This window comes from Vidua macroura, chromosome 6 (genome assembly GCF_024509145.1).
Source record: "Vidua macroura isolate BioBank_ID:100142 chromosome 6, ASM2450914v1, whole genome shotgun sequence".
Taxonomy (NCBI): domain Eukaryota; kingdom Metazoa; phylum Chordata; class Aves; order Passeriformes; family Viduidae; genus Vidua; species Vidua macroura.
Window position 1 is genome coordinate 16,085,336 of NC_071576.1, and position 144,179 is coordinate 16,229,514.

At 38.6% G+C, this 144,179-nt stretch overlaps 5 protein-coding genes across 15 annotated transcripts; 4 read left to right on the plus strand and 1 right to left on the minus strand.

Annotated features, from left to right (window-relative positions):
* Positions 1-14,880: 14,880 nt before the first annotated feature.
* Positions 14,881-28,729, minus strand: CPSF2 (cleavage and polyadenylation specific factor 2). 2 transcript variants are annotated; one of them, XM_053980182.1, is made up of 15 exons: positions 28,654-28,729; positions 27,974-28,159; positions 26,341-26,500; positions 26,151-26,256; positions 24,548-24,677; positions 24,110-24,225; positions 23,369-23,556; positions 22,666-22,956; positions 21,474-21,574; positions 20,949-21,149; positions 20,189-20,341; positions 19,411-19,636; positions 17,435-17,734; positions 16,352-16,486; positions 14,881-16,203 (listed from the first exon to the last, which is right to left on the minus strand). In XM_053980182.1, the coding sequence occupies exons 2-15, from the start codon at positions 28,120-28,122 to the stop codon at positions 16,111-16,113; spliced, it is 2,349 nt and encodes a 782-aa protein (XP_053836157.1). In that variant the 5' UTR covers positions 28,123-28,159; positions 28,654-28,729; the 3' UTR covers positions 14,881-16,110. The 2 variants fall into 2 exon arrangements, with proteins under 2 accessions (XP_053836157.1, XP_053836156.1); XM_053980181.1 differs by lacking the exon at positions 28,654-28,729 and having other exon boundaries at positions 27,974-28,570.
* Positions 28,730-28,798: 69 nt separating this feature from the next.
* Positions 28,799-31,693, plus strand: NDUFB1 (NADH:ubiquinone oxidoreductase subunit B1). Of its 4 annotated transcripts, none has more exons than XM_053980184.1 (4): positions 28,808-28,878; positions 29,876-29,929; positions 30,096-30,240; positions 31,377-31,693. In XM_053980184.1, the coding sequence occupies exons 3-4, from the start codon at positions 30,101-30,103 to the stop codon at positions 31,411-31,413; spliced, it is 177 nt and encodes a 58-aa protein (XP_053836159.1). In that variant the 5' UTR covers positions 28,808-28,878; positions 29,876-29,929; positions 30,096-30,100; the 3' UTR covers positions 31,414-31,693. The 4 variants fall into 4 exon arrangements, with proteins under 4 accessions (XP_053836158.1, XP_053836159.1, XP_053836161.1 ...); XM_053980186.1 differs by having other exon boundaries at positions 30,099-30,240; XM_053980183.1 differs by lacking the exon at positions 29,876-29,929 and having other exon boundaries at positions 28,799-28,878.
* Positions 31,694-32,276: 583 nt separating this feature from the next.
* On the plus strand, positions 32,277-49,678 carry ATXN3 (ataxin 3). 3 transcript variants are annotated; one of them, XM_053979319.1, is made up of 11 exons: positions 32,277-32,412; positions 35,854-36,018; positions 36,543-36,587; positions 37,892-37,977; positions 38,405-38,471; positions 40,863-40,950; positions 41,200-41,332; positions 42,268-42,443; positions 42,852-42,975; positions 43,766-43,854; positions 44,425-49,678. In XM_053979319.1, exons 1-11 carry the CDS (start codon positions 32,389-32,391, stop codon positions 44,517-44,519), a joined length of 1,092 nt encoding a protein of 363 aa, XP_053835294.1. In that variant the 5' UTR covers positions 32,277-32,388; the 3' UTR covers positions 44,520-49,678. The 3 variants fall into 3 exon arrangements, with proteins under 3 accessions (XP_053835294.1, XP_053835297.1, XP_053835295.1); XM_053979320.1 differs by lacking the exon at positions 32,277-32,412 and adding an exon at positions 33,516-33,659; XM_053979322.1 differs by lacking the exon at positions 42,852-42,975 and having other exon boundaries at positions 44,425-44,539.
* Positions 49,679-52,008: 2,330 nt separating this feature from the next.
* Positions 52,009-79,623, plus strand: TRIP11 (thyroid hormone receptor interactor 11). 5 transcript variants are annotated; one of them, XM_053979306.1, is made up of 20 exons: positions 52,041-52,302; positions 54,693-54,769; positions 55,385-55,495; positions 56,614-56,889; positions 57,704-57,772; positions 58,466-58,631; positions 60,482-60,844; positions 61,523-61,563; positions 62,513-62,716; positions 63,676-66,702; positions 66,912-67,052; positions 67,267-67,460; positions 68,401-68,564; positions 68,889-68,992; positions 69,227-69,326; positions 72,987-73,068; positions 73,859-73,973; positions 74,639-74,761; positions 76,033-76,180; positions 77,516-79,623. In XM_053979306.1, exons 1-20 carry the CDS (start codon positions 52,164-52,166, stop codon positions 77,722-77,724), a joined length of 5,853 nt encoding a protein of 1,950 aa, XP_053835281.1. In that variant the 5' UTR covers positions 52,041-52,163; the 3' UTR covers positions 77,725-79,623. The 5 variants fall into 5 exon arrangements, with proteins under 5 accessions (XP_053835284.1, XP_053835281.1, XP_053835283.1 ...); XM_053979308.1 differs by lacking the exon at positions 77,516-79,623 and adding an exon at positions 76,417-77,259; XM_053979309.1 differs by lacking the exon at positions 54,693-54,769 and having other exon boundaries at positions 52,009-52,302.
* Positions 79,624-91,375: 11,752 nt separating this feature from the next.
* FBLN5 (fibulin 5) lies at positions 91,376-136,855 on the plus strand. Its single transcript, XM_053979318.1, has 11 exons — positions 91,376-91,675; positions 93,789-93,843; positions 96,259-96,310; positions 97,468-97,710; positions 123,469-123,591; positions 126,380-126,496; positions 127,431-127,550; positions 130,315-130,437; positions 130,995-131,121; positions 133,979-134,174; positions 136,023-136,855. The coding sequence occupies exons 1-11, from the start codon at positions 91,584-91,586 to the stop codon at positions 136,182-136,184; spliced, it is 1,410 nt and encodes a 469-aa protein (XP_053835293.1). The 5' UTR covers positions 91,376-91,583; the 3' UTR covers positions 136,185-136,855.
* Positions 136,856-144,179: the final 7,324 nt, after the last annotated feature.

Sequence of the window (144,179 nt, forward strand, 5' to 3'; positions counted from 1 at the left end):
CCCCCACCCCACTGCAGGAGTTGTGAACAAGCAACTGTGTGGGTGCTTAACTGCTGGGTCAACCCACACCAGGATTTGTAAAACTTGTGTCTCCAAAACAGGCACATGGGAACACCCAGCATCTTACTCCTTAAGGCAAAATAGTGTAGCATTACTGACAAACAAATCTACAGTCATCATTGGTACTAATAACAGTGGAGACAGTAAGCAAAAATCCCAGAGAGGCAAATGATACCATTTGCTAATTGGCTTTGGTTTTCCATCTGTGTGGGTTTTATAATTACATGTGAGCTTTATTTGATTTCAAGGGCTCTGCATTTATTTCTAATAGTAGTGCTTTCCAGTCTTTATTGGATGATCCCCTGGAAACCTTGTACTAAGAAAAGAATGTGATCAACCAAAACCTTTACTTCCTATGTTCAGATATTCCTCTACAGCAAAATGAAACAGATACCATTTAATCTACCACACACACAGGCAAGTGACAACTTGAGAAAGACAGTCTGGAACGAGTCAAATCAAAAGAAGGGACTTTTCTTGATGATTTCCCAGTGCAACCAATTAAGTCCACTCCCTGCACGCCATGTGGCCTTGTTTTTTCAATTTTTCATGATTTCTTTTTCCTTAACAATTCCCCTTATCCCCTTAGGGGTGAAAGGACAAGTGTTTGCTTTCAACTGAGGAAATGCTCTGAAATCAAGGCCCCTCTATCGCCATCCTACTTCTAAGGCTTCTGATTGCAAAGCTGAGCAAAATTTGGCCAGCTGACTTCTTCTGCTCTCTGCAAGTACCTCCTACACTTGAGGATAAAAGTCAGGATCATCTGAAAAAAAGGTTCATATACCCCACATCAACACATAAGTGAAGTGATATCACTATTACCAGGTGAGTCCTAACACAACCATTTATTGGAGAAAAGGCTCATGTTTCCAGTTTTTTCACATGCCCCTACCACTAACACCCAAGTGCCTCTACACCTCAATTACCACTTGAGTCAAGGTCAGGTGAATATAAGAATGGTGTAGGTCAGAAGATTCCTGAGCTCCTGACATGCTGGGAAGACATAAAGTGTACCTAAAAATCATACCTTGTATAACAGCATTTCTTATTCATGTTTTATTTAAGTGAAAGTCAGTCAAGTAAAGTGCACATGCAAATCTACTACTAACTCTTACTTCCTCCCATTTTTATCCAAATGAATTTAGTATATATCCTAAAGGGAACTCTGGAGCTGCCTGCATGTCTGTGTATATTTATTAAAATGAAAATAAACCAAAGTAGATAAAACCTACCAAAGAGTAAATGCTGCTCTTTTCTCAGTTCAAGCTGTTTCTTGGCCCATCTGGCAGTCAAAGCCACCTTTAGGCTTCCATGAACCAAAGGCCATATGAAAAAGATTATATCCCAAGATAAAAACACACATCTCCAGACTGTGAGAACAAGATTAAACCATTTGACATGTATTTCATTCCTGTCCTGCTGACATAAAATGCAGCAGCAAGCAGGCCCTTTCTTTCAGACCAATACAAGCCATTTACTACATCACTAACCCACCACACTCCTGCAGCCCCTGTCCAAGTTGCTTACATAGGGGCTGACATTCATTCAGACCTTGACCATACTCAGCTTTAACATCATGGTGGGATACACTCAGTAACTGAGAGCTGACCAATTTAGAATTCACAGAGTGTGGACCATCACTAGGTTTTACCTTTATGACTGCAGCCAACTAGTTTTAAAATCAGTTACCTCGTACCCAAGTCAGGATTTTAATACAGAACATAAATCCCAGCAGATGCTGGAAAAACACATCCAAAAAGCTGGGTAAATATTTGGCCAGAGGATCCAGCTTTCCAGGCTAGCTAGTTTAGAACAGCAGCTGCAGCAAGAGAAAAATAATTTGCAGATTCTCATGAAGCACTTCATCAGAGCATGTCGCTCACAAATAATAAGCAACTCTCTGCTAGACTTACAGTACCTCAAGCCTAAGCACATGATTCCAAAACAATGAGTTGTGACCATATCACACAATCTAAATTTCTGTACTACCTTGCTCACAAAGGCTGGCTCCATCCCCCCTAGCCAAGATGCTAACATAGGCAGAAGCCAATGTCAGCCACAGGCTGACCGTGAGTTTTGACCCTCTTTCCTTTCCCTGACCAGATGGGAGTCTTCCCTTTCTTCAGCAAGCAGCTAGAACTGATGTGACTGCTCTGATCTGAGAAAAGGTAAAGAAATTCTGCTCAGACCAGGGGTGTGGGGGGACACTGTAAGAGCCAGTGCCATCTCACCCTGCAGTCTCCCTGGGGCAGGTTTGGTCTAACCCACATTAACCTACACATTCCCTTAGCCACTACCCCAGGAAACTATTAGGCCCTTGTCCAACACATTTATAAGTGGCACAGCTGCCAAGGGTAGAACAATACCAAAGAGAAACGTCAGTATTGTGAAAGATATAAGGGATTGCAGATAAATGTACTCCAAAATTTAATAACATGGTAGGCAGTACAACTGTAAATAGTCAGTTAAGGAACACTGTAATAAAAATTTAGGGACACAGAAACACAAGTCAACTCCTTATGTGTGAGGCTGTAAGTACCTGGAGGCTGAAACAAAAAAAGACCATTCCCTTGCAATGCTAACAGAAATCCCATATTACCCAAAAGTCCAGCACTAACCCTGACTTTCAGCGCTTTGTTGTAACAGCTTATGCAGCCATGCCCTCCCCATGTGCCTCCTCCAGAGCAGACAGTGCCTCACAGTGCTCAGCTCAACAAGAGCAACAAGAAAGTCACGACTGACAGCATAAAGATGTTTGTTCCACATATGGTTGCAGCTCACACTTCATTAGTGCCTGTTCCTAAAAGACAAGTTTATCTGCTGCTTTGAAGTTAGCTGGCTCACGCCTGCCTAACCATATTGCAGGCAACACGACTAACCCAACAGCACTTTGGTTCCAAGAAATTCCACGTAATTTACTTATCTGGTGAAAAATCATATGGCAAAACCCTTTCAAAGGCAGTCATAGCAAATAGAATGGCTCATGAAGTCTGTAACATTGCTAATCAAGCACTAGTGGCTGACACCACTGGATGTTTACACAGCCTGGATCGCCAGGTCAGTGGGCCCAAAGGGACACTCTCATGGTGGGCAGTCACAGGCCTCCCACAGGCAGAACAGCCCAGGAATGTCAGGTATTTTTTCCTACCATAACTTATTGCCAGTTAACACCAATTGTTGATTGCTCATTTGAGTGCTGGCAGGTGAGTGGAAAAGCATAAACACCCCATGAACATGTCTCCTGCCCCTTTCTAATCTCAGCTTCTCATGAGAAACTCTTAACAGACCAGTTATAGTCAGTCCATCCCACTGGCCAGCTGGGGCTGCATGGTAACAGTCCCACCTGCTGCTCTGTCCTTCTTACTGTTTTTCCATTGCCACTCCATGTCTTTATGTTTCCAGCTCAGTGTGCTCACTTAGGTGGGTCCCCACCCTGGTGTGAAGTGCCCACAGCCCCCATCCCTCAGAAGATCCCTCCTTTGGTGTGGGTCACCTTCCAAGAGCAGGACCCTCACAGTGTGGTGCCTCTGGCCCCTCGCAGCTGCCATTCCTGCTCAAAGGCATCAGCACTGCTGGCCACGGGCTGCCCATGCCCTGGGCTGCCCATTTTGGCTGGCAGCACCAAGGGGCAGGTGATGGCCCATGCCAGGCAGGGCAGCCCCACTGCCCACAGTTGCACACGGCTGTGCAGCGCCCAGCTGCTCCGCATCACACAGCTTAAAAGTGTTAGAGACAAACTAATAGGGGGGAAAAAAAAGGCAAAAGAAAAAAAGCAATCTCAGTCTACCCTTGCTCTTACAGCACTAGATAATTCAAAATATTGAAATAATATTAAAGTAGAACAGCACTAATACTTCAGCAGTCTTTGACATGAAATTGTGGAAAATCCTCTCATGATTTACTTTGGATTTATTTATCTGTTCTAGATTTGGGATATTTTTCCCCTGCAGATTTCCATTTCTTTCAGCATACATACCAACACTGGGCTGCTATTGCTATGCAAATTCTTGCATTCAGATTTCTTTTCATAGTAGCTTTTGTTTCAAAGGCTTGCATAACTTGCTAAGGAACTCGCGTTTTAAAAATATACATACTGAAAACAAATTAACATTTTCTGCAGGAGGTTTCAAATAACTGTACAAAGGGGAGCTAAAAAGGAAAAAATCAATTATCCTTTTAAGTGGGATATCAGAAGTGAGACTTTTAAAATGACTTGAAGGTTATAATGGATGAGTTTGTTCAGACACAGAATGCAATTTCAAACACAATGCCATTTCAGAAGGAAGTTTCCTGTTTCCAATAATGTACTTTCCTGAAAAGGAACTTTATTTGGACCAGAGATACACAAACATCCTGCTTTTCCAAAGAAGCTTCCTTAATGCCCACAGTGAGCTGCATCATCCATGTCCTCTGGCCTTCAAAGCTCCAGCCTCAGACCACCCTGAGACACAAGATGTGCCCTGCAGCCACAAATGCAGACTTTGGGTTGTGACGGTGCAGCATGTTCTAGAGCACAGAACCTGGAACTGGGCAGGTGAACGTGGCAGCAAGACATCACACAAACACAGGGCCCACACACATGAGTTGGCTTTCTAGACAAAGGATTGGTCTTCACTAATACCAGCCATACCAGTTCTGATTTCTGGCCAGTTTATATCACAAACTTTGCCTTTTCTTCTTTTTTGGTTTGGTTTTTCAACCACCAAAATTACTTGCAGTTGCATTTATATTGGGAATTCTTTTCAAACACATGACAGGCACACAGAAAGTGTTTGCACTGAAATTCACTGCTTACTTTCATCTGACCATTGCAGGAGAATGTACTTTTCATCTCTGAACTGCAATGTGTTCTACCATGTTCTTTTAATAGTGTTTTAATAGTTAAATAATAGTTTTAATAGTTTCTTTTAATAGTTCTTTTAATAGTGTAGCTAGTAGTAACTAGCCAAGAGGATTCTAAAAGTAGTTATTTCTACAGCTTCTGGATATGATGAAAAGCACTTAAAAATATCTAGAACCCCCTTCACATTTTACCATTCAAGACTATTATCTTCAGGAATATAATATTCTGAAAAGACAGTTCTGCCCATCAAATTTCACTAAAAGTCATGGAAAATTAGACATGTTTTTTATTCCCAGAAGAATAGAACCAAGGAAAAAACTTCATGCTTCAAACAGTGACTGACAGTCTTTGTAACTTCTGCATATTTTGTGACTGTATTATTGAGATGGTTATTCCATGAATTGCGTTAGTTTAATCAGACAGTAAAGAACAAGCAGCAATGCAGGGGCAGACAATTTCTATTCTATTCTATCTAATATCCCATTTATTGACTGAAGCATTCAAACTAAGGACAGCCTTGCCTCGTACAGGCATCCATGCCTCCCCAAAGAACAGCAACTCCTCTCTCAATGAACAGTCAATACTCCACAAGTGTGACAAGATAACCCCCAAGCTTTCTGAGCTACTGAGACTCTACATCCTAATTTTGGCTTGATTTCAGAACTGCAACTGGCACAAGCTGAAAAGACTAGAAGAGCAAAGACAACAAAGCATTGAGTTTGTTTCTTAGAACAGTTCACAGAAAAAAACCAAAAAGCAGAGTTGCTGAGTGTCCCAAGTGAACCAATGAGGTGCCTGAAAGAGCCAGAATGTATGAAACTGTAAACTGGAGTAAAAAATTCAAGGATGCTGCTTTAATGTACTCTTCTCTTGAGCTTAGTGTCCCTAATTTAAAACAAACAAACAAAGGGCATTTCAGACAACCACCCATCCACTGTATCCATGGATAAACAGAGACTCCTAAGGGGAAGAAATGCACAGAGACCCCTGGAGCCATGGTGCAGAAACCCAGATGATACCAAGGGAAGGTCTTAGCTTCTCATGTGCTGTATCACATACTCCACTTTCCATAAGCAGCAAAGGAGCTCTAGGCTTCTAGTCACCTACATGATATACCTGGTGTTAGTGTAAGAGTAAGTGCTCTTCTATCCACATACCACAGCAGATCATAGAGTAGAACATTCCTACCCATCCACCTAAGAGAAGAAAGCCCAGAGGAGGTAGTTATGCTAAAGGAGAGTATCAAAAACAGACATCACAAATCGGCTGAAGCTGACGATCCAGAAAGCAATTCTTAAGTATTTGCCATGGGAATATAATTAGACAGCCAAGTAGGAATCTGCCTGTCTTCCCCACTTCCATATTTCTCCCATGTCTTCCCTAAAGCATACCATTTTATCAGCATAGATAGATGCCCAATCAGATTAGATATCAGAGGTCCCTTGCTACTAAATTTCAGCTGCTTGCATAGCAACACAAGCTACTTACCAACTCCAGGGCTACAAATTTTCTGGACAATCGAAAAAAGAAACCTTGGGAATCAAAACAAAGCAGCTGACTTGACAATTTTCAAAATAATGTAAATAATGCTGTATTTCAGCAGTTTTCATCAATCACATGAAAGAAGCCAAAGTTTTGTACAATAAGCAGTGTGTGGCACTGCTAGGAAGGAGATTTTATACTTGTACATACATCAGTAGGCAGGAGACTTTCAAAGCGTAATACCCTATTCAGAGATTTCCCTGCATCTTCCCTTCATCAAGAGCCACAATACATAGAAGATGTGGCAGAGCACTTGCAATCAGAAATCAAGGCTTACAGAAGTATATGCTTAGGGAATTAGCACTGTTTTAAACACTATTTCAGAAAGCTCATGGAATTAAAAAAAAGGCAACATCATAATGAAAAGTCATTTAAAATGAGGAAGATTTTTCAGTATTGAGCAGCCCAATAAAAATTCCCTCTAGTTCTGGATTTTATACAATTACACTGCATATGATTGAACTATCTAAAGAATAATTAAGCAGCAGAATGCTATAATCAATATAGTGAAATAAAAAGCAGACGTAAATATCGGTTAGTCCAACAAGTTACACAAAGCTGTGTATTCAAAACCATACAGACCAGTGACAGTGGAGCACTGCATTTATTAAAACTTTATGAATAGACAAGAAATAAAGAGTCTTGTAACTTCTCGTTGTTGGTGTCAACCCAGTATCTGTTGATAAAGTGGAATTTTCCAAGAATACCCATTATTTACCTTTAGTGCTCTTTTGCATCTGTGTCATCGATACTAAGCCTCATTTCTGCTTTTCTCCCCACGAGACTGCACAAAAATTCCATTTGTAACCTGGTGCCCCTAACCCTGCCCTTAGCCATAACCTGAAGTATGAATCAAATAAATCACCCAGCACAGAACTTCAAGTTGCTTCATAAGCAACTTGCAGCCATCAAACCTAGACCTGCAGACTCTGCTGTGTGATCAATGAATTGAATTCTTTATGATGCTGCTCACAATCCTAACGTAATCTCATGCTGGAAAAAAACATACACCATTATCTTCTTCTGATGTGATAGGTTTGCAGAAGCTGAAAAATTAGCCACTAAAACTTTCTAAAGCTTAAACTCATGCTTAATTCTATGGGGAATAATTGACAAGACATCCGTAACTCTCTCAAGCAAAGCAGAACACCATCTCCCTAGAAAAGTCATCACAGTTTTGGTTATTTCTCCTTCCTTCCACGTTGCCTAAAGCTCTTTCTTCACTCCATCCATACTGTATTTCCAAACCAAGAATACCAAGGCAGGTATATCCTTTCCCAGTCTCAAAGAAGTCCTCATCTTCGCAGAAAACATACTGCCCCCTGACTAGATGAGTTATTCTAGAAGCACTTCAGCACTGTTAGAGCCTATGTTCTGACAAGCAAAGGAAAATTCCATTCACAGATCAAAAAATAACAAGAAGCTATTTGTTTCTTAGAAAACAATCAGCAGAACAGCCGAGTAAAGTTACCAGAAGCACTCAAGTGCTGTACTCTTACACATGTAACTATTGACTTGTATGTACAGCTCACACAATGCAGTCTCTACTGGTTTTGAGATCATGCACACATGCATTAGAAATACAATCTTCAATTTTGTGTTTAAATAATGTAAATTACCCATTTCATACATGAGCTTAAAGGCACATTTTTATATGTAAACAGCAGCAAGGCTACTACTCAAATGTTCAAAATGTTCAGTCTTTCCAAGGGGCTCCTTGAACACAGAGCTATGATCTCCTTCACTGGATGTGCTAATACCTCCACACTAGTCCTCTTTCTTTTTTAAGATGGCTTTTTGCATCACGTTGTCAGCTATGACATAAAACTCATGTACATTAAAATTAAAATTTTTAAAATTAAGAAATTAAGACCATACATTGTAACTGGCCAAAGGCAGTGCACAATATTGCAGGAAATAAAATCAGCATATGTGATGGCATGACTTCATTACTTTTTCATATTAATTAGGTTATTCAAACAGTTAGACCAGACTACACAGAATGAATATTAGGTGCAGTTTTATAGGATGAGACTGTCATGCAGGCATTTTACAGCTATTCAGCTTGGAAGGTATGAACTATATACATGCTATCAAACTTCTTCCAGTTCAACATTTTTTTTTCTTTTTGCATCTCCATAGCAGAACCAGAAGAATTTTCCATAAGGAAAAATATTAACTTCTTAATTAAGTTCTCTTTCCAATCAATGGAGCAGTAGCCTATGGGCTACTCAAATCCCTTTTTAAAAATTCAAGAATTAAAAAAAAAAATGCTCAGAAGTAAATAAAATCATATTCCACACAACAAAAGTAGTATTTTGACACTCCTGGAAAAAAAATCAGAAAATGAAAAGTCACACTGAATTTCTACAATAAACACAGTGTTAACTATTCAAGTCATTAGTACACAGAAACAAAAAAGCTGTGCTGAAAAACTGTTACCATCAACTCCAAAAGGAAGCAGATTAGGATCATGGTTTGCAATATCAGAGTGTTTTTTGACTGCAACAGAAACTAAATTTAGACCCAGTTACATAAAAAATACTAATAGTCTTAACACTTTTAATCAGCATAAGAGGTTTAAAGATACACAAATGATTTAAAGTCTGTTGACTAGTTTTATACTGCTTTTGCAATATTGTGCATTAGTAAAATCAGGGAGATTATGAAAGAAATACTAAAGCATAATAAAATTACATAAAACATGAAAAGCAGGCTATGCAGAGTGACTCCAAACATTGATATTAATAGAAATTTTACTAGAGTATGTCAAAACCATGACTTATAACTTCTCCATAGATTCTTGCAGCATGGAGGTCAATCTAATCAGGTAATGCAACCCAAGCACCTGGTAGGTCCAGAAAATAGGTTGAATTCTTTATAAATGCAGTATTAACTTGTGTGAGCCTACAGAGGGCAAAGAATAAAACGCTTACTATCCTCATACTGTTGCAAACTGCTGATCCATGACTCGCACAACAGCACAAAGCAATCTGGCAGCCTTTCAAATGCCAAGTCTGGCACGGTGACGGGCAATATGCTCCACCAGCTGTGCAACTCCTTCAGGAGCTGCAACACGGCAGAAAAAGTAATTCCCTGATGATTTTCCAGAGAAGTTCATTACTATGGCTTGCACAGCACCTGCCAATAATTTAGGAAGTACTGATTATATCATGCTCAGGGTTTTTTTCTCCATGAAAGTTAAACAAGTTCTCTGAAAACAACGGAAGATACAATATTGCCCTAACAGAAATAATTACTTGGATATGCTATACCTGTTGCCCCAGACATGTAGTAAAATTACAAAATGAGTGGCAATGTTACCATATCCAATATCACAATTTTTGGTATGTAATCCACACCATGAAATGCCTGTTCCCATCATGGCATCAGAGGTAGATATAGAAATTAAACAGCTGACAGTCCTACTAAGTTTCAGTGATGATTAAGTTCTAACTATATCCCATTTTTTCCTTACAAGGATCTTTCAAAATCCTCTTCTACAACTTCACTACACAATTTGAGTGCTACTGCTGATTAAGACACATTACCTACCTGCCTCAGGATTATTGCTAAGAAACTTTGGTAATAATAGCTGAGATGAGCACACTATAAAACTTACACAGATGGACTGAAGACTAAAAACCCCACAGTTTGAAGTAACTACAATGGAGAAAAATATTGTAAAATAAAGTGTACTGGCAAATAAGGTATAATACCTGTCAGTCACATTTTTGCTTTTTCTGCATAAATCTTAACAGCTGGAGAGGAAGCAGTTCTCTGGATTAGATTAACTGCAATGGTTTTAACATAAAACTACAACCTTAAACACCAATAAAAGGTACTCTTCAAACCTCTAGACTATTAATGATCTCCTTTCTTTGCTAGAACTCAGCAATCTAAACTCCCTCACTCCAAATTAGAGCTCTTGCTCTTATTTACAGAGCTGTAAAGCACTTGAGTAAATGACTGTGCTGTGTATTACAACATGGTTCAGAACTGGTGAGAAAACTAAATGAGACTTCTTGCAGACAAGGCAACTGAGTTAAGTGACAACTTTAAGAAGGTATCAGTAAAACCAACGCTTGAGAAATCAATCACTCCAAGAGCTGTTGCTTAACAACTGTGTTACTAAGTTAATTCTTCACACCTATATATTCCCATAAACTAATTAATCACAAACAAAGGAAAAAATAATTTTGGTTGCATCTAAAAATAAAAACCTTCAACATTTTGAAGATGGAATTTTTTTTTTACTTGTAAAATTTCTGACATTTTATTGAAATTAAATGTTATGCTCTACTTTCTACATCTCAAATACCAGCAAGGACATTGGTAGCCAATACTACACAACATGATGAACGCTCTCCATTGGTTTCCCATGTAATTTTCCAGAGTCACTTTTACAAAAACTGGTATCAACCTTGGGCCAAGTTCAACAGAAAGCCTGCAGTTTGGGTTGTATTTTTTTTTATTTAAATGACCACCATTGCAAATTTCTTCAGAATAATTTATCAAAAGTAGCTTTTAGAGAAGTTTTAATCACTTCCAAAAAGCTGCACTGGAAATGAAAAATATTTATGAAAAGCCTGCAGAACTGAAGTAATATAGCTGTTCATTACCAAAATCGGTGACTGCCAGATTGCAGTTACAAACTATACTTTTTGGCAGATGCTCAGCTCATTATCATTCAGCTGTTGAATCAAAGATCCAGCTCACATCACCTAAGAGGATTATACAACAACAGGCAGGTTTTTACTGCTTAAAGCTCACAGAGCAAACTTGTTTCTTCTGACCTTAAGTTTGTATGGATCCTTCTCTTCCAGGAAAACAGTTACAGGGCTTACTGTAAGTTCTACTAAATAATGCAGGAGTGGGGTTGTTTTTTTGATTTTTCACTTATCACAATGGTAATATATAACCTATCAAAGACAGTAAAACTTGAAGTTCTCGGTATGAAACCATCTTGCTCTCCCAAATACTCATAACTATATTCCTCTTCTACCACTGTAGGAAGTGTTAGAGCTGAAAGGAAGAATCAGCTCACTTACCACTGAACTGAAACTGTTCTGTACTTGCAGAAAACAAGCTACGCAACAAGACTCCAAAAATAAATGCTGGTAGTGCAGGATGGACATGAACTGGCAATGTGCTCTTGCAGCCCAGAGAGCCAATTGTATCCTGGACTGCATACAGAGCAGTGTGGGAAGCAGAGTGAAGGAGGGGATCTGCCCTCAACTCCACTCTGGTGAGATCCCATGTGCAGTGCTGCATCCAGCTCTGGTGTCCACAGTACAGGAAAGACCTGGACCTGCTGATGGCCATGAATATGATCAGGGGGCTGGAGTCTCCCATGAAGGCAGGCTGAGAGAGTTGGGGTGGTCTAGCCTGGAAAAGAGAAAGCTCTGAAGAAACCTTAGAGCACCTTCCAGTACTTCAAGGGATCCTACAGGAGAGCTGGAGAGAGACTTTTTATAAGGATATGTAGTGATAAGACACGGGGAAATGGCTTTAAACTGAAAGAGAGTGGGTTTAGATTAGGTACTAGGAAGACATTCTTCACTATTGAGTGGGGATGACTTGTACTGGCACAAGTTGCCCCGAGAAGCTGTGGATGGCTCATCTCTGGAAGTGTTCAAGACCAGGTTGGACGGGGCTTTGAGCAACCTGGTCTAGTGAAAGGTGTCCCTGCCCATGGCAGAGCACTGAAACCAGGTGATCTTTTAAGGCCCCTTCCAAACCAAACCATTCTATGATTCTATGAGATTTTGATCTTTGTATTATTTCTCTTACCCAATCAAAATGAGTCTCAAGAGAAGGTAAGACTTAATACTGTTTAAAGTATTTTTAAAAATAAATGCTAACAGGCAATTGTATAGATTCTTTTGATATAGTTTCATTATCCCATTTTGAACTACCATTGATGACTTACACAGTATTCAGACCAAGAACTACAATTTTGGTTACTAGATACATTTCTTTATCAGATTTGACTGTGAGATCAGCTTCCCCAGCACCTCCTTTTCAAAACTATGAAAACATCTCTAAAAGCCATGAAATAGACTATCATGCAACATTCAGATCCTTAAAGTAAGATTACTTTTGACAAAGACTCAAAAAATTTTAGTAGATTTCATAGTTTAGGAATGGTATTCTCCCATTTAGAGTTCCCTCCAAAACACTCAAACATGTGCCACTCATTCACTCCTCCCTTCCCCTCTTGGGGCTGAAGAGAAGAATTGGAGTCACAAAAAGTGAAGATTGTGGGTTGAGATAAGGCAAATTTACCAGAAACAGCAATGAAATAAGAAAATGAACAGTAACAGCAATAACATTAATAACAGAAGTGTACAAAAGAAGTGACCCATTCCCATGTGAATGCTCACCCCTGCACCAACAGGAGACCAAGAATACCTTACCACTACCAGGAAGGGACCCCTTACCCATTCTTGGAAAACAACCTGAGGTGGCATGGAATAGCCTCTAGGTCCTGGCCATGCCCCTCCTGGCTGCTGTAAAAATCAACCCTGTCTTGGCCAGAACCAAGTTTAAGTGTTTTCCACAGGCAATACACTCCCCTTTACTACCTGAAGTATTAATACATGTCATGCCTTATCAAAGAAATCTTGATTCTGTACAAAACAAGTGGTTTAGGGTACAACCACCTATAACAATTATTTAGATTGGAGAATGGGGAGGAAGCATGTCTCTGCTTGTTAATTCCTAATGAATAGCATTTGACTCCACTTAAAAACTAGTAGAGATATGGGAAAATCCCTACATTTCTAAGCAAATTGTAGCAACAAGTAGATCTCAAATGCTCTCACAAGACTGTTATTCCAACAGAATGCTGGGCATCCTGTATGGTGTATTTACATTAACAGTGTATTTTGAGAACTGGATCTGGTTACAACTAAATATTGTTGAAGAATGGAAAAGACTGTCACCTTCGCTTCACCTCCAGCCCTTATTGTCAAAGTAAAATTATTAAAAATTAAACTGTCACAAACAATGTTATTTAACTCAGGGTAAAGCTATGTTTTGATAATAGAAATAGCATAATAATTAATGCTATAATTATTATTTTATCATTAGAGACCTTGCCTATGTCTTCATATACCTTTGGTTCTTCTTATGTGAGTAATCTGAACTATCCAGGAGCCCTGGAAGGAAATATTTTTAACTGGTGAACACCAAAACTAGGTTTGAAGTTAATGTTCTTACCCTCAGGAGCAACAGAGCACAGAATAAGAAATGGTATTCTTTGTCACATTTTTACAGCTAATGAAGAAAATGTAGAAGCACGAAAACACAACTTACAGATCACGGCAGTACTGACATTTTGTGAAGGTAAGGGGAAATCAATCTTTTAGTTCAGATAAAAACTAGAACCAGACTAGTAACTCTGAAAATCACACAGAGAAGTTCAATTACTGTCTAAAGCAAATCATAGTTGAGAACATATCAAGGAACTGACAGCAGAATAGGCAAAATTAATGAGCATTGGCTTCAGGTGCACACTGCTTTACAAGCACTGCATGCCCAGCTGAGGAGCACACCTGCCCCACAACACCAGTGCAGCCTGTGATACATTCTCTACAGACGTCCAGAACTCCAGTCCCAGCACTCAGCTGACTACTTTCACCTTGCATGTCAGCTTTCTAGGTCTGACTTCACACTTAAGCCACACTTATACTGAATAGACTAAAATAAGATGTTGTTTTGCTTATACTTGAGCCTTTTCCTCAGTAATAGCACTAATTTGGGATTCTCTGTCAGCACACGCTAGAATGTAGTGACTGATAACACTAAAATGTTGTGATCTTAGCTGAATTCGTATCAGTAACTTAGAAAAACAAACAAAACTGATAGAAAGGCTTATGATCACACTGTGCTGTCTTTATCCTTTTTTTAAAAAACAGCACTATTTAGACTTCCTAAGGGTTTTTTTTTCTTTATTAGTGTATTCCATGCAGGCGTATGTGATCCCTTCCCATCCTAAGCCCTCCAGGTTAAAGTCCTATGGCCAATATGATTATGTACAAAGTAACTCACTTTATAAAAGTTCACTAGTATCAACAACAGCAGTAATACAATAGTATTCAGCAACGAGTATTCGGCATCATACAGATTTACATACCATTGCTACAAAACCAGAGCATTTCTATGAAGTTCTGGTTATCAATATAAGGGAAATACAGATTTTTGTAGAATGTTAAGAAAAAAAACCCACAAAACTGAGCTATCTAGTTATCCCTAGATTTTGTGTAAGAAAATACATTCTCACTCAGTATTATATTTTCAATTTTTTTACATTTCTAGTATATAGTTCTATCAAATGTTCAATACAGTCTTCATTTTTAAGCTACTATTTTAAACAGAATAGTCTGTAGATCAGATAGAAAATTTTTGTTGAGAATGAATTGCAAAGTAAATTATCTTTCCATTGATAGCCCACAGGGCTATTTTTTGCCACTTCTTCAAAAGGCTTTATTTAAGCATACACACAAAGAGCATATATTACACTGTTTTATGTAAAAAGCAAACAACCCTCCACTGCCAAAGCTGGTGTTTCACACATGGATAGGGGAGAAAAGGATTAAATAAACTCGAGAGGCCATTTGTTTTCATAAGTTAATTTCTGAGAAATTAATGAACTCAAAACTGTGTTTTAGGTAAATTCCTAGCATCAGCAGCTACAATAATTCTTACTGTCATCTAGAACAGAACATAGCAGAAAATCATTAAATACATTACGTGAACTCAGATTTCAAGAGAAAAGATTTTCCTGAACTTGGCTCATGGCACTCTGAACGAACAGCAGTGCATGGATAAAGGCTTTAGACTTTGAAAAGTATTAAAATCAGAACTTAGAAAAGGTTTTATAATTGGCATAATTTTGGAAGAGCTAGGAGTTACAAATTCTGTAAGTTTGCGCAGAAGTTACTCTGAACCATAATTACTGCATTTTAAACTGCCTGAAAATATAACCCGATCTTCTTAAAGTAATTGCCCAAGTAAATTTTTTATCCTGCAGATTAGAACATGAAATGCTGTTTCAGAACAAATCAGTAAGATGGAACAGATGCAGCGTTAAGATGCAGCCAGATTAACACTGGGGAAACTTTAGGCAGTCTAGCTTTAAGTGGGCTGTTAATAATGTACTTCAACTAAGCTCAATTTAAAAACAAAAGAGGGTGATATTTGAGACTGTTCCCCAAATCAAAATCACTAAAAAAAACCCCAAGCAACCGAAACCAAAAACAACCACACAGAAACCAAAACGAACAAAACCAATTTATCCAATCTTATTTTAGAACAAAAGAATGACTTTTACATGTTTTGTACTCTTTGACAGGAAATCTGTGAAACCAAAACATGCCCTGACAAATTGAACCTTTCTTGAGGAGTGTTCATAGTCACAAACTCATTTATAATGTGTTATGTGGGAGATGCCAAGTTGTAATAGTTTAACAGTCATCTACATGGAATGTACCAACAGATTTATGAACAACAGTAGCAGTCACTCACATGTTCATGGCAGCTAACTGTTCTTTATGAATTAGGTTTCCCTGTATAAATTAGAAAACTACAAAAAGTCAGAACTGGGAGAAACCTCCATTGTCTGTAAAAGTTCAAGTGAAAACACCTTTGCAGCACTTTTCTTAGACAATAGCATATTGCTCATATAAAAGGTCTCTTATCCTATAGAAGTCCTGGCAGAGGCAGCCTTCCAATCCAATACGCCCTGTTTCAGTCTGAAACAAAAGATATGTTTCAATTTATTATCTTTACATGAATGAGAAACTTCATTTATTACTAAAATAAGATTTTATTTATTACTAAAATAATATATATTATTTTATAATATTATTTGCCAAAGAGATTAAAACACAGGACACCTACCCTGCGGACAGCCACCAGGTTGTTGCACACAAGCACTCCTCCAACAAATTCAGCTTGTATACCTTCCCGCAAGAGAACCTGCTTGAAGTCAGACAGTCTTGGCTCATTCATAAACACAGACTGATGCCCAAGAACCTTCAAAACAACATACACAATTTTACTGCTTCTATTTAACACCTTCCATTTTTCCAAAGAGCTCATTATTGCGTTGGCAGCAGTGCGCCCAAGACTACAGGACTCTAAATTAGTTCTATTTCTGTTCACCTGCAGCAATACATCTTCAGGACAGAAGAGCCTTAGAAGTTACCCATCACAAAAAGCAAAAGGTTTTTCTTTGCTCACATATTGAAGACAAATAGAAAGCTACAATAAAGATGCCTCTTCCAAGCCATGCTATGCCAGGGACCAAGCTGCAGTGAGCTGTACTGCTGATCAGTACAGGGTGCTATGATGGTTGCCATGAATCTGAACAGACTTTAGAGCTGTGTCCACAATTCTCTAGCTCCCAGAACAGACTACATTTAGGACTGTGAAACAGAGAATCTTAAAAACCATCTCTAGGATTAAAAGGAACTGGAATAATTCAACAGAAAGATAAAATAGTATCTCCTAAAATGCAAACTATTTTAAGAGCTATGGTAAATTTATACCAAAGACAAACTTAATGAATTCTCAAATCACTACTATAGAAGCAGATGTATGAATGTCAAAGATCTGTATCTCAAGTATATGAAGTATCTTCCATAGCATCAACAAAACACAATAAAATCCTGAAGTGACTAACACCAACTGATTCCTCTGTCTGCAAGTACTAATTACAGATAAGACACACATTAATTAAAATCTTATTTCATAAATATATGGCTCTGTTAATGGATGCAACAGATCATCCTCACTGAAAAGCTTAAAAGCTGAACAAAGAACAGCACCAGGTTTAACAAAAAGAAACCCAAACATGAAAACCCAGTTTCAGTTAGGCTTTCATTTGAGTACGATCACAGTATCAACCTCTAAGCACTAGAAAAAGACAAATGAATACAGAGGTCTTCATAAAAGAAATCCAGACCAGCATCATTTCTGTACCTCATGAGGTGGCAGAGGTTCTAAAGTAGGAATGATCTCACTCTCCTCACACATCTCCTTGTCATCGTCGCCAAAGAGGCTTTTCATGGCCTTCTGTTGTGCAATCACACTCGAGTCTGAAGAAGGCACATCCACTTGCATCTCTAAGTCTTCATCTTCCCTCAACTCTCCCTCTTCCAAAATAACTCCAGTATCCACTTTGGAAACCCTCATGTCCAGAACACCATCTATCCAAGCCAATTCAGCATCCTTGGCTTTACAGAACTGAAGAGAGCTGACAAGAGAATCTTTCAACCTGACCTGGGTTGCACAAAAAATAAAAGTAGTATTAGTTTCAAGGAAAATACAGAGGTCTTATTTAAAGTTTTAAAGGTTAGCAAGTTTCTCTTCATCATCTTTCCAATTGGTTTGATTCATGAGCTCTTCTGGAGAGAAAGGATGGAACTGGTATCACCAAGGCAAGATACTTTAAAATTTAATATATGTAACACTTGTTTTACAACTTAAAAAGCACCAGAGATCAACACCTTTCTCATCTTGGCTAAAATTAAAAAAGAACCTATAGAACTGCAAAGCTTGACTTAAATTTACAGCAAGAGCAATAATTTCTTTTTAAAAACCAGAAACCTTTTTTGCAGCCAAGTTGTTCCTCAGTTGGTCTTAGCAAATTCAGAGGAAGTTCCTATAGATACATTTAGGTTACTGATGAATAGTTAAAAATTTCAACCCTCCGAAAAATTATAATTACTATTTTATTGTAAGAAAGGATGTTGTAGTATGAGACTTTTAAGTGTCCTTACCCTGATTCCTCTGGTGGACTCTGGGACTTTAATCCTTTAAATAAAGCTCTATTCTTAGAGATTGTTATCCACATTAGAAGGTCCATGATTCCCATAGTGCAATCAAGGCTCCAACCGTGTGAAAGAACCTCCAGCTACCCACCCATGTGCAGCACAGCCCACTCAAATGACACTGTGACACTGACACTTCACTCACATCTATTATTTTCAAATTCAATATGGCCACTGCAATTCTTCTGGGTCATTTCTTACACACTAGCAACTCTCATAGCCTTAAAAAACAAACAAAAAATCCCAACAACCAACATGCAGAAAACATGCTTTTTTAAGGCTGCCATAACTAGATGATTTTTAATAACTGGAATTTTCTACTTTCTAGACGAGAACAGATTTTTCTCTGGAAAGAAACAGAAGTACTTCTTTCAACAATTCTACCAATGTTTTTCTATTAACTTTAAAAGAACAAAGGAATAAAGGACTACTGCAAAAAGTGCTTGTGAGAGACTTCCCTCTAAACAACTTTGAAAATTAAATTGGGAGCATAGACAATTTTCACATAATTCACATAAGCTATTCCAGCTTTCTTATTTAGAACTTAATATATTGCATTTAATTTTCATGGCTAACACACAGCAATACATTATCATAACGTTACTTACCAAGAATCATCACATTAAGTTTTTTGGGGGTACGGGTATCTTATTTGTTTTTATCATTAGCTTGCTCCTAATTTTACATGTTCACTCTTAGGTACTATTTAAGTATGAAGCATTTTTTAATCCTAGCTCTTTAAGGCTCCATTTGAGATTCCAAAGAGAATGCTGAATTGCAGCTAGTATACAATGGTATTCTAAATGTAGGCATTATAAATGTGAAAATACTTCAATAAAGCAAACTGATGCCCCTGTGGAGACAAATGTTGCCTTTTGCACTTCAGGTAAAAACACACTGATATCATATTCAAGCTTTCAAACACTTATGAATAATAAGCCTCAAGAGAATGCTTATCTAAAAGACAGAAAAACACAACTAATGCCTTGATCACACAAAATTAATTGAACTCACAAGTGCTACCACCTCTTCTCTCCCAAAGAACAGAGGGCAAATTACATTCTCCTCATACAGCTCTACTACAGACCACACAAGTTACACAACTAAAAAATTCCAGTACCTTACCTGGTAAATGTGAGTTTCACTTGTAGCATCTACAGTTTCATGAAGTTTGGGCATGTAAACTTTAATATCTTTTCCACCAAAAGCTCTGCAACATTCTGCAAGGTCCTGACTGGCCTCAGGTGGTCCATGGACAATCACCAGTTGTCTTGGTTTCATTTGGTTAATAATTTTTTTAATTGAGTCCCCGTCTGAACGTCCTTCATAGTCAATATATGTAACTCTGGCTCTAGTTTGAATTAAAAACCCAAGAATAATATGTTTTAGTTTAAAAGATTAAACCTTTGAGTGCTCCAAAATACTTTGTTAAGATATATTTAAATTATTGTACATTAACAAAAGCTGTCAGCACAGTGTATTATGGATCTGTAAAATACAGTTGTCAAATATTAGCATGTGTGTATTTAACACTATACATTCACAAAATTCACTTACACAGTTATAAAAAAAAATAAGTTATGCATGAAATAAGCATATTTGAATATGTTATCATTTTAACAAAACATACTTAAGTATCTATGCTAACATACTATTGCATCATTTCTTCTATCTCTTCCACCTGTCTCCATAAGGCTGGAAACAAACCAAATTTTTTAAGACTGGGGAACCATAAGACTGTTCTGTGCTCCCAGAAAGACTAGTAAAATACAACTTAGCTCGGGGAAAAAAGCAAACTAAAATCAAGTCCTTTCCCACTTTCTTAAATCCAAGCTAGCCCTTTACCCAATTTGCACTGTACCCATGCCACTGTTCTAGCAGAATTGAGAACAAAGTCACTCACTTAATTTCCATGGATTCTGTTGCAGAAATACATTTGGTAGGAACATCTGATAAATCCTGGTCCATAGGTTCCTCTCCGTTTGTCAAACCAGACTCTAATTTGCTTTTTTCTTCTTCTGTTGCTTGTAGTTCTGGAACTAGAAAATCCTCAGGTCTAAAGAATGAAAGACATTTTGCTTTTTAGAGTAAAACCAAAGCACAACCCAATATAAAAACAAACAGTGCTGATTATTACTACTAAGATTTTTTTGTAACTGTTATTGCCAGCAATTTTACTACACCTGCCAAACATTTCCACACTTGAACAGAGCTGATTTGGAAAATATGACCTTCCTATCTTAAAAAAGAACTTGATTAACTTAGGAAATACTAGCAAATTGAGGATTTCTAGCAAGTATTCCTTAAGCAAAGCTGACAAATATCACTGAATTTTCTTAGGATGAATAGTGTTTTCTCACGTCACAAATTTAACATTAAGTGAAATATAAAGCAGAAAAAAGTCAGGTTAAAAGAATTTAAAATCTTCTACCTCAAAAGATTTAAAAAAAAAAGCCTGGAATGAAAATACATCCTAAGAGGCGTGAACACAGATCAAGGATCAGCACTCTGCAGCTTCAATCCTTATCATAAACTTTCTCTAAGACTTAGCAGTTTGAAGAGCATATAGCAATGCTGCAAAACAGACAAAATGGTAAATTCAATTACTTCTAGTTTTTTATTATTTCACAGCTACTATGTTAGTATACATTACCACCACATACTTGATAATTTCACCATATTCATCCCATTTAATTCTTTCTTCAGGAGCTGGAAACATTGGATAAGATTTTTTTGCCTGTTTGAAGAAGCTTCCTTTCCGGCTACCTTCACCTTTCATCATCAAATCATGTTTGGTCTTATGTAAAGTCGGCTGATCAATATCCTCCTCAGCATCACTCTCATCACTGGAATCAATATCTGCCCTGAAATGACATTCCAAAAATACCTAGCACTTTTTTTTTTCCTTCAGGTTTCATATTACGTAAACACACTGAGTAGAAAATAACAGTTGACATAACACTAACCAAGGGCAGTTTATGTATCTGAGAAAGAGCTCACAGTCAAATGGCAGATGAAACTGGCCGTATCAGAACAACAGATCAAAGACAACCACTCCTGATTCCTCAGGACCCTCAAACAAAGCTAGTGAAACTCTTTCATATAGGCCTGAAAAGAGTTGAAGAAGCAGAATAATCACACAGAAATCTCAACTCTGATCATAACAGCAGAATGAGCAACATACTTACTCTTTAGACTGCTCTAACTTCTTAGCTGCTTCTTTCTTTAGTTTTTCCTTTTCTAGGTATTCTTCAAGTTCTTTTCCTTCCAACTTGACACGTTTTCTCAACTGCAGATGGAATAAAAATTAGTTATTGTGAGTAGCTGACACAACTTTAATACTTCTCCTATACGCTGCTGACAAGAATATTTGTTCTCAGGCACCAAGGGCAAGTATAAATTGTATGTTACATACAAGACAAGACTATGGCAAAAATGTGGTACCTTGACATGGTAACATCATGAGAGTACCAATTTGTACAGTCTGCTTTAAATTAAAGCATTTCTAAAAATATTAAAATCAATTAAGCTTTCCAAAAATTTCTGAAAATGTCTTCAGGAAATATCTCTCCAATAAGTGAAGGAAAATACTTTCAATGACCAGTGTTTTTTTAGTTTTTCAATCATTAACATCAAACCAGAAGAAACTAGCAAAGTCATACTAGCTGGCAAAACAATGGTAGATTTTGTTTCTTGCTTCCTGAGTACAGCTCACTTTGAATAAACTGAATTCTAGTAATAATCTAATACTATAATTCAATTATTTCAATCCAATCTAAAACCAAAATAAAGCTGCATCATCAGTATTGAAATTATCACTGCAATCACAGGACTTCCATAAATTAACAATGTGCACCAGAAGGAAGTAGACACAGGTGTACAGATTATTAAAAACAACTTGAAAGCATGAACAGCAATTAATTATCTCCTAATTTCCAGAATTTGCTCATCCTTCTAATCCTGATGGGATATATTATACGAATTTGACTTGATTCTCCTCTCACCCAAACCGGGAGAATTTTCCAGCAAGACCAACCCATTATATGTGGTGATCTGTACATCAACTGCAAGCAGAATTTTTCTATTGTAATACAAATACAAAGGAACAAGTTGTCTAAAAATAAATATTTAAAAGGAACTTCATGCTCAGCTCTATTAATTTTGCCATGCCATGAAAATGCATTTTGCAGTTCTCAGTAGGAGACTTATTTTTATGTAAATTTATCCACAATCTGATAAATATGCAACATACTGATTTCAGGTTTCTCTCCTCCACTAGAAGCACTTCCAGAAGATCAAAAAGGAAACTATGCTCAGTTTTGCCCACATGACCCCAGATGGTACACAATTAAAACCTGGAGCTACAGAGACAACGCTTACCTCAATATCTATAACTTTTTCAGATGGATTATCAATCAGGAATCGCGCTAATGTTCCAGGTGTAGTGCGGTAAGTTAAAATTATGGAGTTTTTGGAATCCTGGCACCACTGAATAAAAAGATCTCTAGAAAACCCACACTCCAAGTCAGGCTGACTGGCAAGAACAACTTTTGGACTTGGCACTCGAGCCAGATCAGACAGACTGTGACATAAGGAGAGATGGCGGAACTGAAAAGGGTTGTTTCTCTTGTCTTCAAAGCACCTCATCAATTTGTCACTCATCCATTCAACCTAAAGTATGTATTAGAAGAAGTTATCTATACAAATACAAGCTCTTCAACAGTATAAGCTTCATATGAAGTACAGGATGCAATATGCTTATGATTACTTCAGTATTTCTCAGCAGGTATAGAAATAATGTTGAGCATAAGCAACACTGAAACAAGTACTTTAAGCTCTCTTTTTTAACAACTATAAACTATGCTAACAAGTCTTATCGAAAAGACAGAAATCAGTACCAAGAAACATGCCCACTGTTACAACTGGACATTGTGTTACTTGAGCAAAAGAGCTGAGACACAAACATGCAGTACAGAATAAGGACATTCTCCCAGTATTTTTCCACTTTATACCATTACAAAGAAAAGCTTTTGCATAAATGTTCCTTTACCCTTCATAATTGGATTTTAAAATTAAAACAAACCTGTGATTTAGAGAACTCCACTACATTGTAGCTGACATTATTCAAAAGTGCAAGAGAGTAGACTCCTAATCCTGCATCTTTTGTTCTCCAGATCTGATCAAGAAGCTGAGCAAGTTCCAGAACTCTGCCTGCTGTATCCACGGCTATTAATACATTTCCATCACCTCGTAATGTCTCCAAAACATTAGCTAAGAAGAATTAAAAACAAAACAAAAACCTACTTATACTTTGAACCAAAGTTAGAAGGTTTGTAGTATGGATTGGATTTTTTTTTTTTGTTATATTACACTAGTAATTGTATTCAAAAGTGTACTGAACACAGAAACAAATGAAACTCGAAAAGAGATCCAAATCTACATTTCCACCACAATTAAAGGGAGCTGGAGTTTCCTCAGTAGCTCTACCTTGGTACTTCTTTCTTTTTTTTGTTTTTTTTTTTTTTATTAAAAAACAACAGAAAATGGAGTTTAAAAAAAGAAAGTGCTGAGGAAGGTAATTTAAAAATCCCTGAAGAGATTTAAGGATATTGGGTAAAATATACTATTTTCAAATACGGTTCATTGTTGTTAGGAAAACATTTAACTGAAAGGATCAGTATCATCAGAAAAGAGTAATTCAAAACTTGTTACATTTTAATAAGGTTTCTTAAGTTTAAATGCTGATGAATTTCTCATAAAAAAATAATTTATAGTGGCTAATAAATCACATTACTGATATTTTTGAAGCCCAAACAATACATACTCAGCAGCTGTTCATCCCTTTGCTTCCTCCTGGGTTGTACATAAGTAGCATTAAATGAATCTGTAATAAGCAATGAAGGCCTGCTCAACATTTCCAAGGAACATCCATTCAGATGGCTGTGGAAAAAAGGAAAAATCTCACTTTTTTGCATTTCTATTTCACGAGAAAAAATAAGACAGCTACATCCCAGATATTTGCATGTACAGAAACCAAACTACTCAGCTGCTGAATGCTTCCTGCTTCAAATTTACAAATAAATAAAAACAATTGGAACAAAGAAACCCAGAGCTAATACTTGCTTAAACCTGGTTAATCTGGATGCAAATGAAATTAGTGGTCTTATTAGAACTGGAAATGCACTTCCACACCTCCTTATCACCCACTAAATGATACACACCTAACACAGCTAAGAATCATACATTACTATGTTGAACTTACATCTCCCTCTTGTGGTTGAAATCAACGGCATAAACAATTTCTTCCTCCCCATCCTTGACAATCTTCCAAATTGTGCCTCCTATCATGTGACCAGCTGGCAATGGTGTGATTGACAAACCATGTCCTTTGCCTACAAAGGTTTTCAGTATTTTAGGTAGATTACACATATTAAAATCCATTACTCTGAACAAGATACAGTAACTTTAAACAACTGAATACCCAAATTACTACTGAGAAAAAAATCAAATTAAGTATGAAAAAGTAGTAATATCTGTCCTTCCTGTCTAAGCAGTAACATCAAAACATTTTGCAATTCACTTCTATATTTCCTCCAGAATAAAGAAATTAAAGATCACTTCTTCCCTCTACCTCCCACTGATACTCAGAGGCACTGCACAGCTGCTGTAACTATGGACATAAACAACAGTAAATTATATAAAAAATGTATCACAAGAAAGCAAGCACAATGATGAAAGCCAGGATCCTCTCTGAGGCAACACTAAATGTTTACTATATCAATCACTTTCGAAGTACTTAGGAAAACTTACATAAATTACACAATCTGGAAGCTTTCCAGAATGATAAACACTCAAGTCAAACCATAGCAGAAAAGGTGCTCATGTGCTGCAGTCAGGGATGACAGAACTTTTCAGCACCTGATGCATTTTTCAAATGGACTGTTGCTCCCTGTCATTGATACCAACCTGCATGTTTGTCAGATTAAAATGAGACCACCCACAACCATTATTCACTGACTCTGCTGCATTAAATGCACAGTAATAATTAATAATTAAACATATATTGTCTTCTTAGGAGCCTCCATCGAGTCCTTTCAAATCACCTCCATTAAATATGAAGTTAGTTGTTTTAAAAAAGTTGTATGCTAAAATTACTCTTTAGATGTAAAAATTTTCAAGGTAGACATAGCATTGCTACAACTATCTCAAAAAGAGGCCAACAGTCTTTCAAGGACAACATCCTCTTTCCAAATAAGAAGTCAAGTCTTTTGGCAGCACTATTCATGAACCTGTAAAACAGTGCACTTCAGAGACAAACTGCTGGTGGTCAGCCTGTATGTGTCTCTGTTCAAGAAGAGAGGTTTTGTTGTATTCTGATCTTTACATTCAACACTAGTGGAAAGCTGCTGATTGTCACAGGTCCCAGCAATACACTACACTGAGTATGATCTGAGTCACTGAAGATCTCCCCACTAAATCACGCACATGCTGTAACTTCATCTCTGTAACCCGCTCTAGAAAGCTTTCCCTTGTGTACTGGTTATGGAGAGTTCTGAGGTATCTACCCCTAGACATAAGTAAATAATTTCAACAGACATCAGTAAATTTCAAGAAAAGTTACAAAAACACAAAAGAGAAACAAACATCTAAACATTCTTTGGCATGACCTCCTCTGCATTGAGTAAAAGTTCTATACATTTCTAGATACAATTGCAATTGATGCAGACTACATGAGGCTAATGAATTCAGCACAGCAAAACATAATATTTCAGAACTCAGTCCCTTTAAAAAAGTTACTTTAGCTCTTAACTGCTCTGTTGCCTTTCACTAGAAGTAATTTCTTGAGGTTTTGGTGACAACTTTACCTTTTAAGTTCACAATCTGAGAAAACTTCAGCTGTTGTATCTTATCAAAGGCTGCATCTACATCATCCAATGTAAAGAGTGTGAAATCTTCAGTATTATGGCGGGACTAAAACAAACAAAGAGGTACAGAGCATTCAAACACTCCACCATATCAAAGATGTTGTGTATGAAAGTATCAACTTAAACATACCTGGTAGAGATCATACATAAACATCTGTCCCATTTTATATACAGGAATAGTTGCATAAATGGCACAATTCAATCCCATTTTTCCAACTGCATACGGAAGTGCACCAAGATGTAGAGGGTCAGGGTGGGAAAGAAGAACAGCATCAACCTGGTGTACATGCCTATAAAAAGAGGGCCAACAAAAGCCATTGAAAGGAGCTCTGTATGGTTTTGTATATCTCCTGCTAGGGATACTTTGAGAATATATACACAGTCTGAATGCCAAAAAATGAAACTTAAACCCTTCAAGAACTGGGACACTTTTAAAAATCGTAATTAAAACTTACAGATGTTTCCTAATGTTCAGGTACTTTAAAACACAAGTGACTTCAGAAAGCATAACTTTAAGATCTGAAGACATAAGTTTCACATCAAACTCCTGATGAAAAAGACCTTAATATGTAAGTGGACACCAGAAAGTAAATTAACTGAGGGACCAAGAATATTATCAGTACAGATGTGCTACAAATTGCTTGTACACCCCAAAACAGACTACAACTTTTCTTCCGATGAGAGTGACCAAGTAATAGGACCAAAGACACAACAATGCTCAAACTGATAAAGATCAAATCAAAATATATTTCTTTAAATACAGAAAAGATCAAACATATCATTTAAGAAAAGTAGCACATCAGTTTGGGGGATTTTATTACTCTTAAAAACATTTGTTTTTGCTTGCAAATTGTTGCATAAAATTAGAACTCTCACTAAAACCTTTCTACATATCATAACTGAAAAACTTGAGGGCATAAAACACATGTAACAAATGAAAATACAAGCTGGACTGACAGTTTTTTGTTCCCTTGCATAGTAAGTGGGGCACACACATTCTTCTCGATGGCTGTTACGATAAAAGGAATTTTATCTAATCACTTCTTAGATAAGACACTAAAAAATTTTTATAAATTATCCTCAGTACCTAACAATCCTCACTTAAAAGATTTCAAACACTACAAGTGTGTCAATGCTACAAAACTAGTATCAAAAAGCTCAGTTTCTTTCTCAATTCCATGTTTCAGTCCTAACTTGGCAATCAGCACAGCTCCTTGCTGTACATCTGAAGAAGTTCAGTATTGAAGTCTTGGGTTGGAGGGGTTTTTTCCCTTTGTTTTTTCCCTTTGCAGGGCTGGTGTCCTGACAGAAGGTGCTTTCCTGACAGTCTTTTCAACTTGAAACAAGAGCCAAGAGTTGAACTGCTTTGTATTCAGCCTACATGCACGAAGGCTTCCTCTCCCATTTAAAACTTAGTTAACTATTCTAAATTAGCTGACAGTCAAGGTCAGTCTCCCCTAAACTCTGTCACATTTATGACAATAAAAAACAAATCATCCAAGCCAAAACAAAAACTGAACAGTTTGAGAATTACAGTCAAGAGACACAACTCACTGAACTGACAAGAAAAAAATCCCAAGTTTTTGCAGGAAATGTTTCAGCAGTGTGATTCCCTTCAACTAAATATACACAAAACAAAACAAAACAAAAGAGAACAATTTTGCATTTAACAACACTATACATTATACCACTGCGTGGAATTTTGAAAACTTTCAAGATAGACCAAGCCCTATTGTAATAGATGTATGAACTGAACTACTTACTTCCTCAGAGAATCAATAATATCCATAGAAAAGTTTTCATCCCAGCCACAGTCCAAAAGAAAACGAAACTCATCAACTTGCAAAAGATAGCAGAGGGCAGATTCCTCCTGCACCCCCGAGAGCGTAGTCAACTTGATAATCGATGTCATTTTCCTCTCCAAGTGTTTAATCTCCAAAAGAACTAATCTGAATGGGGGACAAAATGTTTCATTGACTGACACAAAGAAAAATTTCATTTACTTAGATCTAGCTTCACATATTCCTGAAAATGTGTAGGCTAACGGTGTTAATACTGTTCAATACAGCTGCTCGATACCAATTAAGTCTCAGACATTAACATTCTACACTTGCAGGTCTTATTAGAAAGAGGTGGGGTTAATTCTCTACGATAAACATTAAGAATAATTATAAAAAGGATCCCTAGGAGCAGCGCAGTTAACAGCAGCTCCACAGAGCTGGATGGGGGCACCCAGAGATGGCAGATCCAGGGCCTGCCCGAGCAGGGGCACAGCGCGGGGCGGGCCGGGGGCTCCGGGGCTCCAGCGCCACACCGGGCCCCGGCTCCCGGGCCTGGCCTCTCGCCGGGCGAGGACGGGGTCACGGGGGCGAGCCGTGCGCCCACTCCAGTCCGAGGCGAGGAGAACAAGGGGAAGAGGAGGATGATGTGAAAGAGCCGGTACCTGCCGCCCTCAACCACCCCCAGCCCGCGCCGCGCTCGCCGCCATCTTGCGGGGGGCGGGGAGGAGGGGCAGCAGGCGGAAGGGTAGCGGGCGGCACCACCGCGAGCCCGCCGGGGGGAGCGCGCTCCTCCCCCGCCCCCGCGCAGCCCGTGGTCTCGCCCGGCCCGCCCGTTCCCGGTGCCCTTGGCGCGGCCGCTGCGGGTCCCGGTGGTGGCGCGAGCAGCGGTAATGGCGGGGTCGCGCGCAGCGCGGGAGCGGCGTTGGGGGCGGAAGCGCTGCCGGACCTCCCTGGGAGCGCCTCGCCCTGTCCCCTACCCCTTCGGCCGGGACACGGCGGCGGGGGAAGCGCCCCTCAGCCGTGGGGCTATATGGCGCTATTGCCCCTGGAGGGCGGTCGGGGTCCCGGGCAGGCCGCGGGCGGCTGAGCCGGGAGGTGGTGGGGCCGTGCCGCGAGTCAGCGGCCGGGCCCGGGGCGGGGGGTGCGTGCGGAGCCGCCCCACAGCGGCCGCGGCGGTAACGGCGGCGGAGTTTGCTTGGAGACCCGGCCGGGGCTCCGAGCCCGCGGCTGTGTGTGACAGACCTCACTGGTATCGCGTGTAATTCCCTAATCTGGAAGGCTTTGGTTGGGTTGGAAAGGTTTGCTGGGCCTCTTTAGTCTGGAGAAGTCTGCGAGGGGAATCTCATTAATGCGTGTAAATATCTCAAAGGCGGGTGCCAGACTTTTCATTGGTGCCCAGCGACGCGATGAGGAGCAATGGCCATAAACTAAAACACAAGAAGTTCTCCCTCAAGACGAGGAAGAGCTTCTACAATTTGAGGGTTACAGAGCACTGGAGCAGCTTCCCAGAGAGGTCGTGGAGTCTCCCTCTCCGGAGACATTCAAAAACCACCTGGATCTGTTCCTGTGTCATCTGCTGCAGGTGATCCTGCCTTGACAGAGAGGTTGGACTGGATGATCTCCAGAGGTCCACTCCAACTGCAATGATTCTGTCATTCTGTGATTTTAGAAATATTCTTCCTTATTTTAGAAATGTCCTTTCTTATCTGTCAGCTCCCCACTAAATATACAACTTGTCTCTGAGACTTGACACAGATAATGAAGTGTCCTTCTACAGAAGTTTAGGTTATGAAAGTGTTTCTAATGTTTTACAGAACGGCAAACTTCTGTAGAGTTGCTTTAATGAGTAAATTAAAGAGATGTTCTATTTCTCTCCTGTTTTAGGATGAAATCCTTTTTCCCCGGGTCAGCGGTTAGGATTATTTCTGAGAAACCCAGGTATGGGTTTGAGAGCAGTATGTGTCACCCAGGAAGTGTTTGATAGCCCTCATGTATATTATGTAATTGTGGAATCCTAATAAGTGAGAGTAAAGGTGCCAAGCATGCAATAGTTTCCAAGTGCAGATGTATTTGTACCTCTTACCTGTTACGCTTTTCTTTCTAGCAGTCATGGTGAATTTCGCCCAAGCTGTGCGTGAACACTGGGTTCACATCCTTGTTCCCTTAGGATTTGTGATTGGATGCTATTTGGACAGATGGAATGATGAAAGATTGTCTGCCTTCAGAAACAAGAGCTTATTATATAAAAGGTCTGCTTTATGATGCCTCTTATATACGTATATTGTAATTTTTCAAAATTCTTCTCAGTTCTTTTTTAGTTCTAATCAAAACCAAAAAAAGGGAAGAAAGATATCAAGCATTCATGAAGTGTTTTAGGTCAGTAATACCCTCTGAAAATGGAATCTTTAGGAGCTATCATCATGAAAGAAAGGATCATTAACTACTGTTAATGACTGTAAAGTTCTTGGTCATGAAATATGGAAACCATTATTTTGACACTCTATAACTTCAGCAGGAAACACAGTGCTTGAGTCTTAATTTTCTCTCTTAAATTTAAAATGATCACAGCACTTGTCAACCAAATACTTTTTATAAATGTGTGTTACTTCAAAATAATTTCCAAGTTCTTGGAAATTAACATACATGCTGCTATATCTTCACTGAATGATGTGATTATATGCACTGATCAGTTTGGGTTTTCTGGCTCTGACTCCTCAGGGAGTATTTACATCAGAGAACTTCAGGCATTGACTCACCTGTGTCAGTTCTGTATTAGATCATCAGGTTAACAAAAGAGGAGAGAAAAAAGTCATGTTGCATAAACTGATAGTAGGAGTGCTATCAGTTTGCTAGTGGATTTGTTTTTCCACCTCTGGCCTCACCTAAATTCATTTTGAGTAAAAAAAGCTTTTGACATCATCTGATACATTACTGATACATTAGCACTGTTCTTACTGTATTTGTTAGTGAAGTTGGGCTGCTATGTCAGTGTCTTGTAAAAATCCCTTCTTCTGTCACACCTCTCTTTCCACTAAAGTAATGAATTATTATATTTAAAAGAAGTAGATTTTTTTTCATTTTGGATCCAATTAAAAGTCTATTAACTCCTTAGAAGTCAGCTATTCTGTGCTTCCATTTAAATGAATGGAAATTCAGAGGACTCAAGCCACTGAAGCTTTTGAAAGAAAGGAGAAAGTTTATCACTATGGAAAGATTTTTAACTGACAGCAATTGCAAGGAAAGTTAAATTTTTACATAAATCTCAAATTGAAGGTATTGTTGAATATAAACTAACACAAATAAGTACTTAAATTTATTAATAATTATTCTAAAAATAAAAATACTAATTTTAGTCTCTTCCCTCTTTTTTTTTTTTTCTACACAGGGAGTTGAAGCCTGGTGAAGAAGTAACTTGGAGATAAAAGCTGATGATGAAAAGGAAGACATTTTTGCTTTATTCATCGTCTTACCACACATGTTGAAATAACAGGAATATGATTTTTACCCTGAGAGGATACTACAGTAAAGGACATCTGCAATTCATCAGTGCTAGTTTAATATCTGGTGTTATTTTTTGAAGTTGATTTAATTACATGACTAATATGTGTTCAGGAATTCCATTAGTCCATAAGCATTGAGAAAATTTTCTTCCCTACTCTGGAAAGGAGAGGAAGAATTATAGAATAAACTATGCAAAAATCATTTATGTTGTTATTGCTGTGTATGGTGTGGAATCCATGTGTTTATAGCTATTTCATGAACTAGCCTTTAAAGAAATACTTCCATAAACCCAGCATGTGTTTGACAGGTACTGAACCTCGTTAAGTTTCTTTCTGGATTTCCTCTGTAGGCTTGTTTGGAATAGCGGTTAAGCAGTTATTGCGGCTTTGAGAGGGGACCAGGAGGGTCTAAGGGGCGGGCAGCTGGTGAGCACAAGGCTGGAGCGCGCGGTGCCGGGCCCTGCTCCTCTCGGTGCGGGGAGAAGCGGCGCCGGGGCCGGGGCCGGTGCGGGGAGAAGCGGCGCCGGGCCGGGGCGGGGAGAAGCGGCGCCGGGCCGGGAGAAGCGGCGCCGGGGCCGGGGCCGGTGGCGGGAGAAGCGGCGCCGGGCCGGGGCCGGTGTCGGTGCCGGGAGAAGCGGCGCCGGGCCGGTGCGGGGCTCTCCGGCGGAGGAGCGAGCAGGCGGCGCGTGTCGCTCCCTGCGGACACGGCTGCCGCGCGGGGGCGCTCGCGGCCGGCGGCGCCTCAGCCCGCCGGCCTCCTCCCCGGCAGGGGACGCCCGCGCGGCCGGCGGGGCGGGCGCAGCCAGCGGGGCCTGCTCTGCGCGGCCGGGGGGCGATGGGCGCTGCGATTGGCCGGGCCGGTCACGTGGGGCGGGGGCTGCGGCTGCCACAGTAAACATGGAGTCGATCTTCCACGAGCGGGTGAGTGAGGAAGGACCGGGCGGATCCCGCCGCCCGCCCGCCTCGGGTACAGCGCCGTCGCTTGTGGCCGTCCGGGCCGCCGAGACGGGGGAGGCGTGCGAGCCCTCTCTGAGGATCTGCTGAGGCGGTGCCTGGGCCTCCGTCCCTGCGCTGACCACGGGGCAGCGCCCGGAGCCCCCGGGGTGCGCTCGGCCTGTCTCGGGCCGGGCCGCGCTGTCCTTCCCTGGCATCTCCAAGCCTTGGAAGTGGCTTGTCCTCTGCCTCGGGGGAAAGCCGGGGCCCTCGCGCGGCGGTGCCTGTGCCTATGGCCCGTCCCAGCTGGACGTTGCCAGCCCTTCCAGCCCTTCAGGGAAAGGAGAGTCAGGGCTGTGCCTCGGCGTCCGCTTTGGCACGGGACTGTGTTCTGGGGACTGCAGAAACAGCCCCCAAGTGTGGGGAAGTGTAGGCTGCAGCTACTTCTGTTTCTTGAGAGAGAGCTCGCAAGGCTGGGAAATGAGTACGAGGATAAGCAGCGGCAGGCGGGGCTGTCCCTGTGCTCTCGGAGCCATCTCGTCACCGAGCCTGGCTTGGCTGTGGTTGTGTAATGAGCACGGAGTGGGAGAGCCGCTAGAGAAATCGCAGTTCATATAATGTACTTCTGTGTGCCGAACAGTGTTTCCTTCCTGTTTTGGAGGACAAATGCTGCTGTGAACTGCTGTGTTTTTTCCAGGTTCCCAAATATGACCTATTTCTATTTTAATACTGTTCAAATTATAATTGGATTTTTTCTTGCACTTTGCATGTCTCTTCAACTTTATTGTGTTAATCTTAATAGTAGTTTTGTTACTTTGTTTTGTTATGTAGAATTGATTTCCTTAAGAAGTCAAGTAAGATAGGTGTGTACCATCCTTTAAAAAATTGCTGTTCTGAAATCCATAAAAACTGGGGAGTGCTCTTTCTGAGTAGGTTTGGGTTGCAAAATTTGGCAAGTGTTGTGGTGTTGAGGAGCTGCTGTTCAGGGGGTGAGTGCTGGATTTCAGCCGTGATGGCCTCTGCTTCAGTGACCTTCAGTCTGGCTTTGGAAACAGTTTAACGAATGCGCTCTTTTCTTACGTGGCCTTGCCTATCACAGTGTGAATTAACTTTTTATTACTGAGTTGCTTTCTAGTTTAATAACAGAACTTGTGAAATTGAAGTGACAAGGCGTAATACATTCAGAGTTACAAGGTGATGATGGTAACTTGTAGTTTCTCCGCCTTCTGGGGAAGGTGAGTTGACAGTCTCTCATGTGAAGCATACCTGCTCCCTGGTAAGTTAGTAACACAGTTAAAAAGTTGCACCTCAACATGTTTTAAGCTGGAGAACCAAACATTTTTATTCTGTTATTATTTTAGGGAAAATCTAACTGAATTACTCTTTTTTTCTTAAGGGGTATTTTTTCCCCCATCAAGTGCTGTCAAAATATTTTTAAGTGCTGCATGTTCCTGAGTCTGCATACCCCAGTTCTTTTGATAAAAAGACATGAGGAACATGGTATTTATTAAGAAAATTTAATAAAACAACCAGCAATGTGGCATTTTTAGAGAGAAATAACAGTTGCAGAAAGTAGGATTTAAGTATGGGGCTTCAGGAGTCCCAATCTTAGAAGTTTGTCCTTTCCTTTATAAGATAAAAGTGATTGAAAACACTGAAAGCAGAGCAGCATTTTATGTCAGGCGAGGTTTCAATGAGGGGATTTCAGCTTATGGTAAAGAAGCAGTGTTCTCTGCACAAAACAACGGAACTTCATGTCAGTTAAATACTGTAGGATCTGTTTTCTGCATTTGGCACTTAGTGTATAACTTTTACATATGAGAATTAAGGTTTATTACTTTCAGATAATGCTGTGCAAATACAGAAAGGTCCTTTTAGTGAAATTAGTATGTAAGCATGTAATATAACTAATTTTCAGTGGTATTTTACTATCTCTGTTTCTAAATCGGTTTCATATTATTCTAGTGGGGAAGCCTGCGATTGTTGAGCAGGTTATTCTGTTACAGTTTGGTCATATGAGCAGCAGTAGGGATGTGGTCCCAGAGGGACAGAAACTGGTGTTTAGTCTTGAGTTTCTTCTTGCAGGAAGGGCATGAGCTGGATTCCACTCCAGCCTGGCTGTAGCACTCACGCCAGTGTAGCTTTAGTAACTCATTGCTCAACTGAGTGATGAAGCCATAGGAAGATTCTGGAATAAAGGGAACTTTTGAGGTTTCAGCTGTAAGGAAGATCATGGAGAGTTCTACATATGATTAGTATGATGCTTTTATGGAATTTTAAAGAATATTCCTCAAAGGCATATTCTTGTATTCTTAGTTTCTGTGGGTCTGGCTTGAGGGAGGGGTGTCTGTTTTGTTCTTGAGGGGTTTTGTTTTTAATGAAGAGCACGTATAGGAGAGATCTTAATGTAAATAAAAATGAAGACTAAACAAGATTAAAACAAAAGAGAAAAGCAGGATTTTAAAACTGATGTTACTTATCTTGCACATGGAGTTACAGTTATTTGGAGAAAAAGGTTGCTTTTTATGAGAAACTGCTTTGCTTGGTTTACATTGTGGTTTGTTTTTAATGAGACAGTATTTTATCTCATATATGAAAATGTTGGAGCCTGTTATGCATTCATTCAGATCAGAGATTTTTTTGAATTTGTACTACAAAATCATGACTGACATTGTTAAATAGCTCCTTTATAATTTGTGCCAACGTTTTAAAAATCTTACACTATAGTTCTATTACCTGTAATGTGCTGGATATGTAACAAAGTATCTGAAATGTTTTTTATTTGAATGGTCTGTCAATTAAAAAAATATTTCCATTGTTTAATATGCTGAATTCAATATTTTTTTCTGGTTTCCCCATCATTGTTTTCAAGACTTTCAAACTAGTGGTATGACTTTATTTATCTACTTCCTATATGTAAATTTCATGTAAAAAAGAAGATTTATTGTTCTTCCAGCTCCTAATCACTTTCTCAGCAATAACATGGAGGGCAGATTGTCAATAACCACACCTGGAAGGGAAGAAAAGTTGAAAAATAATGAGTGTCTGTTACAGAAAATGTTTGTTCTAGGAAGTAGAGAGCTAAACTGTTTGATTTTCATGTATTGATATTTTGCATTCTCTGTGTGATTTGTTGGGTCATTAGCAATATTAATTGTGTTTTCAAAAACAATTTTTACATGAAATTTATTTCCCTTAAGGAAATAAGATAGTATGCATGTTGGGTTTTCTCCAATCGAGTTGAGGGAGGATTGTATTCTATAGCTTGCAGTGTAATGCACTGAAAGAATATATGGTATTCTGCATGAGTGGGGAAGGAAGGAAGCTTGCCAGAATGAAACAGTTGAGTCATTTTACAGAGTTTGCATTAACCTGGGGTGGTTTTATTTTCTTTTTTCTTTTTCCATTTTTTTTCTCTTCCATTATTAGCAAGAAGGCTCATTGTGTGCTCAACATTGTCTGAATAATTTGCTGCAAGGTGAATACTTTAGTCCTGTTGAGTTATCCTCTATTGCACAGCAATTGGATGAGGAAGAAAGGATGAGAATGGCAGAGGGAGGAGTATCTAGTGAAGAATACAGAACATTCTTACAGGTAAAATTATGTTCACTTGAGGTTGCTTGATAGTGCCTGAAATGCAGTATTGTCTGGCACAGACCTGCTATTCTCGCATAGCTAGACAAGGTTAATTTTCTAGTGCTAAAGCTTTTTAAATTTATAGGCCTTTTCATTCATGCATCTTAGATGTGGCATTTTCAAGTGTTACTAATACAGCTTTACAATAATTCTACAAAAAGCTACATTACCTTCATCTTATGAGTAGAAAGATCAGGTGTGATGAGGAGGATCAGTAATTTGCCTTTTGTTTTTGTAAGCCAGTGTCAGATAGGAGCAGAAATTCCCATGTCTCTCTGCCCTTTAAGCACTGCACATCTCTAAAGGTTTGAGTTTTAAATTAAAATGCTTATTTGGGGCATTGTAATCAGCCTTACAGACAAGGACATAAGTCATTGCTTCAAGAATCTGTAATTACATTTATTTTCACAACTCAATTATTTTTGACCTTTTATGCTTATACCATTTTTCCCTTTTCTCTCTCCCAACTTCACATCGAGCAGCAGCCTTCTGTAAATATGGACGATAGTGGATTCTTCTCAATTCAAGTAAGCACAGCTCTCTCCTGACATCATTTTCTATTTATGCAACACATATTCTTTAATGTAATTTAAATGGCATTGAGCTTTTCCATCTAGTTACCACTTTATGGGCTTAATGGGATTAAGTGCTGGACTTCCAAATGTTCAGAGTGTTTTTCTTTAAGAACAGTGACTTGCAGTTCTTCAGTTCATGGGCCCTCAAATGCATAGGAGAAACATGGATTGAGGAACTGTGAAATGATACCTGCTGGCAATAAGCTTGAGTTCTAAGTTGTTTCTTATGTGCACTTTAGGTGTAGACCTTGGCTTCCACAGACTGCAGGTGAAAAAGCAGAATTCAGGTTGCTTTCTCAAATTATAGACTGGAAAGCCCTTGACAATGGTTACAGTGTTATCAGTGATGTGCATATTTTTCTTGGGTGTTTTTGGTTTTAAAAAGGCCATAGGGGAAAAGTAATCAATAGTAAATACTTAAACCAGACCAACAGCAAAAAAAGTTTTGAACACCAAATTGGGGCTTTTGTCTAGATTAGAGTTCTAGGCATCTTTGGCTGTCTCCCAAGCTTTCAGTGTTACTTGTCAATGCTCCAGACTCCCTCAAGAGCCTCTCTTCCTTATGGCCGAATGGGCTGTTTTTCTTTTTAGCAAGAAACCATTAACAGTTTGGCTTTCCTGCTGTCTTTGGGCTGCTTCAGTAGCTGAAAAAATGCTTCCTTGTTCTGCTGTTTTGTCCTATCATTGCTTTATCATTTGAGGCACAGTTGGCTTGCTGAAAGGAACTTGAATTGTTAACTTAAAAGTTCTTACAGCATTATTTTGTGTAGCTTTAAAGAGTTATTGTAAAAGAGTTGGTGCTCGGATCAATAAACTGACTGATCCTGTGATAATCCAGTGGTACAAAATTCCAAAAGTTACCGTGAAGAAAGACTGAGATTCTACTGGGGAGGGGAGGGGGAAGTAAGGGCAGAGCAGTGCATTGTAAGTAGAGAGAGGGCAGCTTGCAAAGTGTCTGTGAAAGGTGAAATGACAGCTTTGTTTGGAGGAGAATGCTCATTAACACAGTCTGTTAAATCCTAATTTTGTTACTTCTCCTTAGATAAGATATGAGTGTTACGCTTGCATGTGGATTCATGACAGCTGCATTTTGTGTAACATGATTTTGAGTAGCATGATTCCTAGGTTTCCTGGCAATGTTTTGAAATGTAAGTTTTATGAAAACAGTATAATTGTTTAGCATAGCTAAGATGGTTGCATTGCTTGAATTTAGATTTGAACTTGTGTGACTCATGAAAAGTGTTCTTTTTTGACAGGTTATAAGCAATGCCTTGAAAGTGTGGGGTTTAGAACTAATCCTCTTCAACAGCCCAGAGTACCAGAGACTTGGGATCGATCCTATGTAAGACTCTTCTAGCACCTTGCTTTTATTTTACTGTAAAAATACTATTAATCTGTGTTTTAAATCTTTCTTTTAATTTGCTGTTTTATGCTCTGTTGCATTTTGATGTTTGTATTACCCCCTGGCCTTGCTTTTTTTTTTCTTTTTTTTTTCTTTTTGGGGATGCATGAGAACATCTGTCCTCTGTGCCTTCATGGTATTTTAGTATCTGTGGCATCACAGTAATACGGAGATTTCAGTGATATTGACAACCTCCTGAATGTAATAAAAGCAGTATGAGTATTCTGTAATGCAACATCAATGGTTGTATTACTGAAACTTTATTTTATTAAGTTCAAATTAGTGATAGCAAAGATCTTAAACATTATTATGTACTCTGATTTTAGAGTATTTAATTTTATTTATATCTTTTTTTTTCTTTTTACAGAAATGAAAAATCATTTATTTGTAATTATAAGGAACACTGGTTTACAGTTCGAAAGTTAGGAAAACAGGTGACACTGTCTTTTTTTATTTTAAAATTGACTTCAGAAATGGGTGTGGGAAAGTGATTGCAAGTAGATTGTGCTTCCCTTTTGCAAGCTTTTGCTGCAGTTTGGTTTAATAGTATCCCATATTTAAAAAAAGGGAAATGTTTGTTTTATCACAAAAATGCCAGGCAGGTCATTGTAAATGTTAGCCTGGGAAAAGACTGTAGGATCAATTCTCTAGTGAATCTGTCCTTTAGGGAGCTGCAGCTCTGGTAGGGTCTTATGTAACTTCTTAAGCTATTTTTTTTTCCTGCATGAAATACTGAAGAAAAATTGTAGTAGGGGGTCAGGGGGAATAGGGGATCCTGAACAAAGATTAGGATCCCTATAGAATTCGAACTTATTTTAATACAGTAAGATATTGGCATTGTAAAATAATTCTGTTTATTTAAACGGGCAGTAGATATAAGGAAAAGTTCAAGTTTTTGATAGATAATAATGGATACTCAGAAGAGTATCCATTAGAATAAAGTTTGGGAAAGTAGTATCTCAACTTTATACTATTATAGAAAACTCTGAAACAATTGTATTCTAAGCAGGAAATAATTATTAAAAGTAAGGGATGGTCATATTAGTATATGGTACATATGTACCAACTCACTTCATATCCATGTCCCTTAAAACACCAATTCAGTGTTTTATTTCAGCAGCCAATCATTTTCCTGGATCATACTTGCATACTTGCAGTATGTTGAATAAAAGTTGATGAGCTTTTACATATGAGCTGATTTGGTGTTTGGTTTTTTCAGGGCTTTTTTCATAGAAAACATTCATGGAAAACAGCTTTTAGAGTCTGTAATAGTGGGACAGGAGTCTGTTTGCCCATTTGGTTCTTTTTTGCAAGGTTCGGCTACTTATGTTGTCATCCAGATTAAAAAAATAAAGAAAAATCACCCGTGAATGAGAAAGCTAAACTCTATTGTTCTGCTTTAGTTTAAAAGTATGGCTAATGTTTACAGGCATTTTTTTGTTTAATTGTTATCAAAAAGGCTGGATGTTGTCTTAAAATTGTGCTTATTATACAATGCATCCAAGTTGGGTGGAATTTTATGAGAGAGCGTTCTAACCCAAGACATCCTCAGCCAGAGAAGGAATGCCTTTTTCCTCTTTTACCTGTGGCTTGTAACCACATGAAGGCAGTATGAGGTGTCTGTTATCTCGAGGGTAATGAGAACATTTGACAAAATAGGTTGCTTCTCTGTTATAGGTAAAGCAAAATTAGTTTAACAAATTTTTCTCCTCCATAATACCTTTCAGAAGTTGCTGTAGTCTGTCCATTAAATTTTTTACAGAACTTTTTATTCCCCTACTCTTCTACACTGTTGGTCTTCTTTTCTAGTGGCAAACATTTGCCATGTTTTTGGCAAATGAAGTGATTGCATGACAGGGTGGTAGATAGTCACTTATATTATTGTATGGGCCTGGCTGCAATTGTGTGGGTGCATATATGGCAGTTTGGATAGATTAGTGCATTTCTGTGAGAATGGAGATAAAAATCTCTTTTCTCTAACTCAGATGGTGCTTTCTGATTAAAACTGGATAATACTGAATGAGTAGGTCTAAAAAAAAAGTCCTTTAGCTTTATTAAAATATGTGGGGGTTTAAAGGTAGAATATTTTGTTTCACATTGAATATATTTTCTCTCTAGAAGTTTTATGTAAGTATAATACTGTTTCTGTTTAGAAGTATTATAAATTACTAGTTATGGTCTAGAAATGAGAAATGAGAAACTAGAAATGAGTTGTGTATGTTCAAATGAAGCGTCCCCTGTTGTAATATAGTGCTGTACTCTCAGCATACCAAATTTGAGTAATTTTTTTTTAATTTTTAAGTTTAAAAATTATCTGAGAGAAGGGTAAACACTAGTTTTCAGCATCACCAGCTATTAAAGTTATAATGTTCCATGAAAGTATTTAGTGGAAATAATTGAATGTCTGTTTTTAGTATCTGTTAATTTCTTAACATATAGCATTAACTGATGAAGGGTTTCTTACTGCATTAGTCTCAGGTTTAAAACTAGGATTAAGCATAATTTTAGAATGATGTCTGAAACAAATCAAAATGCAACGGTTAAAGATTATCTGTTTTAATGTGTTTCCCTGCTGCCAGTATTCAGTAATGGTACAGAACATGCAGTAATTTCCACATTTCAGATGTCCTGTTAGAGTAGTTGAGGGATAACATTTAGCAGTGTAGGTATTATACTTCAAAAGACTTTCATTTGATCATTTATTTTATTAGATTTATTTAGATATTCCATAATAAAAAATTACCACAATGTACAGGAATGGTTTACCGAGTAATCTTAATGCTAATTTGTTCTCTCAACCTTTTTTTTTTTTTTCTTAATTACAGTGGTTTAACTTGAACTCTCTCTTGATGGGTCCAGAACTAATATCAGATACATATCTTGCACTTTTCTTGGCTCAATTACAACAGGAAGGTAATAGTAACTTGCAGATGTTAAATCTCATAAATTAAAAGTAGGTAATAAGCATTATTTCTTAGAACTTACATATTCAGTTAACTACTCTTAGTTTTATGATTGAAATAGTGAAATAACCCAAGTCCTTATAATGAAAGGTAGAGTCTTACATCTTAAATTGCACGTGACTGAATTCCATGTAGTGTGCATTTTAGAGTGTTTATATCTGCACTTTAATGCTGTAGACTTACAATTTCTTTTTCTCAGGTTATTCCATATTTGTAGTAAAAGGTGATCTGCCAGACTGTGAGGCTGATCAGCTGCTGCAGATGATTCGGGTACAGCAAATGCAGCGACCAAAACTGATTGGAGAAGAGGCAGCACAGTCAAGAGATCAGAGGTAAGGTAAATAAAGATTTTATTTTAATAATGTTCAGTATGATTGGTTTGTAATTTGGAAGTAATAAGAAATACCTTTAGTCCAATGTTTACTGCTGTTGCACAGAGGAAAAGCAAATTGATGGACAACAAATGGTGTATTTTTAAGTGGGCAAAAGCTGCCTTGATAAGGATTGAGTCTTTCCATGTGCATAAGCATATTATAGTGCAGATTTTTGACTTAGGGAGGAAAATTGTTTAGCAAATCTTATAAACTATGGTTAATAGTAATTCTTTTATAATGAAGACTGGTTTGTGCATTCTGTCATAAGTAGAAAAGAACGAGAAAACATCCTTGAAAGCATATAAAGTTAGTACTTTATACACTTCTGCAATGATTTCACTGACTTTTCATAGTGAACAAACTGCATACTGATAAAAAAGCTTTAGGCTTCTCACAGGAATTACTTTTTTCCCCTTTGTAAACGTAAATTGATGTTGTAAATTGATGGAATAATTAGCAGTAACATGGAAAGTATGTACAGTTTGCATGGGTTCTGTTGCTTTAGTGTGGCCTTCAAGGCCTCCTGAGAAGGAGGCTATATGCACTCTTTTCTGCTGATGTAACTATTTAAATAGCAGTAGGTTTGAGTAACATGTATCATGGCTTTTTGTGGCCTTACCATGTTTGGCAATTTACTATCTAACATGTGCATTGCTTTAGAGGTCTGTGTGTGGCAAATATATGTTAAGGTTGCTCTGCAGTTGCTTGCAGCCCTCTTGTGCTTTTTCATTTCTCAGGAAAACACTTGTTTATGTAACAGACTTTCACAAGAAAAATGTTCTTCCCAAAGTTAAACCTAGAGTTAAACTGGCAGAACGTACTAATTTAAACCTCATGATAAAATCTAATATAATTTCTGTCTGAATTTTGCTATGAATGCGTGAATTTCACAGGCTACCCAGAAGTGATGTGGACCAAGCAATAGAAGTTAACCATCCTTTTGATGGAACAGGCATGTTAGATGAAGATGAAGAAAATTTTCAGAGAGCCCTGGCTCTAAGTAGGCAGGAAATTGATATGGAGGATGAAGAAGCTGATCTTCGCAGAGCCATTCAGCTCAGCATACAAGGTGCAGTGCTCGTCTAAATTTCTTGTAGTGCTTTAAGCAGCTCCTGGAGTCAGTTTGTCAGGCACTTTTTCCAGCATGTGTCAATATCTGTGGAAAGACTGGTTTGAGGCATGGAAAGACAATCCAGGATTGCCCATAACTATCTCCTTCCTGCTTTTTGAAAAGTTGTAACTTGCATGTCATCATTGATTATTAGGAAGGAAGAACAAATTGGCAAAGGGTAGCAGGAGGAAAGGGAAACAGTTCTAAGGTGAGGAGAAGAGAAATTATCAAGCAAAGTTCTTCTAGGTGCTTAGTTCTCAAAAAAGTCTTTCTTCTTCTCAAGTTTGAGGACATTTTTTAAGTTATATTTTATTTACTAATTTCATTTTACTATAATTAGTAGGATATGGCATGTTCTGCTTTTAGGTAGCCGTCAAAGTGAGCTCTCAGGCTCATTACCACAGAACGTGCCTCAGTCGTCTCACAGCAGTCAGACAGACTCCCTTTCTTCAGAAGAACTGCGAAGGAGAAGACAAGCATATTTTGAAAAGTAAAGTAGCTGATAGAAAACTGCATGTGGAAGTACATGTACTTTTTCAGTGCTTTTGGGGTGTGGATGGGTTTCTTACTGAGGTCCAGCTCAACTTTCCTGTCTTCATATGTGTTCCTAACAGTACCTGAATTTTACTATTCTCAGGTGGTTCCTACAGAGAAACCTCTAGTAAGAGGGTGTTTAATAATGTCTTATTATCTTATTATTATTATTATGACTTATTAATAAGTCTTGCTACTGCTGCAAGTCTTGTGAAGAAAGAAAACATACATTATAGAAGTATTTTAAATGAAATCCTGTAAATTTCTGCAACTACCTTCCCAACAAAAAGTATTATTTCTCTAAGACTTTGCTTTGGGTAATGATGCTTCTCATGTGCATCATATAAAAGCATTGTACATATTTTATGTTACTGTTCTGGTATACCTTCTTAATAGATAGTTGAGTTATTGAAGCTTTTCCTTATCTGTGTCTTATAGTAATAGAGGAAATAAAGACCAAGGAGAAATGCTAGGGATGGGAAGAGTTAGACTCCACATGGTAGGATAAGAATGCAGAGCTTCCGAATCCTAGGAAAATAGTCTTGTGGCTTGGAGTATAATACTGGGAAGATAGGTATCTGAAGGTTAGCAGGGTGAAATGATGAAAGAGATTTTGGGCACAGGGGTGTTATTGTACCAAACAGCTTCTACTTCTGACTCCTGGCCTTCCTTACAATGAAATGAACTTGACTCATGTCTCATGCTGGTGTTAATCTTATTCTCTTACAAATTTATGACACTTTCAGACAACAACAACAGCTACAGCAGCAAGACCAGACTCCAAACCTACAGGACAAAGCAACTCTTAGTTCAAGCACTCCAGAACCTGGCTCAGGTATTGTTTTTTAACCTTACATCCAGCACTGAAATGTGTCTTTTTCATCTTTGTGTTGTTTGTTAATTTTCCTTGTCTGCCTACTTTGTCACTTCAGCAGCCATTCCAATTGTGCGTTACAGCCATTTCTGTATTGGCAGTGAAGGAAAGGATCACTTTCCTTAAAAGCCTGTTTCCCTTTGAATGTCAATATCCTATTTCAAAGTGAAGAGCATGGCTATTACCCCAACTGTTCGTTTTCTAAATTACTTTTAAAGTTATATGACAACTTGGAAAAGTATCTGACAAAATTACTGGAACCAGTTTTCAGAAGAACATGTGTAGGCCTTACCAGTGTCAGGTATTGGTGATCCAAAATTGGTGTGTATTGTTAGAAACTGACTGCCATTGGTGAAAAACTAGTTGCAAAATATTCAGTGATTTTAAAAACAAAACCAGTTTTGTCAGCAGGGCAGGAAAAGGTGGGTGTGGACAAAAGGAACAACAAATGCATTTAACTATAATTAAGAGCTGTGAATTTATTACAAGCTGTGAATTTATTACAAGCTGATATGCATGTATTGTCTTTAGGAGGTGATATGAGTGAAGAAGACATGCTTCAAGCAGCCATGAATATGTCTCTGGAGTCTGTCAGAAACCACTTGAATTCAGAAGAGGAGAAATAACATCATTTTTTTCCCTCTCATTGTCAAAATGCTAAGTCTCCATTAGAATTCTACTGTGTGGATGTTGCACAAGCAGGGTTCATTTCAGCATTCTGGAAGCAGGAATGAAAGGGGGGCTGCTGGAGGTCAGTTTAGAGAGGATCTGCAAATACCAAAAAGATTGCACTAATTTAGAGAACTGTAGCACTCCTACTACAGAACATCTGCTCACAAGAGTAGTGGTGTTAAAATTACTGGAACCATTCACACACAGTTAGACAAGAGTACCAGCTGTAACTTAAAAAAGTAAAGCTTTTAAAGCTTGCATTAAAAAAGCAAGTTTAAATTGTTTTGAAGAATTCTGTAGAAGATACAAATGCTGCTGAAAACAGCATCAAATTATTTTCTTCAGTACTAATGGAAAAACAGATACAAGTAATAAGTTATGCTTATAAATTATTTTTAATAGATCACTCTAAAATGGGGAGAGTAATTAAATTCCATTAATCTTAAATAATTTATTTTGTGATTGTTTATTATGAATGACTTAACGTCAACTTTTTGATCCTGCTGTCCACTTTTTAAATGATCCATTCTGCAGGAGAAACAAGAACCCATAAATTTCTTACTTTTCAAGACAAAATTGTATTGTTGACTATAATGTTACTCCTTAGTCTTTCAGTGATTTCTGACTAATGTTTTCTAACAATTTTTGGTTTTACTTTCAATTCCAGTTGTAAAATTTTAGATCCATGTTTAACATACTGTCTTTTATCAGATAACTTGCCTTATTTAGCTTGGGGTTTTGTTGTTCTTGTTTGTTTTTAATTATTGTTTTCTTGTGTTCTTTCTTGTTAAAGCCACTTTCTTTTTACTACAAAAGCAGCGTATACTTAATTGGGTTGAATAGGTTTTCTTTTCTACCTCTTCCAGAGAATTTTCCTCTTCAAGCTCAACCCTTCATTATGGCCTTTCAGTATGAAACAGCTGTAACTGAGTCTAGGAGAAAGTAGGAGGGGATTTAGGTGCCATAAAGTCAGTGCCACATGCATAAAATGCACTCCTGCAATCTGAAATGACCCCTGTGCAAGTAGCTCTTTTAAGAATGAATATTTATGCCTGTGTGGATGTTCTTTCTGAAATGCTTTCTATGAGTGTCTGTCAGAATGTTGCAGTTTTTTCAGGAATGGCCTTTATTCACGCACCTTACACTTTTTTATTACGTTGTTTCTGATCCTGAGAAAAATTGGGAAGCAAAGTATGTGAGATAGCTTAGGCTATTGGTTGTAAGACATTTGCTTTGATGTCCAGGATGAATGTGTAACAGGGTGACCAAACCTGACCTTGATCTTCAGTGCAACAAAATAGAGATGTTTCATTTTCCTAAATGGTGCTTGAAATACAAATTCTGTTTACATATAAATTCTATGGAAATATGTTGTAGATAGAGTATATAAGCTGTAGTCCAGTTAAAGCATTAACAGTTAGCACAGGCATTCTAAGAATCTTTCAAAGATAACCCCAAATTTCTTTATCAAAGTATTCTAAAGTTACATCTTTGCACAATAGTAACATTTAATTAAAATTAGTAGGAAATGAATGGTAGCTAGATGGAAATACACATTCAGCATCAAGTAGTACTGTACATGAAAGGGCTCTTACCTCTCAGTAAAGATTTGTTTACAGCAATGGTTTCCTGATAGCTTGGGATATTATTATAGTATACATAATTGGGCTAAATTCTGTTTTTCTTATCTATGTGGTGGATTTTCACCAATGTCACTAGAACCACTGGTATATGTTACACAATATGGATTTTGACATGAAACAGCACTACTTTTTAAAAACTGATTTTTGTATTTTTAAAATAATCCTGTCATCCACATTATAATTATTTGTAATGTCTCAAATTAATATAGCTAAACAATTACTTTAAAAGTCCATGTATGCATATGCCATTTTGAAATGCTGTATTTTTCAGGGTGTGATTTTCTGCTTTCAGTTTGAAATTTCTATGAAACTGAAAGCAAGAAAGGTGTCTAAAGCACTGGGGTTTTTTTCTCATCTGTCAATTAACCACAGCTTAATTTTCCTTTCTTGGTTGTGCCATAAACTAATTCTGAAATAAGACTCATTTTTATAAATAGGTGTAGACTGGCAAGCTGATGCCAGCACTTGGAACTCAGACCTTTTATTCTCTATTATAAGAACATAACAAAAATATTATTTCTAGCTCTAGCAGCCCTATATTAAAAAAAACCAAAAAAACTCAGCCCCTTAAATCTCACTGACTGTAACCCAGGCCAACTACATGATTTTATAATCACTAAAACATGGAGGTTTGCCTTTGAACTTTCATGTCATATCATAAGTCACTTCATCGCCTCAGTATTTTAATATAGAAGAAATAGGAAATGTCAGTGCCTGAAAGGCACAGCTGAGTCAGTGATCACAGGGCCAACTGCTTCCCTTTCTATGGAGAAATGCTGTCACTCAGCAAATACCAGTTTGATTTTTAGTGAAATGTCAAGTTGAATGATGTAGGCATATCTATCTAGACAAGAGTTAAGAGAGAGCAATTTAAGCTACATCTGTTAATTGACTTAATTCTGTCACTGGAAAAGACGTGCAAGAAACCAACCATTAATCCAGCCCAGTCCACCACTAACTGTAATGTTCCTAAGCACCACAGCTACACCTCTTTTAAATAGCTTCAGGGAGGGGACTCAACCACTTGCCTGGGCAGCCTGTTCCAATGGTGGACAACCTTTTCAGGGAAGAAATATTTCCCGATACCCAACCTGAACCTCCCCTGGTACAAACTGAGGTCATGTCCTCTCATCTTGTCACTTGTTACCTGGGAGATGAGGTTGACACCCACCACGCTACAACCTCCTTTCAGGACTTGTAGGGAGTGACAGGGTCTCTCTTTGAACTGTACCCAAGGAAAAAACTCATACTAATTGCTGACAGTATATCTTTTATAATCCAGGTCTCAAGTTCAAAATGTCTGGACCTGCCAAGAAGCTGTCAATAAAACACTGCTGTCATTTTTTGGTGTTCATTCTTTCAATGATAAACAGTTATCAGTGTGACTTAACTATGCTTCTAATTTACTAATTTAGAGCGTACTTCCAGTGTTACCTACCCTGTCAAGCTGAAGGCTTGGGTTTATTCCCATGTTACAGCTTTAGGCCAAAGTCCATTGTAAGGGAGCAGACATTGTTTTTTGGTATTTTGTTGGGTTTTTTTTTTTAAATAGTAGAATTATATTTGATGGAATTTCAGACTTCATTCATTCAACAGATGTTACTGTTTTCCAGTGAATGTTCCATGTGACATAAATTACGATTTTGTGCCAGTAGAAATAAAAGGGGCAGGGGAGTGAGTGATACAATAAATATCTTCCGTAATTACTTCTCTAAGTGTAATTCTGCAAGCTGCTTTCATGGTCTTACACTGAAGGCAGGAGGAACAAGCAGTCATGCTGGCATGCAATTCTTGTTAGGCACAGCAAGTACAAATATGAGCTGTTTAAATGCTTACATTTATCTAGACCTGAAACTAATATGATATGATACTGGCTTACTTTAACATTTGGGCTTCCTGTGCCCTTCAAAGAACTGCAGCAAATTTAAGTGTAGTTTTCAGCTAAGGTACTCTTCTGACTTATCATACTTTATTACTTTGCAGACTGTTTGAAAATAACCAATATAAATTTAAATCTATGATGTGTTTTAATGTTGGACTATTGCTTCTATTACAAACTTACAGAATGATGGGGGAGTTAAAATGGCTTCTGCAGGTGTCTAGTAAACAAATATTATCATTTGCAAGCTGTTTTGTCTTATTACAAAAGACTGGCTTAAAAATTAACATGTTACAGTTCTAAAATGTGGAATTTTCTAGTATGAATTATTGGTTCAAATAATAATGAAAACATAAAAATGGTGGCCTTTGTACAGAACAATTCAGTATAGGGGGAATAGGATCAGAGAATTAGAACTCAGACTTACAAAGAAGTATTGTTTTGCAATTCACATTACTAGCACTTCACTTTTAAAGGAATTGAAATAAGAATCCAAGGAAGACAATAACTCATGTGGAAACTTTTTTTAAGGCCTTAGATAGAAAATGATGTTGCTTGCTTGTTAAGCCATTACTGTCTTGCATAGAACAAACTTAAGTCCTGGAAAATCTTGATAATTATTCACAAATCATTACAGAAAAAAAAAAAAGGAATATATGTCCAACATGTAATAAATACATACCTATTCCATATACACAATCACTTGTTCAAGTGAGAACAATACTTAATACATTCAAACTGGCTGGGTCCAAATCCTACTTCTTCAGTTTAGAATTGGTAGCTTTATCTTGTATCCAGGTTTTCATCTTAAAAGCATGAGCTCTTCTGCAATAAATTTTTTTAATCCTCATACACACATTTTGCCTTATTTGCATTTCAAAGATGGAGGGAATGCTGGAGTATTTAACCTGCCATAGTCACTTTCTTCCCCAGTTACAGTTCTTCAGACAGTTAGTACATGTGACTTTTCAACTGCTTTCACCAAATCAAAATACTTACATATTATTTTCTTTGTTAAAAAAATAATTATAACTACACCTTTCTTTTAATCGCCCCCCATCCTCAGTACAGCCACTGTGTGAATTCAAGAGGGAACTTCAGGAGGGAAGAAAGGGATGGAATATTAAATGCCACAGTGCAAAAGCAAAATGAAAACAAAAGAAGATTAGAAACCTTTATCTTGTCTTTAAAGCATGTAAGATTTGATAAAATTTTACTTTTTGCTACATGAAACCCCCTGTGTACAAATCACCGTAGTTAGGATTTTGTAACGAAATAATTTTTCATCTCTTAACTAATAGTTGTGTATTTTACAAATCATTTTCAGTAAGATTTTTTTTTTTTTGTCAAGACTGTTTTCCTATCACATCTTTGGCTCTGGATTTCTGTATAAGTTTTGCCTATTTTGTGTATATAAAGCATAGAATACTGAAAAGATTTTAAAAGGGAAAGCTGAAATGCTTTGTCATTGTTTTGACTGGAAAATGGCAGCACTGTTCGATATTTTGAAAATGCTCTCCAAATAGGCATGAATATATATGGTTGTATTTGATATCACTTTTTTAAATAAATATGATTATAGCTTCTAATGTTTCTCTCTTAAGTATTTGCATATGTGCTTTCCCTTACTTGTGGATTGGGCATGGAATCATCAAACATTGAAATCTCATCCCTGGTATCAGTGGGCTTTGCACCAGAGGTATTTGGACAGAACAGTGGGATAGTTTTCTGTTGCTGACATTTCATTATCTCTGAGTCTTTGCATCTGTTGATACTCCAGAAGTTGTGTAAAGACACTCCTGTTAAGGAAGGAAGTTGGTGCCAATTATAGTTATGTTACATCTTTAAAAATTGTATACTTTCTAATTTTTAAAGCTACAATTTCCTGCTTTGCTGCGAGAATACTCATTCTCTTTGTGACACAATGCATTGCTCTTGTAGTTCATCAAAACAGTATACTGGATGATTTCTGTATGCCCTTGCTAACAGTTGATGAAGTCATTGAGCTAAAAAAATTACTTGCAATGCTAAATAGTTTCTAGTTTTGCAAGAGTAATAATTAAAAAGAGTGGTACAAAAAGTCTTCTGTGCTACTTTATTGACTACATGCCTTACTTGGCATTATAAAATTAACTATCATAGAACACATTTTTATCATCCCTAAATATTTTAAGTGTCTGCAGGACATCCATGATCTTAGTTGAAAAAATGCTAAGAGAATTTCCCATAAAAACTATTTAGCCAAACACTAAATGACACATCTTACTGTCATAAGGACCCACACGGGTTTTGTTAAACCAATGACAAGGGGTCTTCAGAGTATTGTAAACTTTTCATCTCCATTAAACCCAATAGTGCAAATTAATAAAACTGATGAAGGTACATGTCTACATTCCATGCTATATCATAGCACTAGTACTTCCTACAATTCTGATGCCTTTTTTTTTTAAGCCAGAAACGGATTTGAAGTGGTGTATGATTGGTTTTATTGTAGATAATCATAAGAGTGACACCTGATAGAAAAATTATTCCATGAAGAGGGAAAACAATCTTTATTAGGGAACTTTCAACTTCTAAACTCCTGAACCACATACCATGCCCAGCCTTAGTGTTGCCTGTGAGTGACAGAGGCCAGTAAAGCTAGAAGGAAATACAGCACTGCAGGCCAGCCATGAGCCCTTCACCAAGCTCTGCAAGATCCTCTTGGGGAAGCAACAGGCAGCTTGTTCCATCTCTGCTAATGTTTGCCAGCTTGTAAGCCTGTGTTTTGTGCCTGCTGCATTCTCAGACTTCTAAAAAAGATTTCACCTGTGAAGTGCTCTTCTCAGCTTCATTTTGCCGTTGATGTGGTGCTTTAATTATGCATCTTTTTATGTAGTTATCAATTTGAAACAGGCAATGATCCAGCTGCCCTGGATTTTATTTCCAGCATTATGTGTATGTATAAATACATATGTAAATGTATAAATACATTTCCCTGTACTTATATCAGTATTTTTTATAACTATCATTCTGACTGATACAAAAGTGCTCTTTCTGTAACAGTGCAGTACTCCTTGTAGTCCCATGTTTAAATACCTCACTTGATCAAAAAACAAAAAGAACTTTGAATTGGAGCAGCTTTGAGGTTCTGGCTGGAAATACAACCAAGAATCACGGAATGGGTCAGGTTGGAAGGTTCCACAGTGAGTCATCTGGTCCAAGCTCAAGCAGGGTCATCCTAGAGCACGTGGCACAGAATTCAGATGATTCCTGAGTATCTCCAGTGAGGGACGCTCCACAGCCTCTCTGGGCAATCTGTTCCAGCGAGCAGTCACTGCACAGTAAACAAGTTTTTCCTGATATTCAGGTGGATCTTCCTGTGAATCAGCTTCTGCCCGCTGCAGAATTCTTGTCCTATTGCTGGGCACCAGCGGGGAGAGCCCGGACGCAGCCTCTTGGCACCTCTCCTTGAGATTCCGATAGACATCGATCAGGTCCCCTCACTCTTCCCTTCCCTATCCACTCCGAGTACCTCCAAAGCAGCCGGGGCTTCAGGATCTTGTGTGTGTTGTGAGAACGCGTATTCAGACACAAATCGTGTCTAATCTCGTGCACAGCACTGTTTTGCTAACGGCCCAGATCCATCTCGGCGGGCGAGTTCCCGATAATGACACGGCGCTCCACGCCGCCATCCGCCGCCCGCTGCTCCGCCACCATCCCGGCAGCCTCTGCTGCCGCCCATACGCCATATCCGCCTCCGAGGCGGCGCTCTGGCCCGGGCCGCCGCTCTCGATGGTGTTCGGGAGGGGTGTCATGGCGGCCGTTGAGGTGGCAGCGGCCGGAGCCGCCGGGAGGAGTCGCTGAGCCGGGACGGGACGAGACAAGCCGGGAGGAGCAGCTGAGCCGGAGGAGCCGGGAGGATGCGCGCGGCTTTGACGGACGAGCTGCCGAGCCCGCTGTGCTGAGCTCGGAGCAGGAACCGCCACCCGCTGTAGCGAGGAGAAGCGAGGCGGAGGCGGCCCCTTGGCCCGCGGGAACCGGCTGCAGGGGCCGCCCGGCAGGGCCGAGCGAGGCCCGGAGCCCTCCGAGCCGCGATGGCGTCGTGGCTGGGCGGGCTGGGCTCGGGGCTGGGCCAGTCCCTGGGGCAGGTGGGCGACAGCCTGTCCTCGCTCACCGGGCAGATCTCCAGCTTCACCAAGGACATCCTTCTGGAAGGCGCGGAGGAAGTGGGCGGTAAGGGGGCTCGGGTGGGCCTGGTGCCGCGAGGGGGCTCTGCCTCCTCTTCCTCCGGAGCGACGGCGGCGGGGCCTGCGCTGCCCGCACCGGCCGGGAGGGAGCTGGTCGCGGCTTGGTGCCTTTCGAGAATGCTGCTGGCTTTGCTGCCTTTGTTTTTGTTTTTATTCCGCTCTTGTGATCTCAGAATCTGGAGAATACACAAATACAGTCTCAGGCTCTAATAGCAGATGAACCTGTTTTAGGCTTATTATTTAGAGGTTTCTGAATTCCGTGGAGTGTTATGTTGCTCCGGAATGACAGCACTCAAACAACACTCTTTTTCCTTTCTGTTTGCTTAGTTTATTTAAACTCTCAGTTAATTAGGTGATTTTACACCGGTTCCATAAAACTGCAGAGTTGTAGTACACAGGTTGTTTTGCCACTGGTGTGATCTAAGTCTGACGTGTCACAGAGGCAAAGGTTCAATGTTTCTCGTTTTTTTGTTTATATTTCACTTGTGCCCAGAGAAACTTACCGAGTTCTACAATTCCCCTACAGCCAAGTAGAATATGGCCCTTACTTTATAAGGATTAGAGGCTAGAACGATTTTTCTTTAAAACAGAAAGTTAGAACAAAAAAACCCAGAGACATCAGAGTAAGATATTCTGTAAACCAATAGCAAATCTGTTCTAGAATATAGTATTTTCTTCGTATTTTTAATAATGACTTTAGATTGCAATTTTTTGAAAAAAAGTCTAGTAAAGCAGTTGTATAATGTGTATGAGTAGCAATAGATTAATATCCCTAGTATTATCATCTTGTAACTATAAATTACTTTAAAAGTTAGCTTTCTCAAAACAATGTCAAGAATAGAAACTACAAAAAGCAGCTAAGACTTTTGAATAGTCATCTTAAATATGAAATTAAGCAATTCTACTTCGTTTACAATCTCTCATCTCTCATCAAGCATTGTGAAAGAATATTATAGAAACATATGTTGTATAAACCTTGTTGGCAAGATGATGTAATGTGTCTCATATGGATGGCCTTTTTGGTGTACAGGTAAAATGCTCAGAGGAGAAAAATTCTGACAACTGTGATTTTTTTTTTTCCACTTTTCTGAAAGACTTACTTAGAAATGTTTTAAATTTCAAAATCTACAGTAGTTTCGTTTGGAAAGTTATTTTATTTTCCTGAGCTGTGCAGTCATCTAGAGCGTTTGCTTTGCCTTTTTGAAAGATAAATTGTGAACTCACATATTGGTGCCTGAGTTTGTGCAAGAGAGATGTACTGATGTTTAGTAGTTACTTCCATGTGTACTTCACTGCTGGATACTGCTGTGAACAACTTCAGTCTCCTAAAAATTTCAGGGTGGTACATTCATATGGGCGACTAGACTCCAGGGTGTAAAAAATCTAGTGCCATCCAAGTACTCTTCTGTAAAATCCTTTAAATACTATGTGGCCTTAACAACACTTATCAAGTACTTCCTTACAGTCTGGGGTTTTGTAATTTCCTAATTGGTTAAAGTTTGCTAGGTTTTATTATTATCCCTTACATTCAGTGTTTTGACTCCCATCAGTTGTTTGCGGATTATGGACTTGCACGTCTTCCATTTTGCAGTTCTCATGCCTAGATTGTTTCCTCTGTAGTGCTTGAGCTGTCTCAGTGTTAAACAGCAGGTGGGAAATTATGAAATTTAGTATTTACTTGGAAGTTGTACGAATTTCAAATTTTGAACTATTGTCAAGGTTGCTTTATAGTCAATTCAGGATGATTTCTCATTGCTAAAAGGAAATGTGGTGTTTCTGTCCATTAAAGGTGGGACACAGGAGAAGCAAACATAGTCATTTTGAGGATGATTGATCATTAAAATGTATCTGGAATTACATGCTTTTTCTATTGGATAAACTGGGATGGTAGATGTATCACCTTTTTAGAGACAATGAGTCTTATGGGGTTGATGTTTTGTTGGGTGTGGGCGGTTTGGGTTTTTTTCTGAAAATTCAATCACTGTTATGTGTATTTAATGGAATTAATACTTGTTTTGAAACTTTGCATTGCATTATAGAGAAACACACAACTCATAGGTCAGGTCAAGTCTGAAATGAGAAACAGATTCAGGGACACAAAATAGTCAAGTAAAACATTTTTATCTCCCTTATTTTAAAGCTTAAATCCATACTAATCTGTTAGGGTTTTGATTTGATTTAAAGTCTAAATATGAGTGAGCTAAATTAGATGCAGAAAGACTGTCTGAAAAATAATTCTTACAGTGTTCTGGTAAAAACAGCTTTTGATATTTACCTAGGAATGAACATGAAAGTAGTCTGAAGTAAGATATGTATTAATAACTGGTATTAACAGATTGAAAGGATTGTAATTAAAATGAAATTTTTCACTTTCAGATGCAGCGACAGAACTCCATGTGTCCAATTCTAGACTCAGAGAAATAGAAAGTATTAATGCAGCACAAAAGTTTGAAGTAAGAAATTTTAGATCACTATTTTGTAATTAAAAGCAGTGCATAGGATTTGTTTTGTATGAAGTTGAAATAGTGCACTGAAGTGACTTTCTGCACTCTTATAAAGGACTTCTTGGTCTTGTGACTTTCTTTGTCTCTAAATAACTTTCATGTATGCCTTCAAGCCTCAAGAGCATTGTGAAGTTAAGATACTATTTTGGGGGCACAAATTCCTGCATGTCCTCTTTCTAGTTTCTTGCCATCTGCTTTTGGCTGAGGTCAGAGGGAAAACACTGGATATTAGCTCCAGTTTGTGCTTTGCGGTTGTTCTAAAGTTCTGCCTGTGGATCTTGCTAAGATGTGATTCAGCCCTGACTTTTTTAATTCTTGGTATTTATCTCTGGTTGTCACAGCCCTTTTTTCTGGAAGTGAGCTGGAGTCCATGCTATATAAAAATGGAAAGCTTGGACATGACTGTGATTTTGGGCCCACACATTGCTGTTACTGTGTGTTTTGAATGAAGTAACATGTGAAATCTGTACAATTTAATTTCTTTGCTGTCCAGTAGCTTTGTGCTTTTCTGATTCTTTAAGGACTGTTCTGAGTTTACCACCATTCATTTCTCATTTTTGCTAGAATGATAGACTGAAAAAAGTCTGTAGTGACTTAGAAGAAAAGCATGAAGCAGCAGAGCTACAGATAAAGCAGTTGTCTATCGAGTACCGCAATCAGCTTCAACAGAAAGAGGTAGGACACAGTAAAATTTCTGAGTAAGTATGTCCAATAAACTTACCTGCTGTGCTGTTTAATGCCTTTGTTTTAGTGCCTGTTCTCTTCCAGGGGAAATACTGGTCACAGCTATGACTTCTTGGTTTGTTAATGTAGACTAAGACATATCTCATCAAATCGTGTAATTTAAGCCAAGCTGCCAGGAGATAGTTGAGACAAGAGAAAATGCTCTGGGAATGTTGTGCAGCTGTCAGAATTTCTGTTGTTTCTGGGATCACTGTGAGAACAGACACTCTACTGTTTTGTATTTCTGATGTAGTTACTTTAAAAGAAGGCAACAGGAACAAATTCCCATTTGAAGAAATTATTTTGTCTTTAGGTATCATTATTTATCTTTACAATTAATTATTAGGTATCATTATTTATCTTAACAATATACAATTAAAGAGAACAGAGCTAGCTTTCAGAATTCAGGAAATGTCCCTTTGTGTTGGAAACATCAGCATTATAGCCTGTTGTATGAGATTTCATAGACCTAAATAAAGAAAGTTGGCAGTATGATGAGATTTACACAAAAAAGAGTTTCATTTCTGATTTGTTCACAAATTCATGTGGGAACTAGAGGAAGTGGAACTATGAGATGTCTGAAATTGTGCTTGTTAAATACAATAACAGAGTTGTTACAAGAAAATTATATGCAGCTAATTTCACTTTATTGTAAGTAAGTAAATTTTCACTACATTGAGTTGTTAAGCATAAAAGAAATTAAATGTAATAAAAATAACTAGAAAATCATCATATACTGCTTAACTTTCATATCTGAATACCCTCTTATATATTTAATTTTTTTACTATAACTAGTTAGCCTGGATATTGCTGTACTGCTTGTGTATCTTTGCTGCTAAAAAAACCCCTGTGTCTTTGTCTGAGGTACTTTATAACACTTGAGCCAAGGGTGGTTTTTTTCTCTATTATGAGAATGTTTGAAGTTTTTTTCTTTTTTTTTAGTGGAAGTGATCAGTTATTTGTGCTGGGGGTGTTGTTTGGTTCACATTTCATAAGGCCACAAAGGGTAAAATAGAGTGTATTTTGATATTCTTTTTATTCAGACAATGCATTTTATTTTGTATATGCAGGTGGAAATCAGCCATCTAAAAGCCAGACAGAATGCACTACAGGAACAACTGCAGAAAGTACAGACAGCTGCTCAGACTGCTCAGTTGGCAGCTGGTGTTTTGCCAGCAGCCACTGCATTGGCCTCCTATGTTTCAGAAGTCAGACATTCCTCAGGTTTTGAAGGAGATGACATGGATTTTGGAGATATAATCTGGTCCCAACAAGAAATAAATAGATTGTCCAATGAAGTTTCCAGGCTCGAATCAGAGGTTGACCACTGGAAGCAGATTGCAGTGGTGAGTGGTTTCTCTTCTGCCTTGCCCTTCCCTCTCCCCTCCAAATTATTGTTTTCATTGCATGTGGTGGATTTTTTGAAAGTTCATGAAGAAAAATTTCTAGAAGCAACATGTTATGGAAAAGCTGAAACCTTTTGTGCTGTCACATCACTAAGGACACATTCAGTGACCAACTTCCAAATGCTTTTTTGTGATGCTTTTATGCATAATTTGTCAAGTTAGGTAAAGGATTTCATGAACATTCACCTAGAATGCTACTTAAGGGTTTTTTTTTTTGTTCAGCCTTTCAGAGAAATACTTCCCTTTCTCTTGTTATGTTACTGATTTTTATTGATAGCACAGTACTCTTCAAAGTAATAGCTGGATACTTGCATGCTTTTATACTTCCTCTTCTCTCAGTCCTTGATATGTCACTTAGAATTCATGGTCTATTGAGACAAAAATAGATATAATCTTTCAAGCTGCTGCTCATGTGAGTTACCATTTTTCAGGTGTAGCCTGATTTTGGAGGTATACTTTTTCCATGTGAAAGTACTCAAAACTAAGCAACCCTGTTGTCTTACTATGAGCAACACCCCCACTCGAAACCTTTACCCATTATATGGAGTAATGTGATAATAAAAATCCATGAAAAATGAAAATATTTCCATTAAAATGTATTTTTTAAAAAATGAAAATTACTGCGGATTTTTATTTTGATTCATGTTAGCTTTGTTGTTTTCCACTTTTGAGTATCAATAGAGGAACGACTTAGATAAAAAATACATCTCTTTATCACAATTTTCATATGGATATGTGGTTTGGGTTTTTTTAGTCTTCCAAAGTGCAAGGCACACATGATGCTGAACAAAGTGAAATATGCAAGCTACAAAATGTTGTTAAGGTAAGATGACAAACTAGTCTTCTTGTGCTTTATTCTTCATGGTTTTGCATATGGTCCCACGACTTGTAAATATTTTAACTAGCACTATTATAACATTACTAAAAATGCATGGGGGCATGTAGTAGCATAGCAATACTTCAGTCAGCAGTACAATATTTAAAAATAGTTACTCTGAGAAAGGGTGTTTGTATGATTTGAATATTACAGTATGTTAGCTTGAAATAGTGACATTAGTACTTACAAGGGCAAATCACTTTGTGAAGCTGTTGATGAGTTATGAGACTCTATTTAGATACACTGAAAAATTTCTCCCTTCTCAGAAACACGTTGCCTTTTTTTTTGAAGGTGCAAAATATGGATTTTACATGTCATCCTAGAAAGTTACTAAAAATGCATTGTAGTGTATCCGCTTTGTACGTAAGACTTATAATTGCTCTACACTGGTTTAATATTTGGTGTTGTGTAGAGCATACTACTTGTGTAAACATATTTTTTAAAGGAATTTCTTTCCACATGTTTAAAATATCCCAATCAACAAAAATCAAGCTACTTGACTTCTGTGAGAAATCCACCAGTAAATCCTTTAATTAGACTGGGGAAAACTTCTTTTCTTTCTTTTGTATTATATTATTTCTTACATAAGAAGACACTGTGGTGTACTTTGCCATTTTGTTTTTCTAATTATATTTTTAGGAGCTCAAACAGAATTTAAGTCAAGAAATAGATGAACATCAGCATGAGCTGTCAGTATTGCAGGATGCCCACAGACAGAAGTTAGTAGAGATAAGTCGTCGGCACCGGGAAGAGCTGCGTGAATATGAAGAGCGAATTGAAGAACTTGAGAATCGGTTACAGCAAGGTCTCTGTTACCACATGCTTTCTGGTTTATTTTGTGCAGAGTGAATTTGGGTTAAAATGTTGAATATGCATGTAGCAATGCAATATATATCAAATACATGATGTTTAGAATTTGAATTTCAGTTTCAGTTCAGCTTCATGTTTAAGACACATGTCCCATATCTTTTATTCACTCTTGGTTGGCTTGAGCACTGGAATGATAGCATTTCATCTGTGGCATGTATCAATCAGGAGGGTCGTTTTCCATACGTACCAATTGTTGTGCTCTGATTTTTGCACTTTCTGGATTGGTTTTTTTAACTTAATATAGGTAGGGATAAGACATACTGAATTGAAGCTGAGAAAGCAACAGGACAAAAAATAACTTTTGTTAAAGTTATATAACCAGTTGGGTTACTTGACAAAAGCTCAAAGGTTGGGTGGTAAGATACTGGAACGAGTTGCCCAGAGAAGTTGTGGATGCCCCACTTCTGGAAATGTTTGTGGCCAGATTGGATAGGACTTTTAGCAACCTGATCTAGTGGGTGGCATCCCTGTCCATGATGATGCAAAGGCCTTTAGATGTTCTAAAGACCCTTCCAACCCAAACTATGCTGTGATTTTATGATTGCCATAAGGACCACACCTTAATGTGTGGCATAACTATAATGTAGAAGCTCAGTAGTTCACACAAATAACTTTTTTGTTGCTTTGTAAGTATTTCAGCCTTCCTAAAAATAGTCATGACTGTTAGGTCTCCTCGAGAGACTTCTTTGTACAAACACATAAGCTTTTCCTGTAAACCTCTATATTTACCTGGACTTCTAGAGAGTATATACTCTCCTTTTGGAAGAAGAGATCTATTTCCCTCTTGGAAGAAAGGGAAGTTTTTTTTTTTACAGCTTCTCTAACTTTAAAGGTAGTACTGATAGGGAATTTATTCCTTAAACTCAGATGTCTGTTAAAATGTAATGTTTTTTCACTTCACATATGTACACCAGCAGGACTAATTTAAGGAAGCAGAAGGCAGAAGTCTCTTATCTTTACCAGTTTACCACTTACCTGCAAAATAAATACTGCTAGTGGCTTTTGAAGAACTAGAGTATTTTATATTTTTATTTTGTTTCTTCTGACAACATAATAGGGACTAGGGCAGGGTCAAGTGTTTGAGCTGACACAGAAGTGAATTCAAAAGTAGTGTACTTTCATTTAACTTTTTTTTTCCTGCACTCTTCTGATGATGCCTTTTTGTACTCTCTAACTTATCTGACAGTTATAGAAGATTGTACAGAAATATGAATGTCACTATAGTATGACAGTATGATGGATCAGTAAAAAGGTTAATTCTGAAAAATGTTTTTCTTCAGTTGAAAACCTTTGTGCATCATTCATCAAATTATTTGGAACAAAATTTTCCCTATAACAACAATTTGGAAAACCTTTGAAATGTAATTAATTAAATTATAAATGGATTTTGCATCAACCTGAATTAGATGGGATTTGATAAATTATTCTTAGAAAATTGAGAGATTCCAAATCCTGATAAATTAGACTGTCATCTCCTCACCAAGAGAGGTGGGGATCGAGTATATTCTAATTAAATTGCAAACAAAATATGTCTTGCAACAGTTATATTTAAAATTATTTTGAGCCAGGCATGTGAAACTATTCTAAAAGCTCCTTGTCATACCAGTAGTATGTATAGCACAGCTTCAAGTGTTAAACCTTTTGAACCAAGCTTTCTGTTGATGATGATCATGTCTTTGATTTAGTCTATCTCCCTCTATCAGGAGAAGAGGTGAAAGAACAGAAGTAAAAGATCTGGAGTGATGGTTTTGGTTAATATTACAAGTAATCTGTTTTGTCTTTTAGATGGTGTGAACACTGATGCTGTGGATGACTCTAAAGTTACTGAACAGAAGAAAAAAGCTGAGAGTCTAGATGGAGGACAGGTGGAAGAGTTGCAGGTTGTAAAGGACCTAGAGGATGAAATAAGAAAATTAAATCACAAATTGTCTTCTGCCAAAGCAGAAAACAAAAATCTTCTGAAAGAGCAAGAATGTGCAAAGCTGGAAAAAATCCAAATAACACAAGAGTATGAAAAGCTTAAATCTGACTTTAATGCGCTTCAAAGATCTGTGGCAGAACAAGATGCTCTTCTGAAAGAACAGAAGCAGCTCCAATCAAAGACATCACTACCACAAGATGTTGTCACCCTACAGCAAGCACTGTTAGGTACTAAGACTATGATTTTTTAAATATTATTTTTATTTTTAGTATATTTTCACAGGTTTTCACTTTTAAAACTCAAAATTTATTTTATGAATTTAAAACTGAATATGAGAATATGTACCTTTAAAGTATTGCTGCTTTAGAAAAGGATTATCCATTGAAGTTAGGTGAAGCAGAAAAGAGAATGTTGTTAGGACTAGCATAGTTATCATAGGGGTTTCTGATTAGGGAAGTAATCATGTGTGCCCACTGTTTGGTACGGGTTTTTTTCTTTAAAGTAAGTAAGCCTCAGTAGAAGTTGTTTGTTTAAATGCAAAAAATACATTTTGTTGTGTGTGTATAAAGGTACACAGTTGCTAATATCTTCTTCTTAAGGAAACACTAACATACCTGTTTAAAAAGCATATCTGTAGGTAGAAAACATTTTAATATTTCATAACTGATAAATTCTAGTGCCAAAGTCCCCCTAATGTGGGATGAGTTGTGGAAGTAATACTCTGCTTTGAGGTGGTGACTGATGGTAGGTTTGAGTTTTTCATGGCACTGATGCTTGTCATCACAATATGCTGTGAAACTATTCGGAGCAGCAGAGTTCTATGTGGGCAAGGTGGGAGAATGTTTTTGTTTTATTGTTGTTTGAAAATTAGTAAATTATCTTTTTTATTTCATTTTCCTTTATAGAAGCAGAAAATGAAATAGCAAGACTTTCCAGTTTAAATCAGGTAAAGCAATTTCTAAATTAAGCCAACAAAAAATTTCATAACAATAGTAACTGATGGAAAACACATTTTGGTGGCTTGTTGTTTTTTTTTGTTGGTTTTTTTTTTTTAACATTTGCGTTTCTACATAAATAACATTGTAATGTAAAAGGAAATAATTATAGTTTAATTCTGTAATTATATGTCGAATTTATAAAAACAATGCATTTTTACTTGTGAAACTCCACAGTGTATTCTATTAGGAAAACCATTCAAGTTCCACCTATCTCATTGTTACCTAGAAAGCTGTAACATAGATTTCAAAGTACTAATAGTACATTCTGTAAAATATGTCATTTTTACTTCTGCTTTAGCGTGTTTCAGTTTTGCACTTAGCAGTTGTGAAATGTTTCTCTTCTATGTAGGACTCATAATACTGCATCCCATCTTACTGATGAAGTGTGAAGCAGTGGAGCATATCACACCTGTAGTTTTTGGTGTTGTTGTCCTGGTCCTTTATGAACTCTCGGATATGAGAGATTTGGTTTATTTTACTTTGTATCCAGTAGTATTTTTCAACTAAGTTTTTCTGAATTTTGCATTCATTCAAGCGTTCCCACAGCATTGTTCATAATGATGTTATTTAGATGCCCTTGATTAAAACTTCTGTCTCACCATGCAGCCTGCCATGTTTAGGGTGACTCTTGCAGTTATAATAGTTTACCCCAGCTGTCAATCCGTACCTCTGAGGTGGATATAACTTCTTGCCATACCATGAATTTCTGTGCAGAAGTTTATAAACTGCACTCTTAAACCAGGTGATGAAGAAATAAATGTGTATGTATGAATGGCAGAGAGAAATACTTCCCAGCAAAGAATTTTTAACTGGGGTAGTATTTATGTAGGCTTAGAGATTCCAATGTAATTTCACCAAGATAAAGTCTGATATTTACCTTTTTTGTTTTTATTTGAGGGACTTGAGAAGGAACTGACAAGTGCACAACATAAACATGAGAATATTCTTTCTTCGAATACAGAGGATCAGAATTCAGAAATAAATCAATTAAGACATGATTTGGAAAGGAAAGAACAGGAATTAGATGAAAGTGTTGCTGAAAGAGAAACATTAATAGCAGAGTTGGAAGAACTAGACAAGCAGAATCAAGAAGCTACTCAGGTAATAAATACTACAAGTAATTATTGAACTGCTGAATAAATGTTTTGAATTCTGTGTCTGTGTGTTTGTCTTTTAAGTTGATCTTTGAACATAGATAGCAGGAAAATATAAGTTATCTTTTTTGAGGCCTAAAAACAAATACTTGGGGCCAGTATTTCTCTATATCTACCATCTCAATGTGAAATTCAGAAGTGCAAATAAAACCCACTTGTTATAGACAAAGAAGTAATACAGTGTGTCAGCTATCCATAAGAGATGTTACTTTACGAAGTCCAGTTAAATAGTCCCTGATTTTTCATTGCAACATTTCTGATGAAATTTGTCCTGGTAATATTCTGAGCTGTTGTATGATAGTATGCACTACAATGATTTTTGAAATTTTTCTTTTATAATTTTTAATTATGTTGAATATTTAAGTTACTTTATTGCAAGTTCTTTGTAATATGAGCATTCGTGGAGTAAAAAAGTCACCAATTATGTATAATCAGAATAAAATTATACCTTTTTGTCAGAGTTCCAGTATATTTGACCTGTAAATTTGAGTTGCAAGACATGTGTTTTCAACTATTGATTTACCAATGAATAACCTATGAAATAAATCCAAAGTTGAAACAAAAGGTTGAAAATAGAATATACAGATAATTTAAATGTAATGCCACCCTTTTTTTAAGCAATGGATGTTTGCTGAATTCCAAATGTCTTGACAAATTCTGACAGTTCTTTTTTTTAAGTAGGTCTTTTTTTATTTCTTCATTTAGGTAGTTAAGGTTCTTTTAGGGATGGTGTTCTTCTTTTTTTGTAGTGAAGTGTAATCTGTCCTTATATGATATTTGGTTTTAATTAATTTAACATTGATTAGTTTATCCTACTTGCCAACTTATGTTGGCAACTAAGAAACACTTTTTTTCTCTCAGCTGGTTTTGCTACCTTAATGAATTCTGTTTTGTGTTCATTTCCAGCATATGATTGCACTGAAAGAGCAGCTGTCAAAGCAACACACAGAAACTGATAGTATCATCAAACAGCTAAAACTTGACATAGATTGTGAAAGAAAGAAAGTATCAGAATTAGAAACTGAGAAGATGAAAACTATTAAAGAGTTAGATAGTCAGAAAGAAAAACTAAGCCACTGTTCATATGCACTTAATGATTTGCAAATAACTAAGCAGCAGCTGCAAGACAATATTAAAGATCTTCAGGAACAATTAAGGAAAGCCCAGGACTGTAATTCACATAGTAAAAAAGAAATTGGAGAGTTGCAGCAGAGACTAAAAGAAAGAGAAGAGGAACTTTGTGTATCCTTGAGCAAGTTAACAGAAAAAAGTAATGAGGAATCTAACTACACTTGTCAAGGTCTGATTCTTAAAGAAAGAGAAGCAGAAATTGCAAAACTACAGAATAATGTTTCAGAAAACAAACAAATAAATGAAGATCTACAGAAATCTCTGTCTAATCTCAGAACAGAAAATGCAAAGCTGATAGCAGCCATTGAAGAACTAAAACAGGAGTTAAGTGATGCCATTTCTGAGAAAAAGAAAGTTTATTTGGAAAAAGACACTCTTGTGGAGGCTTTGAAAATGGAAAAAAGGCAGTTAGAGAGTGAATTAAATGAGACGGAGAAGAGGCTTTTGGAACAAGCACATAAATATAAGCAAACTATTGAGGAGTTATCAAACACGCGTAGTATGGATACCACTGCACTGCAGCTTGAACACGAGCGCCTGGTTAAGCTTCATCAAGAGAAAGACTTTAAGCTTGCTGAACTTAAAAAGACCATTGAGCAGATGGAAACTGATCATCAAGAAACAAAAGAGATGTTGACTACTAGCTTAGGAGGACAAAAGCAGTTGACAGATCTCATAAAAGAGAAAGAGGTATTCATTGAAAAATACAAAAATCAAGCCTTACAGGTGAAGCAGGAACTTGAGGAATATATGAAAGCTTCAAAAAAACAGGATGTCTTAAAACAGAACTTGGAGGAAAAAGACAGAAGTCTTGCAGTCATGAAGGAAGAAAATAATCATTTGAAAGAAGAAATTGAACGGCTTAAGGATCAGCAAAGTAGATCTACACCTGTGGTTGAGCCCAAAACTTTAGATATTATTATTGAACTTGAAAGTGAGGTAACACAGTTAAAAGTGATAAAGAATAATCTTGAAGAAGAAATAAAAGTTCACAAAAAAACAATAGAAGATCAGAATCAAGCAACAGTGAAACTTCAGCAGTCCCTGCAGGAGCAGCGAAAGGAAATAGACGAGTCCAAATTGCAATGTGAGCAAATGAATGTCACACATGAAAGACTCTTTTTAGAAAAAGATGAGGAAATCAAAAATTTGCAGAAAACAATTGAACAAATTAAAACTCAGTTGCACAAAGAGAGACAGATTATTCAGACTTATTCTTCTGATCTTTTTCAGGAAACCAAAGTTCAGACTCTTAATGGAGAAAATGGAAATGAAAAACATGACTTATCTAAAGCTGAAATTGAAAGACTGGTAAAAGGTATCAAGGAAAGGGAGATGGAGATTAAGCTGTTAAATGAAAAGAATGTTTCTCTAAGTCAGCAAATTGATCAGTTGTCTAAGGATGAAGTTGGTAAACTTACTCGGATCATTCAAGAGAAGGATTTAGAAATACAAGCTCTTAATGCTAGAGTTTCCTCAGCTTCCTACAGGCAGGATGTTCTTTCCCTTCAGCAGCAGCTGCAAGCTTATGTTCTGGAAAGAGAACAAGTACTAGCAGTTCTAAGTGAAAAGACAAGGGAAAACAGTCAGTTAAAAACAGAGTATCGTAATATCATGGACATGGTCGCTGCTAAAGAAGCGGCTTTGGTGAGGTTGCAAGAGGAGAACCGCAGGTTATCCAATAGATCTGAAAACAGCAGTCAAGACATGTCTAGAGAAACTATTCAGAACCTATCCCGTATCATTCGAGAAAAAGATATTGAAATAGATGCCTTAAGTCAAAAATGTCAAACCTTACTGACTGTCTTGCAGACATCCAGTACAGGTGCTGATAACGGGGCAGGGGGTGTGAACAGTAACCAGTTTGAGGAACTTCTGCAAGAACGTGATAAACTAAAACAGCAAGTCAAGAAAATGGAAGAGTGGAAACAACAAGTAATAACCACGGTCCAGAACATGCAGCATGAGTCAGCTCACCTCCAAGAAGAGTTGCACAAGCTGCAAGCACAAATTTCAGTTGAAAGTGATAGTACTTCAAGGCTGCAGGTAGATTATAATGGCTTGATTCAGAGTTATGAACAGAATGAGAAAAAGCTGAAAAGTTTTAGTCAGGAATTAGCACAAGTTCAGCACAGCATAGGACAGCTTTATAACACTAAAGATCTTCTCCTGAGTAAACTGGATTTGGTAACACCATCTGTGGCAACAGCTGCCACCATTTCACAGCTTTCAGGTGTTCAATGCAGTCCTCCTGAAGCACTTGAGGAGTGTAAACTCCTTCAAAATGAGTTGGAACAACTGAAAAAAAAGTTACAAGAAAAAGATTCAACTATCAGGATTCTTCAGGAGAACAATCAGCGATTATCTGATTCTGTTGCTACAGCATCAGAGATTGAAAGAAAAAGTCAAGAAGGGACTGAATCAGAGATGAGGCAGATCAAAGAAAAACATGATGTGTTACAGAAGTCACTAAGGGAAAAAGATATATTAATTAAATCTAAAAGTGATCAGTTACTTTCTGTGAGTGAAAATCTTAGTAATAAAGAAAATGAAAATGAGCTTTTGAAGCAAGCTGTAACTAATCTAAAAGAAAGAAATTTAATTTTAGAAATGGATATTCGAAAACTGAAAGAAGAAAATGAAAAAATAGTTGCAAGGTGCAGGGAAAAAGAAACAGAATTCCGTGCACTTCAGGAGACTAATATGCAATTTTCAATGATGCTGAAAGAGAAAGAGTTTGAGTCTCACTCAATGAAGGAAAAAGCTCTTGCTTTTGAGAAGTTGTTGAAAGACAAAGAACAGGTATGTAAGTGCATACTTACCACTATCTCTTCAAACTAGACAAGTTCAAAATAATATTCTTCCTGGATATTTTTCTGTGCTGCAAGGCTATAGATGTCCTACCCTTTTCCTTGTTAGATCAGTAGCATCTTTACACTCTTCCTGGCAAAGACTATGCCTCTGGTAAAATCATTGGCCATGTTTGAAATATTTGTTTATGTTTTCAACAGGGCAAGACAGGAGAATTGAATCAGCTGTTAAATGAAGTTAAATCAATGCAGGAAAAGGCTGTTACTTTTCAGCAAGAGAGAGACCAAGTCATGGTAGCACTCAAACAGAAGCAAATGGAGAGTAGTGCCCTGCAGAGTGAGGTACCACCAAATAATTTATAGTTGCAAGAAATAACTGAAAAAAGAATAAGAAATTGCATCTGTAATATTTTTTTGATTATTTTAGTAGCAATCACTTGTTAAAAGCGCTTAATACACTTGCAGTGTGCTTCAATGGATATGTGTTACATTTTTTTGCTTAATTTTTTTTTGTATGAAGTGGTAGTCCAAGCAACTTAAGGTATGTTCTACACAGGTACAGCATTTGCATGAGAAGGAGCAACGACTAAATCAGGAACTGGAGAGGCTGCGGAATCACCTTTTAGAAATGGAAGACTCGTACACCAGAGAAGCTTTAGCTGCAGAAGACAGAGAGGTCAAGCTAAGAAAAAAGGTTTTGATTTTGGAAGAAAAACTTGCATCCTCATCTACTGCAGTGGAGAATGCCAGGTAGTCTTAAATATCACAGTTAACTAAACTGGTGCTGATGCCTCTATTATACTGAGCTGCTATCCTGTAACATACTCAGCACTTGAAAAAACAAAAAGATACAAAGTTTTGTTACTCAGAATCACAAGGGTGATTTGAAATATACTTGGCTATTGTCAAGAATTTAATGTATTTCTCCTTTCAGTAGCAACTATTGAAACCTTGCATCATCAACGGTGCTTAGAACTAGAAAAAAAAATCCTTCACCCATTAATTTAGTTGTGTGTTAAAAAAGTTTGAAAGAGTCTTATTTTATACACTTCAATGCACAGATGTGCATTGTCTGTGACTGTCATGCCTTGTGATTTGCTTTCAAGACACATACACATTTGTACTTTGTGCCTGATACCATGGAAAGTATACACTGCTGAGAACTTCCTTCTTCATAGTGTAAACATATGGAGCAAGATGCACTGAATTTCTCGGGGGTAGCAGAATCTGGGAGGCTAGAATATTTTTGTACAATGGGAAATTAAAATGGAGCATTCCGTTGTTAGTAAGTAGCAAGATATACTGAGTTCTTGGAGACTGGGGCTAAAAGTAAAAACTGGTAGAAAGACCTTTTGATTCATAGTAATTGAAGCAGACAATTAGGAAGATATGGATTTTTTTTAAGATACTGTTACAATAATGTACAAAAACTAGGATTTTTTTCTAATGTGTTTCAAGCAAAAGAAGTTAATTAGGATTTTTTCTTTGATTGCCAAAATTTTGTTGCCAGACTTCTTTTAAATTTCTTTTTAGGTTGGCTTTGTTTGTTGGTTTTTAAAGAGGAATCGGGGAAAATGCCATAATTTTTGTAAATTGAGCTCAAAAATTTTGATAAGCTGTTTTTTGGTGGGATTTAATTTTCACCGTGATAACTTCTGTTATTTAAGTAATGTATCTTGTTTTCATTAAGTCATCAGGCTAGTCTGCAAGTTGAATCTTTGCAAGAGCAGTTAAACCTAGTTTCCAAGCAGAGAGATGAAACCGTGCTGCAGCTGACCATCTCCCAGGACCAAGTGAAGCAGTATGCACTGTCTTTGGCCAACCTGCAGATGGTACTAGAGCAGTTCCAACAGGGTAAGGTTTGTCAAAAAGTAGCAAAGATTGCAACAAGTATTTTGCAACTGGAATAGTTACCAGATTTTGGTGCTTTTGAAGTATTAGTTACCTTATTTCTTTTTTGATAGCCTGAGCTTCAAAATCTGTTGTCTATTAAAAAACTTTAAAAAACAATTCTGTGAAAACTGTTGATCAGTATCGTATTTATGAAATTTGAATTCCACCTCTACCTTGTGAAGACCAGATATGATAATGCTGGGGTTTTGCAATTGCGTGTCCCAAGAACAGTTACATATTGCAAATTAAGATAGTTTTATTTTGTCTCTAATTTTAATTCTTTAGAAGAAAAAGCTATGTATTCAGCTGAGCTGGAGAGACACCAAAAACAGAGTGCAGAATGGAAGAAGAAAGCAGAAAACCTAGAAGAAAAAGTTGTATCGCTGCAGGTGGGCTGAATAATGAAATTGAACAGTGTGAAACTAAATTGTAATTTTTCACTGAGCAAGCAAAGTAGCATTCTTCTGCTGACCCTCTATTTTTGAGGGTGTTTACAATCCAGTTATTTGAAAGAAAAAGTAATTGCAATCTCATCTATTATGTCTGATGTGTGTAGTATTAGGGTAATTGTGATAGTGATCTCCCTGCTTCTCTTTTTGTCCCTTTCCTACCTTCTATTTTAGGTGAGTTTAGAGGAGGCAAATGCTGCTCTGGATGCAGCATCCAGGCTTACTGAGCAGCTTGACATCAAAGAGGAGCAGATTGAAGAGCTTAAGAAAGAAGGTAACTACATTTTTTTCATTTCTACTTAAAATATTTCAAGCAGCTGAGGAGGCAATGTAGTATTCCTAGAAACTTACCTAAATTCATATCCTATGAGAGACTAATTCTGTACCACATTCTGAGGACTTCCTTGTTTATAATGCAAACATGAAAAAGTATGTTTACCTTCTGTTAGAGATCTTTCTCAAAAGAATGACCTGTAGAAGTTTGTTGGGATTTGGGTTTTTTTCCCCTGTATAAACACCAAGACACTTGATTTAGCTCTGTAAGTGTCTTTTAAAAAAGTTGGTGAAATACCAAATGTTGTCAGATTTTCCACAGTAGTTACCATATTTGACATAGACACAGGAGTACAGTGAGGTAGAGATAAAGGTGTGCAGTTGGTAAGAGACATAGAGGCAGCAGCTCTTGCACAGATGTGACTGCCATCTCTGCTGGATGCAGTGGTAACTCATGCTTTGAACATATGCAACTAATTATTGCTACACCTTTATAAATGATAATAAGTCTTACTCTTGTAATAAGTGATGTTTTCTTGAAGCATTCTTGCTTATGACAGATAGGTGGTGTGAGATCTCATTTGAAAGTTTTCAAGATACCAGCAAGAACTCTACAAAAGAATCTATTGCTTTTCTGCTACATGTTTGAATGTGTACTTACTTAAATCTAAATCTCAGTGCAATTTGGCATCCAGGTGGGCATCATAGAAGTGCTCCCTGAGTTCACATATGAATTTTATAAGCGAAATTAAATTTCAAACTGCTACATAATGTACAACTACTGATCTGTTTTTGAATTGACTGATCTGTATATCTATGTCTCACTACTGACATTCACAGCAAAAGTTCACAAACACGCTGGATTGAAATTAACTTTGGCATAGGCAAATACTGCACTCTTAAATGGGAAGTTCTTCATTACTGTTTAATTTTGATGTTAAACCCTTGCATAAGAAAGCAGGAGGGGTTTAAGCTCAGAGAGGATACTGAGTATCAAGCAGTGTTGTATTGGCAAGCAATTTACTTGATAAAATGGAATTGTTGCATAAAGAAAACAGCACTTTAATGTTGCTTGTACAGTAAATCATGATTTTTATAGAAAAAAATAACACTTCGTATTCTCTATTTATACAAGAAAACATAAAATGTCTTATTGCAAATTGGCCAAATACATTCCCAGACACAGTTTTGTTAGCCAAATCTTTTGAAGGATTTCTTCATGGATTTTTTTGGCAGAAGAAGTGATTTTAATGGAAAAGTATAAGATGTACCAGATGCAGTTTTCTGGATTGCCATAAATGGTTAACAAATTATTGGAGACTGTAAATGTCTGGTTTACAGCAGTCCATGCTGAATTTTGGCTCAGGACCTTTTTGTTACTTAGTCTTTTCATACACTCGAAGTACATGTTTAAGTCCTTTTCAGCTGTAGGATTCTATTTTAGAGGGAAATGTTCCATTTAAAAAATATTTTTAATGATAAGATTGCATAATCACTGTGGATGGAATATAGCTGTGTAGTGGTCCTGAAAAGTTGATCCTCATCAATATAAATTTTTTTCATTTAAATTATTAATACTTTTGTTTTAAAATCCATCATAAAGAAATAAATGAAATGAATAAAAATTGAAAAAACAATTCACAATTGTCTTGCTTTTTAGAGAAATATCAACAGTGTAAAATTTAATTGAAATTTGTTTTCAAATGCTGCTTATTTATCTTTTTGTAGCATTAATAGTATAACTCTCTTTATTCCCTTCTGTTCTGTGGACATCCAAATAACAACTCGCCTATGTATGCTCCTGCAACTGTATCATTCTACAATTATATTACTATGTTTTCCTTCAAGTACTGGTGTTCTATTTAACCATATTTACAAAGTAGCATAATTTTAAGTAAATGTAAACTTTGAAACCATGGATTAATTCTCCTGTGCCTCACCCTTATGTGTTGAGAGAGGAGTGCTGAAGAGCAGTCACATTACTGGAATGGATTTTGATGCATATGGATATAGTTGTTAAATGATACGTTGTTGTAAAATACATGTTTTGCTTTAGTTTTTAACTTGCTTTGAATGAGGAGCTTACTCTGTGTGTTCCTTGAATAAGAACTTTCCCAGCATGACATTAGTTTGTTCTATTCTGTACTCCTTAAAATTCATATTTGTGAAGTAAAGTGTTTGTATAAAGATGTGGAGTATTTGAACAGGGCATATTAGGTTGTATCCATTTCACAGACTGGCTCTTTGATGTGTATATATATGAAATCTCTGTGTGAATTCTCAAGGAGTTAATTAATTAGTGTTAATTGAGAACCATATTTTGTCAACATAGTTGTGGCATGCATTTATTAAAGATTGAAAGTTGTGGAAATGAGTGGAATCCTTTCTATGCACCACAGAGTATTTGAAGTTTGTAAAAATCCATAGAAGTCATTTTTCTTATAAAGATGTTGAGGCTTTTTAGAAATTAACTATGAGATAGATAAACAAAAGTGTATCTTCTGTGGCTTTTTAATTAAGTATTTTTAATTAACATGAGCCCAAAAATTGTTAAAAACTAAGTTGATCAGCAGTTTTTCCAAAGGATTTGGAGGTAAGCATTACACCTCCTAGGGAGAGAGGAGAAAAAGTTCTTCCTTTCTGCTTATATCTGTAAGGTAGAGTTGGTCTTCACATGGACAGTCATGTTATAGTATATTTGTCAAGTATTTGTGTGTGAATAAGGCTTAGTTGTACTTTTATTAGGCTTCAGAGGGAGTATGTTGCAGAACACCAGTTTGGTGAGAAATGACGCTTTTGCAGTCTTTATGGCCTTAGGCCACCTCACGTTCATTGACTTAGAATTGTGGCCTGTTTTTCAGCTTTCAGGCCATGATGCCTGACTGAAGTGTTTGACATTTTTCTCTCAGTCTTGTTTTTGGTTCATGGTAGCTGTGGCATTTCATCTCTTCCATTCATGTTTTTGTTCCTGAAAGTATGGGTAATCTGGCATATGTCTGCCTCTCTTGCTAGTATACAGAATTATGAAGCACAACACTGTTTCTACGATGCGTTAGTGTGTCCCAGCATGCTGTTTCCAGGGCTTGCATCAGTCACAGGAGTGGGAAGGGTCCAAGCAGAACAGACCCTCAACAAGCTCCTGATGTTGCTGTGCTAGCCAGTAATTCATCTAGGAAACTTGAGAACTCCTTGGTGTTTCAAAGGCTGTAGCAAACTGATAGTAGGGTACACAGAATACCTGGGCTTGGATAATATTGGAGGTTATGGGCAGAGATCCAAAAGACCTGATGCCAGCATGGAGTTTTGTCATTTTGGAAAAGATTGCCACCACAGGACTACAAGCCTTGCTGAAGAGTTTCTTTCTAGTTCTGTATTATTTAGATAGAAAAGAGCAGTTCATCAGACCTTCTGCTATGGATTTATTTAATGTGTGGTCCTATACCTCAGCTTTGAGTATCATTCCTGAAATTTCAGCTTGTGGTTTTGAGTAACAATGACTTACTAAGTTGACTCTTTTTTTAAAAAAATCACATTAATTTTATGGTTTTGTTTTTTTACTTAAAAGCACCATAGCAATATTTATGAAAGTATGTATTGCTGATCAATTTTGCAACAATGTTTCAAAGATTTTGTTTCTTTTGCTGTGACATTACATTTATAGGTGAGATCAAAAGAGAAATGTTAGAAGATGTGCAAAATAAATTAATGAACCTTATGAACAGCACAGAAGGAAAAGTGGACAAGTAAGTCTTTAATGAAAGATCTGGTCTAAGTTTTTGGGTTTATTCCTCGCAATGTACAGATGTGGCACTCACAGTTGCAGGTGTAGTAAAGGACTGTACTTCTATATGTTGCTTTGTAATTACACTTTTATTATTTGACATTTTTCAATTGCTTGGTGGTTGTAAATAGTCTTTTTGATTAGTAAAACCAATAGATATGTGACTTTGGCTCACTGATGTGTTTCTTAAGTAGAAGTGCACTTCTCTAGCATGAGCTCTGCAAATGGAGATAAGAGTTTTAATGAACATATTTTATAATGTTCAGGGTGTGAACAGCAAGCCTTTTCATGTATCTGCATCACCTGGATGTCATGTAAATCTCTTCCTTGGTTCTTTTTTTTTCTTTTCTACCCAACAGAACTGAAACAGGAATAGGCAGATGGGGTCCCTTGCCCCCTTCTTATGTCTTGGTTTGGGACTACATAGAGTTTTCTTTTTAAATGCTCTGCTGAATTAAGATCTTAGAACAAGCATTTTCCCTGACTGTAGTATGTACATCCAGATTTGCTCCTGTTACCATTCAGTTTCACCTCACTGCCTACAATATTGCTAATACTGTCCAAATCCACACTGTGTAAGAAATGTAATAACTTAGAGGAAATTGGTGAGGTACCCTTTAGTTATTTGTATTTGATGTGTTTATTTGTATTACTGTAAATTAGGCAAGAGTATGAGGAATAAATGCATCAATATTATGGTGTCAGCTGTTACACAATAGCAGCTTGTATAACTACCTTCTTATATTCTGCAGATTGTTGATGAGAAATCTCTTTATTGGACATTTTCATACTCCAAAAAATAAACGTCTTGAAGTGTTAAGGTTAATGGGAAGTATCTTGGGACTGAAAAAGGAGGAACTTGATCAGGTAATACTTTGCAGAAAACTAGGTGCTTTTTTTCTCCTTTTTTTCTTTTTCTTTCTTTTTTCTTTCTTTTTTTAATTTTTTTCTTTTTCTTTTTTTCTTTTATTTTTTCTTTTTTTTTTTCCTTTTTTTTTTCTTTTCTTTTTTTTTTTCAGTATCCTTACCTGAAAATAGAATGACTTGCTGGTGAACTACATGTCCCTGCACATTTTTTGGGGAAAGTGTGGTTTTTTTCTTCTTTTGTCTCACCTTTTTTTTATGTGGGACTTGTTAATGTTTTTTATATGATGATTTTAATCTTTCGATAATGTTGTTTTAATAGAGTAGATTTCATTTTGCTGAGGAATGCTAATGCAGAAAGGAAAGGATTTTGTGCTGTTGTGTAGAGTAGCTGTAATATATCAGTTACAGGAAAGTAAGCCTGTTATATATGTACCAGTAGTTATTGTGAAAAATGTGAGGCTTATGCTTTTAAATAAAGAGGCAAGGTTTTAGATTGCCACCTCTTTGGGAGGTAGAGAATATGCTTTTGACAATAATAAAAATTTGTATTTCTTTCTAAGAGTGCCATATTATGTGTCATTGCAGCTCATATTTATTCACTTCCTTTTATGTGCAGGTTTATTTTTGTTGTTTCCTAACTTTGTTTTCTTTAAATACTTCTCTAGTTACTATCTGAGGAGCAAAGAGGAGTTACAAGATGGGTGACTGGCTGGCTTGGTGGAGGAGCTGGGTCAAAGAGTGTTCCTAGCACACCTTTGAGACCAACTCATCAGAACATTTTTAATAGTGTAAGAATTAATCATTCATACTCTTGGTTTGAGTGGAAAAATGGAGAAGTTACGTATTAATGCTCATGATTGGTTCATCAGTACATTGAGCTGCATTTACTGGTGCTGCTGTATCTTGCGTTGTTTTGTGCAACAGCTTTGGCAAAAGATTTTTTCCTGCACTAAGGAAATATTTAGACATTGAAAATGATACAGTGATAAATCTTGTCTTCTAATGCAGAAGACAATTACTGTTCCACTGGTTCCTGGCATCACTCTTCTTACAGTATGGATTTCGTCTTGCAAACTGTGAATGCTGAAAGTTAAATGTATGTGAGAGTATGGAATTACGCAATTCTCAACAGTATAGAATACCATGACATTGTGTTTTCTTGACTGTGTTCCCATATGTCCTTTAAATTTAAATTGAAAAGCTTTTTCAGCTGCTGCAGCTAGTTCCTCTTATGTACAGCATATAAAACTGATACTTTAAGTTTTCAAATAGTGTAAAGCAATAGATCTCATAGCATGATCCATGGCAGCAGTTTACCTGTGGAGCTTTCCATTTTGCAGGCCAGTAAATAATGTACTCAAGAACCAAGCACTGAGGGATTAGGGTTTTTGGATTGACTGTTTTTTTGCTCAGTTGAGCTAGAAATGTTGAGAATGGAACCCTGTAAATCATCTTGAAGTGTAGGGATTGGTTTTTTCTCCCTAAATAGTGCAGGCACATAGGCCACTAAAGGACTGTGGTCTGATTAACTGTAGAAGTAAAAGAGAAAAAGTAATGCTTTTGTGTGAATAGTACAGAGTTTACTAAGCCAAATTTTATCTTGTCATGGTACTGACACCTTAATCATTCCATGCTTCCTTTATTTGAGATTCTTCATGAAATAAAGCATACATGGGCTTTAAGAGAAAAGATTGGGTTTTATGTGTTTCTGGAGGAGAGACTGGTTGAGCAAAGACTAAGGAAATACTGTGATGTCAGTAATGGCATAGAATTTTAGAAATAACTGGCTTAAATCAATAATGGAACCATGGTAGAAGTATGTGTGTTATCTTTAGAGTTTATTAATTTTATATAAATGCCTCTTAGTGAGACAACAACAGAGAGTGTATTTTGAAAATAAATTTAATTGTCACTCACTGAGGACTGCTTAGTACTAAGTACAAGTAAAAAATTGATTGCAGGCTGTTGACAGCTTTTTATTTTATGTATATATGTATTTTTTACTTAGTGCTTTTCACCAGAGCATCAGTGAAATATAATAACTAGTAGCTTCTTATAGTCTTTTTCAGAACTCTTTGTGAAATTCCTTGAAACTGAATCTTGCCCAAGCCTTCCCCCACCCAAGCTCTCTGTTCATCACATGAAACCTTTAGGAGCAGCAGGAACTGCTCAGACTAGCAGTACTCCACCCAGCAGTCAAATGCAAGGTAACATTCTAATCTCTACACAGAACATAAATAACTAAGGGTAGAATTTTCAAGAGGATTTTAATGCTTCTGTGCTTCCTCACTTGTAAATTACGAACTTGATATCTCCTCCCCAGCCATGTCCTACTTTGTCTTTTTTTTTTAATTCTTCTATCTCTCCTTCCCACTGCATCTATACCATACTTTCTAAACTCTCAATACAGAAGATTAGAGGGACCAAATTCTCTTTGATATAGGAAGGATTTAACAGCACCTGTTAGAGCCAAACAGTTGCTGTGTAGACAACTTCATGGCATAGCAGTGGACCCAGTCGTGATTTTCAGCATCCCTGTTGATCAGCTTGTGTTGAAGTGAGTGAAGAATGCAAGTAATACAACTTCGCAGTGCCTCTCTGATGTGTAGAACCTGATTTCTCAGAGAGGACCAGAATAAAATCAACTAAGTGTATGGCCTGGTATGAAATCTCAGCTGTGCAGGGGTGTTGACTTTTCCTAAGACAGAGAACAGTTCAGCTTATATTATGCGTGATAAATTAATGTACTTTTGTCTTAAATAATTTAAAATTCAAATCTTCAATTTAGCTGGCCCAGTTTGTTCTTAATTTTTTTTACATATGTTTAAGACTTCACCTTAATATAGGGCTGCTGGTTTGCAGAAGCTTGTTTTGTTTGAAACTTAGCTGTAAACTCAAAAGAAAATTAAAACAAAAAGCCCTGAACACCAAACCCCTACATATTATATGTAAGTACAGAGACAGAGAGAGATGCTAAAAAACCCTCTTTCAATTCACCTAAAATAGTTGGATGTTACAAAGTGCTGTTTATTTATGGGGGTTTTCTTGGGGCTGACCCTGGGGAAGCTGTGCCATGTGTTGGGAAACCTTCCTGTGCTCTGCACTGTAGTGCAAGTGCCCTTACACCTCTGCACAGTGCTGGAGTCAGTGTGACATACTTCATGTCTGGCATTGCAAAGGTGAAGTGAACTGCAAAGGGTTGTCATGCTGCCTGTCACGTGTGCAAGTTTTCTTGGGTAGCTTGAGCTGTTACAGGGTTTTGGTGGTGGACTTGGCATTGCTGGATTAACAGTTTGACTTGATTTTAAAAGTCTTTTCCAACCTAAAGGATTCTATGGTTCTATGAGAGTAATCAGAGACAAGAAAAGTCTTTGAAGGTGTCTACAGTCCATGGCAAGGAGATTTTCAAGGACTTACATGTTGCAGAAGTAATAGGCAGTTTTAGAACGTCTCTCTGAACAAATGCTGAAAATTTGGATAGATTTAGGAATGCTTCTTAACAAAGTGTTCTCATTGTTGGTTTGGGTTTTTCTATATTCCAGATTCTCCAGTCTCGGGAATGGGTAGAAGACCAGATGCAAATCCATTTTTAGCACCCCGATCTGCAGCAGTGCCTCTCATAACACCAGCTAGTAGTTCTGGACATCTGCTTATGAAACCTATTTCTGATGCATTGCCTACTTTTACACCACTGCCAGTGTCCCCTGATGCCAGTGCTGGTGCTGTATTAAAAGACCTCCTAAAACAATAGATGATCTTGTATCAGGATGAGGATGATAGCACTTTAAGGAAAATGAGAACACTATGTTGTATATAATTTACCACAATGAGGCCTTCTGTAAAAAGTAATGTATTTGATTGCAATTGTACCTTGCTTTTCTTGTACTTAAAAACTTATCAGTGCTTCAGAAATTCTAATGGTGGAATGAATAATTGCCTTCTGTATATCAGGCATTCATTTTGGGTGTGGGTTAAATATTTAACTAAGAAAAAAAATCTATCTTGTTGCTAGATTGTCACAAGAGAAATTAAAGGATTTTTAAACCTTAGGTATACTGGGTTATTTCAGATATGCATAGACAGCATTAACTCTTTGGTGTTGAGATTTGTTTTTCCATTAAAATGATCTGCCACCTACCTTCAAGAAACAGAGCTAAAAAAATGAATTAAACACCCAATTTATGGTGTTTATTTAAGGTACTTTTGGACATGTATCTCTTATTTACAAGTTTGATTGCATTTGGGGGCAATTTGAGGGACATTAATCTCTTTGCACAATGATTTGAGGTACCCCCCCCCCAGACTAACAGCTGTTTTCAGCAGTCAAACCCATCAGCACCAAGGAGTTAACTATGGAAGTGAGGCTTCACATCCATGTGAAGAATGGGTAATTTAGCAAATGATACATTCACATATATAAAGACACTGTGCTCTAATGGTCCAAGGTGTATATATGAAAGACTTTTTATCTTGCAAGATTTTGTAGATCCAAATAGAAACTTAAAGCTTGAACACATGTACAGAATTAAAAGGGAGGAAGGTGCTTGCTTATCTCAAATGTGTAAATAGGTCTTTGTACAACCAAGGCCAAAGTCAATTATTCTGTAAATTTTGCTGTGATATCTTGTACACTTTGTTTAACAGGTAAAGAATGAAGTTGCATACTAAAGAATAAGAGTCATCCTCATAGTGAATCTGAGATAAAACATCTTCAGCTTAAAATGTGTAATTTCTAAGTCTTTTTATATGCCTCTCCTTGTTAAGTCAGTGTTAAGATAACTGTTGTGCAAGTTCTATATTAGAACTGTCAACCTTCTTCATTTTCATTAAGGTTCTGGATAAAATTGTTGTAAGAGTTATATTTAAATAAAATTAATTAGTGAACTTGTACAGAATCAACCAAAATAATGCAAGAAATCTTTGCATTTATTTATACAAATAGAGGTCATACCGTGAATTTCGTTTATTGCCTTGAAACCTAGCAAAGGTTTTTTATTTGCTGTACTTACTTTAAGAGCTGTTTGAAACCCTTTTCTCCAATATAGTAATGTTTCATGGAAGACTTAGCAAATTTGTAACTGGATAGACCTACCATATTGGATTTTGATTTTAAATTTTTTACCCAATTATGGACAGTTTGATTTCTGAAAATATAGCAGCCACATATTTACCAAAGTAAATTCTGTGTTGTGTAGTAAATGTAATGAGAATCTCAAATTACCTCAGCTGAGAATATTGCAGTTAGATACTTCAAATGTACATCTTCATTTAAACTGGACTGGGACAGCTACCTTTTTTTTTTCCTATTTAGCAATTATAGAGAAAAGTGAAATCAGATGGCTTCTGTGCAATCTCTCTTGGTCTTGTAGTCATGTCTGTTTAATGGTATATAGCTGCTTTGCAATAAAATTGCCTTTTGGTGAGCCAAAGCAGAAGGAAATGGTTAGTTTTTAAAAATTATGTGACTTGTGTGTTGTAAATTACAAATGGAGTCATGCTGCTCACAATTCTCTGAAGATACTAACTGAGCAGTTCTTAACTTTTTTAATGCATTTTTTTCTTCTTTAACTGCAGAGAACTTAATATGTACACATTTCTCTTTCATGAAGCTTTCTAAATTCCAATAAAGAAAACCTAGTAAGACCATTTATTTCTGCATGCTGTAAATCAGTTCTGTTTATACATTAAGCTATGAGTTTGAAGAGGGAAATGTAATACCAGGCAGAGGTACTGAAGAACTTCAGAGCTCCTCATTAAGCTCCTTGATGGAGATGAAAATCTTCTACAGCAGAGATACAAACAGCTTCAATCCTTAATTCCTCGAAGGTGAGCTCTGTTGAACTATGGAGAAAATCTTTATGGCTTAGAGGTATCTTTTTCTAAGACTTAGTCCACAGGTACATTGGTGAGGTTTGATGCTTTGTTAGAAATCAACTGGGCTCTGTGTTCCAGGCAGTACTTTTGTGCAGAAAAGTATAGAGCAACTTCATTACTTTGTTTCTTTCTTCCTTCTTTGAACGTTTCACAGACCATTACAAACATTCAAGCTTTGTTTTCATTGAATGATTAGTAGATATATTTTTTCCTCTAATTTTTCTTCAGTGTTTACTTTGTTCTTGATAACTGTTCCATATATAGTTGCCTTTCCAGTTTCCCACATGTACATACGTGACTCATGTTGTCTGTCCTTGTTGATTGTGTAGGTCTTTCACACAGCAGCATGAGAAAAAAAATCTCTGGAATTTACGAACAAGGTGCAGCAGCTGAAATTTTTCATTCTTTCATTTAACATAATTGTTTTCTGTGGCTTTTGCAAGGAAAATATGGTATCTGATTCTCCTTGTTTTGGTCTAACAAGCTGTCAGTTATCTTTATTTGTAACAGAATTCTAGTAACAGATTCATTTTGCAAGCTTGATCTAAGGGGGGAAAAGTGAAGGTTAGGGTTTTCCCTTCTTCTCTTTAGATCTTCTAATTTTTTTGCTGTTCTTTGGTTATCCTGCATTCCATGCAAAGAGAAGGAAGTAACTGGTTGATCTTTCTAATTGCCACTTTAAAGGAATGCACAGTGTGGTGTTTGGGAGTTTTTAAACTTTTCTGCATTACACCAGCTAGTCACAGCAATATAGTTTCACACATTATAGTGACAGTGTAGAAATAACTGTTTTTTTTACCAAGTGTCAGTCCCCTGCATTTTATTATTGTTTCTTTTTGCCATTCTTGACTGTTTTGCATAAGTAGTTACCAATAAGGCAGGCGATCTGGACTACGTATTGGAGTGACTGATGGCTAAGTAGAAGAGGCAGAATGGAAGATGCTTGCCTTGTAAGTATTTCAGAGTTAATTAATGTCTTCTTATTGCTTGTGGTGATAAACTGCTGGGTTTTTGGTATTTTCATAGAATCGTGAAATGGCCTGGTTTGGGAGGGACCTTCAAGATCTTCCACTTCCAACTCTGCTGTCATAGGCAGGGACACCTTTCACTAGACCAGCTTTTCAGAGCCCCATCCAACCTGGCCTTGAACACTTCAGCGCAGGGATCCGCAGCTTCTCTGAATAACCTGTTCCAGTGTCTCACCACCCACACAGGGAAGAATTTAATATCTAATCAAACCCTACCCTCTTTCAAGCTATAGTCTGTGAGAAAAGTGAAAAAAAAAGAAAAAATATTATAATATTTGAATTATGGTCAACTATTATTAGAAGGTTTTGTCAGTTATTGATAGATGAGAGTTTAGAAGCTCTGTGACATGTGGCATTGCAACAAGCACTGACAGGCCACAGACCAATGGTATCAGGGAAACAAGTTATTTATGCCCATGCTTTGTGTTTGTTAACAAAAGGAGTGAGCTGACCCTTGTACGAACAACCTGGAATGTTCTATCTCCCTTAGTTTAAAGGACATCTAACTCTTCAGGGAGCTGCCTGGATATTGTTTGAATATCAGCCAGTATCACAAAGGTAAAGGGAACCTTGGCAGTACCGTGTGGTTAACCCCAAGGTTTTCATTTTTGACAGATGCTGCCTGCATTTCCTCCCAGTGAATTTCCAGATGGTCATGCAAGGTGGATTGAATGGCAGCATGATCAGATATGGGAGTACGGACCAAGGAGGTTTTACAGATTTGAGGCAGCTAGGAATTATTTATTTCATGTCACTTATGAAATAGTAGCTATCAGCCAGCACTATAGTACAGCCACTTAGTATCTAATTGTTGATGGAATAGTCCAAGGGGTTAGGAAAAAGAAGTGTGTAATACACTCCAAGTGCTACATATTTTGTCATTTGGCAGCTTTCTGCCAAGGCTCTCCTACAAGGTGAGCAAAGTCAGATGATTGATTTTGAGATAGTAAAAGCTGACCAGTGGCATCTCCTGACTCCCTAGAATGAGAAACACTGTTAGACACAACCCTCTGAGAGCAGAATGCTCAGAGTTATAACGCTTCAAATCTAACTTTTTGTAAATTAGGGAGTAGGGTGCTAAGGCTATTCTAACGTTTTGAAAATGATTTTGGCCTTTTCAAGACTGCAGAGAAAGACAGAGCCCACATTAAGTTCGGCAGAGGCAGCTGGATTTTTAGAACTAAATAAAGCTACCCTCATTTGTACAACTTAGGTAGCCTGAATCCATGAGTTTCCTAAACAGTTCGTGTAGCATGACCAGAAGAATATATTTAGCCTAAGCAACAAAGTGGCAACTGGATGTAAATAGAGGAACTGAGGTGGTAGCAGTTTTGAGTAAATCAGGAATAAGAAGCTGGGTAAGAGTATTAGTTCTTAAATGGGAACAAGTATAAGAGACGCAAGCTGCAAACATTATTTCACATAATCCATTAGGTTGGAAAAGACTTCTGAGATCATTGAGTCCAAGCTTTGACCAAACATACCTTGTCAACTAGACCATGGCACAGTGTCATTGCTTGACAACCCTTTCTGTGAAGAAATTCCTCCTGATGTCCAACCTGAACCTTCCCTGGGGCAGCTTGGGGCTGCTGTCCTCTCATCTCCCACCTGGCTACATCCTCCTTTGGGGTAGTTTTAAGAGTGAGAAGGTCACTTCCTCAGGAGAATGGAGATCATGAGAGTGATTCCAGACACTGGGGGCAGGTGTCCAAGAAGCTGCATAGAGAAAGGGGAATAAGGGATTCAGGTTTCAGCTAGTCATGGAGAAAGCCAACCACAGATTGTAAAATTAACCTTTATGTAAAACTGTTTCCGTATCTCCTGCAGTACTTTTCTTTATCATTATAAGGTATTAATGTATTTGAGTGATGCTATTGTTTGTAATAAAAGGGTATTTTTCAGGACTACAAGCGAATTACTGAGTTGATTCTGGTTCACCTATGTGTTTTGGTTTACATGCCATACCATTGATACAATGCTAAATTGTAGCAGGAATAAAACTACTGTAAAGAAAGTGGTTTGAATGGTAGACTGGAACACTGAAAAATAGTAATTAAAACTGAAACTTTTTCTGGGAATAGATTTGGAAAATATTTAGACTGCATGTCACTCTATGCTTAAGTAGTGGGTGCCAATAAAAATGAAGGCAAACAGAACACTGCCTTATTTTTGACAATAGGAGCAGTAACAGATGTAACAGTTTTCAGCTAACTTAGAGAAGGCTTATTATGAAACTACAAAAATTTGAGGAGTACAGGATTCTAAAGAAAATGAATGAGTCATAGCTAGGATTGCCAGATCTGTCTGGACCCAATTGCAGACTGGATAGCACATTGTCTGCAGAGTGCTCTGGATGAAGAACCTGCAGAGCACCACTGCAGGCAGGGGTTGCAGGTGGTACCTCTGTCCTTACTGGACTCTGAACAGAACAGCAACTATGGTGTGCTTCCCAGAACCTGCCAAGTAGGCAGGGCTGGAGATTCCGGGAGCTTGCTGCACTCTGATGTTCTTCTCCTACACTGAATCAGTGGCTTGTACAGATACTTAAATAGCTTGATGCTTTGCTGGCAACCTGAAGCCTTCACTGCCCTGGCCAAATGGGACTAGGCAATCTAGTTCATGAAAGGAAAGATTTTCACTAGAAACTCAAATGGAGTTGGCTAGAGCCAATTTCAAATGCGCGGAGCTAGAGTAAAAATAAACCTCTATACCTCTACATGGAGCAGAACTATTTTTCTGAGAGATGTAGTTCTTAAGGATGGTTTCCAAGAAAACCTATGCCTAAAAGATCACCAAATCATTAAGGTTGGAAAAGACCCTTAAGACCATTGAGTCCAACATTTGATGGATCATCACCACATCAACTAGACCATAGCACTAAGTGACACATCCAGTCATTTCTTGAGCACCTCCAGGGATGGTGACTCCACCATCTCCCTGGGCAGTCCATTCCAATGCTTAACTGTGGAAGTTTTTTTCAAGATTTAACAACCCTTTCCATTATGAAATTCTTCCTGAATTTCACTGTCTCCTGTGCTGTGCTACTGATTTCCAGATATTTTGGGTTCACTGTTCTGTATTTTATTAACCATTAAAACCATTATATAAAAACCTATGAAATACAGGATTGTATTTGGTACTTTTCTTCTAGCACCAAGGCAATTTTGTGAGAGATTGCAATTCAGATAAACAATTCAGCTGTTGCAAATGGTCATATTTAATTCAGTTAATGACACTTAATTTCTAAATGTCAAGTGAGTTCTGATGAATGATTTTTCTTCATTTTCTTGATTTGTTTTACAACCTCTCCTGCTGGCATTTTAATTCAGACATATCCTCCCAAACTGGATTTGGTTTTACTTCTTTTTCACCTTTTTTTGTTTTTTTTTTCCTTTTATTCCACTATGGTAATATCTTGAAGTTTCTCTAGCAAATGCAGATGAAGAAGAAACATTTCACTTTCTACAGAGGTTTTATCTTTTTTAAGCACTATTTTTATACCTTGTTCATCTGTTGGCTTTTCAGACTGTTTGGCAGTTTTCCTGCTCTTGGTGTGTCTGAAAAAGAATTTATTATTAGCTTTTATGCTTCTTATGATTTGTTTCTCAAACCTTCTTGGCCCGACTTTCTGTTTTTCACATTTAACCTGTCAGAGTTTTTGTTCTTTTCTGCTTTCTTTATCTGGCACAACTTCAACTTCTTGAATTTTGTTATGGAACTGTGGACAAAATGGGGACTGATTGATTTATCAGGCTTTGGCAACGGACTCTGTTCACAGTACAAGTGCCTGTGTTGGAAGATGGGTCTAGTTGCACTGACTTTTCATATGGCTGCTTGAGGTTCTGGTACCCCACAATTCCTGAATGGATGGGAGCCCTGGGCATGGCCAGGCTGCTTCTGAACAGGGAACCCCCGGTACTGCTCATCTCCTTCTGCTGTGGCAACCAGTGCAACTCAAGGCAAAGGCCAGCAGATTAAAAAAAAAAAAAAAAAAAAAACAACAACAACAACAACAAAAAAAAAAAAAAAAAAAAAAAAAAAAAAAAAAAAAACCAAACCCAAAAGACTGTGTTAGAAACTGCATCCTGTTTCAAGACTTCATAAGTTCTGCAGCACATACAGCGCAACTAGGAAATGGGAGTACATCCCTGTTCAGTGGAATTTCTACATTCAGCACGCTAAATTGCTGCCTTACAACAGCACTTGTTGCTGCAGAGAAGTGAATAATAAGTCTGAAAACAAACAGACAACATACATCATGTTTACCACCCAGTTTCCCAGCCAATTCTTATGAATGGCATGGTTAGGCCCCAAAAGTAAACAGGTGATTTGTGAAATGGTATCATCCCTGCTGTGGGAATATATAGTAGTTCTTAAATGGAAGAAAAGTTTATAAATGTCTTCTGGGGTTAGGAAAACAGTTGAGAAAGTACAAAACAGTACTTTTCCTTATAGGGAAACTTTCTGCCACTGCTGTATTTAACTAACATATAACCCCAAAAATCTTAACATAAGGAAAAGACCCAAAAATGTGCCAAGTGTCTTATTGGAAAAAGAAGCCAGGAGTCTTTGCTTATATTGTGTTCATTCACCTATGAGAGTGAAGCATTTTTAAAAAGGGAATGATTTCCACCACTTGGAAGAATAGAAGCTCTGGAAGAGAGGGTTGATGTCAAATATTTTCTACTCTGGATTCATCACCAGGGTTCTGGCAGGTGCCCTTACAAAATAGTGCACATTCTTGTGAACATTCAAACACCCCTGTTGAGAGATGGCATTTCCACAGACTTGTTTGGGTTTATTGAGAACCTGAAGTGTTTTAATGGAAAACACAGAATATGCTCAATGCTACAGTGGCTGATCTTTTGCTCTGGATAAAAACAAAGTGAATTGCCAAAGCAGAATAAAAAGGAGAAAGGATGCCCAACTCAATCTGGAAAAAAACCCCACCAAACAACCCCAAACACAAAACCCACCTAAAATATAAGTTCCATGTGGTGGAATTAAAGTACCTGGGAGCTGAGGAAGCACAGATGAAGCTGATGTTTTACTGGCACTGATGCCCAGCAGCTAGGAAAAGCTGCCAGGTTAACCAGTAAAGGTGAACCACTGTCTCCAGTCAGCTGCTCTAAGGTGCCACCCGATCCTGCCAGACATGCCCAGTGTGGTGCTTGTGTTAGTAAAGGGCTTGGGAAACTGCAAAAGACTCAGCAGTCTTGAGGCATTTTAACATAAAATAAATCAGTCCTGAATATTTCTAAGGAGGGTTTTAGTACATACTTCTAACTGTCTGGTCGTAATTGGAGCCCAATGGTTTATGTATCCCAGGCACTTGTGAAGACTGAATGTTGGCTTGCTCCAACAGTGAAACAGACTTTAGTCTTGGTCCAGAAGTATTAAGAGGTTTAGGTCTTTATTTATGGAAGGTCATTATTAGCTGAAACAGGCCATAAAGAATTTATGCTTGCTGTTAAAAGGGGCTGGTAAACATTTTGTCACAAGATTAAAGAGTATTGTTTTCAACCACATTGTCTAGACCATTTGACAAAAATGCAGAGAAGGCTACAGCCCAGTTTATGTACATGTCAATCTTATAAAACAAACAAAAACAAACTAAAATATCTGTCCAGTTTCAGGCAAAATGTGAACTGCAATTACCAGAGCTGTGTTGAGATTCAACAGAAAAAGAAGTAAAATATGAACAGTGGTTTGGGGCACCTTGTTCTTGGATACAGAGCAACCAAGGGGCAGATGGGAGTTCTCAAGTACATCTTTTGTCCTTAGGTAGAGGATGATGTTTCATACATGTTTTACAGGAAAATATTTTAAAAGTAAAAATGTCAATCATCTAAGGATTGAAAACTCAAGAAGAATGTTGCAGGCTGTTGCAAACTACTACCATGAACAATTATTCCTCTCTGCTGAGAGTAGTCACATACACCAAAAATGCTGCAAAAGGGTCTGGTTTTTTTCCTGAGAAAGTTACAGTAATCATTTATTTTGCTTGTTTACCTTAGTTTTATTGGGTTAAAAAACCCTGAAAAATACTGAAGAATTCTTCCAAAAATATTCTTTGCCTCAGGCATCTTCATAGACTGTCCTAGAAAGTACTACAGCTGAACAGGTGATCATGAACAACAAACCTGATCTCACTAGAGGGAATATTCCTGACATTGTTCTGTCTTACAGTAGATGCAGTTCACTGGGCTGTTTTAAACTGTTTGGGTTTTGGTATGTACCTGCTAGATCCTAATACTCCTTATCCAAAGGGACAAGTAATGTTTTCAAAGCAGTAAAGAGGAGCCAGATATTAGTTTAGATATATAGATATTAGCCAGATATATGTTTAGAGTTGTTGCATTTCAGAATGGATACAGTGATGCCTGGGCTTTCCACTGGTAATTTCTGTCCTAAAAGAAGTTGCCAGTTAGAAATTGGCATCAGAGCAACCACAGACCTGTAAAGAGAATACAGCTATGGGGTGGTGTGGTGTAACCCCAGCGGAAACCAGGACAAAGATGTAGAGTTAGAGTAAACCAAGGACTTTAAGTGTTTATTCCATGTGTTTGGGCACTGTGAGACCACCTGGTACAACACTGCAGTGGGGCTCAGCACGCTGGTCTTTGGAAGCAATGATATCAGCAGTATGCTCTGCCCAAAGGAACGCGTGCCTCAGACAGACAGGTGACATCTCTGTACAGGAGAAAGGAAGGAGTGCTCTATTGGCTCTGGTTTGCATGGATATCTCATGCAAGTGGGAACTGTTGAGGCAGCTGAGCCCCAAGAGATGGCAGCACACCAGGAACTGTTACATTTTCTCCTTCCTAAAAATTGTACAGTGAGCTGCAGATCAACACACCACAACATCTCAGGGATCCTACATTCCCAGTACCTTTTAATTAGCACTACGGATGTCTTTACAAATACATACTATGTAAATTTTCACTGTTAATTCTAGCTTGTGTTATGTTTGGCTAGGAAAGGAAAATATATGTAGCACTGTGCCTTTGAGCTTCTGGCTTGAGCCATCTGGAACAGGTTATTTCATCAGTCATGTTATGAGATGGCAATTATAATTCAGAGAGTGAACGAAGCAGACCTCAGCTGATAATCTAAAGTAGTCTTTGAAAAATTACAGGCAACCCTCCCCAAACACCTGGAGTTTGCAAGGGAGATTCTTTCCTGGGAAGTGGAAGAAATGAGCCCTACTCTTTCTCAGGCAGAATTAGGGTTTGGGACCATGTTTCCTATGTGCTGCTATTTAAGGGGCAGTAGGGTGAGATGTGTGTATGCCAAATCACTGCCTGTGTTGTAACACCAACATGTGACAATATCAAAAGCCTGCTTACTTGGCAGTCTCCAAGAACACCTAGATCAATCTCCACAGTCAGGCAAAAGCTCAGCTTGTGAATCTCATGAAGCTTAGATGCTATCAAAACACAGTTGTTTCTGCAAATGCCCAGCAGTTTTGCTGTTTTACCATTTTTGCTGGTAAAAACATTTGGTTCCATAAGATTTGGTAGGAGCAAAATTAATGTTTTGAGTGTCTAAAGCTTGGACATGTAGGGCCTAAAGTGTCAGTTATTGGAAAATTCCTTTAATTAATTTAGGTCTGTGGGCCTGGGTAAAAGATGTCTGTGACTTGGCATGTAGAATGACTTTGGGCTCACCTACCACCATACAAACTTGTATGCTTTGACTCTTCTCACAGTTTGAAAATTTTCTTAAAAATGTTCAGAGTCGGGGAATTTTTTAAAATGACAAGAACATCCAAGAAGGGTGTTTGACAGATGTGGTTCTGGAGAAATGTAAGAACAAAATCAGAGTTAAAAAAGGAGATGAAATGTTGTGAAACTTAGAGGATTACTTGTTTCTGCGAGGAAGATTTTCTGTTCAAGGGTGCTAAGTATAATTAACTATTCTTAAGTTCCCTGGCCTATTTACAGCTTTTGTCTTAGCATTTAGAATCGGTTAGATTATGTTCTCCAGTGCTGAGGGCTCTGCTTTATCTGCAGGAGCATAGTTCAATTCACATGTGCAGCTGTCTCATCAAAAGACAGTAAAGTTATACAACACATTTTATTTGCCCCTTATTATATATAACACAATTTTCAAAATCCAAGTCTTAACTGGAGATATGGTTTCAACCCTAGCTATGCACAAAGCAAACTTTGAGAACATAGTTATTTAACAGAGCCCAATTTTATACTGGGGACAGTTCTGCACCTCTCATCAAGACATAGGCAATGTCAAGGTAACCTAAATAAAGTAATGGATTTTATAACACAGAGGGATATTTGAGACCATTGAAGTGAGAGCACCACTACACATGAAGTTTAGGCACCAGCTTAAGATGGTGGATGCAGCATAAATGCTGCAGGTGTCAGCACAGGGTGTTGAAAGGTGCATCAAATTGTTCATTTTTATAGGGTGAACAAAAGGGGGCTTATGTACCACAAAATCCTTCCTTTATACAGCCCTTCATACCAAACAGAGTTGTGAAAAGGCTGTGGCTGCACCTCATTGTTTTGTGACTGATAGAAGTTATAGAAAGGTACTGCAGAAATTCCACCTAGCCACAAAATCAAGTCCTTTTGTTTTGGAAAAAAAAACAGTCACCAAGCTGTAAACTAGCCCAGGTTGTGGTTTGGTACACTTTTTATACGCTGGTTTTTATCCACTCCAGCTGTCAGATGGAGACAGGAAAAATCAAAACATTTGTACAGTATTTCTTCTTAAGGGAGCCCCTTAGGTGGTGAGATCTGGATTCACCTCCTGTCTCCAGGGCTGGAGCACCTCTGCCAGTTGGCTGATGGATCAGAACTCTGAGGCAACTATTTGGGAGCAGACTGGTGCTGCACTCATACAGTGATTCTGGCATGCATGCAATGATTTTACCATGTGATTGTAGAAAAATTCAGTGGATTAGCAAGTGAAGTATTATCAGATGAAGCAAGCTCTTCGTCCACACAGCTGGATGCACAGAGCATTTTCTTTCCTGTAAAGCTGTTTCTCATTGTTTCAGTAGATTTTTCACACTTCCAACATACAGTAAGCACTGCTACTCTTAGATCTGTAAGCTCTCCAGGTTATTGAGTGTATTGAGAAACTCTGGTGGTATGGAGCAGTGAGAATACTCACTGTTAAACATTTGCCAGAATGAAAATTTTCCTGGTCTTTGCTTTCTATCCTCTCTTGCCTGTTTTCTGAACCATGACAAAACTTCACAACATGCCCAGCAGCTTCTTCAGAAGTCCCTTGTGTGAGTTTTTGTTAGGCTTTTGGGAACTTTATTTAAAGTAAGTTAATTGGTTCTTGTTTATCTGCAAATGTATCGACACTGTTTGAATGATTACAGGTGAGTGTTTAATTTTCCATGCAGTACAAGTGATGCAAGCAAATCACTGAGAGACAAACTGTCAGAAATGGCCTGGAGCCTCTGGTGCTGTCATTTTTGAAAGGTAATTTGGACAATTACAGCCAGTTAATAAGATACAGAGGTCTTGAGCTTCCCTTTGGCTCCAATACAACTTGTGGGGGCTCAGGACCCCTAAAGCAGCTCAGTCCTTGTATCTCAAGCTGGATGTCGATGCTTAGCGGCAAATTTTATTATTATCTGTTATATCAACTGTACTTCTGTTTCTCAATCTGTTACACAGAGATGTATGATAATAATTTCAGGTTCCTTAGAAATAAAGGGTTTTCTCAAATGTGACAGTCAACAGAAATTCAAAGTACTTATTTAATGTCCATATCTGTCTTTAATTTCAGTGTTCATATTTGGATCTACTACAATCTTTGCTGCATCTGATTGCTTACCTTTCACATCCCATAAATGTTCTTCTTGACCTACTAAAGCTCTGCCCGTGGCAAAGTTACAAAACACCTGAAAAAGTACTTTATTTCCTTCCTCTTCAGTCATAACTGGAGATCTGCAAGTTATGCTTTTCCTGAAGAAATATTTCATATCATAAACTACTCCCTTAAGCATGGGATCAGTTTAAAAAGAGCCAGTGTTTGCAGACAAGCCATTTGTTTTCCTTTGAGTGTTTAATTTGTTTATTCCTGTTTTCAAATAATCCCCAAGCAATATAGTTCCTGTAGCTGTGATCATCATGAATTCGAGTTATTCACCTCCCAGAGGGTCAGACCTTTCATCAGTATGCCATTGGCACAGAGCTGCAAGTGTTGCATATTCATTGTCCAGGACACCAGCTAGAGTGCAAAAAAGCCTGACTTTTTTTTTGTTCTCAGAGCAAGGAAAACAATCCCTTCCCTTCTCCAGTCCCTTGATAAGGGTTTCTGTCCAATAACGGTGCTCTCTGCTCTGAGGCACATTTAACTGTGAAGTTTGCAGCGGGAGAGGCTTTCCTTCAAGCTGTTAGTGTTTTATCCTGGCAGGCTCCTCGAGGTTGTTGTGAGGAGTCTAGCCAGTTGGTGAGCTTTGTAATCTAAACCAGCTGTCCCAGGCTGAGGCCCCCATTTGCATTGTTTAACATACTTAGAAAATGAAGTGTTCATTTTTAACATTCCTCCTCCAATTGGTTTAATGCTGAATTACAGAAGAGAACTAAGCAAAACCAGGTGCTTTCTCTGTATTCTCTCCAGTGTCTGAGGAGGTACAGACGGCTCCCGATCTTCTCCATTACTTGCCATTTCATTCTTTGGACTATAAATGACAGAGGAACTGAAGTGCTAGCAGAGGGTAATGTTTGGAAAACTTTCTAGTTATTCATCAGCACAGACTCTGGGTTTTTTCCACCTTTCCCCAACGGTTTTGGACATGCAAGGATTAAGAAGGTAAGTGGTATGCATGAAACTTCTTTGTTTACTGACGGGAAACCTACTTGTGGAAAATAGCTGTGGCATGGACATGTTATGCCAATCCACTTGCAAAAGCCATTTGCAAAAGATGGGATCTCAGTGGTCAGAGGTGGGGAAAGACGATCTGCCTGTTATTGAAGCTGCGCTGTCTCTGACAAGTTCCTTCTTGATCTGTGCTTATACTCTGCGCATCTGCGGGAGTGCTGAACTGCAGCAGCAATGATCCCACTGGCTACAGTGATTGATTGAAGTTAATTAGTTACTATTGCAGAAGTTAATTACTAGTTTAAAATATTTTGCTTGCTGGGCAAGCTACTGTGACCAGCTGCATGTAGTGTTGATAGGTTGTGCTGCATTTCTGTTAATAATTCTTGAGGGGATTTTAGATCTAAAGTAACGAGCAAATTGAGATCATGGGTGCAGACAGAACACATATGAGGCAGTAAGGTCACTCCCCCACCAAGAGGAAAGAATATATCACCTTGTAGCAAAGGAAACTAAAGCCTGTCTAAAAATGTTTGCATTTTGTCTGACTGTTTTATGGGGCATTTTGTTATTGTGCACTGTCCTGCAGCAATGTGCAGCACAGCCCAGTTGCTGCATGTGTCAGTATTCTTCTATAACCTGTTGTATTCCCTCCCAATGCTTTTCTCACTCTATGCAAAATAAGTATGCAGTCTTTATAGAAATGTACATTTTAAAATATCTTCAGAAAGATCTGAGGAATCAATAAATTAAGTGTAAGCCTAAATGGATAAAATTGTAGTTTGAATGCTTTACATTGGACTCTAAGGAAAACTCTGTGCAGAATTTGCCTTTCCTTGTCACTCAAAAGTTGCCAACAAGCACAATCTGTCTCCATACCACTATGAACAACCATTTTAGGGTTTATGTTTACTTTTCAGAGCTTGTCAAATTTGTTGTAATGTGTCGGTCATTGTGTGTGGTTTTGTCTGATGCATTTGTAGGTCTTGCTCAGCAGCTCAGTCTGCACTCTGGAAATCAGGGACAGCTCTAAGAGAGAAAGTTGGCAGCTCACATGGGTAGCAGAACTAAGGCTACCTAAAAAATCCCCTGCTTCCTGTACTGGTTTTGTGGGAATGTATTGTATCCAACTGCCATTTAGGATTACAATCCAAGATAAGCAAGGTGTGGGTCTAATGGTACTAGGAAGTTTTACATTAATCAGCAGCAAAATACTGAAATCCACAGGACCTAGAAAAAAGTAGTTTCTGACTGTGCTTTCGTGGTTTTCTATCTGTTAGTAAATATTTGGAGGTGGGAGGTTACTTGACCAGAATTTTTATGCTCCAGGTAAGGAGCTCCAAAAACAGGCATAGGGCTCTTTTAGAGAGGGATCCTCATCTTTCAGTTGCAGTGGAGGGAGACCCAGTAGGGAGCACTAGATGTGAAGATGATATACCTGGGTAAGGCTCCATTGGAGATAACAGCTTCTGGTAGCTGGTGACCTGGCACAGTGTGTCTCCTTCAGGACTGAGTAAAGGGATGGAATCTGGCCCCAAGAAAACGGATTCATCTCAGATAGAGCCTCCTGGGGATGAAATGCGGTTTAGCGGTTGGAGCAGCTGGCTTGGGTTCAGGACCTCCTGCGTGACATGTCTGCAGCCCTGCCAACACTTCACGCTGTGAGCTTAGGCAGGGCCTTGCTTGGGTTTGCCCATCTGTAAAGCGTGCACAGTGTGCAAGAGGAGCTTTCATTTTTGCAAAAGAAAGGTGTCAGAGAGGGGGAAAACTGCTTTATGGAATATTGCACACTTGTTCATTCAACAGCTGCTGCAGGGGGTGTCATAAAAATTAGATTAGCCCATAGAAATGTACAATTTCAATACAACTGGATTTCAATCCCAGTTGCATAAAACCATAGTACCATCAGAGTCACTGGCTCTGAGATTTATCTGGCCCTTATCTGGAGTTATATTACTCCTTCTCCAAAGGCCAAATTCGTGTTAGCAAAACTGTGGAATACACTGAAGTGTCACTAGAAATTCATTTGTCCATGTGTATTTAATTCTATGCAATAAGCCTGGATATCAGAAGGTTTTCAGCCTATTTTCTATGCGCATTACAGGATACTGACTGCTTTCACACTGGCTGTCTGCCTTTCAAGCCCTGGAAAAGCACAGGTGAGAGGTGCATGCAGAGATGTGTGTACTGCTTTGTACTAAGTGCTATGTGGCATGAAACTTAACTGGCTGGCAGGTGGATAGGAAGCTCTGTGGTCTGGGGTTTACATGGAAAGGAAGTTGTGTGGTCTAAGGGTTTAGAGGGGAGAACTTGGAGCCAGCAGGATTCTGGAGTTGAACATGGATTGAGCTTATTGACTCATCCTTGCCAGCTCAGCAAAATATCCAGAAACCTGGACCTCACTGAAAATCTGATTCTGCCTCTAAACTGAACACTTCTGGAACAGGAAATAAGAAAAACTCTCCCATGAAACCAGAGACTGCTCAGTTCTATTGTGAGAAACATCCATATTTGGAAAATTCATTCATATAATACATCTTTTTCTGTGTCTAGCAGGATCAAGTCTTAAGACTGTTTCATTTTGGACTGTGATCCTAAATGACTGTATCCCAGTTTTCATTTTCACTTATGCCCAAACCCATTTCTGTTCAAGAGGGTGGAAGTAAAGCAGTCCAGTTCTTGAAATAGCAGAATCATTAGTTCTTTGTGTGCTCAGGCTCCAAGTAACTTTAAATCAGGAGAAACTGTTCCTAAAGGCATGTTGTTTGGATTTCTAGTTGATAGTCCAGATATATTCGGAGTCCAGAGCTGTGTTTCTAAATACCTTTGCCAAAAGCCTCTGAAATGTAGTTGTTTTTCTTCTATTACATTGAAAATTTCCTGCACAAGTCATGCTTATTAATATTCTGGTGATTATTGGATCTGTATGGGAAATGCTTTTCATGCCCCTGGAGAATTTTTGAGATGTCTTTAAGGGTTTGTTTTTATAATTTAAAAAATATTGTTTACACTAGAATTTTTATAAAAACATCTTGTAGCATAAATTAATTTTTGAAGTTACTTTAAAAAGCAACTTGAAGCTGAAACAACAGCAATATTTCTGAAGACACTCAAACTGGTAATTTTGACAATATTGGAATCTTTTCTAGAATAAAGTTCTAGAAAGTTGTTGAAACCAGTTCTACAGCAGTTTCAGTGTTTCTGAATCATCATTTTTTGACCAAAATAAAATTATTTTGTTAACAACTATTTCAGCTTTTCCAGCTAACCTAGGTGTAGTGTATGTACACAAAAAGGAGAGCAAAAGGTAGAGAACATACATTCTTTAAAACATGAGGGTGATTATACATTCTCCCATTAGAGTCTCTTGGCTTTCCACAACATGATACTAAAGCATCTTGGAATGCCAAAACAAATGAAGGCAGAATTCCTCCATACTGTCTGACACTTCTAGCAGTGGTTTTGTGTATTCATATGTGCAAGTGGCAGGTGCAGTCCAAACAGTGCCATGTGTTTCACTTCATGTCCTGTCCCTGGTTCCTGCAATGACCCACTTCCACTGACTCACCCCTCTAACCCTCTGTCTCCCATCTACAACTTACTACTTTTCCAAAATCATCAAGTACTTTACTCTTCCACTTATTTCTTCCATAAAGTCAAAAAATAAGTGTCTTTATCATTAAGAAACAACAAAAAAGGAAGAATCTTGAACACACTCTGTCCCTCTGCCCTCTGGTTGCTTCAGTGGTTCCTGTTTCCTGGATATCTCTTGCTTACATTGCCTAGTACAACCTATTTACTGGAAGATCTTGTGCTTGTGTCAATTGCTTGGTCCCTTGCTAAATAGCTGGAGGCCCAGTCAAAAACTAGGAAGAGCAGGGAATCATTTTAACAGGCTTTGAAAGCACTATCACCAGGACTTTCACCAGTTTAGAGATGCTGAGGTCACTGAGGAGGTACTGAAGACTCAAGGCTTCAGCCCTGATAATGACTAACACCACAGAACAGGAAGGAACAAGGCTTCCAGTAACCTCGAATGCCTATAACATGTTGTATAAAGATTTATCCTCTAAAAATTACAAGGTTTGGTGGACAAGAAGAGCCTTATTTTTTTAAGCTTGTTATGTTTCCACTATGGCTCTGGATCAGTCAATGCCTGACGTGTTGTGTGCTGAAGGGGCTGCCTGGGGAGCCCGTGAGAGATGTAACAAGTACCTTGAGATGAACCCCCCTGTTCTGGCAAAAACAAGACCCCAAACTAGAAGGCTGTAATTCTGTGCTAACAACTCATAACACATCGTACCCCTGTACTCATAACACCTTGGTGACCCCTGGGCAGAGGAACAGCCTGACACTGCCATCACCTGAGGGTGCCACTCCTGAGCTAAGGGGTTGGAATCTGTGCTGAGGCCTCGGGTTCATGGCTTGCTGACTGTCCTTTGGGGAAGGGACTTTATTTTGTTGTACTGTATCGTGCTGAACAATTGTATCAATCATAATAATCCAGATGAGCATTTGATTCTGCAAACCTCTTATTTCACCATCACTGAGTGTCCTTTTTTCTCTCATTTTAGCAGCAATGCACTAATGGGTTTGACCTGGACCGTGCCTCTGGGCAATGCTTAGGTAGGACTTCAATTAAACCAATATATTTAAATTTGGGTTCAGAAATCCTGAATTTATTGAGTTAACATTGTGTTGCTCTTACTATGTTTTAGATGGAAAGTTCTTACTGTGTGACAAATATGTGTGCTTGTATGCATGTATATACAAAAAATATGTGTATATATAAATATGTGTGTCTGTGTGTGTATGTGCCTTTACATAGCACTGATCTTTGCCATTGTTGAGATACTAACAGGAGGCTGTCAGAGCTACTCAAACAACAATGATGCATTTTGATAGGACCTCAGTGTAGCTGCCAAAGGATGAGGGCTCTTCACCCTCCTTCTTTTTCTCCTTCAAACTCAGGATTTATTGTCTTTGTTGCCTGCCTCCACCTGTAGGCTCAAATAAAGTATTCCATTCTCAGAAACTGAAACTCCAAGTAAACTGAATTGAGGTAGTGTAAGGAAATCTGCACTTTGCCCAGTAGCATCTTTTTGTCAATGGCAATCCAGGGCAGCATCTTCTACTTGCAATAAAGTCACTCAAACAGAAAGGGGAAAACCTGCAGCAGATTGTTTGCCCTGCTATAGCCTACTGTTTCTGTGGCCCAAGAACCGGGGAATGCTCAATTTGGGCTAAACTGGTTGTATCTTTCTAAATTTAATTCAGCAACAATCTCAAACAAAGCAAGAAAGAGGCCTGAACTGTGTCCCCAGATCCAAGCATCCCTAACTCAGAGGGAGGGAACTCGAGACTTCCAAAGCAGGATCCAAATTTCACAGCTGGGCAGACCAAACCATCAGTTTCTGAAATCCTGATCTGCATGTTGTGGTTTGGACAGAGCCTCCAGCAGGAGCAGGCAGTAGCATGCTGCAGCCATGTGTAAATCACTGTTTAAACCAAACTTCTATGGAATAGCGAAGCAGGCCTTGTCCTCTCCCTCTATCCTCTAATAGTGGAGTAAATGAGTAGATCACAGGGTATGTTGAATATAAGGGATGTTTCCTGTTTTAGTACTATCTAACTTCAAATTGAGGCTCCACAAGGAAGGATTAGCCTTTTGGATGGAGAATATTATTTTTTTTTGTAACATTTTGCAAAAAACATGTTAACTGTTTTTTGATAGGTCCCATTAAAGAGCAATCACTCTTTAAACCTTTGCAATTTCGTTGCAGATATTGATGAATGTCGGACTATTCCGGAGGCCTGCAGAGGAGACATGGTGTGTGTCAACCAGAACGGTGGCTATTTATGTGTGCCCCGAACAAACCCGGTGTACCGATCACCGTACCTGAGCCCCTACTCCAACGTTTACCCTCCGCCCCCAGCACCCGGCCCCGTTCCCAACTACCCCACTGTTACCCGGCCTCTCATGTGCCGCTTTGGTTTCCAGCTGGATGAGAACAATCAGTGTGCTGGTAAGTCGTAGAAATCGTTCTTCTAGATTTTCATTTATATTGAAGCTTGCCTGACATTGCAGGAGCAACTGTCCTGCAGTTGTCCTTCAGTTAATGCTGCAGTCAAGCCCAGTATTTTGAAGTCAAATTTTTTTTTAAGGATGCGAGCTGTATGTTTCATGTCATCATTATTCAATGCAAACTAAGATATGACTCAGTCCTATCATTTAAGCAGGAAAGCCACTTTCATGAAAGAAGTAATGTTTTTATGAGATAAACAACCATCTGATGGCAGGTGATTTGTTAGTGCATCAAAAGCATGACTTTTATGCTTATGATTGTGTCCATGAGAGAGAAGGTGGCCCTTCATTTGAAGTGTTAGGTGGGGAAACTTCATTCATCTCTTGGCTGTATGTGAGCTGGTCTTTGACAAGAAAAAAAGCCTAAACCAGAGAAGCCATGAGCTTTCAACAGACAATTTTACCTCTCTTTAGACTAAGGAACAGCACTTACTTCAAAACTGCTGCAGAAAAACACAAGAGCTAAAACTGACTTGTCTTTTGGGCTTATTCTGCCCTAATGTCTGAAATTTCTGGTGAGACTTGGTTGCAGATGATGCACTTTCTTTGTTGCCCTACTGAGGAGACAACAAGAGCTTCACAGGAGCTTTGAAACTCTAGAGTTAAATTCAGCTAACATTTGGGACACATTTTTTCTATTTGAATCATTGTCCTTTCCAAGGTGGGGAAAATATATCTTCTAACCAGCACTCACAGTAATACTGACTGGAAAATTTAAAAAAAAAAAAAAAGGAAAATCATAAACCCTGGAGGTTTTTGAGGAGATTTTTAATCCTAGGATCACTGAAGAGTTTGTTGTAAAATAAGCATTTTTACTATCTGATTCTTTGAAAATGGCCTCTAGTCCTTTTAATCTTAGCAAATTGATCAACCTGTTATTTTATCTACTGATTTGTAGATTTCCAGGAGTGTTTTCATTTTGCTCACTTTGCTGTAAATGATTCAGTAAATGGGGTAGTTAGTAGAAAAGAAGTGCTGAAATGAAACCTCTGAATTATACTGTCTGGTCTGCTCCATGCAAACCAGAAAAATCAAAACAGGAAAATTTAGGAAACTTTTACGGTGAACTTTCCAGCCTCCAAAGGGCACGCATGTTCCTATCTATGCTGACAGAAATGGGAGGACTAATATTTTTTTTCCACTCAGGGCTCTTCACTTCTGTCATTTTAACTTTCAAATATTTGGGATTTAATTGTAAAGAAAGTTTAGTGATGAGAGACATTAATGAGAATGCATGGGAAAGGACAGGCTGCCATTTGAGCACCACAGCAAGCTGGGAGCAGTTTTATAAGTCTACATCAGATTTGAATTTTTGTAGATGACGTGACAAAGGAAGAAAAACAAAACTAAAGGAAAACAAGACCTGTCAGGGGTCTCTGCTGGGTTAGATTTCATTTTTTATTTAATGAAATTCTCTGGAGACATTCACTACCTTGATGCAGTATTTATTGTTGTATCTGTGTGTGTCAGGATTCCGGGAGCAGTTAACAAGGTTATGTGCAGCGCTGTGCTTGAAGTCCTTGAAGGAAAGACATCAGGAAACCTTGACAGGCTCCTCAGGAGCAACCAAAATTTTACCCAGGTCATTCAAGAAAGTCTGACCCACAGTATCATGGCCTCCATAAGCCAATAAGCATCACTCATGTTAATGGTATTTCAGTTGCTCTGTGCTTACCTCCTTGTCCATATCCAGCATGTTCTTAGGCTACAAAGAACTCAGGATACAAAGGGCTAATTTTGTGGTGGAATGGTTGAAAAGAATGAACTAGAAGTAATTTTGCCCAGTAGCTGAGCCACTATGTAACAGGTTTGTTATGTTGGTGTTCAGACACCACCCTCTAGCACCGTCTTTCCAAATAAAATTAGTCAAAGGTATTTCCGTTAGAGATAATGAGATTTTCTGCTATTGACAGCAGGAGAACCATAGCTCTTGTGCCAATGTGTCTGAGCAATCTGCAGATTTTAACAGAGTACACATTTTTGTCTGGTCAGATATGGAGTTACAGATCAGGGTCACATTTTCTACTGCTAGGACAACAGAAATCTTTACTTTCACTTTGAATTTCAGTCAAAACAGTTTATTAAATACAGGAGCATTTTCTGGGAGACTGGGAGAGTTGAAGCACTGAGGTTGTTCAAGAGACTTCCAAAGTGAAACAGGACAAAAATTTGATCTGAAAGTTGTGTGAGTTTAAGAAGCTCTTTCTATTTTTTTTCTACCACTCAACAAAATGTAGGGAGACTGCAAGAAGGTTGCTCTGTCCCAGTCTGGCACCTGGCCTGCCTGCCAAGGCCCCGCATTCCTTGGCTCTCAAGGGAATGTGTACCCCTGGCTGTTCACATAACATTCCCCCTCGTGGGGCTGATATATTTCCATGCAGCAAAAAAAGAGATATTATCTATTCTTCTCCCTTTCAAGCTTTTTGGCCTCATCCTTTCTGGCCTGCATGGTCACAGACAGTGGTAAAGTGTCCACAACCCTTCCCTATCCTGGTCACCACTCAGTCTTGCCAAGATTCTTTCATCTCCAGATCTTGTCCTTTATGAAAACAAAATTTTCCTGGGTCAAGTGCCTCTCAAAGACACCTGTCTGTGATGGCTTTGCTCAGTCCAGTGTCCTCTGTGTGCTGCAGAAGTACCTGTTGCCATTTGTGACAGCAGACAGAGAAATGTTTTAATGATAATTACTTCTTAAGTCTTCTGTGGGTTTGATTCCTAATATGTGGTATTTTTTACCCCTGGAGTTGCTGAGTGCTTTATATTCTGTTTATGTAAGTGGTCTGTGTTTTCAACAACATAGAGTTTTTATAAATCATTCCAAAGCAGGTTGGGAATGATTTATAACCACAATTAATGTTGGAATAAAAGACCACATACAGAAAAAAGCAAAGAACATCTAGTGCAAGAGCACTGTGTGAACTGTTTGTCTTCTAACATTACTTCTCTATAAATACAGAATGGGTTAGTCATAATAATGACTTTTTGCGCAAGGAACTTGGTCTAGTAACTGTTGGCTCCAGATTACTGGAGTGAGGGCCTGTGTTCTCACATTATACATTCGTAAGCTGAGAGCTCTTTCCAGTTTCCTTTCACTCCACCTTGCTGTTTCCTGATTTACAATGATATTCAAAACATGCCTCAAACACAGATCCTTCTGGGCATTGTGGAAAGAACTGTACTGGGTGGGCTCTTATTATTGCTTTCTCTCCAATTAATGCAAACTCACAATGTGAGGAGATGATGGAGTTGGAAAGGGTTGAATAGAGAGTTCAGAGAAAGCAGACCTCAAAGACAGAGATAAATGCTAGGAAAAGTACAAGCACAAGGTGAGATGAGTATGACCTAGATACAGAGAGAAGGGAGGAGGGCAGAGGAGGTAATTTAAAAAAAAAAAACAACAAAACATGCTATTTTTAAAGCAAAAGGTAAAGGAAGAAGGAAATGGAAGGATGCTGTCTCCAAGTGCAAGAGAGAATTGGTTTTCATGCCCCATTTGTGCAGTAGTTACTGCTTCAGCTTTCCTCGTTTCTCAGAGATTGGCAGGACCTCCTACATTCCCCACCTATGGGTCCCCAGTCCTACATTTGTGGAGTGAAACTCCTTCCTTCAAAAGATTACCTTTGCACAGATGGGTTTTAGATCATTATCATTTATACTGCAAGCATACCTAAACCCCACATCCAAGCCTGCAATTGTGCTGCCCTGCCTTGTGCCCAACCTCATTAAGAGCAGCCTATGTCTAGATGAGTTTTCAAGCAAAATGAAGGAACCAGATGTTCCTGTGTGGGGAAAGAGGAGGGAAATGAAGAGACAGAGAACTGAAAGGAGGTGCCCAGGTCTTGCATCAGGCTCATGGCTGTGCTGGGATAGAGCCCAGAGTTCCTTATCCAATGGCTTAGCCATCAAGCCAGGCTGCCTCTTCCTAATGACTTTCCTAGTGACCTCTCTGTGCATATAGAAACAGGAGGAAGAAAAGTAGGGAAATGCAGCAAGGAGATTATGCCTTACAATGGTTTGTATAAAGAAAATAAAAACGGAATCCACTCCCACTATTTCCTTTTTTAACCCTATTTGGTTCAGCTCTGTGTCTTTCCCTTTTCCTCTTGGTCTGTGAGATAATCTCTTTTGCTGCTCCAGATGGCCAGTTCCTGAAGGTTATGCATGATCCCTGTTAGGAAATGACTGCCATCATGTCCAAATTAACCAGAAAAAGAAGGAAAGATTACATGAGAACAAGAGGCTGAGCTCAGACTTCTGAAAGTATAGGTAATTGTTGACAGTTCCTGATTAAATTAAGGGCCATGATATGTAGCTTTTACTTGTAGTATGGTTTTCCTGATGGGCTTTGTAGGAGGAAACGTGAATTGAGACCTCATGCTGCCATAGCAATGGGAAAGTTTCCTCTCAAGCATCTCAAGAGTTTATAGCTGGTGGCTAAGGCTTGGGTTGGAGGAGTTTGTGTTCAGTTCCCAGCTTTGCCATAAGGCATGCCATTCCTGGAGTCACCATCCCCGGAAGTGCTCAAGAAATACCTGGACATGGCAGTCAGTACCGTGGTCTAGGGGACAACATAGTCAAAGCTTACACTCGATGGTCTCAGAGATCCTTTCCAACAAATGATTCTGTGATTCTGTGATTTTGTACTGGATATTTTGGGGCTAAAGTGAAATAATATTAATTTTCAGGATGATACCAAGATTAATTTCACAAGGGAATGATAGGTGGGGAGGTGACTTCCAGGCAAGTATCATGTAAAGACACACAAACAAGAGAAAAGGGTCCAGTTTAATAATTCTACAGCAGTGAAGCTCAAGGTGAGACATTTGGATAACAGTTACTTCCCCAACTGTCCTGGTTCCAGCCAGGACAGGGTTCATTTTTTGCAGTAGCTGGAGGGGGCATGGCCAGGACCCAGAAGTTATTCTATACCCCCTCATGTCATTGCTGGGGGTGGGCAAAGGGACTGTGTCTTCCAGGAAGAAGGGGTTCCTTCCAGCTGAGAAAATTCATCCAGGGTTGTTTAATGTCCAGGCTGCAATGAGAATTTTTGCATGTGAATCACTCTCTTCTGTACACTTTTATCATTAATATTATTGCTGTTATTGTTCATTTTCTTATCTCATTGCTGTTTCCAGTAAATTGTTCTTATCTCAACCTGTGATGCCTTTTGTGCCTCCAGTAGGAGTGGGGGGTGGGGGGGGGGAGCAGTTTGTGGTTTTTTTAGTGGAAGTACTAAATTGGAAAATAACATTCCTAAGCCACGACGCCAGTGCACTAACCTGGCTGGAATTCAGTGGCCAGTTTTATCTATGTTTCTGCATGGATCAGAGAAGAGGGAAAGTCCAAGCCCTTTATCTGTATCTCCAATTTGCTTCAAGGAATATCTGTGCTACAAAATCTTTTAGTATCTGTTTGATCCTGGAGTTTTTCAATTGTCTTCTACTTATGCTGTATTTGTTTCATGTTTTAGCACAACTCAAGTTGGTTTCCCCTTGATTATTTAATGTAATGAAACTAGACAACCCAGGTAAAATAAACATGTGGAAAATACAAACTATGTACATTAAGGTTCAAGACCATAAGTCAGGAGAGTAATGAAAGAAGGATCGTTTACATCCTGGAGTACAGACATACTTAACATAATCCTGCCCCATTGGATAAACCCACTTTATACAGCTCCAGACAAACATAACTATAAATCTTTTAGATCCAACTTCTGTGCTTCTGATCTGATGGTCTGATCTATTCACAATCCCAACAATCTCCATAAAGATAATCACGAGTTAACTATAAAATAATCACGGGTTAAAAGGTACATCTGAAAACAGTCAGAGCTCCTTCCTCCCTCAGGAAACCATTGCACCAGCACAGAGAATGGGCAGGGGCTGAGGAAAGGCAAGACTCATCCAGCCACTACAGTAGGGTGCATCAGTAGAGTCATTCCTACAGAAATCTGACCATCAGTAAAAGTATCCTGTCCAGCTTACCATGGGGAATGAGGGTCGAAATGCTGTTTTTCACTGAAGTTAATCCATTTGTAGTAGAGAAGTCAGCTTGATAGAAAAAGCTGCTGTACATATCGATCTGTAGCACGGTAAACTGAGCCTTCTGTGGCTTGGCTTGTTCCTGCTTTCATTCCTCCCTAAGTGCAGTGTGGGAGGAACACAGTCCGGTAGTTAAAGCACAGGCAAGTGCTTCATTTATTTGTGAAACTTCTACTACTAACAAAGGAATGGGTAGAATTGAACCAAGAAATATAACATGCAAGCCAATAATGCTGGCATGTTATTAAGCAAACGGGCACTCTTCACTGGAATGAAAACTAGCCGGCTCCTGAGTATTCAAAGTGTAACAGCAGGAGCAAGCCCATCATTCTGCATGTCAGTGCCTTTCAAGCACCACTCACTGACTGTATTTATGTGTGATGATGTGAAAAGTGAAAACAGAATAAATACAACTACAGTATAGCCACAACTGATCTTGAATGAACTACAGTCATGCTGGGTGGGTAGATGGACAACAACTGGAGACAAAAACACTTAGACCCATGATTAGAGTCTCTACTGACTTTGGTGAAGATCTTAAAGCAGAAGTTCTTGTAGTGAATTGATTAGGTTTAACTTAAGCTGTCTTGAACTCAACCTTAAGTATTTTGTGGTCAGTAAGACCATAAGATCAGTCAGGTACCATATTTTTCTCCTGCTAAAACACTGATACCACAATAAGGATTTCCTAGATTTTGTGGCATTCCTTGACATTTCGAGGTCAGGATAGACAGGTGGTCAGATCATCATCTTATGATTAAAAATTGTGACCACCAGGAGTGTTTGAATTTGGTTTCAACTTTACCTTGAGCTAAACTGATTCTGTCTGTGGAAGTGTGCATCTGCTGTTTGGGAGTGATTGAATGTTTTCTAGTTTCTTTTTTACTGAGCTGTGAGCCAGGAGGGAAGCACAGTGGTATACTGAGGGGAACAGCTGAATGAGAACGGGTAATGTTACAAAAAAACCATTACGGATTTGTGTGCAGAAAAGGGGCATAAGCACAGAAGGGACAGTGTCCATGTCTTGTTGGATGTGCAGACTACAGTCCAGACACAGGAATATTGAAATCTTTCTAGACTGTGACCTCTCTATCACATCATGTGTTTCAATTTTCCCTCTTTCTTGGAACTGTATGATACTTTGGTATACAAAGTGGCAAGAACCCAGGAATCTCATCTCCCTTGAGATCTGTAGACTACAGAGGGAAAGGGTATGCAAGGAAAAGAAGTTCAATTGATACTCTGGTTTAATGGCCTCCGTTATGTTTGGTCTCTGAAATGGGGGTTATTGGTCACCGGGCTCTGAGCCAAACAATACACAGACTTCAGTTGTCACCCAGAGCTGGTTGGCAGGAGGTTACATCTGACTCAATTCAGAGGAGCAGTAATCATGCCCAGCCTGCCATATCCCCTGGCATGTGCTGGCCAGGGCAGGGCTCGCACCCTGCCATTAATCCCAGAGTGATTCCTTAGACTCACTGCCAGCAGTGGTTTGATATGTGGGGCTTTGTTGCTGCCTTGCCTCTATTATGTCTTGCTTCCAGGGATTTCAGCAGTGCCAAATCAGTTAAGGCCACTATGTATCAATTAGCTCTGTCGGCTCTGGGGTAGATTTCATGAGCTTTCCTTTATGGAATAGCTGTCATGCAAGACAGTCCCACCAACTAGACAATTCCAGGGCTTAAAAGAAAATCAAATCACTTAACAGTGCTGGAAAACTGACAGGTGTCATGAGTACCCTGCCCCAGTCTGTCAGCTCTTTGGCTTGTCTTTCTCTCATTTTCCTATGAGTGGCACTTTCTTTACCTTCCTGTGGCATAATGTGCAGAATTCAGTATGTGATAGTCTCTCCTCACCTGGAAGGCTGATTTATTTCAGTGCCCTTCATAGCACCAGCACTCTACTCAGGCCTCTGTCATTTTTTGCATATATTTGCATCACCCACAATGCCTAGAGATGGCAGTGTTCTCAATTACTTAAAAGTCACTGTTTTTCTTGGCCTCTCCCTTATATGTTTTGGGTCAGTCTTGTTTCTTTTCATTTGGTTCCAGCCTGAAATTGGCCATGGTTATATGTCACAATATAGATGTTAAGCCAAAATATATAGAAAATATGAATTCTCTTCTTTGCCAGTATAAACCAGCCAAATGGACCATATGTTTTGCCAGACTCTATAGAAAGTGATAATGTGCTGGCACTGTTCCTTTGTCCTGTCCCTAAAACACCAGACCCATGACAGAGCTGCCACACAGAAATGGAAGAGCTGCCTGGAGTAAGATGTTGCATGGAGTTTAACATAGTCCGACCCCTTAATCTGCCAGTTCTCTGCCTTCCCATTTTACTACTTCAATGACATGAGAGAATTTTTCAAAGAAAATAAAGCTACTAGACTATAAATGTGTATTACAACCAGCCCAGTTCAGGGCAATTTTTTCAGCATTCTGCCTCTTTTCTGAGATGTTCTGCCCCTTGGGGATGACAAGATGTGCTGAAATCCATCTTCATTTCTAACACTAGCAAAACCTTCTCTTCTTTCAACTGTAACTCATGGTTGCAGGTGCTCTGTGGTATAAGACCACACTGCAGTGTGAGGAGAAGGATGGTGCACAGGATAGGCAGTAGTATTGGTGTCAGGACAGCTGAAATGCAGGCCCAGGTCCCTGAAGCTTGGTTAAGTCCCCTGCTTTCACTGACCTACATCCTCCATGGGAGTTCAGTGTATAAATGCCCATTAGTCTGGTCTGCAGCCTTTGTCATGGGCTGGCAGTACAACCTCAGACTCCTTTGCTCAATATTGCTTCCAGAACTGACTACTTCTCTGAGGAATCTCAATATCCAAGCAATCATCTGGAAACCCTGGAGGGGTCTGGGTTTTCAGGAAGAGACCTTTAGCATTTTCTGAAAGTTGGGGTGTGAATGGTGTCTTCTCTTAGGCAAGTCTGCAAGTTTGAACATACAAACTCCTAAGTCCATCTGGAAAATTTTCTTGCTTTTTCTATGTATTAGCTCTACGTCAGTTACATGCTACTACAGTGAGAATAAATCTGTTTGTATCCATGAAGCATTCAGATACTGAAAATAAAAGAAGTGCTTCAGCTAAACAGGGAGAGTCTAGGAGGAGAGGGAGAAGAATGCACCATAAACTTGCAGGGTCTGAAAGCATCCGCAATCTACTACTTAGTCTGAGACTGTGTTGTTTGATTTTGGTTTCCTTTTGGTTTTTTTTTTCCACAAAATAATTTTAACACTGCTTTTTTAATAATATTTTGCTCTTGCTTTTTTTTTTTTTTTTTTTTAGAGTAAAATTTTTGTTTTCCATTCAGCCCCCTAAGTAAATGAAGTATTAACTTGTGAGTCAGTAAATTGCTGGTTGGATTAAAGGCATTAATTGGCTTTGTGGTACAACCAGCATATCTGTAGGTAACACTGAATGGGAAGATTGTATAAACAGTATACAATATAAACAGTATACAATATAAACAGTAATACACAGAAGTCTAGGAAAGATACAATTGTGATCAGGAAATTAAGGGACTGGAACCCAGCAGTAGTTGAAAAGATAACCTAACACAGGGTTATCTGGTGGAAGATGATCAATAGAAGGCAGTGACATCAAGAGCAGTGTAGCATTAGGCAGTTTCTGGCAGTGTTACTAAGACTTCTCATTCCATAAGAGAGCAAACAATACTTCAGAATGTTCTGTTGAGAATGGCTCCAACCTACTGACATTGGGTGTAAGTATTTTACTACCAGATAAATGTAGACAAGTTTATGGAAATTTCAGTATAGAGCAACACAAAGTTGGGGCCATTATTGAGGCTGACTTTGATTAAAAGAGTAAAGTGTATTGTAAAACTTAGGATAAGATGACAGTAATTGGATCTGTAAATGACAGAAGTAAAAGTTTGTATGGTGGGTGGTACAAAAGAATGATTATTGCTGAATAGGGTATAATTTGCTGAAAGGAAGGAAAATTACTTTCAGACTGAACATAATAAAGCCCTTTATGGCACTGCAGTGTATCAGGTTATACAAGAACACACTAGGTATGTTGTAGTGGAGGAATAGTACAAAATGTAACAGTAGAATCATTTAAAAGCTGCCTGGAAAAATTTTTACCAAGAAAGAGTCTCACACAAGTTGGGGGTGCAATGGATATTGTCAGGTGTGGTTTGCTGTACTTTTGAGTCCTTTGATATATCTCCAGCTTCCAGTGTGAACAGAGGCACAAAAGAAATCAGCATGCTTTATCTAACTTTGCAGAGAAGAGCTCATAGCACGGCTAAGAGCCTCCACCCATTCAACTACATTTATTGTCACTGTGGCTGAGCAACGCAAAACTGCGATAGCTTGAACGAGTAGCCTGACATCCCCTTTCCAAAGGAGGAATCTTGGAGCAGTGCAGAGTCTCTTTGCCAGACTGCCACTCCTTAATCCTGGAGCAGGAACCAGGCCAGGGAGAGGAGATGTGATCCGAAAGCCATAGCATGCTGCTAATTTCCTGCTATTGCAAACCCTGTGGGGAATCCCAAACCCAGCATAGGCTGGAGCAGCCTTGGATCATGCTCCTGTTCTTCAGAGGTAGACTGCAGCAATATATACAACACTCACTGCCAGCAATTCACTAAGCACTGCATCTGGAGCTTTATTTCAGAAGCAGATTGAAATTATTTTAATTAAAAGCAGGGCTGACTTTGTGATGGAATAGTCCAGACTTGTGCATTGACAGCTATCAGTCGATTTCATGCACTCATGACTGTAGCATGCCAACTTCAGAAAGGAGGTGCTTTTCCCCACTAATCAGTGCCGTTTGAAGATTCAGTTCTGTAAAACCTGGATTGTGTTTTTCAGGTGGTACATTGCATTTTGGGACAAATTTTTTTCCCATTAACATTTTCAAGAGGTTTAACTAGTCATAGATGAAAAGAGGTATAAGAGAACTTTACAGAGTTGTACATAGAGAACTTTACATGGTTGCACATAAGACTTCAAACACTGCCCATGAATTTAACTGAAAGAAATAAAAAAATTATCTCCATGTTTCTCAGACAATAAGCCCACATATAGATTTGAGTCCAGAGAACTATGGCAGAGGTGTGTCCTACACAGACTAGAGAATACCTCTAAAGATAATGAGTGGCTGACAATTTGCAGTATATCTATTAATGGCCCAGCAGGTCACATGCATTCTGGAGCTGGTAAGTGATGTTCATCATCTAGATACAAAATACTGTCATATTCTGCTCCACAAAAATCACAAGCTGGCATCTTGGGACAGCTTGGGCCATGAAACTGTTTCAGAAGTACATGATCTATCCATGGTTCATTCCCTTTGACCTGGGGAGGAACATGAAATGCTAAACTAAACATTCTCTGCAGTATCTGATTGGAGATGATTAGAAAGACTATGAATTGTTGAATGCTAATCATGCTAAGAATTTGCTAAGCCCTCTTCTGTCATGGAGACTGTGCCTGCTAAAATGAAGCTGCTCCCTTGCATGACTCAGTATGACCTGAGACCTTGTGGCAATAAGGGTTAATAAAATAATGTACTATGATAAAGAAAAAAATGTAAATTAACTTTACTGTACAGCAGGCCCACATGATGGAAAATTCACTGGGATGTACCTTCTAGAAAGTAAAAGCAGGAGTTTGCTCCAGGAAAAATCACAGAGATTAAATGTTCCTGCTGGTTCGAACATTGTCTCTTCTGTTTGTTTATTTATTTATTTTTCATTTTTTAATTACCCAAAGAGAACAGAGAGGTTTTTTTCAGGCCAGGCCACTTGAAAATGAACCATTTTGGCTTTGGAATGCTCAGTGTGAACATGTGTCTTTCTGAGCTTTCATGGATAATGTGATAGCTGGTGGGACTGCCTGTGACACTGGCCATGTGGCCAGTCCTGTCAGCTTGTATCACTAGTCAGGAATTTCTGAGTTCTGGTATAAGGAAGGTAGGCTTACCTTGGAGATCCTGGGACAAATGAGTGCAGGTCTGAATGTGTGAGTAGTGCAGTCTGGTTCTGTGTTTGTTCAGCATCCAATGAAATGGTTCACCGACCTCAACAGTTGCTACTAAATTAAGCAAAGCTTCACATTTTAATTATTTTCTCTTAACTACCTCCAGGGGAGAATTCAAGGTGCAGTCAATTTTTCTGTTGCCTTCATAGGCACCCAATTCTCCCAATCATTATGATTTCCTGGCATGAAAAAGACCTGGGCACACTGAAGATATGCAGCAAAGGACCGCTGTGGTGGTCAGAGGGTGGCGGCACACATCATACAAGGAGAGGTTGAGAGAACTGGATTTAACCTGCCTTAAGAACATAAGACTTATGAGGGAATTGTACTGCTTGCTGCCTTCCACTGTCTAATGTGAGTGTGTAGAGAATATGAAGCCAGATCCATCTCAGAGATGCATGTGGACAGGAATGGGCAAAAGTTGCAACATGGAAAATTCTTATTAGCTATCAGGAGAAATGTTATCACAGTGAAGGTGATCAAACACTGGAACAAAACTTTGTAGCTTTGTAGCTAAAGGTTGTACCCTTGGAGAATTTCAACTGAAAGGCCCTGAGCAGCCTGCTTGAATTGTCCCTGCTTTGAGTGGAGGCTGAGACCAGATGACTTACAGAAGCCAACTTCAACATGCCTTGTGCCATGGTTCTGAAACTGCAGTGACTGAAGTGCAGTAGCCTGCGTCTGATACTGGTTCAAGTCTTTAATATATTGAAGGCTGCAATAAAATTAAAGTGATATTCACTTTGTCACATGGATTATGAGTTTTAGCACCGATTTTAAAGTGCTGTAAGGTCTTTGAATGGAGTGAGGTGCTTTTATATTTGCTTTGGAGGTTCTGTAGAGCCGACCAGTTAAGTGTGACTCAAAACTCACATCACAACCCCAGGGTCTGCAGTGAGAATTAGAGGTCCTTTTTAAGAAGGGAGACCTTCAGGTCTCTGCCCATGGCAGCAACTCCTGCCAACTGCTCCAGAAGCTGTCATGGTTGACTAAAGAGAGTGTTATGCTTGGCACTAAGGGCACTGGGGACCTTATCAGGGGAGAAAATTGTTTTTCATATTTCATCTCAGTTTCAAGTCCATCCACGTGTCAGCATGTTTTATAACAATCTCAAAAGTGCCACAAAGCTAAGGTAATTCTTGTATAAATGTTAGGACCTTTTGGGCTCTTTTATAAGCAAAGAATGGGTAGTGGAATAAAGCCAGTGGAGAAGAAAAATCTCTGCAAATACTGGCTTCCAGACTCAGACAGCTGTGTCCTCATTACTCTTAATAGCAAAGAGCTATGAATGTTGGGCAACATTCCCCCCTGAGTGTATACATAGCAAGCCATCTATTTATTTATTTCAGTGGTGGTGATCATTGGAAAATGCCTATAAGCCCTGCTCAAATAACTGGCTTTAACTCAGATTTGGCATTCACTGCTTTATAATGCTTGAACCACATTTTCTTGCAATGTTCCAAAAATTGCCTCCAGCCAACTGAGTTGCAAACTGTCCTGGATAAATGAAAACTGTGTGGATATGGGAGGTTTACTTTGTTCCAATTAGTGTGTGATGTGGATGTCTACTGGCAGTTTTCCTGCTCTCCTTACTCTCAGTTCATGGCTCCCTGGAAAAAGAGGTGTTTCATCTCAGAGGGCTTTTTCACTCTCTCCCTCTCTGTCTCAGTAATCCCTTTCAGTTACCTGTAGGGCCTAAATTAATACAGAAAATTTCAAGATTTGGGGAATTCTGATATAGCAAGATCTCAATGGAGATGTGCTGAGCCTTTAGAGGCAGAAAGTTGTGTTTTGTTTAACCCCAAAAACTGCCAGTTTTGAGCAGGACCATGACCAGGTTCTAGATTGTTGCAAAACTCCCAAGCAGGACAAGAGGTGAGGCTGAAACTGCATCAAAGAAAATTTCTAATAAAAGTTATCTAACATTTGCAGGAGTCCTGTCCCCCACCTGTCAATCAATAAATCAATTGAGATAAGGGCAAATCTTGTTCCTCTGTATTGATCCTGGCATAAAACAGAAGTCTTGATCTGAATAGTCTAGACTGAATTTTCTCTTCATGAAACTGAAGATTCATTTCACTGAAAATCTGAGAAAAAAATCCTGCATTTCTGGTAATTGTTTCTACTTCACTGTAGGAACTTCCAGACACACATTCTGCAAGCCAGGCTCTTTTTCCTGGTTTAATGGCTATGTCAAGGGAGTAAGGTGTTAGCCTGTTGGAGAAAGTCAAAGTGCCCATTATATGTGTGTTTGACTCACGCAGTTCCAAGTGACATGAGGCAATCTACAGCCATGCCACCTCCAGCTGGTGCCTCCTTGCATCAGCTCAAGCCAAGCGGTTTTGAATCCAGTCCTTTACTGAATGAGATGCTGGTGATTATTGCTGAAGCTTTTGTGAGAGATCACTTACTGACAAATCCCATACAAGGGATCTCTATCATGATATCCCATGACAGAGATCCCTTGTTGTCTTCTTTTCATATATAATGAAGATTTCAAGTTATCCTGTCAGAGTGACTACAGCATTCATACTGAATTTTCTCTATGGGTATGTATATATTTCTCACTTAGAATCTCACTTGTTTTTTCAGTTCTTTGCACAACACACTTGACATCGCACATCTAAAGTGGCTGCATTTTAGTGGAAGAAGCAGTCCTTCCAATAAAAGTTTCTGTTAAAAACCTGCAGGTGGATATTTGTATCCCATTGTTTTCACTGTGGCTTTAATTTCTGGATCCATTTTGATCAGTTTCTTCTGCTATATTAAAAGTCAGATTGTTCTCTTCTTTACTAGTTATTGTAGTTTATTCACAGTCCCAGACCTCTCTAGATTGCCAAAACACTTGGAAAAGGAGCTCTTAATGACTCAGTTAAAATGTACGGTCAAGAAGTTCACTTATTAGAGGAAATGTAAACTGACCACCAATTGGCTAAACCAGCTGGCTGGACTATTTGTGCTCGAGATTTCTCAAAGCTCCCCAGGGAACAAAAGTGGGAATAGCAGTTCTCTGAGTTCTCACATGTTCTGTACCCTAACAGAAAAGTCTTTGAAAAATTTTGTTGGAGGAGAAGCCAATAGCATTTGACCGACATGTTTAAAAGCTTTATAAATAATGCTTTAAACACCTATATTTTTGATATATTCTTTCTTTCAGGGTCTTTTTAAATGAAGCCATAGTAATGCAGAGAAAATATACAACTCAACCATAGAAAACTCACTTCTTCGCTATTAATAGTTCCACTCCTCTTCTGTAAAATTTTATAAGCCTTCTCTAGAGATTCTTGCCTGAGATATTTCATATCATGCAGCAAACTGATCATTGTAAGGATCTTTTTTCTTATTTCTGAGCATGCATTTCCTGGCTCTGACTGCACAATTTTTGTTTCCATTGCAATAGAAAGTGCTACTTAGATAACCTCCTAGCAGCTGGGAGTATTCTCAATAAAAGCTCACTGGCTCCTCTTACTACTCTACCAGCAGATCACATGTGGTTATACAAAATAGGTAATTTTGAGAAACCACAATAACACTTCATTTATTCAGCTGAAAAATATATTTTCTGATGATGACGATAAAACCATGTTGAGCAAAAACTTCTTTGTACCTTCTAATTCAGCAGGTTCAGTGTCATCAGTGGAATGGCAATGTGTCTACCACACTTCTTCAGGGCACTTGGGTCACTTTTGTTCTGCTAGACTGCAGCTATTTGACATAGAATAAGTGCAGCAGAGAAATAGCTGAGATTCCCAAATCACATGCACTGATCATGCATGTGCAGAACCTGCAGCAGGAAATAATGAATCAAGAGAATACAGTTCTGTTCCAGCCCATGGAGTTTCCATCTTTAAGCAAAGCCCTTGGTTGAAATCAGTAGCTTGTCTTATTTTTGATCCCAGAGTCAGCATACTGACTGTGCATTTGTACAATAGCTCTCATGGGACACCAGGAATAGTCCACACAAGTGGCTGTGATCTTGTACCAACAGAGAGCCCTGGGAATTGGTGGCAGTGAGATCTGTGGTCATGCAGGTGATGCCAAGTGTATGAACCATGCACAAGTCTGTTCTGAGCAGAGAGGGGAGAGGCTGCTGGCCCTTTAGTCCCCTTGCTATGCACTTCTTTGCATGGCTGTCCTGTAAATCTCAGCTACAAAAGCAGGACTAGAACTGTGTTCAAAGAGCAAAGTCCTTCACAGTTTAGCTGTTGTTTATCATCTTTGAGTAATGTGAAAAGTGTGCTCGCTAAGGAAAGGCTCAGATAGCTGGCAGGAGACCTAGAACCTGTGACACATGTTGAGCAATTTTCATACCAGGCAGAGGGAGCAGAATTACAGATTCATGCCTCACACTTACTTAGCATCCATTTCCAGACTGACCCTCTGTGTGAAAAAAAACACTTTAATCATTGTTTAGTCATCAGCCAATAACCTAATGCATATGGGATGCAGATAGAAAATTAATTCAGCAATCAATGGCCAGCCCTCAGACAGTGAAATATGCAATTAAACAGGTGTTTAGGGAGTTGATCTTGGATTGTGTCCAAGCTCAGCAGGGTCAGTTGTCCTTGGAAAAAACACTGACCCCACACAGCAGCAGTTTGAATTTGGCTTCAGTCTGCACTTTAGGAATGTGGCATTGTTATTTCTTCCCTTTTCTTATCAAATGTAATTATCTTGAGAAAAAAAAAAAAAGTTTTGAGAAAACATGTGATTTCACTGAGTAAAAATCTACTACTGAGGAAATTATTTTTCAGTGTCCAAATAAGGAGTGGGGGAGAAGTTTGGAGAAAGTGCTCTGTTCCAAGTAATCTTGGACCTGATACCCATGTTACTGAGCTCGGATGTTTAGTCCTGGCCTGCAATTATGCCTATAAAAAACAGACATCCAGTCTTTGTATTATTTTAAAATGGAGCCCTGAGGGTTATAAATGACTGAATGAGCTTTAGTGTTTGAGCAGACAGAGATTCTGGAACGAGCTGTCAGCTTTGAGCCTCTCTTCCAGATCATTGCATCTTAAGAGCCAGGTTAGCTCCTGGGGCTGTGACAGTAAAACAGTGGGACTAAAAGACAGACAGAATAAAATAAAGACATAGGGCCCCCAAATCACCCACACCTCCTTGTAAAAGGGGGAAGAAGATTTTCCATGGTAAACGTTTTCCAGTCTGCAAGACCTGTGCTCTCACAACTGTCAAATTAATCTCCAGTATTAGTGTGTTGAACCCCATGGTGCTAGTGGCTCTCAAATAATCATGATGGCAAAAGCATGCCCACTTTTGTCAATGGCTGAGCAAAAGAAGGAAACACAGCCTTAGCTACTACTGTGACCCACAGAAATTTGTAGCATGATTATCAGAATTCATTACTTAAGAAAGGAAGTCATGCATACTAAATATGTTCCAAAGAGAACAAAATGTAACAGTCCATCTGCGAAACAGCACACATTGCCAAAAGCATATTGTCTTGGAAATTTGCTGTCCACGTTGGCTTCCCCCTTCATCACAGAGTCCAAGCAAAGTTTCACTTCTAATAGTCATGGTCTCCAAGAGCGTGGTTCTAGCTCAGAGATGATAAGCCCACATTCTTCCATGACAGCTCTCTGCTAGTGCTGTTATTCCATTGTCAGCCAGCTGGGAAAGGAGCTGCCATGGGGGAGTGGGATGGTCACAGTGCCATGAGCACAGACCACGCCTGTGGAGGGATGAGCACAGCCACAGATCCCACCACTCAACTCCAGTGGATGCACTGAAGGACAATAGTCTCCCTTGTTCCTGTTGGGCAGGTGCAAATCATCTCCTTGGGATGGGACTCCCTTGGTAAACTTTCCACTCTGTCATGTGGCATTTAACACATGCCCATAAGTATTAGGATTATTTTTTATCCTTTAAAAATAGCTTTCTGTCAAGAAAATATTTTCCTACCTGAAGGGCTCTGAAAAGTCTCTAACTGATGAGTTGATCTTAAGGACTTTGTTTCCTTCTGTTTTCTCTAGTGCATGAAGTCCTGTTCATGCACAATCCTCTTTTTTCCTGAGCAGAAGAAAGGCAGTGTCTTTGCTTACCAAGTTTTTGAACCACACCTTCCAGAGGGCAGGTGCTCCCAGTTCCTAAACACCTCTGCTCCTTCTCCTGTGTCTGCTGGCTTCTTTCCCTGGCGTAAAGTTACTTAGATTGCTGAAAAATCTACTACTTCTTGCATGACCACATCCTCTAACCTGCAGTTTAGTCCTCTTGAGGCTCTTTGATTCTATGAATTGTCTGTGGTAATAACTTGGATTCTTCCTCTTTTACTTAGTTCATTTTTCATAAAGAAGCAATCTGTGTGTACTGAAAGGAAGGTGGTTGGCATGCCCAACATATTTAGGCTGATGACTTAACATCTTCTAGCACAAAAAAAAAAAAGTTATTAACATTTTCTATGTTTTCCACATATTTCTGAAGTTACTAAAAGCATTAGAGGTACAATTTCTCTCATTAAAAATCAGTTTTATTGATTAAAGTACAAATAAAAAATAAAAAAATGCATATGCATACATTTAAATATTTGCAATGGAAAGATAATTTGGAAGAACTGTTCAAATTCCTATCCCCATTTTCAGTAATTTCACTGGCCCAGTTAGATTTCCTAATGGCCTAGGAAATGTAAAATGAAGTAAGGCACACAGAAAATCTCAGGTATGATGGTTATGGATATAGACAAAAGTAACTAAACATTGAAAGGTATTAAATTATTCAGTGAGTACTTTAAGACACCGCTTTGACCACATAATCTGTATTTTTTTGTTACCCAGGACACAGAATCTTACCCTTCAAATGGTGTTTTGAAGACACAGTTTTTCACTACAACTAGTCTGAAAGAATAAATACTGTTGAGGTGTAAGACCCTAAATTACAGGAACAATCTTTAATATGCTAGTTTTTTCATATGTAATTTCACAGCAATACTCACAGTCCTATCTGAAAGGGTAAAAAAAGGTGTGAAAGCCAGATAATTATTTCAATTTGCCACTGACTACATCAATAATTCTCTTTCTGCTTCAGTAACTACTGGAAACTTTGAGGTTCCATCCACCATCTAACATATGTTTTATTATGTTTTTCAGATGCTTAATCAGAAGCACTAAAGCATGTGTCTTGTTTTTATTTTGAATTTGTCTTCTAAACACTGAATTATATCTCATTGTCTTTTGCTTTAGCTTTAGTGACCATCCCCAGATAAGAACATAGTTTCCATGAAGATGCTTACAGATCACAGGCAAATATACCTTGAACCTTTTCTTAAATAGATTACTAAATGGAGCATTATCTTGCTCTAAGATAAATTTTTGTGGCTTGGAATAACTCTTTGGAATCTCTTGGTATCTCTTTGCAATATAATTTTTTGAAGTGTTGATACCAAAAATACATTTCAGTAATTATTGTACTAATGCAATGTACAGTGGTAAGAACAATTTCCTGTGTCTACTCAGTGTTCTCATGGTAATGCTTGTCTTTTCAGCAACATGATGTCAGGAAAAGTTCATGTTCAAGTGATTATCTGTAACAACCTCAGAGGGGTTTTTTTGACCTATATTTTTTACTCTTGATATATGACCTTGCATTTGTCTGTCTTGAAAAGCACTTTCAAATGTGCCCACCATACCTAGTGAAATACTTTCATATAAGACTTCATTTCACATTTTAGTTCTTTACTGCACCAGCACCAGTGATCCTCTGCATTTTATCACATTTTATTTTATGATAAAATGTGATAAACCAGATCCTCAGAATTCTACATTTATGATTCTCTCCTGAGATTATTGAACTCCTAGTCTTAGTATCTTTGGTTTGAAAAGTACTGAATATATCTGGTCTTAATTCAAAGGGTTAGAGTGTTGGTTTTCTTTTTATGTTGTGTTTTCTTGCAGTATTATTAATACAAATAAGAGTGATCTCAGTCCTGCATTCTTGGTGAACATGAGTCAGTGAGAACATAAACATGAACATGAATTAGTGAGATGCAGTGTTGTGCTGCAGTTTCACATCTAGGTTTCCTTTCTATATTAATATGTTGCCTCATTTTTTTGTGTATGGATGGCTTTTTAATTATTTCTTTTTTTTTTTTAATTTAAGAGCCCTGAATTAAAAATTTCATTCATTGTTCTATGATAAATTCTAAAGAATCCACTAATATATATTATTATTAGCTTTTACAGATAATAAAACACGAAGCCAGTAATTTGCATGCTAAACACCATTAGTTCTCATATTTATTTTGACATTGTAAATGATATCTATCCAGTCACCAGGCATCCTGCCATCCATTAAAAATACAATCTGTACCAATAAAAACAAAGCATCAGCACATCACATCCTACAAAAGGCAGGCAGCCAGCCAGAAATTTAAAAAAAACTTTCTCCACCCTTGCAATCCCCAAATGAAATCCCATTACCCCAGCCACCTCACCTCTTGTCAAAATGTCAAGTAAAGGCAACATCACACCCCAGAGCTGCTAAACCAAATCACGACAGCCATAATTTTTTAAGGCAAACACACTGATCTAAGAGAGATGGATGTGGTTAATTTTGGAGTGTTCAGGCTTCGGCTCTTGCAGCACGTTTCCTTACAAATGGATATGGAGATGCCATCTACCTATTCTCTCCTTCTGTCAGTAACCCAGAGATCTTTAAATCTCATGGCTTGGAGCCATGAGGCTCTGTTCATTGTAGGTGGCATTTCTTAGGAGGCAGAGAGCAGTGGTCTGGAAGGGCCATGTGGTTGCTCTCAGTGTTCATCTGGGAAGTAACAAAGTAAATCGTTCCCACTTTGAGTCAGATTGTAATTTATCTGGAGTTCTGCCCGAACTTCTGCCTTTGGAATTAGCTGTGGGAGCAGTAATGTGAATACAGCAACTGGAAAGACGGATAAGAGAAGTGAATACAACAACTGGAAGGATGGGTGAGAGAATATAGATGACCACTAATTTAATAGCACACAGCAGGATTCTCAAGTGCTGAAACAACCAGAACCAGCTTTGGCCAAGCATTCCTTGGCAAGAGAAGTTTTGAGCAGTGATCCATCTATCCTGCTTTGGTTCTCTAGTGTGCTTACAAAGTGCTGAACAACTGCTCTCTCAAAGGAGTCACCCAGAGTGACTAGTCATTTGGGAAAATCTGAATTTGTTCAAAATTATTAGGTATGACAACTTTTAACATCCTCACTTTTTTCATATGTAATTTCACAGCAACACTCACAGCAACATTTCACAGCAACACTCACCCTCACTCTGTCAGGGTAAGAAGAGGTGTGGAAGCCAGATAATGCTTTTAATTTGCCACAGACTACATCAGTAATTCTCTTCCTGCTTCAGTAACTACTGGAATCTTTGAGGTTCCATGCAACATTAGGGTAGAACAGCAACATTCTGAGTACCATAGAATTTAGCAGAAAGAAACTTTGATGCTTCTGAGGTCCTCTAGTAGAACATAATGCTTTCAGAATGATGGTTAATCTTTTATTTTAGATCTCACTAGCCAATGTAGAGTCTGCATAAAATTTCTGAAAAAGTGATATCTTGAAATGTTCATATAAGAGGGGCAGGCTGGACATGAGAGATTACAAGACAGAAAGGTCTGTCACCTGCTCCTGTTTCTGTTTTGTTAAATGGTCACAGGGCTGTCCTTTAATTCCTTAATCTTGAATTTCCTCGTTAAAATCCAGGTGCACTGAAATTTATCACCAAGTGGGATACTGCAGGGTTTAGTAGACCAGTTTGATTTGCATTAGAATTGGAAGGCATCAAATAAAAATAGACTCACTGTGAACAGGTTTTGTACATAAGAGGGCAAGCCCTGTCCTGAAGAGTTTTAGGTGCTAAACAGTGAAGGAGACTGGACTACGGCAGAGATAATGGATTTTTATGGATTTTGTAATCCCTGCTTTTCAAATAGGAAGCAGAGTGATGGAAGATAAAAAGCAAGGAAGAGTTCCCAAAAGATAAATTCTCAGCCCATGAGCTACAGTGTGGTCAGTGTATCTGTGCTGGCTCCTTGTCCTGCACAGTAACCACCAAGTACTTTATCTTCACTGAGGACAGATCTAATTTGTATTTCCTTCTCAGTCCACCTCACGGCAATTCTTCTTTGTTGCCACATACTGAGTCATCTAGCCAAAATCACGAGGTATCTCTTAACAGTAGCTATTATTAAAGACTAGATTTGGATGCAGGTAATATTTTCTAGGGATCTTGGTGTTGGTATAATGAAAACCATCCTTGGATTATCAGTGATGGGTGACGGCATCTGATGCTTTCATGGCACTGAAGCTGAGATCATCCAATATCACAATTTGTTAACATCTTGAATGAAGGGCAGTGGGGTTTCTAGGGTTTCTTGCTAGCATGCTCTCCTTTAATAACTCTTCTGCTCTCAGCTGATTAGACTTTACTTTGGGTAGACTTTGCTTTGGCTCAGATGACAACTCATTGCAGTATTTCTGTCCATGGTGAAGATTGACATAAGTTGTGCTGTGTCAGACACACTCTTCCAAACTTCGGGAAAATGCACCTCAGGGATTTCTTAGCCACATGTGCTATCCTTGCATTGAGTAGGTCTTACAGTTTTTTATTCTCCGAATTTGTCTTATCTGATTTGAATCTACAAAACTATTGAAAATCTATTATCATGTGCAATTAGCATCACAGTTTTGCTCAAGTATTGTGTACGACCCATCACGGAGGCAGAGGTAGCACAAATGGGCTTTGAAGCCCCAGAGCATGAAGACACCTAAGATTTATGCTTGAATGGGACAGAAATAAGCTGTGCAACCAGACAAAGAAATTATTCACACCTTATTGACGAATTGTATTGTTCCACTTGCAACCTCTTGCAATTTTCCATTCAAACAAAAATGCCCTGGAAGTGTTTTGATATAACTTCTATGTCTATCCATTTTAGGCAATCTCTTGAAGTTCTATGGCTAGTTTTCTCACTAGTGGAAATAATCTGGGATTGTTTGGGACTTTTTTTCCCCCAGCCAAATGTCTTTGACTTTACCAACCACATCTGCTCTTACTGTATACTGAACTGAGCAAATGGGCTGGGCAAGACACCCTATGTCTCCCAGGTCTGATATCCTTCAAGAAGATGCCTAATGTCTGGCCAATTGTTGCACCAATAGTTTTTTCAGTGCACAAATATGTGCTCCCACTTAGTGAACCCATATAATATGGATAATCCAGGGCAGACAGCCTGGGATTACACTACCTGTTTCAACTGTGAAGGCTGCTTGCCAAAAAAACGTTATTTGATTGTATTATTGTATTGGCTGTGTCAGTAGGAGTTTAATGGCACCTCATGGTAAGGGGCAATCTTAGAGAATGCCAGACATGAAATACAGAACTGGGTGTGCACGCTCAGGCCCAACGAAAAAGATTTGCTGCTACCAGTAAAGCTGTTTACACCTGTTGGTTGCATAAAACTTCTTAAGTGAAGTCACTAAAGCACTGTTCAGCGCAACATGTCAGGAGTCAAGGTGTTCTGCATAGACAACTTCAGGATCATCAGGTTTTCTGGCAGAAACTCCACAGGAGGCCTCCATTGTAAAAAATGTTGCATTCAAATGGAAATATGCTTCCAAATACCAACACAAAAGGTGAAGACTGGGACTAAGCAAATAAATCTGCTTGTTATAAAGCAAATGGAAGAGGATCGGTGTCTTACTTCTCTGGAGTGGAGCTCAAGCAACAGCTACAAGGATGACTTGGGAACAAAACCAATCCCATAGCCACCTGTTGCTTTATGTGAAAGACATTGTACCCCTGCAAGAAAATGCCCCACAGAAGAGTGGAGGATCTGTTGTCTTCAAACTGTCTTGCTACCATATGTGGTGAGACCATGACCCTCATTTTGTTTTCACTTTGCTTCACCTATTAAAATGACTGGAAGAAGGGAACATGGAAAATGAAAATCTCCTTTTTAAGCTTAGCACAGACTAGAAAAAGTAGAATTGGCCACATCCCAAGGTACCACTCCTAAAACAATAAGCAAGCATAGAAAGCTTTTTCATTTAGAAAACATTAATGTCATTGTTATTAAATTTATGGTTAGATAAAATCTCTGTTCAGATACTACCAATTATGTTTGATATGCTATGAAGGGAGGATCCAAAATTTTTAGCTCAATCGCAGAAGCAATAGCTGAACTGAACAACATATTTATGGACCTATATAGTCTAGACTTGTTATCTTACCCTTTTCCCACTTCCCCCACCATTTTGCCAATCTTCATCTGGCCAACAAATACATGGGAACCGATTTCTGACAGAGTTAATTACCTCTAATTGTGCCCCTCTTGTTATCTTACCAGCTTTGACTCACCATAAATTGCTCCGGTAGAGATGTTGTCAAGATAAGAACTCTAGACTCCCTCCATATGTATACTATGTATGTATTTATTTATATATCTGAACATGTTAGATATGCTGCTGTGGTAGACTGGATCCGTTATTTCAGGCTGTGCTTGCTGCCTTGGGGGCAGATACAGAGATGAATTCCTGCCCTCTGCTGCCTGCTCCAGCCCAGGGCATCGGTGAGACACTTTCAGTCATGACCTAACCAAGTGTGGGTTAATAAGAATCAGGGGAGGATCAAGGGAGTAGCATTGCTAGGATGACATAGTGCTTCAGCAAAGGCCAGTGCACAGTATGCTGGAATGAAAAATAGTTTAGGTATCAATAAATAAAACACAGAAATTTATGTTGGCTGGAAAAATGACACAATTTATCTTTTGGCATTTCCATTTCTGACATCTAGAGGCAAACCTGACGCCTGAAACATTAGGAAAGATATTGAGCAAGGCGTGATTCAAAATGAAATTCTGACTCTGAAAGGCATTTTTAATCAGTTAAGTTCCAGGGTCCTGGCTTATATAAAAGTAAGAATGCTATTCACCTCCTTTGCAAAAAAAAAAAAAAAAAAAAAAAAAAAAAAAAAAAAAGCCCACAACAAGAACACCCTAAGGGGTTGCAATAAAAATCCAAATACATTAAACCAAATAAAGATGGGGGGGGCGGTGTGGTGGAAATGAAAAGAAAATAGTATTATTGTCAGGAAATTGATTCCAGGGAAGTATACATTTTTTGGTCAGGTAAAGGCTGATTTTTGGTTGAACTTTCTGTCTGAAAAATTACTGTGAGATGGTCTGCACTGGTGGGGGTATGAAGTTTTTTTTTTTTATCTCTCTGAGTTGTGTTTGTACATCTCTTGAACTCCCCTTCATCTCTTACTTTTCAATGGGGTTGCACAAGCCTTTCAGCAGCCTCTCCCTAGGACTGAGCGCTGCCCTATAGAATGGAAATCCCAGCTCAGTGACAGAGCAAATGTGGAAATCACAAAAAGTTTGAGATAGTGAGAAACTTGCCTTGAGGAGAAAACTGAAACACTGGGTCACCTGCAAAACTGAGAGATTTGATATGCATCCTCAGTTCTCACTGCCCTCAGACATTTACTATTGTGAATTTTCCTCCAGGTTATGGTCATTCTCCCTACTCCTCCAAACTCTAACTCCTTGCACAGAGGCAGTGTACACACTGTACAGTACAAAAGAATCTTTTGTTGCTGTTATTTCTAACATTTTCCTTCTGTATTTCTGTGTTGCAGATGTGGATGAATGTGCTTCAGATTCTCACCAGTGTAACCCCACCCAGATCTGCATAAATACTGAAGGGGGCTATACCTGTTCATGCACTGAAGGCTACTGGCTGTTAGAAGGCCAGTGTTTAGGTAAAATCTTCAATTGCTACAGTATCTGAGTATTTGTGTATGTGTCCCTGTGGCTCCCTGAATTAATGTCACTAAGCACTTTTGCCAAGTACACGGTTAAACCTTCAGCTATGTGGAAACTGTCTTTTGTCTCTGTAAGTGCCAATGAGGTGTTTGGCAGAGAGACTCCCTCACGGAACAAAACTGTAGATGTAAATGCCATATGACTAGCATCATAATAGTGTCATAACTGGGCTTTTCATATTCCCAGTCTGAAGGATTCCCTTTCATGTAAGATCAATTGCAAGGATGTGTGCAAAAAGATTTTTGCCCAAACAGACTTGTGCTTTCCTTACTGTGAGAGTATGGACCTGAAGGGATCCATATTTGATACCAAGAAATGGGAATGACAGTAAATCCTAAGTCAACCAATTCTTTTGTTTGGGGATGAAAAAAAATTACCTCTGAAGTGGGTGCCATTTCACAATCTTCCATTCAAGTTTTATTTGAATTTTATTATTTTCCTTGCAGCAATGTCCTATTCATCCTTTTAGCTCAGTCTTGTTGAAAAAATATCACTCAACAAACAGCGCAGGAAAACAAACCTTCCATTTCTCCTCTCCTCCAGCTCTTTCCCCTCACTTGACATGCTCATGGGATGATAATGTAGATGTTCATTTTAGGTATACAGGTAGGAGCTAGGAATCAGCATACAACTTTATTAAAAGAAAATTTACCCATTATTAGTTTTTTCCCTGCAGCGCAGGCTGTTTGGTGCCAGCTATGCAGAGTTGGACCATCTTGCTACACCTCCACTGGAAGGAGAATGGGCTTTCCCTGCCCATTCGTCCCTGGACCATGTCCAGTTACTTTCCAGCTTTCTCCTCCCAAGTACCAATTCCGTGAATTCATGGCTGCTTTCCTAACTACTGCTGACAGCTGCTGTGTAATTCACCTGGCAGGCACCAGGCTGAGCCCTGTCCAAGCTGGGGTCTGTGCAGCCACAGCCACTTCAGGGAGTCACTGTCTTGTAGTTCCCCTGGGACAAGAAGCCTCCAAGGCCCCTGCTCCTTAATCTATGATAAATCAACTTCTCAAAGTTTGTGCTGGGGAATGTACAGGCATATGTGATAGGGTGGTGATGAGGGAGGGAAGGAAGGCAGATCCTGCTCTGCATCACCCGTTCTGTTACCCATTTACTTCTCCCAGTTACAGACCAAGTGAAAGGGTTGTGTGCAGCATTCAGGATTTGAACACAAATGTAAAAGACTCTTCTTCTTGATGGTAATAGCAGAGAACTGAAATGGCTGCATTGATGAATTGATTTGAGTACCCGCTTATGCTATCTAAAATAGGGAATATCATCAGAGTATTGCCCTATTTAAGTAATCATGGGTGGATTACTGCAAGGCAATGTGAAAAAAGAAAAGCAAATTGTGTTTAGAATTGCTATATTTTCCCCTAAATTTCAAAGAAGTCTCAGTTTTCCATGCTTTATCCTGGCTTTGGAGAAGTGATTTTTGCTGCCATAAAACAGTAAAGCAATACTTTCTGTAATCAGAGGGCCAGGTTGGGGTTTAGATAAAGATTTTTTCGGTGCACTGTTAGTAGTGCAGTGGAATTCAGTGGAATTACCAATTACTGTTAGTAAATCACCATTACAAAAACCTACACGTCTATCTGTTGCAATTATCCTGTAACGTTTACACAGAGAAGCCAGTGCAGCAGTATCCACATGACCCACCCACAAGAGAAGCAGAAGTCCTTATCCTCAAAATGTAACACTCTTGAGATAACAGTCCTGCAAAAGACAAAGCATGTACTTAATGTAATGCATTGTGTCAGTGAATGAGGTATTCATTTACCTAAAACCTGAGTTATTTTTGCAGGATTTGGTGAAGCCTGCTGCTGGTGTACACATCACCACCAGCCTGGCCTTTAGATTTTCTTGCTGACTGCATATAATATACTGGGTTTTCTATTGCATAAATTTAGCTTCAAAGCTTTAACACAGCCATTTAAAAAAAATCTCCATAAATCAAAAGCCAGTTGATAACAAAGGAAATGTTAAGGCTTTGAAAGAACAGCTATTTCAGGTGTTTCATTTTAGTTTTTAGTTCTGAGGCAAAAATCTTTTAGCACTTACCATCTTATATGTCTTAGAGCATTTTCTTGTGCTCATAGCACTCAGTTGCATGCATTGCCAATGCTGCAATTCAGCCCAAACTGCTATTTTGGCATTATATTAACTGTTTATACAGTTTGTAATTTGTCAGTTAAAAATACTTACAAAAAGAATGTGACTATTTGGAAAAATATCTTTCAAAAATATCCTCACTCAAAAAAGAAGCCTGTAGTAACAAACACTGCTGTTCCAGTGAGCAGCTTTGGTATATGTGGAGGCAAAGAAGGTTTTTATTTTGATTCTGCCAAAATTTCACTGCAATGTTGGCTGTGGTTGTGCTGGCAGCCTGTGCCAGCTGTCAGGTATCCTTTGAGGGAGCTGCTTAAAGGAACAAACCAGGCTGCCTGATTTAAACTGAAGGTTACAGCAATGCCAATCAATTAATCAGACACATTGGTAGATGCCAGATGTGGATAAAACCACATTACCACATTCTACTGGGGAGAGGTATATTGTAAATCTAACTCCATGTCTGAATGCCTGGAAGTTTGGCTGTGACAGGCATGACCAGTGTGCTGGGATATTTCTGTCTGGGTTATCAGTACTGTTGGCTCAGTGTGCTTGCTGCTTTGTATCTCATGAGAAAATGCAGACCACTCCACTTTCCATCCTTCCCACCCACAGACATAGACGAATGTCGCTACGGCTACTGCCAGCAGCTGTGTGCCAACGTGCCCGGCTCCTACTCCTGCACATGCAACCCAGGCTTCACCCTCAACGACGACGGGAGATCGTGCCAAGGTATGAGTATGGTAAACCATGGCTGAAATCTTTGGTCCCCCCTCAGCCACACCCTTAAATCTTGCTTGGTTTTTAGAACACAAGTAACCTTCCCAGCATTGCTTTTGAAAATGTTCACAGGTTTGTCAGACAGATATTTCTGTAGTTTCACAGTACCTCAAAGGGGTTCAGGTGCAACATGACTGGTGTATCAGGAGAAATATGCACAGAGGCCCAAACCTCAAGTCACTCAATTCAGTGGAATTACCAAGTGTTCCGGCACTGAATTTATTATTAAAATCTGAGGTTATGTGACCCAACTGAGACAGGTTAACTTTTGTCAGATCAGTAAATCGGAGTCTCCAAAGATCTAGACTGGAGTCCTAAGCATTACACCACCTTTTGCTGTGATACGCTACCTCAAAGTCAACACAACCTCTCCACAGTCTCCCTAGCAAAGAAGAGAGCATCTTCCCACATGCTGCAGGAGACGGTCTGTGCTCAAGATGCCCAGAAGCTGTTCATGTCCTACAAGGAAAAAATATTGCTTTTGTTTTACCCTAAGGTTTCCATAAGGGCCTCTCATCATTGAATTATCTTTCTCAGGAAAATCCTGATGCATTTTTTCTCAGATCTGTTATGATAATATTGGTTCAATGGTTTTCAAATTGCAAGATAAGGACAGAAACATTTGTAATAAAAATTTAATCCCCATCTTCCATGTTATTTTTTTTACTGAAGTCATTCCCAAAATGCTTCACTTCCACACATGTTGTGTTTCCAACATGCTATTTCCAGGCATCAACCTGAATCCAAATAAACACTGACTTGGTTATATTTTTTCACAACAAATCATTCTGCCTGTACAGCTAATCTCTTTGAAATGCTCTGCAGAAAAAATGAAAATGGAGTTTGGGGAGCAGTCACTGATGAATTTGGCATTGGTTTCCCATAGATGTGAATGAATGTACCAGTGAAAACCCTTGCACTCAGACCTGTGTCAACACCTATGGCTCTTTTCTCTGCCGCTGTGAACCTGGCTATGAACTGGAAGCTGATGGAGTTAACTGCAGTGGTAACTCTCTTATTTACTGTTTTGCTTTCTTTAATTCTATGACATTTACTTTTTCAAAGGCATTGTTTTTACAAACTTTTTAAAAAGTTTTTTGCCTTGGTCCATGGTAGCATTAGGATAGCTGCAACTCATATGATCTTCTTTCCAGCTAAAGCACTCAGCAAATACCCAGGAAAGCTCTGTGGAGGAGGGCCACAAATGGTTTTAAAGAAATAAGCTAAATATTCAAAAGCTCCAAGGTAACAGCAAAACATAAGAAAGCACTTTGTAATGCTGAACAGGAAGCTTTATTAGAGCAAGTAGAGATAGTCTGAGGACATTCTTCCATGATTAAAGAAATAGTTTATATAAAGCACTTTTCCATTTGTCTGTTGAATGCATGCATTTCCCTTGCTCTTAATGACTGCTCACTTATGCCTGAAAATTTCCCCAGTTTCCCCTGTATGGCTCTGGTTTCACTTTAAAAACAATATATGATTTCTTAGTACAGTTATTGCTGACCTGTTCAGAACACAGCAGAATAAATTGTGCTTATGTTACTGTAATTTTTCCTCTTTGGTTTTTGTTTTTATTTTATTATTTTATTTTAATTGAAGGCAAAACTTATTTCTTTGCTTATTGTACCATCAGCCTGATAAAATTAGAAAATTCAGCCAATATTTCTTGGAAAGAAAAATGTACTGGAAAATATTTGAGTTTTAATTTACAGTAAACAGATGTAATATGCTATTCCTGAGACAAAAGACATGTGAGATGCAGTGTACATGATTAGTGTTTCCCAAGATATTTTTCCTGAAAATCTCCTTGTTATAAGGGGAAGAACAAATATTAAATATCTAAAGGGTCTTAAGAATTAAACACCTAACTTAGTGTTCTGCATCCTGATGGATTTTCTTCTTCTAAGTTAGACTCCTGAATGTTTTTTATGTGTTCACCTCCTGAGCTACCTGGGGGTCTGAACCAGATAAGTTCATTGCAATGCCCAATAAGGTAGTGCTTGAGCCTCATCCATGTCCAAGAGCTAAGCCAGCAAAAGGGTCTTTCCACCATCCAGATATAGACCAGAAAATCTTTTCCTGATAATCTTGTGCAAGAAATGTTTGACAAAGCAGGTTGAGTGTCTCTGGATGAGTTTCTTCCACTTCACAGCAATCACTAGACATCTGAGCCTCGCAAAGGGAATGCCTGGTTACAACACTAGTAAGAGACACCCAGGACTCAGATTTACTTCCACAGGAGTGGGGTTAGTCCATGGCCTAGCAGCCAACTTACCTTGAAGCTGGGAGGCATTCTTGCCCCAATTCAAGGAGAGAGGCAGAGATTTCAACCTGGCTTTCCCAACATCATCATTTTCTAATCACAGAGGTCTTCCAAGTGCATTAGATGTGCTCTGAAATTACAACCACCCTGTTGTCTGCACACAGTCAGCCAGGAGAATGCCAGGAGTGTTTAGGAACACTGTGGGCTCAACAGCAGGAATGTAGGACCCTCAGGGCTCTATGTCCCTCAGCACCTGACACCAGCCAAGCACCAGTTATACAAATCCAATATGCTGGAGGTCTGGGCTAGGATGCCAGAGGGTGGCTGATATCTCGGCCCCTTTATGGAGTCAGCCCTCAGTCCATGTAGTTCCAGGAAGGTGTTTGTTTCAGTGAACTCACTGGGGACAAACTCACACAGTAACGGGACTATGTAGGTGTAGAGTTCCTTTCATCTCTCTTTTGAGAAGCTGATTTCGCCCTAAAGCCACTTGGGTTTATTTGGACTTCAAATACTTTCCAATCCATCTGCACAAAACACCAGAAGTGGATAAATGGACCAAGCCCAATTTAGAAGAAAGGGAAATTCAGTCTGAAGAGTAAAAGTGATTTTCCTGGGAGAGTCAACATGTCAGAGCTGGGAATAAGAACTTGGGAGTTCCTGGCTGGGGTTCTGGCCTTTGTTTCTTTCTTCCCCTGAACGGGGAAATAAGGAAATGATTAGTGGCAGCCTCCCTCGGCCTAGTGCCTTTGCATGTGTTTTCCCCTCAGTCAGCCATGCCTCCATGTGCACCTCTGCAGTCTGCCTTTCTCACTTGAGCACTGCTCTGCAGAACACAATGACTGGTCAATTCATGAGAGCAAGGGGGAAAGAGCACAGTTTCTGCTTTCAATCAGATATTTGACAGACTGCCTAGCTTCCTGGGTGTCTGGGAGAGGGCTGGACCTTCCACTGTGTCTGACCCAGGCTGGGATGTGCTCTTGTACTCTTGCTGGAATGACTTGGAAGTAACTGACTAGAGGCTAAGGAACATGAAACAAACAGGGCTGGCTGCAGGAGTTCTGCTGGAACCCATGCAGCCCTGGGAATGTGAAGCTTGCTCTCCAAAAGAAGGGAAAAAAATAAAATAAAATAAAACTACTGCCAAGTCTTTCCTTTTAAATTACAGTTGCAGCTTTGTTGTCAGAGTATCTCTATCTCTGACGAAAACAGAAATGAAAACATGGCCAACTGGTGACAGGTATTAGAAAAGAAAAATAAATAATTAAAAGCCATACATTGTGTTCAGCAGCAGCTTTAGTTCCCTTAGGAAAAAACAATGTTCAATGAAGAACTTATTCTATAGCATTTTGTCAGGTTACTGCAGAGCTCTAGGGAGCTGGAGAGTGCCAGCCTCTAGCTGAGGTAATGAGCAGGTAGTCTGGGTGGCCACCTGCCTGCAGGACTGCTCTTCTGACAGTAAAGCCAAAGGCACTAAACTTCGGTTTTTGTGTTACTGCTGCAGACATGGACGAATGCAGCTTCTCAGAGTTCCTCTGCCAGCACGAATGTGTGAACGGGCCTGGTTCTTACTACTGTACCTGTCCTTCGGGCTATAACTTGCTTGACGACAGTAGAAGCTGCCAAGGTAACATTTCTGCACTGATTAAAACCCATGGGCACCAGAAAGTAGATCCCGTGTCTAGAAAGGTTTTCAAGAATTGAGATGCTTGTTCTTGGCTGTGCACAGTGAAATACTCGTAGGGGCCAATTATGCAATTGTAGCAAGAATCTCATCATGTGAATATTCCTGCTGAGGTGAATTGGTGTGTTGTTTTAAGTAAGACTTTATTGGCTAGGAAACAGCTACACAGGAAAGACCTCAAATGCTCTCCCCTCTGCTATACATCTCTACTTTTCCCATTCTCTAAGGTCGGAGAGTTTGAGCAGCCAATTCCTTTCCTTTTTTTTTTTTTTTTTTTTTTCTTTTTGCAGCATTTAGCATGTAGGAGCACTCTAATTAGCAGAAGTGAATGGAGTAAAAACTGATCTTAAAAGAGAGGACAGTTATAAAAAGGCCATCTCTCACAGTGCAAGAGTTTTATGAATTTTGGGGTAATTCTTTGAGATGGAAACCAGCTTGTAGGAGTGGTATCTTGTACATATTTCCCTGCTTTAGCCATTCTCTCATTCCTTGTGTTTTAGATATCAATGAATGTGAAATCAGAAACTTCACCTGCACTTCACAGCAAACATGTTTCAATATCCCAGGAGAATATAAATGTTTAGACCCAGTACGATGTGAGGAGCCTTATCTCCAGATTAATGAGAAGTGAGTAACATACCCACAGCCACAAAAGCAAATTCTATCTGTGAAAGTTGTATCTAAGGTAAACCAAAGAAGCTGCAATTTTACACTACATCCATGAAGTCTGTCTAAAGAGCTATACATACATTCTATTGCTAAATTTACCACTGATAAGCTTTATAAAAATAATAAATTGCAATTCCTTACCAGGTTACCAGGTGTGATGTGATATGATATGATTGATATGATATGATTGATATGATATATCATACTCAGATGTATGTGAAGCTAGACTGGAAAAACAGCTCTCAGTTAGTTGAGAAAACAGAAAGGCTTGTGATTTAATAAGAGACATTTACTTACATAACTAACTGACTTCATATATGCTTAAATGCAGCCTGTTTATTAGTAGGAATATTTCCTGCAAACCATAACTAGTTTAGCCTAGCAAGTACTTTAAAATATTAGATGATAGTTAGAGCAGGATACAAATAGTTTCTTATTGCTTAAAGGTTAAAAGTTCTGAATAGTTCACAGGCTGGTCCACCTTGCATAGAAATTGGGTATGTCTGGATGGGGCTGTTAGTACTGTTACTGTCTCAACTGGGAATCATTCAAGCAAGCAAACAATAAACTCTACATTTCTAAAAATAGCCTGTTGCTTTTACAGTTGTATGTATTTTCTGGGGCTCAAAATATTCAGACAGATCTCAATATACTGCAGTCCACATTATTTCATCCACAATGTTTGCACTAAACCAAATAACCTGGAACTGCTTGGTAGCCTCATATATTTTATAGAAAGGCAAGAGATTAATAATTAGATTCTTTCCTTTAGAATTTATGAGTCTATTTACATTGTTTTCCAAACTAGGGCAGCTGAAGAGTGGACACAGAGTATCTGTCTAGTTCTGGATCACCTTGGTGATAGAGTCTTAGACTGGAATTTGAAATAACTGAATCCTCTGTATCTAAATTCCCCAGAGCTCAGCTACAGAGTCCTTGCAGAGCAGCTTGCATCAGAACGCCATCTCTGAACTTTGTGTTTGGTGGCTTTGGCTCATCTCTAGATGGGCCTGCACTTAATTTGTGACATATGCCCAGAAGTGGTCAGTATAAAAGCCAAGTGAATTCCTTGCATCTGTGTTTTCTGTGGAAGGAATTGGGTGTTCATAATGCCAGGAGCCTCTTGATGGGGGACATGCCAGATGCACTGTCTGAAATTGATGTCAGCAGTGGAGGTCATAGAAAAAATAGTAAAAAAGACCCTTGCCCAGTAAATTCCCCCAACATGGCTTTTATAAAGGGATATCCTGCTTTACAACTTCCTTAGAGTTCTCTGAAGAAATCAGCAGCATGTGGCTCGGGCACATGGACTGACGCAGTCTGTTTGCATTTCCAAAGGCTTCTGAAAAGACCCTCACATAGTTATTATGGAAATTAAGCAGTCATAAGTAAGAGAGAAAAGTCCCTGGAATGGAAGAATAAGAAGCTGAAAAATAAAAATCAAACAGAGGATAGTATTAAATTGTCAACTTTCATGCGGAATTTCTGCAGAGGTCTGAGCTGGACCTACTTGGTCCATCATAAACAACCTGGGGAAAAGAATAAACCATGAGATGGAAAAAGTCTGCAACAATATCTGAAGACAGTAGATAAAAGAGTGGGTAGAAAAATATTAGAGAATAAGCCTCAATGACTGTACAATAAAAATGGCAGATGAAAATCAGTGTTGATGAATTTAAAGTAAAAATAAAATCCCAAATTCGCAAATTAAATAAGGACCACTGATTTGATCATAATCCATGCAAACTGAGATTTGAGGGTTATAGTTCCATGATCTGCAGTACTCACTACAGGTCAGAAAAGCAATTTGAATTTCAAATGTTAATAGGTAGAGAATATCCTTGGAGCATATGCTATTGTGTACCACATCTTTAAGACTGTGAAGTTCCTTCCCCTCCTGTCAAAAGAAATACAACTGGATAAAGATTCATAAGAAGCAATGAGGATGACCAAAGTATGGAATAGCTTCCTTGTGGATAACAGCCAAATTAGAGCAGTTGAGCCATGAACAGGGTCAAATATGAAGCCCTGAGATGGGTGAGGAGGATGAGCAGGGATTGACTGTCTGCTCTCCTTTCAGGTGAACAGCTGGGAGCATCAGATAAAGACAGAAAGAGGCCATGCAAAAAGAGATGAAGGGGGCTGTAGGGCTTCTGGTCACAGGGGGTTGTGGATGCCAAACATTCATGTGGGAAGCTGGAAAAGCTCATGGATAAGAAATGCATCAATAGCTGACAAATAGAAAGAAAAAAATTTTGTTTCAAGGATTCCCTAAGTCACAATGAATTGGAGATTGTTGGTGGAAGTGTTGTATGCTTGTTGTATCCTCTTCTTCCTTAAGGCTCTGCATTTGATGTTAGAGCTTTGGTTTGAGCCAGGATGTCTACTGTATATTTTCATGTATTATACAGAATATAGCGAAAAAAAAAATCACTACTGTTTATGTAGTACTATCAGTGAAATGATCTAATAATATTCTGGGGACAGTTCAGTTTAAATTACTATCAGAACAAACATGTACCGAGTATTCTACACCTGCAGGGCTGCTACAAAGAAAGTTCATGTTTTTGAGTGATCTAAGGAGAACACCAAGGTATTTTGGCCGAGGAGAAAAGAAAAAGGAGGCAGGATATAGGCCAGAACAGCAACACAGAAAATACTAAAAGTGAGAAAATGCATTGCAAGTTTCATTGATTATTTTAGCTGGTCAACAACATTATTTGTTTATTTATTTATGCACCTATATTAGCATATAAAGAATCAAATATTACAGCAATTTGTAACCCTTGCTGACAATTCTATCTCTGACAACCAGCCGCTGCATGTGTCCAGCTGAAAACCCTGGGTGCCGAGATCAGCCGTTCACCATCCTGTACAGAGTGATGGATATGGTGTCTGGGAGGTCTGTGCCTTCGGATATTTTTCAGATGCAAGCAACAACTCGCTACCCTGGAGCCTATTACATCTTCCAAATCAAATCAGGGAACGAGGGCAGGGAATTCTACATGCGGGTAAGTCTAGTGCTGACTGGGGGAAAACATGGAGTATCTTGTCGTTAGCTGAATGTGTGATAGCACAGCTGAGCTTTTCATGACTATCACTTAAACCGTCAGTATGAGGCTTTTTTTTTACACACAGATGTGCAGAGCAGTGTGCTGATCTGCAGGAACTGCTGGATCTCTCAGGAGAGTAACCTACCCAAAGCAAACATGCCTCTCCTATGAGACAGTAGGTTTAGGAAAGCCCAGAGCTGTACCCATGTCTAAGAACAGCTCAGGTTTCCCAAGCTCAAGAGAAACTATTGTGCCAAACTGTTTGATGGACAATCAACAACTGTCACCAAAAGACTCAATCTTTCTTGTCTGTTTTATTAAACCTTTTTGTTGGAAATTGAAAAACATGAAAATCAAAAAAGTAATCAAAAAACCCACCCCTTTATGCCAAAAATTCTGAGTTCTTTGCTTTCATTTGTTACGATTTTTTTTCACTGAGAACACACGTATTATGCAGACAATGTTAAAGAAAATGTAATTACCTGAGGTTTTAAAATTTGTTTTCCTCAGAAGATTTCTGTATTCCCCAGTCATCTTTGGCACACCACCAACATGCAGAGATTACAGGGGTATCTGCAGAGAATGGGGCACATCCACAAGGGATATGATTCTCAGAAGGCTGATTTTCAGCCCCATGCAAAACCTGGCTCTGACATCCACATTGAATCCTGTTCTGTGGCTACTGAAGGTTCCCATCCCTCACGGACATGGGTAGTGGCATAGATTCCAGGACACATTTCTCACAAGAACCTCAGATTCCCACTGTAAGAAAAGGAAAATATTTCAAAATCCTGAATTGACAAGCAGTCCCATTACAATCATTTACATCTCATAAGAGCTCTCCTGTTGCAAAGTTGTTACTGATCCCACTGACCTTTTCCCCTCCTCTGGGCTGATTTAGCAGGTGCTGAGGCCCCAGCACTGCCCCATTGCCCGAGCCTGCTGTTCCAGTGATTCACCATGCAGCGTTCTCTGGGCATGGGGGGGCATGGCCAGCTGGGAGGGACACTGTGCCCTTGCTGAGGCATCAGGACCCGGCCTGGCAACATGCCTGGCACCTCCTCATGGCTGTGTCAGCCTTCTCTGATCAAAGGTAACAAACACCCAGTTTTGAGGTAGAACTGGATAGGTAAAGCAGGGCCCACTGTGCCTGTGTAAGCTCCCGATGGAAAACAAACTGCAGTTGGTTTTAACATCAGCAGCTCTGATTTTTAAATGCACGTAATCCACTGTTCTGGTCAGATATTGCAAAGGTCTGCTTCCATTTAATAAAGGACTGGTTTTCTGAAGTGCCATTGCATATTCAAAGCTCTCTTTGGAGAGTAAGGTTTGTACCATTAACATACACAATGTACCACAAACCCAGACCGCATTCACATGGGGAACACCTGTTCTCCAGGTTCTTTAACAAAAGCCCTTCTGGGTGTCTGCTGCTTCACAGTAACTTTATATCAAACTAAAGAGTACTTCAATCAAACAAACAAACAAAGAGACAAAAAGGTATCATTACTTGTTTATACCCTAAATCCATGTTTTCATTTTTTAATTCTTTGGACAATAGCAAGTGTCTATGTTCAAGAGCTACTTTAATGTGCAGGGTTCTCAAAGGCTTTACAAACTGTAGAAGGTGACAGTTCACACTGAAAAGAAGCCAAATGCTGAAATGCAACTGTCCCATCAGCTGCAGTGGTTTCAAACAATGAAACAGAAAACACCTATTTTGGCTGCTTGAAGACTGTAGTGAGACAGTAGTTTTGAAGAACTAGTATTGGCAATCTCACTTGCTTTCTCTTGTTTTATGCACAGCAAACGGGACCAATCAGTGCTACTCTGGTGATGACCCGGCCCGTGAAGGGGCCCCGCACTATCGAGTTGGACTTGGAAATGATCACTGTTAACACTGTCATCAACTTCAGAGGAAGCTCTGTCATCCGGCTGAGGATATTTGTATCACAGTACTCCTTCTAAACCTCGAGTTTGTGCCCTGGAAACATTAAGCCAAAAGAGACAGTTCCTCCTCTGCAGAACTCTCTCCTCAAAAGCCAGTACCTATAGCAGACCAAATCACTATTTCCACAGACCCGGTGGCCTATGCCTGTCTAGAGGCCTCTTCATGCACAGTCCCAACCAGGATGCAAACATCTGAAGATCCCATATGATTGTCTGTGTGGTCACGTATTTTAAGGACTCTTCTTCTCACTGCAAACACTTCTAGGGCATGAGTCTATGTGAAAGACTGTGAACCTTTGTAGCTCCAAGGCTGCTTAGCAGAAAGCACCAAAAAAACTGAGGAAAAAGCTGGCTTTTGCAATCTTGCCTTTTTAAATTTTTTTTTTCATTATAAATGAAAAGCAGACAAACAAGCAGAAACAGAAACAAAAAACCCACCTATTGAAACAAGGGACCTCAGAAGTCCCAATTTGCATTCCCTATTATCTCTGGAATTATCAGTCAGGCACTTTGTTTCAATTCACCCTGCATTTGTCTTAGTTTCACCTGGGTTTTTTCATTCTATTTTATAGTTAAAATTCATTGTAAATTCATTCCAAAAATCGTGTTGTACTATGTAATCTTTTGCTTTCTGACAAAGTGTCACATGTTTGGGTTCCTTTCTGTATTAAATCTTTCTATATAACAGAGTTCATAGAAATCTATCACTGGATGGTATGTTTTACAGCATTTAGGATTTTATGCTTATTTACACTCAAGATCTTTGACACAGGCCTCCACTGCCAGAATAGTGTCCAGCATAAGTAGGGACTTTAGAGCAGATAAGGATCAGAATTCTATTTTTCTCTGTTTTCCTGAGTATAATAGTTGCAAACAGTTTGTAATGGCTACAAGGTAGTAATACTAACTCTATAGTTACGGCTGCAATTAATCTCCTGTTCAAAGACCACTCAGGTCAGACCTGTCCTAATTCCTTCAGAAAATATGATTTTTTTTTTTTCCCACTTACAATCTCTCTCCTACACTTCTAACATGGGGGGAAATACCTGAAAAGGACCAGGACCAGTCTTATTCATGCTTCTACCACAAAGCAGACTGGAGTATAGCAGTACCCCAATCTCAAACAGTGGGATCCCACAGTTTTCATGGGCATTGTCTCCTCAGGTATAACTGCTGTAACCAAAAAAAGAGTTTCTTCTAAATTCTAATCTGAATCTCCATTGTAATCTGTTGCTTTTTAGCCTACTTCCAGTAGAAATTGAGAACAGTTTATCTTCCCCTTTGCAGCAGTCTAACGTGTCTGAAGACTGTTGTCATGTCTCCCCTCAGACTGTTCTTCTCTAGTCTAAACAAACCCAATTCTTTTGGTCTTTCCTCATACATCACATTTTCTGGACCTTTGATCATTCTTGCTGCTCTCATCTGGATTCTCTCCAGTTGGTTCACATCTTTTTTGAAGCACAGTGCCCAAAACTGTGAAAAGTATTCCAGCTGAGGCCTCTCAGTGCTAAGCTAAATCTATACATATGTTTAATAGTTTGAAAAAAATTTAAAATTGTATAGTTGGAAGGTATAATGCGTGTTGAAGCCACTGGCACTTTGGTCTTTTATTTTAATAGGGATGAGGGTTTATATGTCTTGTTCTTAAATCTGTTCGAAACAAGCTCTTTTATTTTGTTTTTTCCTTACTGGCTTTTTGGCTCTCTAGCATTGCTAGGACAGGAAGGATAACCTTTGCTTGTCTTCTGAGAACTGGAAGTGCTCAGTGCTACTTGGGAGAGGTTTGCAAAGATTATAATGTGAGCAACTAGGAGCAGAGTAGCAATGTGAGGTCTTCATTAAAGTGGAGTATTAAATGGGAGAATACAGACTTGGAAAGTTATTACAACATAGACTGAATGATAAAATCAGAAAACTGCCTCTTGTTCCTAGTAAGATTTGTGAATTAGTAGAAACTCTGCTCTTTTTCCTTGTACTCAGCTTGAAGGAAGCCCTGATGCTTTCAGCAATGAAACACTGAGTTTAGCAGCTTCCGTTTCTTAATAGTTTAAAGGTTTTCTCTCTGCTGCTACAACATCCCAGGATGCTGTGGCTCAGAGCTCTGTCCTTTATTGTAAAAACAAAAAGGCTGGAGACTGACTCCAGGGTTTAGTGAGCCAAGCTGAAGGCAGAAAGCCAATGAGTTTTATGAGCAGCCGACTTGGAGAAGATAAATGCAGAGGAAATGGGCAGAGAAATATCAGAAACAAGAATTTGTTTCCTGAGTGTATCATGGCTCATCAAGTACCACAGTCTTGGAGGAAAAAATAGAGATGATCGGGAAGGAAGAATGATAATTAATAACCATGGGACTAAAAGTGCTCCTGTTCCAGACGATGGAAATAAAACACGGGAAGCATGCAGGCTCTGGTGGACCAGATAGCAGCCATGGGGAAGGCAGGGTCTTGCGCTAAAAATGTCCAACTCTTAAAATGCTGCCAGCTTTCCCAGTGCTTAAAATCCCCTCTTTCCCCCTTTCTGTGCCCTTGTGTTACAGCTTCTTCATGCCCAGTTGAGGAGTCCTCCCTTCTTGCCACCACATCACCTCCTGGAGTGGAAGCACACCCTGTTAGACATCAGACAGTTTGTCACTTCTGGCCTGTTCTCCCATGGCCCCCACATACCAACCTGATTTAACCCTAATTTAGAAACATCAAAACCCAGAGGAATTCCATAACAAAACACTTTGTTAAAAGAGTAAAGCTTGAGTGCTTGGTTTTAGCAGGGTCCAGCAAATACTCATAAAACAATATCACACTTTCTATATAAACATTCTACGCCTTTAAAAAAAAGTGAAAAGTCTAGAAACAAAGGAATTCAGCCACTTCTCAACCGCCATAACATCTTTCATCACTCACTATCACTCCAGCCAACTTAAACTTTGCCAAAATATATGCCAATCTCAAAATAATAAATTACCAGCAGTTTATAACATCTAAACTCTCTATTTCCTAGTCAGGGGTCTGTTTTCAATAGACCATTGCAGACTCAAATATTACAGCAATTCTCACCAAATAAAAAAAGCAGACTACGCATGTCAAGTTTTTACAGCATGAAAGTTAAAAATGTAAACATGCAACTGCTGCATATATTCATGTTCTTCTTTGAGGCCAGGACTCCTCAAAAGCAGACAGAATTCCAGATCTGCTCAGAAAATGATTCTTTATTCTAACCTACTGCTGATGATTTTCTAACATGAAGAGTTTTGCCATATGGTTAATGGCCAGAATTCTGACCAGCATCAACAGAGAGCACACACCCTGGTCTGGGCATGTGGGGCTTCCCTCTGGCTCTGCTTGCTCAGGCTGGCAGAGCTGTTCCCTTGCCAAGCAACGAAGGGACAGCTCTTTGTCCCTCCTGCCTGTCAGCTGTCATGTCTGTTTGAACATAGGTTCTCAGAAGAAAAACTGCCCTCCACTGTGTGTTTGTACAGCACCTATTGCCTTAAGGTAAAAGAAATAAGATATGGTAAAAGGTTTTTATGGAATAAAGGTAAAAGAAAGCAGATATGGCAGTAATCTTTGATACAGATCACAGTATTGGGAAGGAGAAGCTATTTTGATAAATGAAAAAATTGGTTCATGCTAGTTGGGTTAGGTGCCAGAGGGAGTAGAATGAATCCTATTATCTGGCTTATTTGACTTTGAGATATTTTTAGGGAATTGACTTTTTTGACATAGACAACAAGATGTTATTTCACCCAAGAGTTTCCTGGATACCACAGAATCGCTTTTCAACTGGTGATTTTCACTGACTACAATACCTTTGTTAAAAAAAACATCAACTTCTTTTGAGAGCCTGGTCACCCACCATCACTGAGTGTAGTGTCCAGGGCCATTCATACAAGCTCTCTCCTCTTCAGTTGGGGTCCTGCATTCATATTTACCTATTTTTTGACTTAGCCTTCAGAAGAGCCAACTTTTATTGTCTCATAAACATGGTATCTGCATCAGCAGAAGTTGTATAATACTTTTTTTCTGTCTAGTGCTGGCAGAAAAATACAATCAGTACAATTTCTGGTCATGCAAGTTCTCCAGTCTGGCTTATTCACAGAATATGCCACTGAATATCTTCCACAGCACGTAGCTGTATCAGAGCACAATGAAAATATTATAACATAAAGATTTTTAAAAAAATAAAGGAACAAAAGTATGCCCTAATGTTATTCATTTGACAGGCATTATTGTCAAAATAAATCTCTATCCTGTATGGACAAACCCCTCAGGTGGTGTTAATGATGCTTTTCAATGAAAAGACAACAAGCATCCTTAGACTCTTCCCTGTGTTTGTGTAAAGTACTGCACACATATCTGTATCTGTATACAAGAGAATTTACAGAAGCCACAGAAGTGGTGGTGTGGTTCTGCATTTGGAAGTCAAAGAGCTGTAAGAAAACATGGCACAAGCAAATTCTGTTTCCTCATCTGACACAAGTCCAGACAAGTGATTTACACCTGTTACATATTGTTGTTGTAAGTCTATGAACCAGTTTTGAATAGCTCAACCCCAAAGCAGGTGCAATGCATGAAGACTGAGGATGATGGCCATAAATAGACCTTTGGAGATTCTGCAGAAAGCCTGTCTCAGAAAGGAGACATATGCCAAAGGGGGAGTGCCACAGGGAGTGTAATGGTCCAGAGGTATTTGTTTGGGGATGTCAGTGATAGCTGACTGTTATCTGCACCTGCCCCTTTTCTCACCTGTGTCAGTGCAGAGTGTAACTCAAGTTTTAAACTGTGCACATCAACTGTGGAAATCTCACCTATTCCCTTTCTTAGCTCAAACTTCTGAGATCCCTCTAGTGGTTTGCAAACTGATCCCCCTAGGTTACTGAAAAAATACTGTTGAAGCCACAGGGAGAGTCTGGGTATTGCTTTTACACCAGGAAGTAAATAATGATGCAGTAACCTCATTATAAGAATTGAGGACTGTATTGAGTAGCAAAGGGATCTATAGGAAACACTACAGCAATTAATAACTCCTGAAATATTAAATCTCTTTCAATTCCCTTTCCCATATCCCTGAGGTCACTTATTTTCCCTTTGTGGTTTGTCCTGGACAAATGATCTCATTACACTCATGCACTGCAAGCACATGTTGAGTGAAATCCACTTCTTCTCTGGCACTACTTAACACTTGCTTTTTGGAGATCAGTTGTAGTTATTTGTATTTTCTAGGGCCTGACTGACCTCAATTACACTTCTCATATCCAGGGAAGATCCATTATTTTCCCACCATGTTATTCTGCAGCCACCACCTGTTCAAGTTTTTCATGTGTTTCACTGGAGATGCAGGCCATGTTCTAAGCACTCTTACAGCAAAGTATTAGTTATGAATGGCCAAAGGGATTGCCCAACCTGCTGACAGAGCCTGGCTTTATGAATAGGATTTTAAAAACCCCACAACTCCTCAGTTTTGAAGGTGAAAGATGCTTTTCTAGTTACGGATTTTCTCTGGAAATGGCATCTGTTATTGTGTTGGCTTGATAGTCTCAAGGCTTTTTAAGAAGTCTGATAAGGACATGCTTATGCAATACACCCTTAGGCTTTACAAACCTCAGATGAGGTTCTTCCAATTTGCATACAGAGTATGTAGCCCAAGCCAGAGAGAGTTAAATGTGATCATCGCTATGCTGAAGTCAGCAATCACTAAACACTTCACCTCAGGTCTGGATTTAGCCCAGTTTTATTTTAAGTCTCAAATCTCAGTGTCAGTGGTATAAATGTAAGCAGATATGTATTATTTTCAGAGTAGAGCTGGAAGCTTCTTTCCTGTAAATAAATAATAGCATGATTGCAGTATCTCTTTCTTTGTGGGCACTATATTTGGGTTCTTTGAGATTTCCTGAGATAACCTTTAGCATTTCAAAATTTCTTCTGGTATTTCAAGACATTCATTGGCGCGTTTCCATGAATGATTCCTCACTCCTGCTCTTCAAAGGCCCGCCCAGGCACTAGATTCTGTTTTGTAAAAACATGCAGCTACACCCAAGCCTCTGCATAGTCAGTCACATCATTCATAGGAATAGTTTCTCTCTGTAACCTATGAGGGATTATGTTGACTTCCTTGAGATTCTGCAGTGTTCCGTACATGTGTTTGTGCAGACTGGGACCTTAGTCTGGACATTGTTCATCAGCAAGCGTCTGCACATGCTCTCCAACCAACATGTGAAACCATAGCTACAAAGGTTCGTTTTTGACAAAAATCTTTAAAGCATGGTGTTTCTTGGCTGCCTACACATAATGCAAAGACAATTCAAAAATCCAGGACCAGAGTTCCCCAGTCTTCATGAGAAATTCCTGTTCTTCAGAAATATTTTGGTCAGTAAACTTGCTTTGTAGATTATGTGAAATGCAAACAAAGAGGAAGAAGGCCTGCCAAGATTATACAGATTTGTTATTCAAATCAGTATCCCCAAGAATACTGGAATATAATTCATCATTTTTAAATATTCCTTTGGACCCTGACATCTGATGCCATTCAAGTAGAGTAAGGGGATAGAAAAACTGACTGCTTCCAAAAGAATAGCAGCTGCTCAGCAGAGATCCCTGGGCTCCTACAGTGACCAGAAACACCTGCTAGCCCAAGTCTACACACCAGGTCAGCGAGGAAGAAGCAAAGCTCATAGAGACATAAAACTGAAGGAGACGTAATTTCACTGACTTCTGAATGATATCAAGTGGAGATTTATATCATAATGTCTATAAAATTTCTCACCACATTTATACATTTGTATAAATGGAAAATTTAAAATTACCAAAATTAAAAGGACCAAGCTGTTACCTACTACACATATAATGCCTGCAGGAAGCTTTAGTGCATCCCTCTGCCTTTCCTCAGAGTTGTGCTCACTTGGAATTACCCAGCCTGATTTGATGCAAGTTAACAATGGTGTAAGTGACAGCATTTGGTTCACAGCAGTGTAGTCATATCCATGGATGCAAGAGAATTACAGAGGGATACAATTACAATTGAACCACAAAGTTAATAAAAAGGAGCTTGCTGATCAGTTAACCTTCAGTGCTTTGGTTATGATGTCATTGACAAGGACAAAAATGTTCAACCAGAAATACAAAATATTAAAAAGGAGATTATCTCCTTAGGAAGATAAGTACCCATGTAGCCTATAAATAGCTCTGAAATTAAGACATCCCAGACAACACGTGTAAAAGGAAGAATTCACTCCTTGACCTCTAGCATCCTTGTCTCCCACAGCAGGATTAAGCATAGTTGATCCATATCAGGATACAGACACAATGGCTGTTTGATGGTCGAGCCAAGAAAGAGGCAGGCACAGCCAGAGGCAAGGGAGAGTCGAACCAAGATAATGTAAAAGACCTAAAGAATGCTCTCGATGTGCAGGATCTCTGAGACAGATCTCTCTTGTTGTATGAAGCATTTTAGCTCTGCTTGGGAAATACGAACTTCAATAAAAAGGGGTGGCAGGGCATGGGGGAGGACAGCAACATTCATGTGTTTGAACGCAGAATCAGTTGACAAAAAAATGATGCCCTGGCCAATCTGTCACCTAATGAGATGCACTGGATACCAGAAACCTCTAAGTACAATTTTAGGTATACCACATTTAGTATCATCTTATACCAAGAGTTTATCCTGCAGTCAGTAGAGATCGAAGGAGGAGAACTCACTGCCCAGCTCAAAGGATGCTCCTTAGTGTTGCTGCTGAAACAGTCATTTCCCTAATTCTTACTTGCAGCTTGTCTGGATTAATAAACATGTTATATTTTGAAGTCTTCTTTTCTTCTTCTTTTTTTTTTTTTAAGAATAATTTTGTACTGTAATTTTAAAAGGATAGTTTCAATGTCCCTCATCCTGCCCCTTTAGCATATAACCATTACTTCATTTCTAGCAGAAAAATGAGCTTTTAAGTCTTGCATTGTTCTACAGCTTGTGAACAATTTGCATTGAATGCACCAATAGGGACTATTTTAAAGGGTTTTTAAAAATAAATAT

Coding starts and splice junctions, on each gene's coding strand:
- NDUFB1 (XM_053980183.1), top strand. CDS start 30,101: ATGGTGAATTTCGCCCAAGCTGTGCGTGAACACTGGGTTCACATCCTT. Junction 30,241..31,376: donor AAGAGCTTATTATATAAAAG/GTCTGCTTTATG, acceptor TTTTCTACACAG/GGAGTTGAAGCCTGGTGAAG.
- CPSF2 (XM_053980181.1), bottom strand. CDS start 28,209: ATGAAATTTTTCTTTGTGTCAGTCAATGAAACATTTTGTCCCCCATTC. Junction 21,575..22,665: donor AAAAAGTTATAGATATTGAG/GTAAGCGTTGTC, acceptor TTCCATCTGCAG/TTGAGAAAACGTGTCAAGTT. Junction 21,150..21,473: donor AAGTTAGAGCAGTCTAAAGA/GTAAGTATGTTG, acceptor ATGTCATTTCAG/GGCAGATATTGATTCCAGTG.
- ATXN3 (XM_053979319.1), top strand. CDS start 32,389: ATGGAGTCGATCTTCCACGAGCGG. Junction 38,472..40,862: donor TTCGAAAGTTAGGAAAACAG/GTGACACTGTCT, acceptor TCTTAATTACAG/TGGTTTAACTTGAACTCTCT. Junction 40,951..41,199: donor GGCTCAATTACAACAGGAAG/GTAATAGTAACT, acceptor TCTTTTTCTCAG/GTTATTCCATATTTGTAGTA.
- FBLN5 (XM_053979318.1), top strand. CDS start 91,584: ATGTTTGGAAAACTTTCTAGTTATTCATCAGCACAGACTCTGGGTTTT. Junction 91,676..93,788: donor GACATGCAAGGATTAAGAAG/GTAAGTGGTATG, acceptor TGCGCATTACAG/GATACTGACTGCTTTCACAC. Junction 130,438..130,994: donor CGACAGTAGAAGCTGCCAAG/GTAACATTTCTG, acceptor CTTGTGTTTTAG/ATATCAATGAATGTGAAATC.
- TRIP11 (XM_053979306.1), top strand. CDS start 52,164: ATGGCGTCGTGGCTGGGCGGGCTGGGCTCGGGGCTGGGCCAGTCCCTG. Junction 52,303..54,692: donor AGGCGCGGAGGAAGTGGGCG/GTAAGGGGGCTC, acceptor TTTCACTTTCAG/ATGCAGCGACAGAACTCCAT. Junction 68,993..69,226: donor AAAAAGTTGTATCGCTGCAG/GTGGGCTGAATA, acceptor CTTCTATTTTAG/GTGAGTTTAGAGGAGGCAAA.